The sequence below is a fragment of the Aquila chrysaetos genome, chromosome 17 (assembly GCF_900496995.4).
Source record: "Aquila chrysaetos chrysaetos chromosome 17, bAquChr1.4, whole genome shotgun sequence".
In the NCBI taxonomy this organism is placed as follows: domain Eukaryota; kingdom Metazoa; phylum Chordata; class Aves; order Accipitriformes; family Accipitridae; genus Aquila; species Aquila chrysaetos.
In genome coordinates this window covers 3,450,511-3,590,568 of record NC_044020.1, presented here as the reverse complement: position 1 = coordinate 3,590,568, position 140,058 = coordinate 3,450,511, and the positions used below count along the sequence as shown (strand labels likewise).

The 140,058-nt window shown below is 48.7% G+C and overlaps 4 protein-coding genes across 13 annotated transcripts; all 4 read left to right on the top strand.

The window, feature by feature from the left end:
- The first annotated feature begins 57,422 nt into the window (after positions 1 to 57,422).
- On the top strand, positions 57,423 to 72,837 carry HMGXB4 (HMG-box containing 4). 7 transcript variants are annotated; one of them, XM_030040401.2, is made up of 11 exons: positions 57,424 to 57,638; positions 60,536 to 60,654; positions 62,034 to 62,109; positions 63,077 to 64,041; positions 64,162 to 64,239; positions 65,427 to 65,508; positions 66,020 to 66,084; positions 66,374 to 66,479; positions 67,035 to 67,204; positions 68,398 to 68,520; positions 70,457 to 72,837. In XM_030040401.2, exons 4-11 carry the CDS (start codon positions 63,151 to 63,153, stop codon positions 70,499 to 70,501), a joined length of 1,560 nt encoding a protein of 519 aa, XP_029896261.1. In that variant the 5' UTR covers positions 57,424 to 57,638; positions 60,536 to 60,654; positions 62,034 to 62,109; positions 63,077 to 63,150; the 3' UTR covers positions 70,502 to 72,837. The 7 variants fall into 7 exon arrangements, with proteins under 7 accessions (XP_040985403.1, XP_029896261.1, XP_040985405.1 ...); XM_041129471.1 differs by adding an exon at positions 59,840 to 59,945 and having other exon boundaries at positions 57,495 to 57,638; positions 63,077 to 64,239; XM_030040400.2 differs by lacking the exon at positions 57,424 to 57,638 and adding exons at positions 57,830 to 58,072; positions 59,840 to 59,945 and having other exon boundaries at positions 63,077 to 64,239.
- Positions 72,838 to 73,456: 619 nt separating this feature from the next.
- Positions 73,457 to 94,803, top strand: TOM1 (target of myb1 membrane trafficking protein). Of its 3 annotated transcripts, XM_030040404.1 has the most exons (16): positions 73,457 to 73,600; positions 81,050 to 81,134; positions 82,833 to 82,911; positions 83,056 to 83,205; positions 83,318 to 83,452; positions 83,708 to 83,854; positions 84,881 to 84,997; positions 85,454 to 85,587; positions 86,252 to 86,285; positions 86,861 to 86,969; positions 88,009 to 88,129; positions 90,556 to 90,631; positions 91,073 to 91,135; positions 92,827 to 92,886; positions 93,238 to 93,274; positions 93,379 to 94,803. In XM_030040404.1, the coding sequence occupies exons 1-16, from the start codon at positions 73,549 to 73,551 to the stop codon at positions 93,525 to 93,527; spliced, it is 1,548 nt and encodes a 515-aa protein (XP_029896264.1). In that variant the 5' UTR covers positions 73,457 to 73,548; the 3' UTR covers positions 93,528 to 94,803. The 3 variants fall into 3 exon arrangements, with proteins under 3 accessions (XP_029896264.1, XP_029896265.1, XP_040985407.1); XM_030040405.1 differs by lacking the exon at positions 91,073 to 91,135; XM_041129473.1 differs by lacking the exons at positions 90,556 to 90,631; positions 91,073 to 91,135; positions 92,827 to 92,886; positions 93,238 to 93,274; positions 93,379 to 94,803 and adding an exon at positions 88,655 to 90,549.
- A 10,522-nt stretch (positions 94,804 to 105,325) lies between these two features.
- Positions 105,326 to 111,833, top strand: HMOX1 (heme oxygenase 1). The gene is made up of 5 exons (XM_030041367.2): positions 105,326 to 105,563; positions 105,892 to 106,009; positions 108,407 to 108,898; positions 109,511 to 109,619; positions 111,100 to 111,833. Exons 1-5 carry the CDS (start codon positions 105,412 to 105,414, stop codon positions 111,234 to 111,236), a joined length of 1,008 nt encoding a protein of 335 aa, XP_029897227.1. The 5' UTR covers positions 105,326 to 105,411; the 3' UTR covers positions 111,237 to 111,833.
- Positions 111,834 to 114,168: 2,335 nt separating this feature from the next.
- On the top strand, positions 114,169 to 124,610 carry MCM5 (minichromosome maintenance complex component 5). 2 transcript variants are annotated; one of them, XM_030041406.2, is made up of 17 exons: positions 114,169 to 114,349; positions 114,871 to 115,053; positions 115,962 to 116,088; positions 116,200 to 116,328; positions 116,785 to 116,957; positions 118,236 to 118,391; positions 118,489 to 118,655; positions 119,273 to 119,444; positions 119,626 to 119,737; positions 120,511 to 120,654; positions 120,950 to 121,015; positions 121,964 to 122,140; positions 122,249 to 122,361; positions 122,598 to 122,726; positions 123,001 to 123,143; positions 123,677 to 123,804; positions 124,255 to 124,610. In XM_030041406.2, the coding sequence occupies exons 2-17, from the start codon at positions 114,887 to 114,889 to the stop codon at positions 124,354 to 124,356; spliced, it is 2,205 nt and encodes a 734-aa protein (XP_029897266.1). In that variant the 5' UTR covers positions 114,169 to 114,349; positions 114,871 to 114,886; the 3' UTR covers positions 124,357 to 124,610. The 2 variants fall into 2 exon arrangements, with proteins under 2 accessions (XP_029897266.1, XP_029897267.1); XM_030041407.2 differs by having other exon boundaries at positions 114,256 to 114,319.
- The last annotated feature ends 15,448 nt before the right edge of the window (positions 124,611 to 140,058 follow it).

The window sequence follows — 140,058 nt, the reverse complement described above, 5'->3', positions numbered from 1 at the left end:
CCCCGTTATTAATTTTCCAGAAAACTTTGGTCCAGATGTTTTGAATGCTTTACGTATTTTTTTTAAAAAATCAAATATTCTTGCTGTTCAATCAAAACCAGTCATCAATCCTCTTTTACCCAACTAAGCCAAAATGCACTTGTGACTGTGTTTTAGTATTCTCCACTTGATAAACACTTGTCTCTTTGCGATCTTTTATGAGGGTATTGAATTATTATTCTTTTAAAACAGAGGAAATTTACTTTCTGTGGCCTAACTGGACATTACTAAGGTCCAGCATTAGACACAAATGTAGGGCCCTTCGTCTCTCTCTGCAGCGCTGTATCGCTTTCATCTTCCTCACACCTCTCACACCAGCCATCTCCTAAAGCACCCTGATACCGAGCACACTGGCCTCAGCAGTCCGGGAGAGGGCTGAGATGCCACATCAGCAGAGGGCAAGCTTCTCTCTCCTCCCCTCCAAGCAATTCCCCAAAATACTTCAATTCCACCCAGGAGGGATACACAAAAACCAGTGACAGAGCACACACTGCTAGCCCCCGTGACAGACCCCAGCATTCTTTGGCATCACAAATCCTTCTTATTACCTATTATTTTTGTTATTGATTTTGTTCTTATGAACCTAAACTTTGGCTGGGGAAATGCAGGTGTTAGGTACCATAATAAACAAAAAAGAAGTACCCTAAAGGCTGTAGCTACACCACTCTTCACGAGAAGGTCATGGGACTGGCCAGAAGCCACCCACTCGGGAGGACCTCAAAGCAGCACTAGATGGCTATGTAGGCTGCCCTTCCTTCCCCTTCCATGCACCACCATCAGTCCCAGGACATATTCTCTCTGCTTCGAAAATCCCCTTGTCATCCAAGGCAGCAGCTGGGACAAGATGCAACGCCAACGGTGATGAAGGCTGGGCACCTCCACGCTGCTCTCAGCCAGCCGGGACCTGCCAGCAGCACATCACACCCCGGGCAGCTCGGCCCCTGGTCCCGGGGTCCTTGCCAGATACACCGCAAAGAAGGCGACTAAACAGTTCTGAAGAGCAACAAAGAAAAGGCACACGCACAGAAAGAGGGAGGGAGGAGATCTGGCAAGCAGCTCCCCGAGGACAATGTGATTCTGTAAGTCTCAACACCACCAATCAAGCACCGCAGATTTTAATCTTCGCTGTAATTAACTTTATCCAAACGAGCAGCAGGCTGACTGGCTTTGTTTGGGAGTCTTCTGGCAATTTAATGTGTCTTTAAAATGACTTGGCACTCCTAGAGGAAGAGGAGAGGGAGAAGAAGATTGATGCAGTGCCAAGCATTTACTCCCACTAATGAAAAGGGATTGCTAAGGCTGTTTGATCATATATTGTACCCTATTCACTAGGTGCTACTCAAATGGGACCATTGTTGTAACCACAGCGTTCTGAAAATTGCCAGCAAAATAACCTACTTCCCAACATGTGTGTAGCATGTAGCGCAAAGTGAACGGCATGGGTATTTAAAATTACATCTGCAGCATGTTAAAAGGTAATGCGGCATGAAATCGGTCTCGCTCAGAATGAAGTGATGGAAATGACAGTCCCTGCATTTCTGGGCAGGCTTTGGCTCTGAGATTTGCACGATGCCTTGATGAGCCGTGCGTGTTGACACACAGAGGCCAGTACAAGGAATGCCTCTCTGTTCATTCAGCCTTTTTGCTTGAGGAGGGGATGTGTTGCATCACTTGCTAAATGACTTGCTGTGACTGCCTTGGCCATCTCAGTGCTTGGGGTGGAGCTGAGAGTTCTGGGACGGGGTGCGAATTGGTGCCTGGGAGATACTTTATGGCAATGCATCGCCATAGGCAGGTGGCTTAAACGGTACATACTTCCCTGCAGTTAGTGCTTCATGTTGGTTGGCTCTGACTATGGTCTCATTCCACACCTTATTTAAGCCCACAGAATAATTTCTTAGAGGTCTTCGGAGGTACCTAACCCTCCCCTGTGAGTAGCACAGGAACTCTGATGAAATTTAGACCACCCAAATATGATAAATTTTCTCAAGCTTTTTATAAATAACTGCTTTTCTTTGTGCACATGTTTCTTTACCGCTCTAGCAGACTTCTTGTGTTCCTGAGAAAAAAGACGTAACGAATACCTGTGGCCAGTCATGTTTCTTTATGCTGGGAGCTCTGCATGGGGCCAGCAGGCCAGGGCTAGGTTTGTACGTCTATCAGCTGGGTAGGTGCTACCAGCATGGTGTCATGAGGTTGCACATCTCAACAGTGACATGGGGGAGCAGGACTGGCAGTTCAGGAGGGTCAAGCATGGCGTGGCCGAGAAGAAGTAAGCAGCAGTGCCTTGGTGTGCAACTCCAACCTTTCCGCATAGTTAAGATTTGTTTCTTACCACTCTTCCCAGCCTGTTGCATGACTTACGGCTGATGGATCACACAGTCCATTACTGTCTGATGTATTCCTCCCCTGGAGACACCGCAGTGTTGCCTGCTTTCATAAAGGTGGCTACGTAATGGAAGATGCTGCCTTTTGGATGGGATTTAGTGTCCGTGAGGTCAGGATCTTAATGAAGATCCTGCAGTACCTCCTTCTAGTATCACCACCTCATCCCCAGCATAATGACCACGCGCCAGCTGCCTGGGCTCTTCTTGCTGTTTCCGTAGAACCTGGCATTAACTCTTCTCTGATGCTGGTGTTCAGGTCAGCCCTCGCGGCATCTGAGCGCAGGCAAACCCCGTGTCGGTGCACGACCTGACTACAGCAAGCCATGCCCTCAGGGGCAAGTGTTGTGTTGGAAACATAAGCTGCTCTTTTTTCAGGGCGGGAATGAGACTTTCCACAAATGTAATGCTTTCCTACAACGGTCCAAACAGAAGGGAGATGGGGTGACCAGGAGAGTGAAGGCGTCACTGGATACGGCTATACTAGCAAACGAGGGTTTGGGAATATCTCCATGGCAAGCGCCACGGAGCAGCCTGCAGTTGCCTAATGCTCTGCCCGCATCCAGAGCAGGGTGGCTGTATGCAAACTGCCTCTGGGGAATGGTCTGTGGAACGATCCAGTCCCCAAATCATGCCCGGCAATCCCCTAGGCAAATGTGAGCCGGCCGAGGTCAGCAGCGTGCCTGAGAAGTCTCTAACAGGATAGCCAACAATATTTTCATATCCAAGAGTGTTCCTGGGCACTGTTTGGTTTATTACTGTAAATGTAGCCACTCTGTCCCACCCTGCTAAAACCATATTTCCTTGCAAATGTCTTTACCGATACTTCCACCTTCTCCCAAAGCTTTGGCAATAAACAAGCCAATTCAGCACCTGCTGTGAGGACTGCTAGACCTGCAAGGATTAACATTTTAAAAAATTAATGGAATGTGGCTGAGATGAAATAATGCATGAACACATACACAAGAAAAGCCAGAAGTGAGGAGGAGAAAGAAGCTACCAGCATGTTAAACCCGCCGTGTACTAGGCATTGCTGCACCAGTCATGATACAGTTGGGTGGGGGGTGTTGCATTCCCCTGTTTCAATGCAAATTGCCCAATACCCCAAGTGATGCTGAGCACCAGGGGAAGAGAAATCTCAGTCCCCCTGAAGTCAGTGGCAAACTTCTCTGGGTGCGTTGTGTCAGGTGTCTCTGCATGCCCCATTTGGCTCCTTCTTTCCAGCCCGCTGCCTATACCACGACTCTCAGCACCTGCACCGGGCTGCTTCAGCTACTGGGAGAGAATTTCGAGGGTGTTCGAATTGCTTAGCCCAGGACTCATGATCTTTGAAGCTAGTGGGACCCTGAGGGCTCCAGGTTTCAAAGGAGAGTATTCCTTTGGATGGACCAGCGTAACACTCACCCTCCCTAAATCCACATTCCTCATTCTTTAATACGAGCAGCCAAGGGACACGTATGCTCATCTGCACTGAGAGCTTCACGGTGGGAAGTCAGGCCTCTTTATTGCTCAATAACATCTTATTTAGCAGCAAGCTCTGCTGAGTTCAGGGGCTTTATCCCAGGGTAAATCACTAATTAAAATCAACATGAATATAAGGAAACCTAGCCCCGTTGCTCCACTCTATTTTACAGTTTATTAACTTAGCTTTGTTTTGTAGTCAAATCTAAGGATTAACTCTTTTTGTTTGTCTGCTTTGGGGTTTTTTTTTTGTTTAAAAATAGAGCATTTATTGAGAAATCATTGACTGAACATAGCCTTGTGCTCCCTGTGAGAATCTGCTAACAAGATGAATGCCTGGACTGCTTTGAAATGGACAGATCAATATTACAATATGAAAGTGAGAAAATTATTTAGGGTTAGAGGTGGCATGCTTGATTCTGGTCTCACACAGGACATAAATCAGGTATTATACCACTGGAGTCAATGCCAGTGCCCTGGGGTAAATCTATTAACACAATCCTGAATCAAACCCAATAATTTTCAGGGTTGTAGAAAGTGAGGAATGATGGTTAAGTGGGACAAAATAGCGAATGGAATAATGTATGGGTCTATTACAGACTGTTGAAAGAAAAGTCCAGCTTCTACTGGCTTAAAACAGAGATGCACTGGATTTCTGCTGCAGGGAAGGGAGAGGGCAATGGAACAGATTTGTGCATTTATTCCTGAAGTGAGCTGGAGTGCTACACCACCATAAGTGCATGTAATACAAGCAAAGCTCCATGGGGCAAAAAATGTAAGTTCTGTTTCAGCAGAAATCTCCCAATTCACCCCAGTGGTAGATGGAGCAGGTTTCAAAGTCTAGGTAGCCTGAAGAAGTAGTTTTGATGCAGCCTATCTTTGGCCTGAGGAGCTAACTCGTATCTGGCAGATTGTCTTGGGCAGCAGCTTCTGTTGTCTCTAAATATCCCATAACAGCCTTAACTGTTCCTTCCAGAAGTTAAAGGTTGGTGACCCTTCAACATTACCCAGGCCCGTAATTGCTACCAGCCATTGAGCTTGTCTACTGTGGCACCAGTAACACGCTCCCTGATTTCCAAATCACTTGCCAGTCCATCCTATTTACAGCATGACTTTTTTTTTAGCTTCGTTGCAGCAGATTTTTACCCAGCATCACTGCCCTCCCTTGCTTATTATCTTTTTACCCTCTACCATGCAACACGTGCTTCAGTGCCGCAGCATCTGGAAAGCTGTCTGTAAAGACAATCCCCTTCCTTCTGTAGACAAGCAACAGCCGTGCCAGGATTAAACTGTTCATTTAAGAGCGATCAAGTTTACATGTGTTGTGTTTTCTTTTATTTTACTAAAGGAAACACATGAGTGAGTGATTAAAGCAGACACTTGGGTCGCTGCAATTCATTGAGATTGCTGTTGTTTGCTTTGATGAGATTCCAGTCCACAGCAAATTTCCTCCCCGTGATTAGCCTGGTGTGGAATACACAATGCTCGCTCCATCGGAATAAGACCTGGGGAGAGCACAGGCAGCATGTTTATGCACTGATGTGCTTGATTATTTATTGCAGTATCATCTCGGTGGGATAGCACAGGTTAACAGAGGGGTTGCAGCTAATCCATGCTGGAGCTACTATCGTGTCCTTCATTAGGCATTACAGGATGATCCTGAGTGGGGAAACAATGCCGGTCTTAACCAAGCTGATCACCCCTCTGCACCCCACAAACAGCCTGGGGCAATTTTTTAACCCTGTTTGATAGCCACAGATTCTCACCAGAGAAACACCACAAGGGATTAACTGTGATAATATGTGGTTGCCCACTACGCTTCTCTCCCTCAGTCAGGGTTTTTTGTCTGCTGTCACAGTTTCATAATCACGCAGAGCTTTTGTTGGGGAGGGAAGGGCGACCCAGGGAGAAAGCCCATAGCCCAGGTGACAGAGAAGACATAGGTCTCCTCTTTGTGTCCCTGTACCCGCAGACTTGGGTGGCATCCCTTTCCCACACAAGCACTATTTCCCTGTTATCTCAGGGCAACAACAGAAACTCACCTCCTGACAAGAGATTAGCATGCAGCTTGTGCTGCAGCATTAGGGATGGACTCAAACTGTCTTAAATGCAGCAAGCTCATGACTTGCATGCTTTCTGCCTGCGCCATGGACTACTGACCCAGCTGGTGCTCCAGCTGTGTCTACAGTACATCTGGAGGACCACCTCCAGGTCACTGCTGCATTAACTGCTCACACACAGCCTGCAAGCACAGCCCCACGCACAGCTGGAGGGTGCCTGAGCTCAGAGACCCTCCCTGCCGTACTGTGCAACAGCGTGGGTGAATAAGACGTAAGGAGAGTGCCTGGAGGCACATGTGAGGTGGCTGGGTGGGCAGGAGACCAGAGCTAGCCAGGAATGAAGCGTAGCACCCAAGCTGTGCGTGGGAAGGGCTGAGCACAGATCTCTGCCGCCGGGCTGGATGGCGATGAGCACAGACCTACCCTTGTCCGGCTTGTCAAGGCAGCGGTGTGAGCTCAGGGTCTGCTATGGGGCCAAGTGCCCCCAGCTCTCCTCCCAGTGGCTCCCAGCTGGGTCCCAGTTGAACAGTTCAGGTGAACGATGTGCCCAGTAGCTTTCATAGCTTGGCTTACAGGCTATGAGAAGGGTGCTCAAAGCGGCACTAAACATACCCAATGCGCCCGTCCTGCGGAAAGGGTTCGCACCGGTGCCTGGGCTCTCCACCAGTCCATGGGAAGCAGAAATGCCCTGATGGCATCCCCTCAGCCCACTGGGTGCCAGGGACAACGTCTGATGTGCCTGACAGGGCAGGGGCAGGGACAGAAGCACAGCCCAGCAATAATGCAGCAATCCCGGTCAGCCCTGCAAGCTGCAGGAACAACTATCAGAGCAACACTGGCAGCCTGGTCTGGAAGAGAGGGACGCTTTCCCAGTTACAGCACTGTGGTCCAGTGGGGCTTAAAAACTGGCAGAAAGAGACCTCGCAGTTTCAGTTGCCTCCTGGCCAGCCGGACCTTGCCTAAAGGCTGTCTGCTGGCCTCCGCCTGAGAGAAGTGTGCAGAGCAAGGCCACCATGGCTCATGGTGACAGTCCTTACTGGGCAGTCCTCTTACACCAGTAGCAGGACCCCAGCATGGACCCAGACTAAAAGAAGTAAAGCGGGGGGCAGAGGCAGCCCCTGTGCAAAGGGAAGAGGGCCACCATGCAGTTGGCGGCTGTGACGGCATCACAGGATCCATTTAGTCCTCCTGGGAGACCATGAATAAATCCAAAGTTGCTTAAAGTTCCCCTGGCCAACTGGAAGCCAGTCCTTTAGAAACTGAAGCGTGAGAAATGAGAGAACAGGCCCACAGAAGCTACTCTGGTGGATTGCTAGCCAGCACCAGCCCCCTGGAGAAGAGAAGCACTTTGCTCTTCATCCTTTTCTCCAATTACCATCCTTTCAGGAGAGGTATGAGTGACTCTGAGTGTGACCCAGCCTTTTAAACTCTCTTGTGTAACCAGCCAGATTCGTTCAGGATTGCTGTATTCCCCAGGGGTGCCCATACTTTGCCTGATGGAGTAGCTCAGCAGTCACTTGCCCAGAGCAAGATATTTTATTATTTATGCATATTATCTGTTTCAAAAAGCCAGGGTAAGAATCTACCCGAACTCACAGGGCACAGACTGCAGCTGCTCTCCTTGGCAGGCTCAGCCAGTTTCCTCGCTGCTGTCACCTTTGCTGCGGAGTGGTCACTTGGTGAGGGGCACCCACTGTCCCCGGTGACCACACCACCTCCTAGAAAGCAACAGGAGCAACTCCAGCGCTCCAGGAGCTGTGAGAGACTTGCAGTTGGCTAGCAGGTCACACAAAATCCAACTCAGATTAATGGATATAACTCAGATATTAACGATTAAAAGAAAATTAAAAAAAAAAAAAAAAAAAAACTGCCAGGGATAACAAAAGCTTTGCCAGCACTGATCCACTGCAGAAAAAGCATGCTAAAATGCTGAGCATTTTATGGACTTTGTTCCTAGATAGAAGGAGAGAAATTTTGATTCGGCATCTTGGATAGCACCGCAAGCACTTTCACCCCTTTCTGCACTTCCCAGGAACATTGCCACTGTGTCTTCATTAGCACAGCGGGAAACCTAACCAAACCTAAGGCACATGGGGATGCCCAAGCCCCGAATGGGGCTTGGTCTGCTCCTAGCAGCCAGGCGGCTGCACTAGCGTAAGCTCCTTATTGAGCTACTCGCACTCTGTTTCTCCAGACGTGATGCTGGGATGCAGCTGGACCTTTTCCGTTTTCGGACCAGATCTACTGGGCACTGTCTCCTGCTGCCTGCACCAGCCATGCCTGGAGTGCCCCAGGGACCAAGGCTGGATGCCCATGAAGCAAAAAGCCATCCAGGGCTTGTCTGCCTGCTTCCCCTACTTGCGACTTGTCACCTGTTTCTCAGTGAAATCTTAGACCGGGCTTTGCATGAACAAATCTTTGGGTCAGTTCCTCACCACTTTTTGTTGCTTCTACTTCTGTTTGATCGCCCTCCGCATCATCTTTATCTTCCATCCTGGATCTTTTCCTCTAACAACATTCCTGTCAGAGACCAAATTAGTCTGGCCCTCCTACAAGCACCTGGGTCCTTTCACCTTTGTGGCTAACGTTGCCTACCGCGTGCATGATTTGCCGCTGTACCTTTTTGCCCACCACGAAACAGCTGCCAACAGTCGCGGGTCACTAAAAGCTCTGCCAAGTGGAAGTCGCATCACCCCTCAGCATCCCAGAAACCCCTGGCTCTCCTGGGAGCACTGGAGATTTGGAGCACGGCAGAGCAGATCTCTGGCTATCCAGCTGGTGGTCTGGAGCCAGGTACTCCCTTCCTCGTGTCCTGTGCTGAGCAGATCCCATCCCCACTGGCCTTGTGGGCCTCCTTTATTTGCAAGGAGCCCCCGGTTTTGCTGCCCTGGTGAAAGAAGCTCGCAGCCCATCCCGAATTTCAAACGCAGGGCACCTCAGAGCAAATATCCTGCCCTGACAACAGCAATTTGGCCCCACCTGCTCTGTGCCAACAGAGCAATCCTTGTGTCCAGAGGGGAGCTTCAGAAGAGCTTTATCCCTGGCAAACAAGGCAGGAGAGATAACGGAGGAAGGCATTCCCTTTGGAAAGCAGTTTCATATAAATAACCCCTTGGAGTCAAATGTTGCTCTCTTTATGACAGCCTGTAACACGGAGGAGGCTGTGGGAGGGTGATCCCGCGTTCCAATAACAGTCCTTCCTTTCCTCTCACGCACCGTCTTCGCTCCCTCTCTCACAGCTTTTTCGTCGCCCCAGCCTGGGGAGCAGCGAGGCAGGAGGGTGTCTGCAAACACACGAAGCTTCGGCCACCTCGCGTGGGTGGGTGCTGCGGGGGGTTACCATCAGGCCACCCGCACCCCCCGCCGGCACCTTCGGTGGCTGAGCGCCCTGCTCCACGCTTCCCCGGATCAAACCCCTGGCATTCGGCTTTCCGGGGCTGCTATCAGGAGAAGGAGCGCGGGAGCTGCAGGACCAGGTCCTGTGGAGGTGTGGACCCCATGGGGGATCCTGGAGGGAGGGCGGTGGGCTGTCTGATGCATAGAAATGTGAACAGGGAGCCAAGGAGGGGTGTATGCTGGGATGGATCTGTGCCCTCCCTGGTATTACTCTGCAAACCCTTATCCTCAGGAAACGGGGTCAGGGGAAGGAGGACCCTTTGCTGTCTGCATTTAGTTTTGGCTCCTTCAGAGAGCGATGGGAGAGCCAGGCTGGACTGGGCTTAGACTGGTATTCATGTCACAGGCACATGGAAAAAGGCCAGCATTGAAAAGACCCTCTCAGAAAAACAACTGTCGCAGGGTTTTGGATCTGCTCATCTTCTGATCTGATTTGCTCACAAGCCCCAGCCTTCAAAAAACTGTACTGGATTCTCCAGTCATCTTGTATATAAGGAAGGGGGAAAAAAGAAACTATAAAACTGTCAATCATTCTCACTCTTAGATCTATTGTTTAATTTATTTGGCTTTTTTTCCTATCTTTGTAATTACAATATTGTACAAAGTGTAAGATAACATTCAATCACTGTAAAATAAGATTTAATTATGTCATGATGAGATTCATTAGTTAATATTTGTATAGCACACTGAACATGTGAAGTGGTTAGCAAGTGCTAAGTATTAATCTTGCTGTTTCAGAAAACAAGGGAATTCGCTTTTGGGGAGCAGAAAAAGCACGCTAAACACATGCATTTGGGGTGGATCTTCAGCTGGAATAAATCAGTGCTAGCTCTTTGGCTGGGCCACCTTTGCATCTTTGGCAGGAGCCTTGCCCTCCTCTTGGACCATAGTTGTATCCACAAGGCCCTCAGTGATGAGGCTCTGATGAAGCCACTACAGGAGCAGGACATTTTTCCTACCATAATGGTCTGTTGTATTATTTAGTATGTCCAGTGTTGGGATGCCTTAGCCTGTGTACCTTCCAGCTTCTGGGATTTCCATGACTCCAAAGATGTCATGTGAATATATGGTCTCAGCCCCTAACATGGGGCTTACAGCAGCTGGGATTTCATTTTCTCTGTAGAGGTCTGGGGCATCCCAAACCTAGTTTTGGTGGCCAGACTCAGGGATACAAGCTCTCAGCTTTGAAAATCTTTCAGTAGCTCTGTTCACACTGTGGCCCATTTGTCAAGACAGGGCACTTCTCAATAGAGCAAAGGGAAGACAGAAGATCTGAGAGTTGGTCTTTCGTTGTGCTCTGAAGCCGTTTCCTACTTAACAGCAGTTACTGCTCTGCTGGTAACAGCTATCACTTTTTCAGTGACTGCAGCACCACGTAAAATAAAACCAACACTAGGGATGTATTGCAAGCCACCAATTCTGGTGCACCAGCAACCTTCTTTCTAGGGACTCTGAGCCATACAGAGAGGGAAAAAAAAGAGGTATCTTGCTCTGCCATCATGAACAAGACCATCACGGCCCCAGGAGCAACATCTTGCAATGTGCAAGGAAAGTGGTAGTCTGGTACCTGACACTTCTGCTTCAAAAGACTGTCTATGGAGAAGCACAGAAAATGGTGTGGAGAGACAGGCATTTCTTTAGTGTTCCCTCCAGCAATTCCCTTTGCCTGCTATGTGGGGCCCCTAAGAAGTAATGAATGTATTATAAGATAAGATCCACAAAGGACCATGTCATGAAAATGTAAAAGGCGTGGGGAAAATAAATTTTTGGGAAGGGGTATATTAATATGTAACAATGAGCGTCTCCTAATGTGTATACTGAAAGGACTAACCTAAGGTTGCACAGCTTTGACTTACAGCACCATGTAGAAAAAAAAAGCGCTAATCCAGTATGCTACATGGCTGTGTCACTATTAGCTGGCTAGCTGCATCCCAACCCGTTACCTCTCTGTTGTATGTAATAGCACAATTCATCTGCTCTGAGAAGCAGCCCTGAGGCTGCAATCTCCTAAAACCGGCTGCCCTGACCTCCTGGCTTAGCTTCGGTGCCTGGGAGGCTGGGACATCACAGTGACAGGGCCAGCCAGTCCCCCGAAAGGCTCTCTTGAAAGAGCTACCCAAAAGACAACAACCCTTAAGGCAATAAAAGCAGTGGGGTTGTCCCTGTCTGCCACAGGGGAACCTGCTAAAGTTCCTACTTGCATGAGTCCTCCTAAGGTTTATATGATTGAGTCTGCATAGTTTGTCCCCTTAACTCACAGATCTCCCTTACAGCTCCAAAAAGAGTGCTATTAAAAGGCATTCACTTATTTTCATCATGCCCATCTTCTCTCAAGCGTGCAATGAGGTGCTCTTGCCAGAAAACCGGTGTTTAACTCTCAGCGTCCAGTCCTCCACCTTAGCTGGGTTGCACGGGGGACATTTACAGAGCTATCACACTGCAGTATCCATACCTTTGTACACTGAGATGTGCCATGTTCTCCAAATTAATCCCCCATCCTTTCGAGATTCGCTTATGGTCCCTTTAGGTACAAGCTCATCAGGCTCAGGCAGACTAAAACGGCAATAAAGAGAAGCGTTGGGTATAGTGAGTGCCATGCAGCCACCGCAGAGCACAGAAATGCAGCAGCCCTGTGAACCCCGCTATGTAAGGCAGCTAATGAGCGAGACTGTGCACCGAAGTATTTCTTGTTGCTGGAGCGCTTTAATTAAGTGCGAACTGTTGGGAGAGTAAATAGAGAAGTAAAGCAGCAGCTTCCCACACAGGAACACCTCCCTCCGCTGGTAAACCTGCCCTTTCTGGATGCAAAGCAACTCCCGCTGCCCACCTCCTTCACGCTTTAAGAGAAGCAAGAAGCCTCAATTGTCCTCGGAGTCATCCCGGAGGAGGAAATCTTCACGGCACGCAGGTTTAAGGGCACTCTGCAGTGTCTGAGTGCTCAGCCTCCCTGTTGTGATCGATCTTCCTGGCACCGCTGAAGGCAGCAGGGACCCCCAGGTCACCCCCTTAATCTCAGCAAGGTAGGGGGATCAGGGAGGCACCGCGCCTCTGCAGCTCTTCCGATCGCTCCGCCAGCTCTTCTCCAGCCAAAACTGTCTGGTCATCGGATAAAAGCTCATTTTCTCCAGAATTTTCAACTTGCAGCAAAATAGGGCATAAGGAGGTACCGGGATAACATGGCAGGCCAGGGTTGTCACAGGCTGGTCCCTAAAGCCAAGGGGGTTGGGTTGGTTGTTTTTATATTTTTTAAGGCACTTGAATGAAGATCCATATTTTTCAGAACTGCTGAGCTCAGCAGGAACTCTGCGGTTGCCAGCATTTCTTGGAACTGGCTTCCTTATTGTGGGGCTCCCTCAATGAGGTGTTTACCCACCTCAGTTTAAGTTGTAATCTCTCTGTTTATTTTAATCAACAGCAAGTTGTAAAACAGTGCACCAGCAAAATGACGGCGCGCCTGCTCCAATGGTGCCTTCCACAAACAGACCGAGTCTGAGTCTGGGCTGCTAGCACAGATGTTCCTAAACGGAAAGTAAGCCAGGAACCCAGGACTTTCTCCTCTCTTACTTAGCTTGTCATCTCCTGAGCTTGCTCAGCCAACACTTCCATCTAGTGGCCTGCTCCACGTGTGCTGGGATGATGGATGTCCTTGGGTGTAACAGAGGATCAGAACCTTCTGCAGAGGAAAAAAGATAATCTTATGGAATAATCAGATTATTTCTCGCTGATGAGGGGGTCCGGATTGTGTCAGGCCAGTTAGCGTTCCCCTTTGAAGTGTAGGGCTGATTACCATGTAATTCTGTGCAGCTGCATACAACTAGCATGCACATTATAAAAGTAATCAGTAGTAAATTACTTCTGAGACAATACTCGATTGCATGTAAATGATTACTTTGGGTAGTCATTTGGAATAGATGAGTTTTGCAAAGTAAGTTTAAACAATCCTAGCGGGGGATTCTGTTCTCCTTAAGGGGACAAACTGCACCGCCGAACAGCCGGCGCAGAGGAGTGGACGCACACGGGTCCGTCTGAGCACTGCTCCCGCTCCGCTCCTGGCCCATGTGCTTTCTGGGGCAAATTGCTTAAGCTCTTTGCTTCCCATTCCCTACCTGAACCATGCAGATACTATTCCGGGGGGGAGTCTGTGAGGTAACTACCATGTTACTGGTTTGGATTATTATTTATACCAGCACAGAATTCCCTTGAAGATAATCTTTGCGCTTGCTCTCTCTGATGCCTCACCTGGATCTTGGCATTACAGAACTCGTAGAGGATAGTGAGGGAGAAGTCAGGTACCCTCTCTCCCAGGCACACCTGAGCAGGTCTGAGACCACAGCTAAGAGGCACTGATTTTTTACCTTTAGAGCTAGGGTTTTATTTTTATGACAGCGTTGGAACATTGCCTTAGAGACTGGTGACAGCCAGCATCACCTGAAGAATGGCTGGAAAACCCCCACAATGCAGTTACATCTGTTTCCCAGCCCCTCTCCTAATCAGCGTCAGTGCTCCCTACGTTACTACATGTATTTCAACAGCAGTTAAATTCCCCCACGTGACACCATTCCCCTGGACCACTGTCTCCTCTGCAGATTAAGAAGCAAGAAAATTAAAGCCTCAAAAGAAAGTGCACGCCAGGGAAATACACCTTGTTCTGCACCTCAGTTAGGCAGTGAGGGAGTAGAGGTGACGGTGGACACTCATGGCACAGTCAAGAAGAGAAGTGAGGCTCCTGAAGTCTCTATCCAATACCTTATTTGTTAGGTTATTCTTTCTCCTTCAAACATCTTGCTGTGGGATAAAGCCTCCAGGCAGCTACAAGACAAAGTTTTACTATTATTCTTTCTTTCAGGGCAGAACAGCTCTGCTTAATACATTTTTAAAGACTATATTCATCTAGGAAGACTATCAATAATTAAGAGAAGAAAACAATATTATTATGGAAATTAAGGCCCCTCTGGGTCTGTAAGAACATGATATTTCCTGATGTCACTGGCATCCCTTCCAGCTCCCGGACAAATAGCACAGAGAGCAAGAGACATTTGTACCCCAGAGGGACCTCCCCCTTCAGTCCAGGTGGATGCACAGGGCTGATGCTCTGTCATTAAAGACAAGCTGTCAAGGGATTTTTCACAATTTTTCAGTTTTTCTTTGCTGTTTGCATTAGGGCAGTAAGAAAACCTTCCTCCCTCCTTGCCCTGTCACCGGCTGTGATGGACCAGCAGGAATCGCTCCTGCTGTCCCACGGAGGGGCAGCAAGACCTGCCAGGGCTCTGCACACCCCAACACACGGGGCTACATTGCCGGCCGTGGTGGTGGAAGTGAATATCCTGCTGGACTTCACGCTTTCGACACACTCTGCAAGTGTTAAATGGCCTGTGCTGGACCTGAGAAACTGGAGGACTGGCCCTTGTCTGTGCATTTTACAAGAACCACTCGTACAATCAGGGTCACACACAATCATGCATGCAGATACTGCAGCATATGTGAATATTACTCCAACAGGAGTTAACCCTGACCTAAAGGAGTCCCTGGCATAAAATTGCCGTGGGCAAGATGGGCCCTATCCTTCTGGAGATGTCTGTGCTGCAAGCACCACTGCCTAGCAGACAGACTTCAGCTATTTTGGACACCAGTAGCTGTGTATCCTTGGCAACATGCGAGTTTCCCGGGGCCTGCCTGGAGTGTACTTAGAGCTGACTTCTTTCATTGAGGGCCAAAGTAGTCCCTGGACATGCTGGGATGTGCTAGTGACAGAAAAAGGCTACTGCTGCTTTGATGCCCATAAGTGGAGGTTAAATATAGGGAATGGAGCAATGCCATAGGAGGAAATGGCTTACTTCTCCTAATTTCTTAAAATCAAATAATTTTTTTGGACTGAACAGTACTCATCTAATCTGAGAAGGAAGAAGCTGCTCCCTCTCCCAATGAAAAACCACCAACAAGCCAGCACCCCACTGCCCACAGGGATTGTGGGCACCAACAAATGCTTCTTCTTCCCTTCTTTCTTTCGTATGTCCTGATTCCCTCTTCTTTAAAGCAGTGCTGGGATAAGTAGTATATCTTCAGTACATCTGTGGCAGAGTGGCCACCAGAAATGGAATTACCACTCATCGGCTGAGCTGCCATAACCAACTGAGCTCAGGTGTTCCTGGCTCAGCCCAGAAGGGAAATAAAATTTCTTGTCTCAGGAGACCTCCATAAAGTCACTGAGGTACATGAACTCACTTGCCTGTGCCCCTGGCGTCTGCATGGATAAAGGATTTCAGCCTTTTCATACCAGCTCTGCACCTACAGAAACTTTTCCTGGAGTCTGCTCCACACTGGGAGCTTCAAATAAGCTCGACAAGTTTTTGGTTGAGCTTTAAAAGTGGTTCCTTCCTCTCTAAGCAATACTAGGAAGGACAGGTATGTCAAGTCTTAAGACTTTGCTGCCTTCCAGTGGCTCCAGTTTCAGCTCAGGCTTGTTTTCCTGCAGGCGAGCAAGGGTTAATGCTACAGTACCACCTTCCCTGGGGTGCACTGCGTCATTATCCCAACGCTCCGCGCTGTATGCTAGGGTGGGTGCTTTATGGTCAATGAGTGGCTTCAGTGCTACTCTCAGTGCCGCTTCATTTATTTGCTATCAGAAAGACAGAGAAACAAATTGTGTGTCAGTGCCTACCTATTCTTTAGGGTTCAACCCAGAGAGGGAAATCAATGACTCAGCCTCTTCTTGAAGCATCCCCGATAAAACACGGGGAGTGAAGCCTGACATTTTGTGTGTGTGTGTGTGTGTGTGTGTTTCAGCATTGCCATTCATCTTCGGTCTCCAAATCAACAATTATCTGGAGTCCCCCAGGAGGGAAATGTGCTCCTCTCATAAGCTTGGAGTAATGACTCGGAAGCAGTGGTGTGTAACAGGATCCCCAGTGCTAGGCTTTGCCTGATAACCACATACACTAATAAAATAACCCTGAGTTGGTTCCAATCCTTAACATTCCCTTATTACTATTCTATGGGGCCTGTGTTGGGAAGAGAAACACCACTTGCCTGCAGACTAATATCCAAATGCAAGCCGTGCTTTGCATCTTGCATGGGCCCTCATAAATTTGAGTGAGTTCTCTGTGTCTCTTCCATCTCATTGACCTGACAGGATGATCAGTCCCTGCTACTGTACTGGCTGCGTCCCCTGTCAATAGCCCATGAGGAAAAATTCTATGTTGACATATTCCCTTCCTAATTTCTTGGTCTATATCTTTTTTTTACCCTTTCTCACTGCCTAACTCAGACCACTTTGGGGAGCAAAGACCAGTAACCCTTAAGGTTTTTTCTCCAACCACCAGATCTCTTTTTTCTCAGAAGGCCAAAGAAAAAGCTGAAGGAGATCAGCACAAGACATCCATGGAGAACCCTGCAATAAAAATTTCTTGGCTTTGGAACGAGATGTTGCAGTGCACTCGAAGGCGTAGATCAAAAGAAGATGCTGAAATACATACATAAAAAAGAATCAGCTATTAAACTATAGGTTACATCTAACCTAGCTTGACATGGGCACTCCCTTTCAGTACCTTTATGCTCTGTGTGCATGTGCTGGCTCTTGTTTGTGCTTACATTAAGGGGAAGAGCAGGAGGTTGCGTATTTGCTCTATGTTATTATTGATATTATTGATTATGAACCCTTTCCTGTACATAAGTCTGCTTGCCTCCTTACAGAAGTTATAGCTATTCATGCCAATTTTTAATTATATAGAATCATAGACTCATAAAATCATTTAGGTTGGGAAAAACCTCTAAGATCATCAAGTCCAACTATAAAAAGATATTAAAAGATGTCTGTCTCTCACCCAGGGGACCTTGACATCAGTTAAAATCGCAGCCTACACATACGAGAACAGCTCCAGAGCATGAAAGCCACAGCACTTATCTTGTGGTCCAATACATTGTGGATTCTTGTGCCTACGTGAAAATGCATTTGTTTCAGTCAGACCCTGCCTGGGTATGATAACAACAGCAGAAGGCCAGACAAAGACAAGGGTTAAGGAGCAGGCAGAAGCAGAGAAAAGATTGTGGAGAAGGTGGAAGAAAAGAAGGGGGGGGGGGGGGGCAGGGGAATTAAAAATAAGACAAAGAATATATTGACATTTACCTTCTCTCATTTACAGTTCACAAGTCTCTCCGCCAAGAAACAGTCACTTCCATTTTTCCTGCCAGGAGACTCAGCATTGAAAAGGGAACCACTTGTTCAGGGTGGGTCCCCAGGCAGGAGGCAGAGCTGCCAGACACACCATCACCTCTTGGGTCCCGGCAGCCCTGTGCTCCAGCAGCCCAGACGCTGCAATGGGGAAGCCCTTAGCTTCTGCCAGCCCCAGCTGGAATGTGCTCTCCAGGGGGCATGGCTCTGCCAGAGACCCCAGCTCTGGTCCCAAAAGCCCACACTGTGGAAGCCAGGACCATGGTATGGAGCAGAAGAAAGGCATCGTGTAGTGGTGCTGGGAGGAAAGGGGGACCTGTGCTCATGGGAACAGGGCAAGTGGCCAAAGCCCAACTTTCCTGGCTGTGTGTGACGGTACCGGGGGTGCTGGGGGACACCTTCCAAGTACGGCAGGTGATGGGGAGCGAGAGAAGACAGCCTTGTCTTGCCCTGTGCTGCTTTGGCTACAGCTCTCTGTACTATGAAGTTTAATTTTCCATAACTCATGGAGCAGCAGGGAATTTCCACAAGACTGACAGAAAGCTTGTGTTGAGCTAATATTTTAAAAGGGTAAAGGAGACGACCTAGGTAATTATAGGCCTGTCAGGCTGACATCGATCCCAGGTAAAATAATGGAGCAGCTAATAGGGGGAATATAATTCATGCCCATCAGCAGGGGTTTATGGAAAACAGGCCCTGTCAAATGAACTTAATATCTTTCTTTGCCTTGATTACAAGTTTAGCTGATGAAGTCAATGGTGTTGATGCAAAAAACACTAAGATTTTCCAAAGCATTCAACTTGGTACCACACACCAGCTGGATTTAAATCCTAGAACAATACAAAGCAAACAGAGTATGTAGTAAATGGATTAAAGTGACTGATGACTCTGAAAATATGATTGAACACAGAAAGCTGTCATCCTGCAGTTGTCTTATGGGTTGGATCCCACAAGGTTAGGTGGGTGGCATGATGGTATTTTACATTCATACCTGTGATTTACTAAAATCAGTTATACTAAGATTGGAAGGGTAGAAAATTGTAAGGAGAGGTCACTGATACAAACAACTATAATTTCTTGGTGAGTTTGGCAGAAATGAGTATGGCAGAAGTATATGTGTTTCAGTTCAGCCATATGTGAAGTAAACATATCTAGGAACAGAAAATATAGGTGGTACCCACAGGACAGGGAACAAGCATGTCTTCAAAAATGAGTTATGGACCGCTATTAGTCAAGCACAAATATCCAGTGTGATACTATCACCAAAACATCTGATAAAACACCTGATCGTGGCCACTTCTGAGAGCATTAAGGAGATATTTCACCTTTTGTTTGAAACTGGTGCAATCGCACCAGGAACCCAGACTGCTCAGCTCAAGAAACAGTTTGATGAGTTGGAGATGCTCCAGAGAAGATCTGGGACAATGGTCCCGGGATTTGCAAACCTGCCTTCCGAGACACAACTCCAAGAACCAAACCGCTTGGTTTACCAGACTGATGGCTGTGGGAGTGATCTGACCACCATTTTTTGGCATCCAACAGAGAGGAAGGCATCAATAGCAAAAGTACCGTTGATTTCAGTGGAGTAGCTACTCGCTGAGGGATACCTGCCTCTGAAGCTGGTCCTTGACACATAACTCTACTCCCAGTATTTATCTCCTGTGTCTGTTGGAAGGGAACACCTGTTTGTCCGCTGTGTCAGGACATTGCAACAACAACTAAGATAACAGTTGAGAAGCGTTGCTTTGGTGCCGACTCACTATATAGTTATATATTTTAGTATTGTGTCTACTCAGCACTGAGCAGACTGCAAAGTTTCCCTTTTGCCCCAAATGGCTTCTTTTGCCTCAGAGGCACCAGGGTGGGCTCAAGGTAGCTGGAGACGCTCTCACAAAGCCTTCCTGCTGGGAACACTTAACGTGCACTGCGTAAGTGCATACCCTTTACTGTGGTTTAAGCCACGATACCAAGTTGAGCTAGTACAGATGGCTGTACATTATTAATTGATTGCGCATAGTAATAAATGGCTCCATAGTGTGGACTTGTAATCTTACAAATAAAATCCCTGGCATCTGCACTGATGGTAGGCAGCATGTGGAAATGTTCTGGAGAGAGGTGAGCTCCCAGCCCCTGTGGAATGCAAGTGCCACCCTGCATCCAACTATTTATTCTGTATTTCAATTAGTGAAGACCTCATCGGATCCTTTGGGAAAAAAAAAAAAAAAAAAAAAGGCTGACCTCTAAGCCCACTCTGGGGGCTGGATGTTCTTATTTGCTTAACATTTCCCAGGTCCAGAAATAGAAAGGGTGGGTGACTAATAGACTTAAGATCTCCGAGGTGAGATGATACTAGTGACTGAAGAATATGCATTAGCTGGCATCAGCACAGCCAGAAAAAGGAGAAATCCACTTAGAGCTGCTTCTCCTGTAAGATAAGCCCCAGGTTCACAGAGTGAGATGCCTCCTCCCTGCTGCAGTAGTGAATTAAGTTTGTCATTTGTTATTGTGTCTTGCCGGCGTGCAAAATAGCAGCCCTGGGCTGTAATCTCCACTCATCTGAGTCTGCACAGTAATTGCTGGCAGCCATGGAAACCAAACTTCCCACAGTCATTTATAAACTTGACCCTCCTTGCTTCCTTATTGCTGTATTCAGCCGAACCCTTGATGGGGATAAGCGAAGAGAGAGGAAATCATAAACTGCATTTGCAAACTAACGTTTGGCGGCAGAGCATAGAGAACTGGCCAAAAGCCCATCATGCGAGTAGGAGCCTTTCCAACGGCACTGCTAGGCTTTGCAGCAGGCTCCTGGTGAAGAAGATGGAGCAGTGCCATCAGCTCCAGTAAGCTCTGTTAACGACTAACAGGCCTTTATCTGCTTTGCATGGGATGTGAGAATGGCCTCCTCACCTCCAGATTCCACCACCGCCTTGCCAGGGACCCTTGGCCATGCCACCTGACTTGCATTCTGCCTGAGATCCCCCAGTTATAAACAGGATAGCCTATTTCACAGCATCATGATGAAGGTGAAATTATGAAGGCCTCCAAGTAGCTCAGAGATTTGGGCCATAGAAGGCCAAAGAACTCATGTTGTTATTTTCCTCAAGGGTACAATAAAAATTCTAAAAATATTTCCAGCCCAACTGAGGCTGAAGGACCGTGCCTAGCTGACATCACTTGGAGAACTCAATCCCTCTGCTGAGCCCTAAAAAGAGACCCAGGGAAAGCAGCATCCAAGGGAACCCTCCCACCATGCCTGTCCCTCCACCCCAAGCACCTCCTGGAGCTGTTTCTAGCAGTGAGACTGGGTCTTTTTGTCCCCATCTGGTCACAGCCCACTATGAGAAGTGCAGGAGCAATGCAGGGCTTTGCAGGCAGTGAAAGCAGCGCAGGTAACTTCCAAGCTTGCTCACTGCCAGCTCAGGAAGATCTGCAGCCAAAGCCTTGACGCAGGACACCCCAAATTCTGTGCTTCTCCAAGCCTTCGTTGCTTTGCTGTGGACACTTGGCCACCACTGTGGCTTGGACTGAGACTGCCAACCTGATCCACATCAACCACCAAATACTCACCACATGCACAACCTTCAGATGGCTGAAGCCAGGTGAGACCTCTGGCACGACTGTAAATTCCACAACTTTGTGGCCACCCAAAACCCTGATCATTTTATGATCACTGTGAAATATCTACCGCACCAACAAAAAGCAAAGGATTAGTTGTGTGGAGTTTTGAAAGTTGCTAGATTTTGTCTAGTATAATTGTTCAAGCATCCTAAGCTGTCACACTTCAGGAACAGCAATGGCTGAAGACTGACAGGAGTTTCACCACTACTGAAAAACACAACATCATTGACCATTGGGACCATCAGGTCACACCACCTGACAAATAGCTGATCTAATACATCTCATTCCTACAATCCACTTGTAAGGGTTTCTTTTTTTTTTTCCCCCCAGTATTTTTTCTATATCAATATTATTAGATCTAAAGCCAAGTCCAAAAGTATGACTATTTCTTCTTAACATGCTGCATCAGGTTATTATATTCTGTCAGGACACATTAAGACAGGCTGAGTTATGTTAAAAAGTGACACATCTGTAACAGGTCAGGCATTCAAAGATGGTCCTTTCTGGCAAGGTGAATTAAGGAGTATACCACCTCATTCAACTTTTTCCTTTGGGAAGATGAAAGCTAATTAAGATATGCTAAGCTTGGTCAATTTTTCTCAAAGACAGACCTCCATAATTATTTGGACCTTATTTAAAAGGAAAAGAATATGCTTTGGTGTTATTATTTACCCAAGAGCTGTGTGCTAGCCATAAAGTTTGGATCTAGTAGTTAAATTCTGTCATGTTCAGATTTGTTTTGAGCCGTTTTCAGCTTGAGCCTAATGCAAAGCATTACACCTCTGGGAAGAATTTAGTCTCTTGCTGGTTCTTTAAGTACTGCCTGATGCAACATGCTACTCCTGGTCGTAGGAAAGAACAGCAGCTGCACGACACTCCCTTTTCTTGCCCCAAATCCATGTAGCTGTTTCATCTACATCTCCCCACAACCTCCTTATTTAAATTTCCCATCTGTCTCCATAGTTAAAAAGCCTTCGTGGGCCTTGTAGGAGCTTTTGTACCTCTGTGCTGTACATCACAGACTGGAAATGTTGCAGGAGGGGAGTTCAAGAAGCAGCATTTGCTGTGTCCAGTTGCATCTGCTCAAATTTGGCTTATTAAAACCAGTTGAGTATCAACGTTTCCCATCTGTGTTTTCCTCTGTAAAACTTGCTAGCGGCTAGTTACTAAACTTAGTCATGAGAAATGATGCATGGGGGCATCTGGAAAAAATATCATGTGATCACGTAATTAACAAGTACACCATAATGAACTGGCATGAAGGGTCAGAATTAAGCTTGGAGGGAGATCTTTAATTCTCGTATTTTCAGCATTCAGGGTGTTTGGCTTAACATGCTGAGTGTATCTTTGGCATGCTTTGTTTTATAGAGAGACAGAGATCTGATCAGGCAAGTCCACTGTCCCTGAAGCTCTTGGTAGTCTAGAGTCCACACATGAGCTGACCTGCTTTAAAGCTGCACACGTGCAAGTGAAACACATGCACCAGAAGTACTTTCACAACTAGTAGTCTTAGGGGAGGCTAAAGGGACAGCATATGAGCAAGAACACCAGCTCAAGAAACATACTAATAGCACCTTTTTCACAGGTTCCAGACCCACCCAAATCCACCCTGCGACCTAAAGGACATGACAGGTCAGCAGTGAGGTCCTGTCTGTACCTGGAGTCAGCTCCACTTCAGGTGATCACCAAATCCTTATCTGCAGCACTGCCCACCGCCTGGGTAGGCACTGCTGCCTGTGATTTGCCCTAACGAATTTACTTGGGCTTCAGGTGCAACACTGAACAAAACAGAAAAAAGCATACAGCTTTCTCAGCACCCACTTAATTCAGCTGCTGTGATTTCTGTGTATTGACCTGACCTAAATTATTTAACAAGAGAAGTTTATTAGAAGAAGCAGTACATATGCTTGCCCTGTTCTTATTCTTCCCCAGGCATCTGCTTAGGGTCATGGTTTGTTGGGGCAGTGGGGGGATAGCTGCTGCTTTTTGTTTGGGGTTTTTTTTCAGGCTGACGCATTTCCTGATGACTACAAAAGATATTTAACTGGTGAGATGGAAAAAGACCCACTGAAATGTCCCATTGGCTGCAGGGCCAGCCAGCAGGGTGTGGGACCTAGGCAGGCAGGATTGACCCCACTCTTCTCCCCTTCCCAGCTAGGCCCATAAAGGTGCTGTCTTGCTGCTGGCCATGCCAGGGCACAGGACGGTTGACACCATGGTGTGGGGAGCTACAGCTGCACTGGTGCTCTGTGGCACATCGGTTGGGTGCAAGCGGGAGGGGGCTGCTGGGACAGAAGAGCAGCAATATCTCCTCCAGACAGGAGGAGGGGAGCTGGGGGTCAGCACTAGTGTCATAGGGTCTCAGCCCTGATGATTTGGAGGAACATCGTCAGCCCCATGGCATCAGGCGCAGACCCTCACAACCACAGGCAGCAAGTATGAGATACGAAATCTTGACATTTTCTCCCAAAACCTCTTCTAGTGGTCCTTCCACCCATCCCAAACCACCACTCCCTTCCCCCAGAGTGCTAGCCATGGCAGGATAGTTGCTTAGCGTAGCATTTGTTAGCTTTACTGCAACTCTCTTTGGAGGATTAGATATTTTACAGCCAGTCTTTATGTTGTCAGCTGCTCTATCTAAAAGCGGTGCCTGGGATTTGACTTTTAAAAGCTCTGGTGGCAATGCCTCCGTGAGGGTTTGCACATGTGCTGCTTCTGAAGTCCATCTGTTCCCCTCAGCGTAGCTGGGCTGGGCTCCACTGCTGTTCACTCGAAAGGATCAAGAGAAATGAGGGAAGATGTGATGACTCGTCTGGACCTGTTCTTCAGCAGGAGGTAGGAAAGATGCAAGTGGGAAACTGCTAGGTATGCTTCCTCCAAAATCTAACTGCGCATGGGAAAATGGGCTGGCAGAACATGGATTGTTATGTCCTGTAGAACTAGCAGGACTAACAGCCCTGGTGCTAGCCAAACACAGAATTATAGAAAACAGGGCTGGAATGGCTCAAACAACATCTTGTCCACCCCATTTCCACAAGGCACCGTCTACTGTTTGCCTAGTCAGCTCTTCAAAGCCTCCCACAATAGAGACATCACTGCTTTCCCAGGCAACCTACTCCACTGCTTTATCTGCCATTACTATCGGGAAGTTTTGTCCTAATGCCAAACCTAAATCTCTCTCTCTACAACTTAAGGCCATTATTTTTTTCCCTCATCACAGCAGGCAGGAAAAAAAAAAAACTGTATTCCTGTTCTCCTTACTGTGGCTTTTTGTGTGTTTAGAGATCATTGTCATGTCTGCCTTCAGTCACCTCTTCTCTCGGTTAAGCCCAGTTCTTTCACTCCTTCCTCACCCGTTGTGTTTTCCACCCCCTCTGCTTTCTATCTGACTGTAACGAGTTGGCTCAGACCTCTCTTGGAAGTGTGGTGAAACCACGTCCAAAAGAGGACCCAGCAGTCTTCCGACTGGTGGTTGTCCTTCTTGAACCATATACTATTTTTCAGACCCACTTTTCCCATTAGCCATTTCAAATCCTGCCTTCCAGATGTGTGTAGAGCCCCTTCCAGCTCACCCTCATCTGCAGATTTAATAATTCCCTACCCCGTCCACCAAGCTGATAATTAAAACATGGTATTACACGAGACCCAGAGCACCCACTCAATAAACATTTACAGTTTGACAGCAAATCATTGAAAACTTATCTTTAGATCAGCTTATCCCTTTTCAGCTAAACTATTTTCTAGTTTGTGTGGCTCAATGCCTATAGTAGACTGACGTCCTACTCTTGCCACAGTTTGTACAGTCAAAGCAGTAGTAGTGGAGCAACATGAGAGTAACCCTTTCCAAGGGGGTTATTCTAGGTGCACCCTTCGAAGAGGTGGATTTTTCCCTTGCAGGAGCTCTCGGCACAGGAACACGGCTATAGATGGCTGAACTCTACTTCTGGTAACCGCAGTAAATGAAAGACCAGGCTCCACAGTGTGTTTAAGAAGGGAAAGCTTTCTGGAGCCATTAAGTTACTAACATCCATGTACGTAGACCTGAAAGAAAGGTGCTGAATTGATGGATGTACTTGTCGTATTTATGGTTTGTAGCAGGGTGATGAATGTGCTTTGTGGTTTATAATGCGATGCTCATTTAACTCTCCTTTTTAAGATCAGGTTGATTTATAGAAGCCAGCATTACTATTGCATTTCAGTAGGGTGACAGGGATAATACTATAGCGCAGAGGTTTGTCAATTAGTCTTGTATGACAAAGGCAGGCTCCAAACAGAGGTCTCTGATTGGGAAGATTTAACTCTGGCAAAAATGGATTCCTTTTAAAGACATCTCTGGTGCTGGACTGACCCACTGATTTTTATCCTTACCCAACATTTTGTGGAAGCCTTAATTTATGGGGCTAAAACTTCAGCTGTCTCAGTGAGTCAAGCTGCAAAGGTGTGCTCCAGCATACAGCGCATCCGTGGCCACTGCTGACCGGCGTAACAGATGTCAGGTATTGCAACCCAGCTGTAAACAGCACGCCCCAGCACAGTCCCTGCCCTACTTTTCCAACGATGGCTAATGGTTTGGAGTACATTCATTTTTATTATCCATGGAGAAGCACTTGATTTTCCAAAGTCAGGGGTTCAGCATGCACTAGAAAGGGAGGGATGCAAAATCTCTAATCCTGTAAGTCAGTGCAGGCATATAATACTAATGAGAGCTTTGATTTACCAGCCTTAACACACATCAGCATCCGTGCTTTCAATCTCTGCTCAGCCATGGACTCTCTTCTGACTCTTTTAGCAAGTTTCATCCTCCATCAGCCTCATCTTTCCCCTCTTTTTAAAGCTAATGGAAGTACTTACCTCACACAAGTAATTAGCACTTGGACAGCGCTCTCAAACCACCACGCACGTATGAATTTTAAGCTTTTTCACCCTGGTAGGGAAAATGGCAGAAAAATAAGCTTACATGTAACACAAAATAACATTATACTATTTCTGCTAGGATCTTCCATATTCATTTAGCTCAAAATGCTTTGCAATGTTACTGGAAATGCAGTTAGTTACCAAGCTAAATATAGTAAAACATCAGAGGTGGAGGCAAGAAATGTAGAAAAGTGAAAATGTGTGCAGACAGAGAAGCCAAGGTGGCCCATTTAAATCAGCCAACACACCTAGTTATTCTTTGCTTGCTTTCTCAGACTCTTTGGACTAAGTTTACTGCTGCAGCTTTTATGACGGCTTCCCTTTGGGAGTCCATTACACACTCGATTTAGTCCCTGGGACAGAGACGTTTTAAGCAACAGGATTGTGTGAGAAACAAAGAACTGGGTGCACAGCTGCTGGATGGGGGGGTCCGGAGGTCAGGCTGCAGGAGTGAAAGCAGGGGCAGCTTCGTTTTGGGAAGGGAGGGAGCAGAGGTGGCCAGAGCTGCTGTCAGGGATGGGGACGGAGAGGTGTCTGCTGATGGAGGGATCCCAGGGACAGAGCTGGGACGGGGCTGGTGGCATAAAGACGTGGTCGGGTTTGGGGAGGAACCTCATCTCTTGGCTCAAACAAAACCAAACTCTCGTGATTTGGGATGTTTTTGAAGGCTGGTGGGAGCACCTCAGTTCCAGCACCTCCTGAGATAGTGCCGGAAAAATGCTTCCTATCAGTGGAAAATGCTCACGATAAACCATCTGTTAGCAGTGATGTGGCAGTCAGGCTCTGTCACAAGAAAGGCCACAGACAGCCTATATATTGCTCTGATGTGGGTCTCCTGCTGGTTAGTTCTCACTGCTATTTTTAGGCTGAGGCACTTTATGCCTTCAACTTTCCCCTTTTTCTTTTTTTTTTTTTTTTCCCCACCATCAAATGGCCATGAACTCTCTCACAGTCGGCAGAAATTTGTATCCTTCAGCAGTAATAGATCCATCAAGAATAGGCTGACATAACTGAATGCAGAAATGCATATTTGAGATGCTGTTCATTTTAATAAACTACACTGCATGAATGGAATAGATATTGAATTTAACACATACTGGCATGAAATAATTCTTACTAAGTGGTGTCTGGAGTCAGTTTTCAATCTAATTTCCCCTTTGTAGATTTTGTTATAAATAGATTTTATAAAGATCAGCAAATTAATTTTTTTAGCATGTAGCAGGTTTTCCCTATGATGAAGAGGACAAGTCCGGTTAAGCATCCACCCGTACACTTAAGGGACTGAGATTGTTTGTTGGCCCCGATAAGCTGAAACTCATCTGAATGTACCTCATCAGAGAAAAAATTTAATTTTTCAGAGGTCCAGCAGGCTTTTGGAAAGCTAAGGCTTGTGTCAAGGTTAATTAGGAGATAACTTTGGAAGAGCACCAAGGTAGCTGGCCCGACAAGGAAGACAGTGCCGTCAGGCTGGCCCTCACCCAGCCCTGCTGAGGCTCCAAGAGGCTGGATGCAGCCGTGCAGTCGGGCAGGCTCCATCGCATGCTCTGGGGCGAGCTGGTGAGAAGGATGGCTTTGCTAAGGTGGCAGGCAACCCCTCTCAAAGCTTCTGCCCTTTCTCCCCACTGCACCCTTCAAAATGGGGCTCCAGCAGAAGGGTAAGTCCTCCAAACAGACATGGTTTCTTTCTCCAGATATTATTATTATTATTATTCTTCAAGCCATGAAGTATACAGTTACTAAGCCAAGAGGAACATCATGATTATCCAGCCTGCCTGCAACGGGCAGTGGGAACAGAGGTGGCGTTTGTCCTCATCATCAGCCTTCGGAGAGGACAGAAGAGATGCTGTCCTCGGGCACGCAGCCTGTGCGCAGATGAACATGTTTGGTGGATATTTCCTATTAAAACAAATAGGAGGATGACAATAATATGTAGCAGCCATTAAAAAAGGTGTTGATTTCCCCAAAGGCTTTACTACAGGACTTCAGCCCAAAGTAGCTTACACCTTACGCCACATGGCCGTCATCTGTCATTTCACCCCCTCGCTGGAGGAGACCTGACTGAGCAAGCCCCTCTTTCTGGCTGCTGCTTTCACAATGAAATCTGAGCCAGCCTTTTCCTCCCTGACAACATGCTGAATCCAGCCCAGCCTCTTAGCAGCTAGAGCTATTGCCATCTGATGGATGGTTGGTCTCAGTCCAGTTCCTTGCTGGGGGAAAAAAACCAGCACACCTCACCACAGGACTCACCAGGTTCTGGCAGAGCCCCCAACATGGAACAACGTGGGGGGCACCCCATCATCCCCTGAAAGATGTACATCTACGTCCAGGCCACGGCAGGGATGCATTACCCCACTCACGTCCCTGGAGAGGTCCAAGCACACTCCAGCTCTGCCCACCAGCAGATACCTCCAGCTGAATCTTCCTATGAAGAATACGGACACCTTGGGCTTAATCCACAGGTCGTGGGACTTAACCTTTCAGCCAAGGCAAAGCCTTGACAGGTCTGAGCGGACTCGAGTGGAAAAAGGACTCTGCACTGCTCCAAGTTCTTGCAGCTCCAAACCAACCACATAGCTGCGGTGAGTAGCAGAGACCAAGCTGCAGGCATGTTATCACATAACTCCTGTACAGACTGTTTATCGCCCGCTTGATGCCAGTCCTTGTCAGCATCAATATCCCAATTTCTCTTGCTACAAACAAAGGTTAAGTGAGTCCAATTAGTCTAGTAAGGTAATATCAATAATGCTACTAATTACAGCAATTGCATTATGGATCATTAGTTAGTGATTATGACTTTGTCAAGTGCTTGGCAATTTTATGCAAGAATCACTCACAATGTGTCATAGAAAAGAAGTATCTTCTTGGCATTGCTAGTTTCCAGTCTGTATAAATGATCTTAAAAGTTCGGGTGAAGACTGCCAGAAGCTTCTTAGGAAAAGAGATGTCTGTCTAGTATTTGCAGTTCCACAACACAAAACATGAAGAGGGTGATGGTAAGTGGGGGTGGAGGGCTCCTACCATACACAAATGAAAATTAATTGAGTCCTGAAGAGCTTAAGAAAACAGGATCTCGTACAAATAAAATGGCCCCAGTTTGTGTGAGGTATTGACACATTTTTCTAATAAGAGGCATTATTATCCTTACTGCCTCCCTGGAGAGTCTTGGCATGTCTTATTTTATTTGAATAAATAATTAATTTAGTTTAATTAAGATCATCTAACAGCCTGGAGACAGGTTTTACTAATTCAAGATTCATGGGGGGGTCTAAGTATGTAGATGGTAACCACGGAGACTGATTTTTTTCTTTAAATTAAATTGGAGGTGGTTGAAAGCTCTCTCCATCCAGAATTTTCCTCTGCCTGTAGCTCTGCTGTCAGAGCAGTGGCGACCAAAGACACTACATTCCAGAACACAAGCGGTGGGAACCCTCCCTGTCACCCCTTCTTTGGTCACAAACAAGTGAGCTCCAAGTGTCTAGATCACATTGAGGAACTTTTTGCTGATTTAACAGCTTTTCCAGGGCTTTTCCCAAGACCCTCTTCACCTGATCATAACCCACATTTTCAAACCCTTGCTTAGGTGAGTACTAAAATCATTCCAACCCAACTTTCATGAAAAATAAAAGGAAACTTGAATTTAAAGGCAAAGAAGAGGCTGTTAAGATCCACTAATCTTACTCATGCACATGACAGACCATAAATTTCACCCTCCACTTCTTGCACCAATATGTAGTAGGACTAAAATGCCTCTTCTAGAAAAGGTCCTTGTCTGGATGATGATGACCTTCCTCAGCTCATCATCCCACTAACAACTTCAAGGACACTTTAGAATTTTGAAGGATCTTATGAAGGTCTGGAAACCTTATGAAGCTAGAGTAAACAGCTGGAAGATAGATTTATTCACAGACACCCCCTGGGTGCTGGAATATTCCTGGACATGTAGGTATCTTGTCTACACAAGTCTTGACCTCTACCTTGTGCTCTTCACTGTCCTTCTGGACCTGCCGTAGGAGTCAAACTGGCAAAATAAACAAGGTGAAAGTTTAACACCAAGAATGTTATAACCTACCATTACTCATGAGATTTTCAGAAAAGGTGAAAAATCTTTCTTGACAGTTCCAGCCTTAACAGTGAAATTTATGGCTAAACCTTTCCCAAGCTGCATGGCTGGACAAGTGGTTCAAAAAGTAAGTAAAATCCAGGGACCTCAAAGAACATGAGATGGTAAATCTGAGATGAACATGACTGTAGAAAGGTGGTACCCAGAAAATGCAATGTCCCAGACCAATTTCTGCTACTTTCTGTCAAAACGAATCTGAATAGACACCGGCACTCTGTTAGCCATAAAGCTATAATACAAGGAATGATATATTTGCACTGCTTCTGTTGGGGTTAGAGCAAGCCCAAGCAGTAGGTGGGAAATCCAGCTCCTCACATGTGTTGAACACCACAATGAAAACTGAGAAGACAAGGGCTTGACCTCATTTACCACTGCATAACCCCTCCAACTTAGGAAGATGGCTCAGGCAAAGCTGAAAGCAATATTCTGTCCATAATCACGTGAGATATTTAACAGACAAAGCAGATGCTTAGTAAGATTTTAACTGACTCATTGGAGGAAACCTTAAGCAAGAGACAATATATACACAAGCAAGTTAAACAGGACAGCATCATGGTTTTTCCTGTTCCCGTTTTAATGTGCAAGCAAGCAACCAAAGAGAAAAAAAATCCTTAAACTATTGTAATAAGGTAGCTCCTGTCTACATCATAGGAATACCAGCTGGAAAAAGACAGATAATTCACTTCCATTTTCATTTGACAGGATCAGAAGAATTGTGATGGTGTGCAACTTTGGGTCACAAGAGTAAAATCTGCACTGTTTGTTCTCCACGGTCAGCATTGATTTACCCTCACTTGAACTGAGAGGTTATTTAAGCAGTAATTTCAGCTTCCTGCAACTCAGAAGCAATAAATGGATTCTCTCGTGCATTTGAGACATTTTTACTAAGCACATTCATGGGGAGACAACTGTTGATTATACTCCAAAGGCATCTGAAATAATAATTATGATAACAAAATGTCACAAGAAAAGCATGCCTTCTAATGACTTTGTAGCACACCTGCTACTTGTTTCTCTTTTATCTCCCTGACGTGCTCATAAATATCCACCTTCCTCCTCTTCCTTCATAGGGCTCCAGGAAGAGAGGTGGCAGGGTGGGGAGAAGGGAGTGAGATGCAGGCAGAGAAGCTGTTCGTGACACCCCTGGTGACTGGCCCTTGTCATTCATTACTATGTGTTGAGCAACTTCACGGCAATGGGAAGTGCTGCTGTACAAAAGCATTGGGAGTTCATTCCTTTTTCCCCATGAGACCATTTGACCTGTCCTGAAGACCCTGCATCCAGTACATTGCTTGGTTGTGCTTTAAGTGGGCCAAGAAGCCCAGTCCAGATTTGAAGTCACTGTTTTCCCCTGCCTTCAAGGATACAGCAGGGACCACAGCCTAGTCCTGTGCATCAACATGTCCAAGTCCATGACAGGTGTCTGGAGACCACTGTTACCTACCAGTTGCTTTGTGGTTCGTGCAACCTGATTTCTGCCGGTCCCATTGCCAGGGGACATGGGAGGGCTCATCTACATGGTCCATGAGCGTGCACCAAGGAGACATGGCACCAAAAATTCCCATCCAAGCAATAGCGACATGGTTTAGTGGTGGACTTAGTAGTGTTAGGTTAACAGTTGGACACGGTGATCTTAAGGATCTTTTCCAACCTATATGACTTTATGTTTCTACAATACAGCCCAAGGCACAAGGAGCAGCCTTTATGCAGGCAGGGACAGACCCTTGCCAGCTGGCCTGCACCGCTTCCACAACCTAACCCCTGGAGACGCTTTGTGCTACACAGATGTAGGGAGCTCAAATAAATGCTGGCTCTGAGAGAAGGAAAGAGACTCTCTTCACTCCACCGCACACTGTATGCACACCCCACTACCACCATCAGGCATAACAGTGTCTGAACACTGCACAAGTGTAGGATCCCCTTCCACCTACTCCCTCTAGTCCAAAAATTATGCCTTTCACCAGGAAAGTCAAAATGTGCTTCATGTAGCTGAGACAGGGCTGTGAAAATTCACAGAGCTGCCATTCCGTCTCCAGCACTAGGACTATGCACCACACCGCTAAAGGAGGAGGTGCGGCTGACTGATTCTTGCTTCCTCAGTGCATTCATTCCTGAGCAAAGCACCCCTTGCTCATACTGCACTAGAACTAGTTCCCTGGCTAGATAAAACACTGCAGGCTGCAGAGCTGTCATTTTGGCACTGCTCACCAGCACTAAATTCAATTTTGAAAAGGAGAAAACAAAAGGGAAGAACATATCTGTTGGTTCTTGGCATTAATCAGTGAAAATTACTTCACTTCAGTGGCACCAAATGAATGTAACGGTGATTGAAATGCAATGGCCAGCAGGCTGACCACCTCAAACTCAATAGCAGTATAGTCTTTGTGCCAATTTAAGAATTATTTGGATTTTTCTCAGGAGTTTTTCATATGTATAATTACATTTGCATATAAGACCTCCATAATATGCCGAGCCAACTGCCCTCAAGACCGCAGTCCTCTGTTTTTAAACAAAACAGATTCAATCCAGGGAACAGATGCTGCCCTCTCAGGGAGTCTCATCCTGTCCATCAGAGATGCAGCTACTCTAGATTGTGGTATAGTTACTGACCAGCACTAGTACAGGTGCTAGAGTAGTTCAGGCAAAGACGTTTATCCCCATGTTTGTATTTTACCACCTTTGGCCTTTAATCAGGAGCAACCAGCCTGTGGTTCTTAAGCCGAGACTCGAAAGCAATTCAAGTCCAGCTCAAATGTAGGATCTATCCCACAACAGAGGCATGCCAGTGCAGGAGCTGCAGGTAATCCATATCCCCAGCTGTGATGGGAAGTGGATTAAACCACCATAGCCCCATCCTTGTGCCTGAGTTAGACCGGTCCCCTCTCACCGTGGAGAAATAGGACTCCTGGCCAGGCTTTGTCAATCCCTGCCTGTAAACATCTTCTAGCATTTCTCTCAGGCTTGGCTCTAGGAAGTAAGTGTTGTCTGCTGGCTCTTGGCCAGAGAAAGATGTTGACATGATTTTGTAGGGTCAGGAAAACTGGACACATCTATACCATACGTAGTATTAAGTGGTCAGAAGTATTCCTAAAGAAGAAGGTCCCTTGGAGGCAAGGAAACTGCCCGGTCACCTGTCCTGCCTAGCTCTTGGCCACAGTGTCCAAACTGCTCATACATGAGATGCTAGTGTTTCTTTCCGCGACTAAAGAGTCCACAAAGCACAGAACCCAAACACAAAGGTCTTCATGTAGCCCAGGCTGTGATGAAGAGCAGTGCTGGCCTCACCCAGGTCACTGGTTCCTCTCCTTCGCGCACATTCGGCTGCAGCCTTTGGGGATTTGAACCAGCACAGCTCGCTGGTTCACACCAAGCCAGCCTGGGCCAAGTCACCTCTTCTCAGAACAGAGCTGGGTGTAGCATGAATGCTGTGTCTAAAACCAGGAAACGAGGACCAAGGGCTGACCAGCGTGACTACCGATGCAACAGTCTCCTTTCATAAAAACTTACTGATAAGGGCAACTGGCTCTTGGTCACCTCCAGTCTCCCCTGAATCTGAGCCATGAGAGTGTTTTGGTTTTCAATCTTAATTCCCCAAACCCAACCTATCTTGCAGTGAATCTGCTTTTGAGATTTCTTGCTTGGCAGAATGAGAAAACTGGCTTGTTAAAATGTCCAGATGGGGAGGGCTAACTGCACTGAGCATCTCCTGTATCTGTAATTCAGGCACAGAACGGAGGGTGCAACCACAGGGCATGGCAAAGCATGCTGATTATTCTGTCAGGAACTACTTAAGCTGGCAAATTTTAAGCTCTTACTTCTGATCATGAAATGCCTGCAAACACATCAAGATTTTAGCACCTGCACTCATTATTCAGAATTATTTGATGAGCGTTTTGTGCAAACATGTTTAACTGCACGTGGATCATCCACAAATCATTTGGTGTGACCTTCATTCAAGAATACAACATTCACAGACTGCCAAGGGACCTGTCAACCACACCACTCTTTTTTTTAGCCTTGATTTCTTCAGGCTGAAAAGGGGGAACCATTCCCGGGAAGAAGGATCAGAGGAGAAGACAAGCATATGCCCTCAGATTGTGAAGGCAGGGTACAAATTTAGAAATATTTTCATCCCTTCATGACTAAAGGATCAAGAGAGGTGTAAGGCTGATCGATGGGCTGTTTGGAAAACTTTGCCTCCCATTTTCTCCTCATGGTCTCAAAAAGTAATTGCACTTGCATACATGAGGGTGATCTTCTTTGCAGTCGAATATCTCTTTGCCTTTCATATCTACTAATTGCTTTAGCTCTGAGGGTCTGGCTAGAGGTATTAAATGGCCTGCAGTGTCATGCAGTCCTCTTTGTAACACAGCTCCCACAGATGCACCCACTCTCCTCCGCTCTATTTGCCTGTTTTAATTTTGCTCTCTTTCTCCTGCAGCCAGGAAAGGAGGAAAGAACCACCTGTGACAGACACCAGTGATATTGTTTGATAAAAGGTGCTCCTACACCATAGTGATGGGTGAGAGGAACCTAGAGAAAATCGAATTTGACTGACAGCATCAGTGCTGGATCTCTCGCCTGGGGTATTGGCATGATAGTGCTAAAGGTCCCATCTCTAACACAATAATATTTCATATACCTGCCAAGCACGCTGATTTGAATGTATTCATCTCCCACTTTCTGTCACCACCTATCATGGTTCATCACAGTCACTGTTGCATTATTAATAATCCTTCCTCTGTGTGTATGGGTATGTTTGTAGCCCAGATGGAAAAGAGCTCCACCTGATCAACAGCAATCTCAATGCAGGGCACCGTCTGGGGGTTTGGGAAAAATTCACAAAAAGTCTGCCCTGCTATGTCAGTTTGAGGAACAGTCTACTGCTAGTTAAAGCATCCTATCCAGCTGGCCATGCACAATACAAGTGAAGGATGAGGTGACAGGGAAGAGAACAAGGGTTTACACATTTAAATGGCACTTGCCGGGAAGCTATCCTGATAAGATCAGTATGTGAAGAGGGTGCGGTTGAATGGGGATTTTACCCCAAAACTCAGCAGAAAACCAAACAGATAACAGCTTTCCCCTGCCAAAGTGGTCACTGGGAGGACATCATGCAACATTTTAGTGAGCTGACAGGATTGTCAATAGGATGACATTATCCCATGATTTCTGACTGGTGAGGTGGGAAAACTTATGTCTGGTGGCAGAGCAGAGCAATAAAGTACTTCAGCCATTAGTCATGGCTGCTGTCGGAAAAACAAGACTAGCCAGAAGACCATTGACATGAAAAGAAATGTTAGGGGCACTGACACATAATCCCTACTTCAGAAAATACTGGGAAAGAGCATTAAGAGCCCTGTGTATCCCTTAACACTGGAAATGGCTGTTGGCTCTCTAGGACACAGGGATGTGACCACTGATGTTTCCAGTGAAGACTCACATGCTAATAAACTTCTCTAACCTGTGTTTTGCCAGAGGACAAGCTCTCTTTCAAACAACCATACATGTTCCACCACCATCTTCCTTTGAAGACAGAATTGCAAACAAAACTGAATCCCAGCCCCCAAAAGTGAAAGCCCAGCCCACGTTTTACTCTGCGTGAGGTATCTATGGCACATTAGAAGGCTGTAATTTTATCTTTAGGGCCCAGCTGTCAAAATGGCAAGTTCTTCATCCTTGGCAGAATTGCCCCGGGACTCACATCACAGCAGATTTGCAGCTTTACCTGTCCTTTGTTCACTATTTTCCCAAGCAGAAGGAGTTTCATGGCCAATGAATAATGGAACCATGTCTTTCCAAAGAACAAAACATGATGGTTGCTACCTTGCTTAAGAAAAGACAAGGCCAAGATAAATGTGAGAGCTGAATCCACGCTTCAGCTCTCAACCCAGATCCCAGTTACTCTGGAGAGTGCTCCAGAGCCACGTGCTGGGCTTGGCATATATTTATTTCTTTGACAGAAGACTCATCTCATCAGTCTGACAGTAACGTCTGATTCTCACCAGCACTTCGCAAACCAGCATGTACGCCATTACCATCCCTCCCATCCATGCCTTGGGGTATTTCCCATTCTGCGCCCACCCTTCCACCCTCACTCTTTGGCTGCAGAAACACCGCTCCGCTGCCTCGGCAGCCATCCTCTGCGCTGGCAGCACGCTGCAGCGTGAGGTTGGCAGCGGTGGAACGTGTTGTTGCAGCACCCTGTCCCTGATGCATCAGAGGAAAGGCAAGAGAAGAGTCACTGGATAAATAATATTGCTCAGGATAACTGTGGACTCTGGCAAATAAGCTCTGCCTGCTGGAGTGGTAACAGGTTAAAGAAGGGCTGTCCCTTGCCACCCCCCTCACCGCTCTGCTGGAGCTGACAGCCCTGAGGCACAGGGTGCACCCATTCATGGCGTAGGGCAGCCGTGAAGGTGAGTTTTTGTTAAGATCCCATCCCAGGAATGAGAGAAGCTGAGTTGAGGCTCACGTTCCCTTCAAATACCTCCACACGGAGGCAGAAACCCATCACAAAAAAGCGGTGCGCAGGGGTGGGCATGTTTAAACTCACTCCAGCTGCCTGCCGTGCTCTGACAAGGAGATGTCCAACCTGCCTCAGAAGCAGGATTTCTGAGGTTTTGCCCCAAAGCATGTGATTCAATAACTGCCCTTTTTGCTTTACCTCAGGTAGCCACAAATGTTGTAAGGGGTTGTGAAATTAGGCCAGCCTCTTTAAAATCCGGCCACAGCCTTTACCTCTACAACCTCGGGGAGAGGGACAATAAATTCCATGGATAAACTACGTGCAGTATTTTTAAAAGAAAAAAGATTTCTTTTGATCAGCTCTAAAGCTGCTGCCCTTTAATTTCAGTGAGTGACCCCTTGTTCCCATGTTGTGGGACAGAGTTTAAAAAAAAAAAAAAAAAAGAAAGGAAAGAAAGAAAGGAGCAATCAATTTCACTTTCCATCTTTAATCATTGTGAATGTTTCAGACAAGTCTCCCTCTAACTAGTCATCATTTCTGGCTAAAGCGTCCCTGCGATCTCTCATCATCTATAAATTCAGTGACACTTCTATCTTCATTGACCTTCTCTGGACCTTTCAATATCTCCTACATTTTTCTTCACCTGACAAACAACAATTTCTGACCCACCATCGGCTCAATCTTTCCTGTCCTCCTCTGGAAGGGAGCCGGCTGCATTATTCAGCCAGTCCCTGACTATTTCTTCCTTTCTGCTTATTTAAAAGTAGATACTGGAGTCCCTGTTTTCAAAGCAAAGTCCTTTATTTTAGGCAGATTGTCAGTGCAAGAACAAGTTGGTAAAATCTCTACAAAAAAAAAACAGGAAAAAGTTTTCAGAGTGAGTTATTCCCTCATTGCTATTACTAACATACATGCAGAGTTGCAACCTGATATTGCTGTTGACAAGCCTGGAGAGAACAACAGGAGCACTTTTCATTGCTATGGCATCAACTTGCTTTGGAAGCTGCTCATAGTTTAGCTCTTTTGAGCTTATTTGCCCTTAAAGGAAGCTGTAGGTTTCAGGTTGGGCACAATATGGGTCATAGAAAACACAGTATCTGTTGCCGGCAGAGATTGTAAGCACATTGCTCTGTGTATTCTCGTGCCTTATTGTCCCTCTCTATAAAATAGTCAATGATGCTGTTGACCTGCTTTGGAAAAACATTGATGGCTGCTAATGAAAAGCTCGAGGAAAGAGCTGGCTGTTATCTCACTGGCTTTCCCTTAGCTTTGGACCGAGGGGCATATGGAAGAGCCACATCTCCAGAATATTACATCTCCCCATCCTCCTGGGACATGAAAGCAAGGACATGTTCTCCCCCCAGCCCTACCCCCTGCTGTCTTACAGCATGTAGCCCAAAGCATTGCTCAGGCCACTGGTCTGTCTGAGAAGAACACGTGAACCTTTCTAAGCCCAGCCTCCTCCCTCTTCTCCCCAGGCTTCATTCAGCAGCAAAATATTTCATGTTGCAGACACTAAAAGTGTCAGCACTGGCTGTGGAGATGGCAACTACTGAAACCAATCGGTGTCATTTGTACACCACAGCTGCTTTTGCAGGCTGTCTGCAAAGTTGCTCAGTGCTGCAATGCTAGACTTGCTTTCTTTTGAAATTTGCTGCAGAGCCCTGGGAGCAAGGCACTTATTTTTTTCCATGAAACCTGAGATGCTGAAAAGCGGCTAGAGGCTTCTGTCAATCCTTCCCTTTCATCTCCTTGCTACGGCTTCCTGCTTCCCACAACACTACTGTACTAACATGCAAATTAACCCGGCTTAACTAGTTTCTGCTGCCAGCCCTCCACAGGACAGGTCTCAGTGCAGGGATGGAATGAGAAAAGAAAGTTTCTTTGGTATGTCTGACACTCGGAAAAGTGGCTGAAAGCAATGATTATCAAGTGTTGTGATGGCAAAGGCCAGGAACAGTGACGTCCTGGAAATCCAGTGCCATATCCTTTTCGTTCTGTGAACCACTGACCTTGAGTAGAAAATAATCTGCTATTGAGCAACATTACGACGGAGTACATGCAACGTGGGCACCTCTGCTGATATTTGCCTGTCTTTGTTTTACTATTTATATCTGTAATCGTCCTGGAGAGAGAAATTAATTACAGCCTGTCTCCCTATCCAGAGATTCTGTTCATATTACAAACCCCCGAAAGCGCAACTCAAGCACTTTCTGATTATCAGTGAAACTCTCAAACTGGAATACAAGCTTCTTAATTAATTTCTCCCTCTTTTTGAGTGATGATTTCACGATGTTTACAAAAAAAAAAAAAAACCACAGAGAAGATGAAGAAGAAAGCAGCAGTGAGAGATCAAGAGCAGAAAACAATTTTCTTCCGTTTAAAAGATAATTGCAGGGGAGAAGCTGGAGGTAGATGCTGGCAGGAGATTTCAGGCATCATGTGTGGCATTTCTCCTTCTCTAGAACAATAATGGAAGTTGGACTATAAAAACTGAGCATCCCATTTGCATGGTCCTTCACTTCCCCAAGGCTCTCAGGGTGTTTTAGTCCATCTTCCATTTGCTGAAAAATCAGACATTTTGATCCAGATTTTCTAAGGAAACAGGATTCACACAACTACACTCTTTGTGCAGAGGTGTTAATGCACATGTGTCTGCCTGTTCAGTTGTTTGCCTTTCCTTCCCTCACTCCCTTGAGCTCACTGTACAATTTTAGCTGAATTTCACTGGCATGACAGGCATAAATGAACGTTTTCATAAAAGAAAAGGAGGATATCCGGGTAGAGGACAAAGTCTGTGTGTCCCAAATGATGGAAAGTCTACAGGCTGAACTCACAGCTTATTAGACGCAAGACAGCCCACATGGATGAGAAGCCTTATAAATGCCCCAACCACAAGAAAAATTTCAATTGGACTGACAATCAACCGTGAGACAAAAATGTATTGAAACCAGGCCTCATTAGTTCCATTCATCATCGACTATTCACTTCTTTCCTCCTGTGTCTCTTACAGGCTCCCAGCAGGTTTTCACCACCTCTTGGGCCACCAGCAGCGTCCTCTCTGGCCACCGACCCCACTCCCTCTTTTCTGTCCATAATGAGGAATGGGGATGGGGAAGGAGAGAATTGCCACTTCTGCCCCCACCACGTCCACTTGCACCTTTGGCTACGTAGGCAGAGCAGAGGCTGTTTTCCATTTTTTTCTTGTAATGATATAAACAGAGGAAACTATTCTTCGCCCCCACCTTCCTTTAAACTGCCCGTAAGGGAGAGGATAATTATTTTCTTTGCAACTACTACCTCACAGGTGACTTCCCTCTTACTAGGTTACTACTAATCTGCTAATCCACTGCCGCTCACAAGGACGAGACCTTGTCAAGACCCAAGGACAGCGATGGAGATCATCAAGGGCCATTTATGGACCGCACAGCCAGCACGGGGCCAGGGGAGCACCACCACCAAAACTCGAGCACACACAGCTGGGGATTCTGGCAAAGGCAGCAGTCCTTGATCCGCACTTGACCATCAAGGTTGTGGATGCGAGGCAACACAGCAAAGGCAGGGACTCCCTGTGTCAGAGCAGTGCCAACAGCCAGGGGAACCTGCTTACAGCTGCTGGGCTGGCTAAGTAGGTTAGTTTAAGCTGTATCACTATCTCTTGCTGGAGGGTTCGCCACTTGACTGCTTGCTTTGGAGGGGAAGCGTGTGATGGAGTGCCTCCTAAGGGGTTCCTGTACAAAGCCCCTGCTCAGCACTCAGATAAGCAGCTTGTATCTGAAGGAAGAGTTTCTTTCTGAGTTAATTCCTCTCCCTTAGAGGTTACGGAGGGATTTGAGCAGTTCATTCTCAGAAGAAAGCGAGGAAGATTCTCTCCCCATGGTGATACATGTGGGAGCCCCGAAGGAGACTGGGTGCTTCCTATCATGCCCCTGTCTGATCTTTAAGTCAGCGAGAGTTGTGTAGCTACAGCTAAGGGACATTCATCCGCCAGTTTTGGAAGGGAGGGCCAAGCTCACTGTTAATTAAAGTAGGAAGGGTAATTGTTTCTGTTCAGATAGTGTAGATAGGACCCCACATGAGATCATGGCCTCGCTGGAAGGTGGATAGGAAGAAAACAAACAAGCATGTTGGGAAGACCATTTGGGAAAAGCAAAGATTGCTCACTACCAGCGTTTCCTAGCAGACTGTCTACAGAGTAGGTCAAGAGACACACAGGCATGTCAGAAGAAACCAGATGCATCAGTATTATAAGCCATCTCCTTAGTTGGTGGAAAACTCATTGGATCTGCACTTGTTACCTTACTTTCTGACGGAAACAAGGCTAATAAAAAAGGCTAACAAAACCATCAAGTTCCAGTCCCCCTGCCTTCACATGAGTGACTTCTGAACAGGCTGATTGTGATACCAGCCAGGTTGGACAAAAAGTGTCAGAGACTGTTATGTCCCAACAAGTCAGTGAACAAAAGCTGTCTGAGTGGTGGAGAGAGACTCTTGAATAGCATAGCTGAAAAAAAGCTTTCAAGAGTGAGCTCAGCTCTCACAGAGATGAGAGGATCCATAAGCAAGAGACACCTGAGGACACCCCAACCATAAGACCTTGAGATGGAACTTATCACCCCACAAAGCACAACCCCCAAGGACACCATGCTGCGTTGGTGCTCGCACCTCCTGGTGCCTTTCCTCCTGCCCGGTCCCTTCTGTCCCCCGCCTCCTGGAGACCCCTCTTTTGAGCACAGGGGCAAAGTCTCAGCACGTGTCCATCCATGCCACCCTGCTGAACCAAGAGGAAAAACTGCATAAAAGAAGGAGAAAGAAAGGAGAAGAGGAAGGGTAGGAGGCAGCTACTCAGAAAAACTAGATGAGACCCAGAAGGCCCACTCGACAGCTACTGAAAAGGAACGAGCATCGCACCGCACCGCAGTAAAACTGTACTCAGCTTTCCTCACAGACGTTTCTGACAGATGTGTTCAATACCCCGTGTCTCACTTCATTTGGCTCCCCTCTCATCTGTTAGCAAGGGATTTTGATTCACTCAAGCACGAGCAGATGCGCACCCTTTCGTGTCTGCTAGTGCTTTTCACCCAGCCCTGGGAGCCTGAGGCTGGACAGACCTTTGAGAACAGACATCAAAAGGAGGAGTCCATACCACAGCTTCTTAGCTGACCAACTGATCTGTGAGCTGCCTTACACTGAAATGCAGCTTACAGCACTGCAGCCTTCATTGCAGGACTAATTGTCTTAACCTAAATGATGCTGGGCAGGGAAGGCAAAGCTGGCTTTTATAAAAAGAAAATACTGTGGTGAATGCTCCAGCAGCAGTGTTACTGGGCGAGACAACGAGGGCTGCCCAAGCATAGTGGAAAACATAATGGGATGAAATCATTCGTGTATCACTTGTCCTCTTTGAGTTGGCATGGAAGAACAATCCATCTTTCTTCTCTGATCCCACCTTGAGCTGGCAAATAGGAGGAAGAAAGCGTCTTCTGTTAAGCAGTGTGATCTGATAAGGACTAGAGCAATGCAATAAACATGGAGCCACATAGTGAGGTTTTTAGAGCCTGCTTTTCAGAGCAGAACGGCACTTGAAGGCAAACCTCATGGAGTTCCACAGACCTGACAATGCAGCTATTTGAATGCAATGTGTGATGTTGTCTGTAACCTGCAGCGTGGCTGACTAGTGCAGTATGTGTCGCATTCAAATGCATTACATTGCACTGCTAATTGACTCTTAATTTCTCTCTGATGGGTGGTCAAATAAAGTAAAATCCAGCTTTATATAAGATTACTGACAAAAATGCTGTCATGAGTTATTCTATACATTAAGTAAACTGGGTTGAAGTGGACACAAATCAGCCCCATGATCAAAGCCTTTAGGGTTCAAAACTTTATTTAACCGTGTTTCCTAGCAAGCCCGTGCTTTCACATCGATAATAAACTGTTATAGTGAGGCCCTCAAGGAGCAGCAATCAGGCTTGAAATCATAGACAATGATTTTTTCATTTTTGGTACATATTGTACACTGAGAAGTCTTCAACTTGCCATGCATGTTGCTCCTTTGCATTTCAACACTCACTACTCCAGTGTGACCCCTCACCCCCCGTCTAGTTTTGGGGGTCAACCTGGCGTCCTGTTTGATAAGGCACTGTGGCTTAGACCTGTCATCTCTTACCATGCACGATGAGATTTCCCTTCCTTCCTGCAACACTATTGCACGTGCCAGTGTTGTCTGCTTGACTGTATGAATTTGGAAAGACCGCCATGGGCGCCGAGGTACACAGAACCTCAGAAAATTTGTCTGTGTTCTCTTAGCCCATTAGGAGGTTTTAAGTGATGTGCAAGATGGCAGATCCCCGAAGTTATTAATCCTCTGACACCCACTGAAACGGATGGTATTTAAGCAGCTAAAACCCAGTAAGGACCAGAAACACTATCCTTTTGTACTTTTATAAAGCCTTTCGTATGCTTACTCATGATGTGGGCTACCAGACTCTGTCCTAGACTCTCACCTAGTATAAATCAATGCCCTGCTGGTTTGCACAACCGAAGACATGAGCCAATGAATCAACAGCTTGTTTTTCTTAATCTAAACTCTCAGTTAGAATAAGGAGTCTACACAGACCCCTGCCTGCGTCTTTTGTAAAGCTTTGAAATACTAAATCAAAACTCCTTCTGAATTCAACGCTTCCCTTGTCTCCTCTTTTCCCTTTGAGTAGAGCAGGAACATAATACAGCATAGTCCCGCAGCAGGAAGAGTTTGTGGCTAGCAGCTGGATAAGCCTCCAGTAGCAGCAAATTAAGGGGTCCAGGGCCTGAAGCAGAGAGAATTAGTTTGGCTTTTGAACACAGTCCAGCTTTGTTTTATCAACAACGATTTTTACTAAGCTCATCTGATGCAGCGCAGGCATCGACGAAGTAGTTCAACCACTGGTTTGATCCCAAGGCACTGACACAGGCAAAGCTGGGGATGCATCTCAGACATACCAGCCTGCCAGTTTACCCTCAGGACTGGTCTTTCCCACCATCCACATTGTGAGCCTTCAGATGGGACTCACATGGGTGCTCCGCGTACACCAGGTGAGTTACCGTGCCGTAGGGGGAATATGCAGAGGCTGTTTGTGGGGCCAAGAGTGCTGCCAGTCCTCCCCCAAGCTGGTCCTGCACAGCAGCATAAACCTCAGTGATATCCACAGCCATGGGAGGTGAGGATGTGGTGCCAACCTGCAGCTGCTCAAGGGAAAGCGCATTGGAGACCTCCGAACGGTGGGAGGCATGGGCAAAGCTGGGCTGAGAAACATGGGCTATCATGGGAGTCCTCACAGTTCTGAAGTGATGGTCTGCATGAGGGCAACCTCACCTGTTAACCCTGGAAACACTGGGGATGCCACCGGGCCAGCAGGATCGGTGTGGTGCAAAATGTGATAGGGGCTTCTTTTTGCTCATGACATTGTCACGAGATGTGAGATTCTTCTGGACCAGCACTCTCTGGAGCCAGAAATCTGGCAGACAGGTATCGTGCAAACCTCTCACGCCTCTCTGCACCCAGAGTCACTATCAGATATGCCAGACCTTGCTGTTTCTGCATGACACTTCTCCCTTTGTGGCTTGGTCCATGCGGCTCAGTTCTCAGCTACCTCAAGCCCTGTTTAATTCAAACCTGGTGGTATCTGCACAGCAGTGACAGTACTCCTAATTTTGCTCTGCTCCCAGCTATTTTAATTCTGAGCAGAGATTGCCACAAACTATTGCCAGTCCCTTCCTCCCTTTCCTTTTCCCTGCAAAAACAGGTTATGTTGCAACAGGAAAACATTCCGCCTCAATTTGAAGATCAACTTCTTGTCATAAAGGGAATAACTGTGGTCACAAGGCAGCTCCCAGGGCCCCGGTTCAGCAGTCCGTCTCTGATCAGCGAAGCATTTAAGCACATGTTTACCTGTAGCCTGATGATTATATCCCTTACACTTTCCAGAGCCATGCTTTTCTGCCTCTGGTTTATGGACCCCTAAAGGCTCATGAACTACTTCTAAGGGGGCCTGAAAGGTACTTAAGAAGAGCAAGCTTCTCACCAAGAGGCTTGTTTGCTACGGAGAAGGTCCAGACTCCTGCTCAGGGAATGAAGAGACCGAGGACCACTGCCTGAAAGTAGAACACATCTGACTAAGCCAGGCCATGGGCTTTAACAACCTGGGATGCAACCTCACCCAAAGGGCTGACATCCCAACATCTCTAGGTATGTCTTCGTGGTATCTTGCAAACCAATGCTAACTTGCTCTGGAGCCAATCTGACAGGATGAAATCAGCTCCAGACCCAACACGGAGCAGTGGTGGTGAGCACAGGGCTGAGTCCGAGTTAAGCCACCGTGCTGAGGGATGGGCTTTAGCACAAGCCTCCAGTGTGGGGCTTGTGTCAGCTGGTTTGGAGCAAAAGCAGAACATACTGATGTCTGCCTGCAAAATATCTTACTAGACTGAAAGCTGTTGAAAGCTTGGTGTTTCTTATCTTCTCTGCCATCTGGACAGAAATGACATGAACTGCTCATTTTTGCCAGGACAAAGTTGTTTCAGATCCTTTTCTCACAATGCTGGTCATGAAAAGGCACCTGATTTCAGCCCGGAGGGTATTGTGCTTCCTCCTCGCATGCAATCCCAGCAAAATAAAGACGCCTGCGAGTGGTGAGCTAACCTGGGCCCAACCAATCTTACTAAGTAAATGTCCCATGTCTGCCCTTTATCGATCCATCTACAAATGTGCATATGGAAGTAGGTAATTCGTGCTGAGATTTACTAAAAATATGTCTAACTCACCTTGCATTTTAACTGGCCATTCAAATTACTTTCAGAAATCTATTATGTGCACTATCATTTTTATTTTCAGCACAAAGGGGATTTTTTTTCCCAGCCAGTCAAGTTACTGTCTACTTTTATAGAATAAATTGCTATAAATTAAGTTAGCAGCAGTATAAACAGAGGTAAAAGATCCCTGTCTCTGTAGTGGCAGCTGACAGCATTATGGAAATGTAGAATGTCTATTTCTGAGTTTATTCTGATGCTGATGAGTTTGCACTGATGTTCGTCTCTCTCATTTCTCATTTTATCACCTCTAATGCAGTGATTTTCCCTCCACAAGCTTCTCCTTCCTGAGGTTTGATTTAGTCAAGTAAATCCTAAAGGCTATTTTAAAAATGAGCTATAGGGAAATGCTTCGAGTTGGCATAGTGGGTAACTCTTAGCCTTTTGTTTGAATAACAAAACTTTGTTTCGAAATAATAAAAGTTGCTGCAATTGAATGCATTCAGTCCAATAAAAGTATAATCCATTTTCCCCTTGAAATATGCTCATAATAAAAGAGAGCATGTATTTTTGCTTTAAGTCCATTTCAAACTTCCAAACCCTACTGCAGGACAGCATGGAGAAAGTTAAGTAGGAGAGAGAATAAGGAAGTGAAAGTTTGCAGCCCTAAATGTGTGAGTGTCTGGGTGTGCAAATACATAAAATAGTCTCCTTTTCTTTTTTACTTACTACTTTTCCACAATTCTGGATGTGTAAAGAAGGCTTTAAAAATGGGTGGAATAGCACCGATTTGAGGGATTCCTTCCACCACCAAATTGTAATAGGGACACTTGTGGGAATAAGAATTAAGCCCTTATCTTGTGAAAGTTTCCAGATGTACCAACCCAACCCCCAGTATCAATATAAAAAAAAAAATCCATAATTTCATAGGTTACATAGGAAGCGACCTTGGAAGAGTCTCTATCCAGGAACATGTTTGACAACCCTTTGTTTAGAAGCCTCCATCTGCCTTTTACTGAGCACAGCAGCATTTTTTTGATTTTGTGAGAGTTTGGTAGAGGTGGTTTTGAAATCTATGACAAGAGCCATGTCCTTTCCAGTAGGTTTGAACACACTTACCTTGATCTACCTCCAGACCTAAAACTCCATTGAAAGGAGCTCTTCTAGGAGGAATAAAAGTGTGGGTTGTTTTTTGGTTTTTTCTGTTAAAAGAAGCAAGTCAGAAGAATCACAATAACCTTTCCCTCTTCCCCCTGCCCTAGAGCTCGGCTTGTCATTGAAACACGCAGGGAAGGAGTTATTGAACCCACAGAGACCAGATCCTGACTACCAGAGGAAACTTTCCCCTGGTTTTGGCACTGACATCTGAATGGTTCCTGGAGACTGCTCAAGTTCAGTGAGGTTTCTTGGGAAAGCAGGCAAAACACTTGACACCACTGGCCAGGCTGCTTTCCTGTCTGTGCACCCATCCGTCAGGCTGCTACGGAGCCTCAGCGTCTAATGGTTGTAGCTGGGAAACTGCCTGGGAATTACTCCTTTTTATGGGAAATTCCAGAATTGGGAAACTTGAGGATCGTTCCAGACCAAAATTATTCTGAATTTTGTAATCCTTTGGGGTATTTCTCTTCTCTTAGCATTTTGCTTTTAGCATTTTATTGAGCAAAACCAACCGCAATGGTGGAACAACAGCAAATAGCACCATTAACAAGATTCCTACTAGCCAGTTTCATCCCTGAGCCATGGAGTCAACCTCTGCTGGTTCCAGAGACAGTCTCTGCTCTTAGCCAAAGCTAAGTTAGTTACCTTGCATTACCTTGGCAGCATATAACATACCATAAGAATGCAGCCATTAGCATGTGTATATACCAGTGTCTGCAAGCTACAAATTGGGGCAATCCTGGAGAAAAATAAGAACTCTGGAGAAAAAAATAAGAGAATCATCCCTTAAAACCCAGACTTTGTGGAGGCACCAAATGGAGAACATAAATCTTTTGCTGAGAAAGGGGCAAGTACTTTCTCAGGAGGTATAGCTGCCTTTGCATACCCTGCAAAGCTGGGAACTGTGGCTACAAGGAGCACCCCAGAGCATGCAGCTGTGACCAGGAGTTCAGGGCAAGAGGAAACCAGAAATGGCTCTGCTGCCATCTGGTGATTTTTGTAGCCGTTTGAGCTTAAGGAAAGATGCTGTAAATCTTGGCAGGTAGTACTAGCTTAGCAGTGCAGGATAATACGCACTTAAACTGTGAACTTAGCCGTGGTAAAGAGAGGAATACGGTGAAAAATTCAGTGCTGGATGTCTTCAGAACATAATGAACATAATGTTGTGTGGATCCACGTTCAGCCCAAAAGATATTGCTGAGACATTACTGCTGGCAATGACTGGAGCAGGAACATTTAAGAAATACTGCAGTTGACATTTATGTGATCATTTGTCTCCCAGGAGCATTTCTTGACAAGTTCTCAGAATCCAAATTTGACTTCTGTTCTGGAACATGGGAGGGCTCTGCTTTCCCGAATGGCAGTGTTTAAATAAAATGCATTTTCAACTACAGCAATTACACTAGGGTTAACACAGAAAATTCCACCCTTGTTTAGAGCTGTGCTCCTGGACTCTGAGAAACACAAAAGCAGGGATTTCCACTGCCTCCTTTTGTCATACGGAAGAAAGCTTCCTTTTATCAGTCTTTTTCCTCTCCACTACACTCTCCTTTCTTCTTTTTTCATATAAAACAGCAACTAGTGGTCACATCTTCTCCTGCACTGTACCTTATATAGTGTACATTTCCCATCCCTTCTCTTCTTTATCTCTTCACTAATGTTTCAGTCTTTCTTTATATGGCAGTTTTTCCATGCACAGACTCATCCTGGTGGTCTGACTCAACTGCCCTCTCCGCCTCCTTTGGAGGTGATCTAAACTGAACTGAAAACTCCTGCTGAAGGCATAGCATTGATTTCTATAATAGCACTGCAATATCCCACATCCCATACTTGGTGCATTTTGCTTCTCTTTAACCACTAATTTTGTCCATCCACAGCAACTATTCATTTGCTGAATATGCTGAAAATATGCAAACACACTTAATAGAAAAGGAAGAATGTCTGCTGCTTTTCTCCTTGTTTGATCTTAGATGCTGTTCTCATCCTCCCACCTATCAGAGCTTATAATTTACCAGTGCTATTTCCAGGACAAATGTATCTAAAGAGTCCTAAATTTCAGCTCAGTAATAGGATTGCTAAATCCAAATACAGAATGATCCAAATAAATATATAGAGGTTTTAGCCCAGCCTCACTCATTTTACTAGAACACTGCTGTGGGGGTGTTTTGAGCTGTGCTAATTTGCAAATTTCTTGGTAATAATCATCTTTTCTTCAGGTTCTTTCAACTGGAAACTAATGCATTTCAAGGAGGAAAATGTGAAGAAAATGGCAACAACTGAAATAGACTCAGTGGGGGAGGTTTTCAGATTTGCTTTTTATTTGGTCATTTATTTCTTCAGAAAAAGCAAGCAGCTCAACTAAATAAAAAAGAAAACTCCTTGCTTATGAAATCTAGCAGACAATACAATGGTCTCTCAAGTGAAGTGGTAAAAGCTTCCATTACCTGAGACATTTAACCGTGAATTGAATTTAGGACCATAAAACATTCCATTCTTTCTGTGCTCCAAGTGCAGCACCAATACTCAATAGCCTTACCAGGCTGCTACTGTTAAAAAGAGAAATGAGTTACGACTGGGATGTACACTGATACAATCTCTCTGCTTCTCTCTATGTAAGTACGCTAAGTATTGTATCCTTCATAGAAATGAACAAAAGCTTTTTTTCTTGTTTGGGACTCTCCCAGTCTGAAACCTTAACTACAAAACATCAAATTCTTCCCCAGGCTTCTCACCAAAATGAATGTGGGGCACAGAGACCTGTGTGCCTTATGTGGGACCAGCACTTCTTGGGAGAACAATTTATCCTCCCTTGTATAGTGTACAACGGATCAGTACACAGCTCGGGCATGTGGTGAGGATTTGAGGATCACCGGGGGGGGGCTGGTCAAAACTGCTTCTCAGACTGTCACAGCTTCAGCATCCCCAGACAATGTTGAAAACCCTCAACTTCCATCTAGACAGCAATTAAAGGAAGAAAAGAAGAAATTTCAAAATATTGTTGCATGCTTGCAGTGAGCTATGAGCTGAAGGAGCTTCCACTCTGATCCATCTCAGAGCACCTCAACTTCTTCCGTAGGTTTCTGATGCGAATTGCACAGAAAATGTTCTCATTGCAAGTTTACCCCATGTTTTTACATATGCTTCAGGCCAATACTGTCTTCACACAAAAAAATTAAGCTCAGCTTTATGATTCCTTTGTCTGCTTGGTGCAAAGTTCAGTTAAAATTCATTTTATAGAGACCTTCCACTCCTACATCTTTCCCAGCATTAGCTCAGTCATGGCCCAGACTGCAGGCTTCCCAGTTAGATAGTTCTCTTGTACCATGTTGCAATGACACAGGTCCTTATTTCTAGGTTCTCCTGTAACCCAGAAAAGTGAGCTTGAGTTAATATTTATTTCAGCTTGTGGCACAGTGAAAGGTGAGGCTTCTTTAAGCAAGTTTGTTAACAAACACTAGTGTAACCACAGAAAAAGTCGCTGTATTCCTGACCGGCTATACTTACTCCAAGGCCAAGCTGCTTTTAGATAGCTGGGGAAACATGGGTTGGTGGCTCCATGTAGTACAGTTCCTCTTTCCTTTGAGCGACAATTCCCAGAAAGTCTCAGCACTCCAAGATCTTCCCACCATGACGTGTGCCCCTGCACACATAAGCCAAATGACCAGGATAAATATCCTCTCTCTAATAAATGTTATAACCATCTCCCATGTTCCTACTTCTCTAATTTCATCCTGTATTCCATCTGCAAATGCTACAAGTCTTGTGATCTATCTGGCACAATATAGCAAACGGTTAATTTTTATTTAAGACAGTTAAAACTGGTACCCACCTAAATATAAATCCAGTATTATCTCAGACAGATGTGGATCAAGCAGGCAGCCAACCAGTTCATGGACAGTGGTAAAAGGAGCATCTGCATTTACGCAGCAAAAGGGTCATAGCTGCATGTTCAGCATCCAATGGCACCTTGACTATCAGGAGAAAAAGTAGTGTAGGGAGGAAAAGAGAGAAAGAAGAGAAGAAAGATGGTAGAGCCCTGCAGTAGCTAGGGCACGTTGGAGACACAAAGCAAGACGAAGTCAGCTCCAGACCCCACACGACCAGCACCCCAAAGCCTCCAGCGTGATGGTGGTGGCGCACCCTGCAAGGCAGTATGACAGAGTGCTACCTACCTGAGACAACAGTCTCTCCTCCACATTACATGTGCTGCAATCACAGAGTAAATGTAGAGCTGAGCAGGCTCTGTCCTGGTCCCCAAAAGGCTGGGAATAAGCTGTATATGTTCCTTGTTTGCCATATCCCCCTGTGACTACAAGGGAAATTATAATGCAGACTGACTCTTGCTGGTTTTTTAACATCTTATCAGAAAGTTGTATCCAAAGGTTTTAAGAAAGTACTCAACTCTTCTATCCTCACAAAAAAAAAAAAAAAAAAAAAGGAGAAGTATTTCCTCTAGAGAGAGGGAAGTATTAGAGTCACTGTATAAGGCCTTGGTGAGACCTCTGAGCAAACTGTGTCCATTACCAGTCACCAGCTTCAGGGAAGAATTCAATGTGAGCAAGCAAAGAGCAAGGCTGTGGGCATGGGGAGAGGAAGGAGGAGGCCACCAGCTAGGAGTGAACTAGGAGAGCATGCCTTGTTTAGCCTAGCAAAATGAGAACTGAGAGGAGGTATGATGGCTTTCTATAAATACATCAGAGCAAAAACAGCAACAAGAGACAATAATTATATTAGCTAAAAGAAAACGTTGGCACAGGAACAAATGGATGCAAGCTAACTATGAATACATTTAGGCTGGTAATCAGGAGATGGTTTCTAACCATCAGACAAAGGAAATTCTAGAACAGCCTCCCAGTGAGTGTTGTGGGGGGATGAGACTTGATTGCTTTTAAGATAAAGATCGATCAGTTTACAATAGGGATTGAATGACAGCAGGCCTGCAATAGCAGGGAACAGCACTTGATGACCCAGATCATCTCATCTAGTCCCATGATCCTGAAAGCACTGCAAATTACCTGCTGTGTGGATGGCTGCAACATATAAAGTGTCCTGCAACACTACCAATTTCCCCCAACACATACCACTCTGCAATGCATGCGGGTGTACGAGGCACCTTTTGTTATTCCTCACCCAGTCCCAACACCAGTGCATCTTCTTACTGCCTTTGCCATGCCTCCAAACTTTGGGAGTTTGGAGCCCTTTCCACACGTCACCTCTTGTCCACATTTTTGCAGCAGCTCCACAGATCACAGCACACCACAGTCATGAGGTTAGCATTAGCCCAGCTGGCATCCCAAGAGTTTTGCAGGCAGTACTATCCTGTTGCCAGCCTCTGCAAACTCCACTGCCACTTTGCAGCTGTCCAGAGAACAACGAAGTCTTCTGCTCTTCCCAAATGTTCTGATCTCCAGCTATGACATCTGTAGCCAGAAGCAGAAGCAATGTGCAGGCTTGGTCCACAGAAACAGCCATGACCCATCTACATTATTTGAAGAGAAATTTTAGCAATATAATAATTTCTGCTACCCTGTGCAGGACAGATGCTGAAGCTGTTGTTCTGTCATAAACAGAAAACTGCAGGAATGAAGCAGCCCAGAGTTACAGGCTTTTTTGTACAGGTGAAGGATCATGCCACTCTGTCTAAAAAGAGAGGAGCAGGTCAGTCTGGCCTGTACAGAAGAGGGCTGTAATGGAGAGAGTCAAAGTATGAGAGGAGGAAATGAAATAGATTACCAGATCCAAGGAAAAAAGGAAAATGTAAACCAAGAATACAGATAGGGCTGTGTACTGGTTTTGGCTGGGACAGAGTTAATCTTCTTCTTAGTAGCTGGTACAGTGTGTTTTGGATTTAGTGTGAGAATAATGTTGATAACACACTGATGTTCTAGTTGTTCCTAAGGAGCCCTTATCCCAAGCTAAGGATTTTTCAGTTTCCCATGCTCTGCCAGCGAGCAGGTGTACGAGAAGCTGGGAGGGAGCATGGCCAGGACAGCTGACCCGAACTAGCCAAAAGGGATATTCCATACCATAGAAAGTCATGCTCAGTATATAAACTGGGGGAAGTTGGCAGGAGGGGTGGATCACTGCTTGGGCATCGGTCAGCAGGTGGTGAGAAACTGCATTGTGCATCACTGGTCTTTTCTCGATTTTTGTTTTGTTTTTTGGCTTGGGGTTTTTTTTTGTTATATTCCTTTTCATTACTATTCTTCTTATTACTGTTGTTATTATATTTTATTATTATTATTGTTAGTATTATATTTTATTTTACTTTAGTTATTAAATCATTCCTATCTCAACCCATGAGTTTTACTTCTTTTTTTTCGATTCTCCTCCCCATCCCACTGGGAGGGGGGAGGAGTGAGTGAGTGGCTGTGTGGTGCTTAGCTGCTGGCTGGGGTTAAACCACGATAAGCTGAATGCCTGATGTTTTATGGGACCAGGGCTGTGAGGAATTGTGGTCAGCAGAGACCAGCAAGGTCCCCAGGGAGCAGGCGTGGAGGGAGAGCTGAGCACTGAAAACAGTGGTACAGGCCTTGTATGGCTTTGTGAAACTCAGATTAAACCAATTCTACCTCCCTGGCAGGTGGTGAGGAGGAGGAGATCAAAATCTGTGAAAAGAGGCAAATCCGATGGTAACCGATTGTCTGCATTTAGTTTTTCCTCTATGCATATCGCTCCGGTACCATCCCTTTCCCTTTGCCCAAGCACATCCAGGAGCACACTCTTCCTCTCTGGACCCCACTAATCCTGCTGTAACACACAGTACTGTTTCCCCACCAGAAGGATGAGGACACTGTCCTCCCACCTCACCTTACCTCTCTCAGCATGCAAATACAGAGGGTGCAGCGGTAGCAGCAGGGGGAGAAGGTGTGTCCCCACCGTGACAGACATTGTGGCTTTGGGGAACATTCAGGCTGTTGTATTGCCATTACAAATGAATGCTCACATCCTTGTGGCTTCATTAATGACTCTATTCCCAGATGAAGAGGCAAGAAAATGAATGCATCCTGAAAAAAAATGAAGACAAACGGGAAGTAATTTAAGTAAATCCTCAACACTGAAACAATGCACATAACAAATCTTTTGAAGTTCTGCTTCTCTGAGGAAGCAAGTCCTTGTATTCAAACAGCACTCACTAGCCTTGTTCATAAATAAGGAAATAATATGGCTGACTTAATTGGCATGCAAGGTCCATTTCACCTAAAGTCCACTGTAACACTGTGGTCACTTCCTCCATATTCATAGCCATAAGCCTTTTAAAATAGATTTATTTTTCATAGAACCTATCCAAATGTAACAAGCCATGCTTCCTTTTTAAGGGCAGCTTGGTAGCTAGTAATATACAAGTGTTGTAGTGTGCACAGAGAAGAGTAGCACTGCCTGTGCAAAACAAACCAGGCTTTTCATGGATAGGTGGGGATCAGAGGTCTTAATCCAGGTCCTATTCCAGTTAATGCCAAATCATCTTGGCATCTAGGAAAAAATTACGGGAAAATGGGGCAGGAGTGAAAAGAGACTTGTGAGTTGCAAACTATGACAGGGATAATTGACAATTGTTCATACAGCTCTGAGTGCTGCATTTAATTCTGTACGTAACTTGGTTGTGGGCTTGTGCTCATGTTACTATTCATTCCTCTTATACTCATTGCACTTGAGACCACACTGAACTAAGTACTAAAAAACAATGAAACAAAAAGAGGGCTACTAAATCTAGAAAATTACACCTTAGTGCAGGCAGGAGAAAATAGGCAGACAAGGATAGATGGTGGATATAATGTGGGGAAAGCAAGACCATACTGGGTGGCTTCATGGGTGGTAAGCCCTTAGCACACAACTCATCTTGCATTAAGCATAAGAAAGTATACACACGTCCTAAAACGTTCTGCACTGGCAAGAGCATTTCATACAATATGTATCTCACTGCCAAAAAGACACCTGAGGGAACACATCATGTACCCTTTCACAGTTTCTCTCCCTGGCATGTAGGCAAAAGAATACAAGATGCTCTCAACAAAAGGAATCAGCAATATTCTCACAATAGTCTGAGACTGACTAAAGCTGCACTTCAGGTCTTAAAAACTATAGGGACTGTCTGATTTTCCGATTCCCTCCCTATGACCTCTTATATTCAAGAGTACAAAGAAACAATTCTGTCCAGTGCTAAGGATTTGAAGGGTTTGTGACTCTCTTAAATTTGCTGTCGGCATCCTGACATTTTCCCCACCTGACCTGTATAATCTAGGTGTACATTCTAAAGAGATCCCTGAATTTTCTTGAAACGGGAAAGGCTAAGGTGTTTGAAAGCACCCAGTAAATGCCATGGTTTGTGCTGGCTGGTTCCCTTTATTAGCTCTGAAGAATGGGAATGATTGAAGTGAGTTTTTCTGAGCATTTCCGCACTGATGAAAAGTACAGTAGGAGGGACTACATGTTGTTGTTGTTGTTACTATTACAATTACTATTATTATTATCATTATGATTGTTCTGGGGGAGGAAAGGAGCACGGATAGATCGCACCAGGGGAAGTCTGAATGATTGGTGCTGCAGTGGCTTTATGTGCAAGTATCCTGCTATACACTCATTTTGCAAATTCACCTGCATATTCATTCTCTATCCTCCACACACAATCACTGACACAATCTAATACCTATGAACCATCCAGCACTAAAAACATTAAACTGCAGGGGAGCTAGAATCCTTTCTCATTCTAGGGTGCAGAATATTAAACATAGCATCCCTACACATTTACTAGCTGTCATTATCAAATGCTTGCCATCATCAGGCTAACTTGGGCTTTCAGTTTTCAAAGCGATCCGTATCCCTGTTCCTTCAGGCTGCACCTAGCCTCTCCCAACCACGCTAATGGCTTATTCTGCCTCGCTCCCATTCTGCCTCCACCTGACCCATAGGCCAAGTGCTCCCAGGAGTTAACTGATATTTCCATACAGTCCGTAATACGAGCAAGAAAGCTGAAGACTGTAAAATCCTGGTGACAGGAGCCGTGTTTTTCTTGTACTGTGCATTGCCAAATGGGGTATGGATCCATCACTGGGACTCCTAGACACATCATCAATAATCGGAGGTAAAGAGTAAGTCTCAGTGAGTTCAACTCTGGCAAGGTCCTGGTCATAAATTTGCAGAGGCACTTGTCCACCTGGGTAATTCCTCCCTGGGTTATGACTTGGAGGGCAAGGAGTGATTTTAGAGTTTCACCAGGAGCAGGCACGCATGGGTACATGCGTAAGAACATCTGCACAGCCTAAGGGCTGGTGGGTTTTTACTCTGAGGTGTTACAGCTGCTGCAATTGCAGACATTGATGTGTTCATAGAGGCTGTACCCCTCATTTTGGATCAGACTATACTCACACAGCATAACAGGCATAGGCCTCCATCTTCTTCTAATTCCTCTAGGGCCTACTGTACCACAAATAATTATTTTCATCATTATGTACTTGTTAGGACCCAAAAGCATCAGCAGGACCAGAAGGGGGATCTGCAAGTGCTGGGGAACCGGCATGTCTGCGATGGGTCAGGTTTAACCTCAGGCATGTGGGAATTGTAGTCTGCAGACAGCATGTGACTGTGAGCAGCCTCTGACAGAGTCATGTGAGTGTCTGCCGGCATCTAAATGAAAACAAGACTCCTGCATCAGTGGAGATGATGGGATTTAAGGTAAGAGTTAAATGAGGTTTGTTGAACAGGGACCTCCTGAGCAGTCAGAGTGAAGAAAGGCTAACCTGGTGGGAAAAAGATGTCTTTTCTGACCAGGCTGTTTCCTGAGCTTTTTTACCTCTGTCTTGAATCCTTTGCAGTAATGAATGAGCCCTTTAGAAGATGCCGGGGGTAATGTGCCTTTCTCTTGCCTGCCACCTTTGGACAGTTGATTGGAAAGGGTGTGAGGGTTGCATGATGCCTTCACAGGCAATAGCCCCAGAGTGTGCTGTTCAGACATGCGTATCTCGGCTCCGGCTGGTCCTGACTCTCCACCTGTGCAGTACATCTACTCAGTTCCTCAGGCAATCAGATAGACTTACAGATGTGCCCGCTCCTGTGTGTGTGCGTGACTAATCTCATGAAAGTGCTGGGTCTGTAACTGCTTAATAACAAACAGGATTTCACCCTTTCCCATTGACCCACCGTGGCAGGCACAAGCAGCCAACAACTAACCCATGCTGCAAGCCCAGCCAGCTCCGAGAAAAGAAAGGGATAATGAGAGAGTGGAAGCTGTGCCACGACACCACAGCACACGCACAAAGAGGAGGTTGTGCCGAAGACGGGGGGAAGGCGGGCACACGCTGTACACGAGGTGGTCGAGGGCAGAGCCGGGGCCCAGCGCAGGCACCCTGCGTCTGGCCCACGCGTGGCTCCCACGCCTCTGAAGGGGCACATAGCACCCGTGGAACCTCCCTGGGGTGCCTGGGGACACAGTGAGTGGGCCCAGCCCCCGGTGCGAGCAGCAGTACGCTACGGCCCCTCACTCTAGCCTCAGCCCTGGGCCCGTACGCTTGCACCAGCGGAGCACCGGGCGGGCGAGGAGGCCCCAAGCCAGGCCCCGGGGCCAAGCCTCCGGGTAAGCCCCGGCGCACGGTATTTCGAACCTCACCCGCGATAGGAGCGGCGTGCCGTGGCGGGGAAAGCTAACTGCGTGGCGGCTGCCGCCCCAAGGCCGTGACAGCCCGGTGCGGGGTCCCGCTCACACCGCGGGCAATGGCGCTCCCCTCCCGCCTCAGCCCATCGATGCGCTCAGCAATCCCGCAGCCCGCCTTCTCCTCCGCCCCCGCGGGTGTTCCCGTTGGACGTGCTCGGCGCTCGGCTCTCTGCCCCTGGCCCCGGCGCCGGGCGGGTCTCCCTTGTCTCCATCTCCAAGATGGCGGCCGCGGGCGGCGGCGGCGCGGCGGGAAGCGGCAGTGCGGAGTGAGGCGGCCGCGGCACCTCGTCGCTCTGCGGCTCGGTTACCGGCGGGCCGGCAGGCCCTGTCGCCTCTCGGCGGTTTTACCGCCGGGGCAAGCTCGGGCCTGCTGCAGGGGCGGAGCCGCGGGCTGGAGCGAGGCCGGAGCCCGTTCGGGTGAGAGGACGCGCGGGCGGGAGCGGGGGCGGCCGAGCCCGCTTCAAACGGCGGCGGCGGGGCCCGGGCTCTGAGGGAATTGGCGCGCATGCGCGGGGCTGGGCCGTGGGGTGCCCCGCGGGGGGGGACGACGACCGGTCCCGGCCCCGTGTCTGCCGAGGGGCCGGTGCCGACGTTTGCCCCCCGTCTCCTCCGCCTCGCTCGGCATTCCCGGCGGGACCCGCCTGCCCCTCGCGGTTTTCCTGCGGGTCGCTGGGAGCTCCGGCGGGGAAATGGGGCGAGGGAGCCCGGTCCTCCGGTTCCACCCGCCGCCGTCTGTCGCCAGTGGGGTGTGCGGCCTCCCTTGGGGGACCGAAGCGCGGAGGTGCCGGTGGAGTCCCGGGAGGGGGGCTGCAGAAAAGCAACGCTTGGCCGCGATCCCGCGAGCATGTGCGGTAAGGAAGGGGAGACGTGCAGGGGAGAGCTTCTTCTCCACTGAACCTGTGCGATTACTGCTGAAACCGCAGAATTTGAAGCAGGGGAACCTAATTAGGGTTTACAGGACAAGACTAGTTAAGGATATGTGTTGTATTTGCAGGGTTAGAGGTCTAGTTGTAAGCCCCTTTGGGCGTTATCTACCAATCTTTACACCTGCCAAGCAAATAGGATGTTAAAAGACAATAAAAGGTACGTGTGTAGCTATAAACGGATCTTAGTTTTTCCAAGTCATCTGTTCATGAACGACTGTCGTCAGCTTTGTTTTGCTGAGCAGTATCTCGATGAGGCCCTTGTCCTCTTGAGCACAGTGCTTTGGTATCATGCATGTTCCCACCGAAGTCCATATGACAGCTGAACATCGTGAAACATTGCCAGGATCTGGTTCAAGATTGTGAGCCCACAAGTGGCAAGATGCTCTTTTGTATTGCAAAGTGCAGTGCTCTAGTGCGTACACATAGGCAGTGCTCTTGCTTGTATACGTAAATTCTGCCTACAAATTGCTGTGCTTGCTACCAACAATGTATAGTAGTCAGACTATTGACTTAAAACATTTTGTGGCGGATGGTTTCCCAAAATCTGAAGAAATAACATGTATTCCTATGAATTTAAATAGAAACATGTTCTGTGTACCTGCAAGCTTGATTTAGTTGGGACTTTGTTGTTTCACTTAAGTAACCACTGTAGGATGAATATGTTGTACATTCTCAGCCAACTATTTATAAAACTGAGGTACGTGCAGGGATGTACAAGCACAAGTTCCCCTGCTCTCAAGGTATTCAAGCGTAACTTCAGTGTGGCAAGATTGCCGTGACAGCTAGAATGAACAAGTTGCATGGTCTTTGTGGTTGAATTCTTACACACGTGTGCACATACACAAAAACACACAAAATCAGTTAGGTGCAATTGGTTTAATTGCTTATGAGCAGAAGGTCAATTTTTTCATGTTCAGCTGGTTGCTGACTGAAGAACAAAAGCTGTTTACTCTGAGAGAACCAGAGTGCAGCTATTCCATAAGGGCACTGTCCTGCTGTGTGCCAGCAACTGTGGAGCAGAATGACTCGGAGGAGGCCTGAAACCTAGGGGCTGACAGAAGTTGGGGTGCTGCGGAAGGCCTAGTGAAAAGGAGTGCTTGCTTCAGTTCCCTCTCCCAGGCTGGCATTCAGAATGGCTGCAGTGGTAGTGTTGGGAAACACATCAGAAGGATGCACACCTTCACTATAAAATGTGTGATCCTTTAGTTAAAAAGATTTGAAATACTTCTTTTGTAGGACAATGATTTCTGCCTGGTTCCTTCTTTTCCTTCACTTCATCTGAGATTCAAGGGTTTGAAATCTCTCTTTAAATATCCCACTCTGCTACAGTGGCTCCTGACAGAAAATGGCTTTTGCACAAGTTTGGGTGCAGTTTTGTGTGTCATGAAGATCAAACTCAGCTGTCTTCTCACCCTCTTTCTATTTTTGTAAATAAATTACTTCAGTGTCTTGGAGATTTTACAAGGAATAGGTGGTCTTTTATATCTTTAAAATAAGAGAAGACCAACTTCCAATTTAATTTCAAAAAAATATTCTGTCAAGCCTGAAGAGTGAGCATGAACTGACCAGAAGGTAGACCCCTTTCCTTTCCCACTGTCTTCCAGAGAATCTTCACTTGGTTCAGAGGAAGTTTCCCATTTTACATCATGATTCTTCTTTATGGGAGGGTTATTTTCATTCTCTGTTTCTCAGACCTTTTCCTGTAGATGGGAACGGGGGAAGGAGCCCAGACGTGGCAACACATTCTCAGGCTCCTGCAGGACCACCATGGCTTATGATGACTCCAAGAAGAAAGAAGGTATGACTGCTTCATAATCTCAGAGGGAGTTGCCAAAAAAAAAGGGTACCCTCTGCAGCCTTTGCCAGGCCATGCAGTCAGAGTGGGAAAGGAAGCTAGTATGCTGTGGAGCCCTTAAATTTAACCTGGCCAAGTTGTTGGAGGATCCCAAGCCCTTGACTTCCAGGTGTAAAGTACTGGGGTTTAGAACTTGAGAGAAATGGGTGGTATTTCCTAATGCAAACACCTTGATTGGAAACTCTGCCACTGCAGCCTTTCTCCTCCCTGCCAGGTCAATGGAAAGGGGGACCAGGGGTAAGGATATGTTTAGTCATGGTAACATTTCTAGGTCCAGTTGTCTTTAGGAGAAATATACAAGGGTTAGAAATGAAATCTGGAGTGATTATGTTACAGCATTAGAGCACTGAGCCCCATCCCTGTGGTCAGAGAGTACAGACTGTTACCTTTTAGGCCCCTGTGCTTGTTGGGCTTTGTGCATCACTCTGTGCCAACATCCACTGTTATCTTATTTTGTGCATAGTCCACATGTCTATCATTCCTTAATGGGGTATTTAATTTCTTCCTTTTTTCCCATTTCACATAAATCTTAGAGTACCTAGAGAGTGACCGAAGTGTTGATGACGTGGGGCTGCCAACTGGCAGGATACAGCGAGAGAAAAAGCGCTCTTACAAGGATCTGCTGCAAGAGGAAGACGAGATAGCAACTCAGGTCAGGAAGCCCTCAGAGAAAAGGTTGAAGGTGTAAGGATATGTGTAAAGCTAGTGATGGGATGGGATGGGTGGGTTTCTTGTTCTTTTTTATATAGAAATGCATGTAGAAGACAGCAAGAGCAGCTAATCGTGTCCTGTATTGTTCAGTAACTTTCCTGGGAAAAAGGAGGGGGTCAGTCCCAATTACAACTGATTCTGATTTTTCTGGCCTCAGAAAATAGGGTAGTAGGATGCTGTCCTAGTCTTGATGTAGAACCTTGCAAGTCACAGGATAGCATGAATAACTTTTTACACACACACACACACAAAATTTTTCTTAGAATTTGTGGTTGTATAAATAGCCAGCAAAGGATGAATATAATGTTAACTGACGCACTGTTGTCTTCCTGATTCTGCAGACAGCCTGAAATGATAGCTCTTGAGAGGTATGAACTTGCCCTATTCACCTCTTTGGGGCCTTAACTCTGAAATCACGTAGTAACAACTTAAGTTTCTTCAAAACTTTCCTCTTTGAGCTAAAATTTCTGCTGTTAGCTCAAAGGTGACTATCTTGTGTGATTTTTTTTTTTTTTTTTTTTTTTTAATCTGGAAAAGAAGTTCTAGTTTAAAATGAAAATCATCTTCTACCATGCAGATGGAATTCTGTAGAGGAGCTTCATTTTCAGACCGTAAATTGGTCAAGAGACAAATAGTAATTAGATGACATAACATATTAAGGACAATTTTTTGGCCCCATCATTATAATTGTCACCTCTCTGTACCTCCTTTCACTTTTATCTTTTTCAGCTTATTAAACATGAACTGCTCACCTTCATTTTCAAGGCTTGACAGCCTATGCATGCTTAGTTATTTCTTAGCTTTATTAAGAGGTAGATGTCTGCCTTTTATCAACTCATCAGCTGATCTCCAAGTGCTGGCTTTCATTGCCCATTTCTTAACACTTTCAAATGTGCTTTTTCAAGTTTTCTTGTGTATTGCTCCTCTCACTTGGGCGGAGCTCCCTATAGAGATCTGTCTTTCAATTTCCTTATAGCCATGTTGTGCTGCAATGCCTAAAGAAAGCTTGATGCCAGTTAGGTGGCTGATGTGCTGAAACCTGTTCTGACTAAGACCATGTTTTGTATTCTCCCACCTATCCGTACCATGCTTTTTGTCTCTTACCTTAAACCTACAGCGTGGGCTCCTGGGGACAGATATGTTTCCTTTGCTTGTTTTAGCACCTAGAATAATGATCCTGTTTCATACCTAGGGTTCCTTGCTGTTACAGTAATACAAATAACTCTTGATATCTCCTACAAATTATTTATGTCAATACTCCATGTGAATCTCATACTATTTCCCTCTTGTTTGTCAGCAATTTTTTTCTTCTTATTCTAGGACAGTGATCTTTTTCCGGGGACAGAACCTCACAAAAAGAAGAGAAAGCACTCCTCAGATGAGTTCTGCTACAGAGGTAAGATAGTAATCGAGCATGGGAAAGGGCTAAGGGATCATGACTTTGAGGAAAGGGTGCTGTAAAACCAGTGTCATCAATCTTTGTGGTTAGCACTTTATGGGGGGAGAATACATCAACCTGTCTTAGGACAAGTAATCAGAAGCCTGATGCTGATCAGCACCAGACAGTAGAAGATTAGGGAGTGATATTTTCAGAGTCTAGCTTACCAAGTTGCCATTGTTGAGGGTAGAGATCTTCCACCCTCTTTTGATTGACAAGTTGTAGTTTTCGAACCCATGCCTTCCCTTTTGGCATTTGCATTTCATTTTTCCCTATTACATTACAAACTGTAATTTTACTTGCAGATAGTATTACTTTCTCTGAATTTATAAAAATAGAATGCATCAGGGTGAAAAAGAAATGCTTTTGGGTTCAGTTTAAATACAGAAACATTATTCTCACAATTAATAAGCTGGCTAGAGAATGACAATTCTGTTCATAAAAGCTTAACAGGTTTAAGATTTATTTTTGGCCCAGTGAAAAGAGAAAGCCCAGTTGAAATGTCATCAAAATCTGGTTTCAGAATGAAAAAGCTTGTATTTTCAATTCATTGGTCTCACCTTGGCTAAAAATGGCACTAAAACCTTGCACTTGAGATGTAATTTCAGGCTCAGTAAGATACTTTTTCATCAAAATATGTTATTTCACAATGGAATAAAGAGTTTGACAAAACTTCAAGAACTTTCCTACTCTGTCTTCCTGCCTTGAATTATTTGACCAGCTTGGGCATTACAGCTCCTGAATTGTATCAGTAAGGCTGTGCTAAGCTGGCTACAAGCTTCAGAGATCTTTTGTTTAAGCCGGGATGTAAATCTGTTAGCTGTAATCATAAGTCTTGCAGGATTCCCACTTCACTTCTTTGGGCTGGTGTAATGCTGTCTTTAAGGGAATCATCTTGATGTACATTTCTCTTGATCTTTTTCAGGTGTTTCGCCTTTGGATCTACCATCAAAGAAGAAGAAAAAAGCAGTTTCTAGCCCATCCTCAGCTGATACAACCATGGATTTACTCAAGGCTATCACCTCACCTTTGGCCACAAGCTCAAAGTCTTCAAAGAAGACCTCTGAAAAATCATCTTATTCTTCCTCTGGCCATTCTGAAAGCAAAAAGGAGCACCACAAGAAGAAGCTGAGTGGGAGCAGTGGGGAGCACTCAGTGGATGATGGCAGCTTCCACAAATCTAAAAAAATGAAACCTCTCTATGTGAACACAGAGACACTTACTCTTCGTGAACCTGATGGCTTGAAGATGAAGCTCATCCTTTCACCGAAAGAGAAAAGTAGTGCAGCAGATGATGATTCTTTCTCCTACTCTTCAGCACCAGCAGCTGCAAAGAAATCTTCAAAGAAATCGGCTCGAGATGAGCAAGGCTCATTCCTGCTGGGTCATGAACTGCAGAGCTTCCTGAAGTCATCCCGGAAGAAGCACAAACCGCCGCCGGACTCACATCCACCTTCTGAGAATTTTGGTGCTGACACCTCCCTTTTTTCAGAGGGCCATGGGAGCGAGTATGAGATTTCAGGTGTGGAGGCACCGCCAGAATCTGGTTCCTCTTCTGGTGGGGAGTTGGAGGCTGGAGAGCTAGTGATAGATGACTCCTACCGTGAAATCAAAAAGAAGAAGAAGTCAAAAAAAAGTAAGAAAAAAAAAGACAAAGAGAAACACAGAGAGAAGAAGCACTCTAAGTCTAAAAAGAGTTCTGGGCACGGTCCTGTGGCAGTAGCTGAAGTGTCACCACCACCTCCTCCCAGTACCCCCTATGTTCTTCCTCCACCTCCTCCTGCTGCTTTTCACTCAGATGGTCAAGGTGAGAAGAGAAGGAAAAAGGAAGAAAAGGAGAAGGACAAAGCTGAGAAATGGGAAAAGGAAAAGGAAAGAGAAAAAGAAAAGGAAAAAGAAAGAGAAAAAGAAAAGGAAAAGGAAAGAGAAAAAGAAAAGAGGAAAGGAAGAAAAAAAGAAAGAAAGGAAGAAAAGGAAAGAGAGAAAGAAAAGGAAAAGGAAAGAGAGAAAGAAAAGGAAAGAGAAAAAGAAAAGGAAAAGGAAAGAGAAAAAGAAAAGGAAAAGGAAAGAGAAAAAGAAAGAGAAAAAGTAAGGAAAAATCGGAGGGAAAATAGGAATTGGGTGGTGGGTAATGGTGAATTAGGCACTCCATTACAAAGGCATGTTAAATTGAAACAGAAGGGTAACTAATACCAGGATCAATGGTTTCAGTGAAGCATGTTTGGAAAAATGTGTCAGCCACTATGTCATTGTGGTTTTGTGGCACAGGCAGTCTTTAGCCAATGGAGGTTCTTTGAAAAGGTTATACTTAATTTGCTTGGTACAGGTTATATACCAAGCACAACTGCATCATTTTCTAAGGTAACCAGTTCCAGCTGTTGCCAGGCAGACTTTTGGACTAGTGATCTGGTCCATCATCACAGTTCTGGTAAAAAGGAATCGAGCTGTAACCTGAAAAGTGAAGATATTTACCTGTATACTCCTGTATTCAAATGAAATTCTAATTCTTATAGACTACCACATTTCCAGTTTTGTCCTGTACTCATAAATTCAGTTTTCCATGGTTAGTGTTTAAAAATATGAGTAGGAGAAATGGTAGCTAGCATATGAATGAGTTTACAGGTGATAGAACTGTAGCTGTGTAAGTATATAAATGGGGAAAAGCAGTTTCTGTATGCTCAGAGAGACAAGAGTTGCTTTGTGTCAGGAAATGGGCAGATGTAGCCCAAATTTGTTCAGCCATTATTCTGTTCTATTTGGTAAGTTTTCTCTGATCATAGCTCAGCAACTGCTTATGCCTCTGCTGTCAGCGTACTTATACTGTCTATTTTCCTGCCAATTTGAAGTGTTTGTAAGGATGCAAGGAATGGAACGAAACATTGTGATGAAGACTGAATTGTTTTGACAGATCTGTAATAGGTACTGTGAATAGTATGACAGATACATTTTTTTATTATTTTAAGTTTTAAAACAGATATATTAACAGAGTTGTATGTTGATCCTGGATTTAGAATAGCACGTTGTTGTAACTTATGAATGAAATGCGTTGATAGAGTTGTTGCAAGATAAGCCTTGTAGCAAGACTGGTTCTGGCTGGTTCCTGTGCTTTCATAAACACTAAATTCAGCTAGAACATGTAAAACGCTGCTTTTTTAGGTTCCTGATCTAAGCACCACAGCTTTCTTTAAGTCTTCAATAAATGCCAAATTCTTATTAAATTCAAGTAGGTCTCATCATAATTAAAAATCTTTGTTTCCTTTTCTTCTTCTGACTAGCCAAAGAAGAAAAACATGTCTGCCTATCAAGTGTTCTGTAAGGAATATCGTACAACTATTGTGTCTGAGCACCCTGGAATAGGTGAGAGAATAATCTAGCCTTCTCTTCTCTTGATTATACACCAGTCGGATTAATTAGCAGAACGTATTGTCTCTGTTTCATACCAACATCTTAACTTTGACAGAATGTAAAGAATCTGCCAATTTTCTTTGAATAAGAGGTGACAAAGGGGACAGGAGTGGATTTCATTATTTGATTTCATTGCATTTTAACCAAGCTGTGAATCTGGATAAAGAAATTGCTAGCTTTTTCTTTCTTTACTTAAAGAGTTACCTTCATTGTGTCACTTTCCTGTATATACACATGTGACTTTATATTCCCATGATCAAGCTTTTTTTTCGTTATAAAGAGTAATGGGAATGCACACTGGCAATCATTTTCAGGACAGTATGGAGAGTTCCAGTTGTGGAATGGGTTGCTTCCTGAATGTGTATGCATGGGCCAGTAAATTTCCTATGTTGTTTCCATGATTTTATGATTTCATTTGTTTTAAACATTTGTTTTAAACATTTTTCTTCTTTCCTTCTGCCAGATTTTGGAGAGCTAAGTAAAAAACTGGCGGAAGTGTGGAAGCAGCTACCTGAGAAGGATAAACTGGTGAGTGTGTGTGAGGCATTTTTGTAAAATGATTTCTGTAAACTAGGTGCTTAGGTCAGAACGTGCTGGCAGCATTGCCACCATACCTTGAAAAATGCTACCTATGTCGCCAAAGTATGTAAAGATGGAAAGTATGGAAACCTTGCCCTTGCGATCATAAAAGCATCCATTTTCTTATCATATTGCTTCATCAGTTAGGTACATAACATCATTCTGCCTCCGGGTCCTGGCATCAGGTAACAATTACCTAACGTTACGAATCTCTCTTTTCATACCATGGTAACTGCAGATCTGGAAACAGAAAGCTCAGTATCTCCAACACAAGCAAAATAAAGCAGAAGCCACCACTGTGAAGAGAAAGGCATCATCTTCAGATGGGGCACCAAAAATAAAAGGTAATTGTTGCACTTTATTTGCTCTGGTCTTTTCTTGGACGGGGAAGATAGTGTTGCCTGTGGAATAAGGAACAAAGATCCTTTCCTGCTTCACATCCCTACCTGCTTTCTCACAAGGCTTGACATTTAAATCGTCATATTACTCAAAAACAATTTTACTGTGAGAGTGAGAATGATATCAGCATTTTTCAAAAGTATTTCCTTGTCTAATTTGTAGAATGGTATTGGTTTTAGCAGTTTAGGGATTTAAATGTTAAATAGGAAGAGGCAGCAGGGAAGTTCTAGTGAGATTAGTTTGCTGCTAGAGGAAGAAGGTTTGTTCTTGGCTTGGCATCTCTCTATCAAATCTCCCAAACCAAATCTCCCAGATTGCATTCAGCCAAGACAGATGCTTTGTGCTTGTAGAAGGAAAGTGTTGACTCCAAAGACCACAGGACCAGGTCCACAGAACTATTTAAGTATCTCATGCCTTTGAGATGTGAACTTTACTAAGTAAATAGGCTTGTAAGTAAAAGAAAAAGAAGAGAATATGGAATTTTATTTGTGTGTTTCCAGCTTCTCCAACAGGAGTGATTTCCCCTCATAAGAAATCCCCCACCAGCACTGTGGTGGTGTCTTCCTCACCAGCCAAAGTCCCTGAGACAGATCCTATTGATGTAGCTGCACACTTACAGTTGCTGGGTGAATCTCTGAGCCTTATTGGTCACAGACTGCAGGAAACAGAGGTGAGTCTGTAACCAGAGATGTCACAGTGATGTCCTGTAATCTCCACACAGGAATGGAGGGATTATTATTTTATTTTACTTAGAAGTTTAACCAATGCTTTTCTGTTAGGAAGAGAAATTGGAGATGGTGTGTTGTGTCTTTGATGCATTCCTGTTTGTTTTCAGTGAAATAAAAAGTCTTGTTTCTCAGTAAACAGTAGGCATCAAAGACAGACAGGTCCTTTGCAGCTCTAGGTCCTCGAAGGCAATTCTTAGTTCAGCAAACTCTTGAGTCTTTTCTTACTATATGTTCACCTTGGATCTGGTACTTCCTTGCTGTCTTTGCCAGCAGTCTCTGGTCCAGTTTCTGTTACTGTCTCAAGACTTCTTAGAAAACCATCAGCCTTTACCAAGGTGGTTTTTGCATGTCCTGTTGTTTTCTGGCAGTATCATATTGCCAGTGCTTTGGATAGGGGCTAACATAGAAGATGTCATATTTTAAGGGTTTCCTACTGTTAGATGATAGTGATTCTACGCACACATGCACGCGCACTTTCAGAACTCAGCCCAGCCTGTAAGGAGAACACACATATTTGGCTCAAGTAATATAATTGAATTTTGTGGCTAGCGTGGTCATCTCATCCCACTATACTTACTTGTTTTATCAGCAGTAAAATAAATGTTCTTGCATTTTGTTTCTGGTATGACCGATTGAGGTCATTCTTCAGAGGAACAACCAGAGTAAATTCTCCCCCTTTATAGAAAGGCACAGAAGCAAATTCCCTTTCCTGAAAGTATGTCAATGGTTAAAGCAATTGTTACAGACTTAGCATTTCTTTAGACTTCAATAATAAAACTATTGTCTTTAGGACTCATGTAGTTAACAAAATAGATCGTACGAAATGGCAAAGGAATTACATTTTAAAAAATTGTGGAATTAAGTGTTTTATGCAACTGACAACTTTCTGACCTTTTCCGTTGTTCCCTACTTTTTTCCTACACTAGTATGTTGCCTACTGAATTCTTAATTTTTTTGAGCCAGCAGTCTCTCTGTGAAGCACATGACACAGTTTTGTTACTGTGTAAATAATGAAAGTGGACTAGAGGAGCTCAAGAGAGAAGATACTGTATCTGCATGAGAATCAATACAGTTGTGAAAGAACCGTAATTTCCACTACTCATCCCTATCAATTTTTTTCTTTCCTTACTTCCAGGGAATGGTGGCTGTTTCAGGAAGTTTGTCAGTACTTCTAGATTCAATCATCTGTGCTTTGGGCCCGTTAGCATGTCTGACCACACAACTACCTGAGTTGAATGGCTGCCCTAAGCACGTTTTGGTGAGTTCCTTGTGATTATTTCCATTCTAGCACTGTTGATTTCAGTGGAGTCCAGCTAGAGTTTTTTGATGAATCAGTCTTATGATGTGATGATAATTCCAGTGCAATAAGAAAATTGTCTTGGTCTTATATTGGAATATTTCTTGAAATTCTTTCAGATGTTAACTGTTGTATGATATTTTGCAACTTTTTTTCTCCCAGTGGTAACTGACTGAGTATTTGTAGCGTTGATTGCAGTGTGTGTAGGTCCTGTTTTAGTGACTGAATCAATCCATCTGAATCAAATAAAAGTGCCTGTACACATACCAGTATTTTTGAAAGTTTTTTCGGTAAAAATAAAAAGGACCTTCTATCTGCTCTGTATCACACAATCTGTTTTTCCTTTAGTAGCACAAAAAATAACTTGTGATCTCAGGATTCCTAATGTGATTGAGTACAGCCTTTTACATGTGGCTGTAACCTTCTCCATGGAAAGAAAAATAGTCTCTGTTTTAAAGAACTGTGTAACTACAGGTTCTTTTTCACTTTCAACTACACTTAATATTGAGCTCTGGTTTAGCAACAGCTTGTGGCATCTCTGTAGCATGATGTGGACATAGATTAAGATGGCAGCAGCATAAAAGGAATCAGGAGTCATGCCTCCAACACGAGACATGAATAAAGCAGTGAAGGAGAGGAGCAGAAATGAAAAATAAATATATAGTCTGCAAAAGTTAAGAGATTAAAAACAAATCTGGCAGAGACAACAACAAAAATGGGATATGAATAGGCATGTTATAATAGGGCAGCCCAAACATTGATTCATTTTGAGAACGGACTATTAACAATAAAGTTGACAGCTTAGACTGTGAGCTCCCACAAACTGGCTGCCTGCACAAAAGCTGAGTCAGTGGGGTGTTCCCATCCTAAGCCATGGAAAAACATCCTATGCTTTTTTTCCTTCTTGCTTGCCAAGTGCATTCAGAGCAATGACACCGTATGACTAATGGTGTATATATTTCAAACTTGATCAACTTATTGTTATAAGGAGCAATGGAGCTTTAGGTGGATTAAGGCACTTACCCTTCACTTCTGAAAACTGGTATTCAGACTTGATAATAAATAATTCTGATTTTTACCATCAGATATGTAACGACAGTGGTGTTTTAAGACGGATAAAATTGTTAGTGGTCGTGTTGCACGTAGAATGCAATTTGTCCTTTCAGTCAGTAGATGGCATTGTTAAATTCTAGAATCACAAATGGTGCAGCTACAGCTCCTCTGTCTTCAGCAATTAAAAGGTGGCATTCCTAAGGCCTTCTTCAGACATCCAGCCACAGGCTTGAGCTTACTGAAGTACTGCATTTGAAGAACATACAGATAATATACTGCTGGGTCTTGTTTTCTGATGTGCACAAGGACTCTTTCAGGATTCTATTATGTTTTGCAGGAAAAACTGGAGGGCGCTTCTTTTTCCCATCTGGCACCCTATTAGCGGGTGTGTTTAAGGATTTTTCTCTTTACTTTTACACTACAGAATTTCATGAAGGACTTGTGAGTGTGAAGTCAAGTAATTTTTTTTTTATATGCTACAACTTTGATCACTTTACTCAAGTCCTTCATCACTAGTCTTTCCTGTGGTTGATGTGATATGGTCGATGTGGCTTGTTTCAAATTCAGAGACAGAGTATGGGGTTCATAAGGAGGAGGTCACTTGAGGAAAGCCTCAAGCATTTTCCTTGTTTCCACGTGCTTATAAGTACTGAGGCTACCTTTATGTTTAGTTAACTTACATTTCCAAAAATGTGAAAATAAGCCTAGCTAGGCAGATTTGGTTGTCTCATTATATGATAACTTGTAACGCAAGTGAACCTGCTTACTACCCTCGTCTGTGTCATTTTTTAAGGATTTTGAGTCATTACCTGACACTAAAAAAATACTGAATTTCTTTTCCCAGTCAAACACTCTAGACAACATCGCCTACATCATGCCTGGACTTTGATGGGAAAGGATCCTGGGATGTACTCAACCTCTGCGTAACTGACTTGTGTACATATGCACTACGCCGGCACTCCCAATGGGCTCCGTGTGTAGGGTTTTAAAGTTTTATATCTGTATAGTATATACATAGGATTGTAACTATTTGACTTCTATTTTATGAAAAGTTGTGAAGTTAAGCTGAGAAAACCCTTTTGTGTTGGTGAGTGAAATGTCCTCCAATCTGAAAGTATTTTGTATGAAGAATTCAGAAAGCTTTTGAGATACTCGCCTTAAATTCAGATCCTTTGGGGGGGGAAGCAGCCAGAGAATGGACTTCTCGATATAAAGAAAAAACGTCACCATGAGAAGGGTCATTGAAACAGGTGGCTCAGAGGGGTTGTTGACTCTCCATCCTTGGTGATAAACTGAATGATAGGCCTGCTCTAGTTGGACTTCCTTTAAGCAGCAGGATGGACCAGATGACCTCCTGATATCCCTTCCAAACTAAAGTATTCTGATATTCTATGGGCAGGTAGAGATGATGATATATTTTGGACCAAAGAATAGAACTGAACTCTTCACCAGCCCTGTTTCTAACTGATTTTCAGTTTAAAATCTACTGCGTGAGGGGAAAGCTGGATAGCTGATCAAAGATACAGAGGCCTTTGCCTCTTGGTCACTTCTTCCAACCCCCCCTCTTCAGTCAGTAATAACTGAAAGTTGTCAGCGTCAGCTGGCTGGTCTGGTAGCTGGCATTTGAAGTAAAGTGGAAGATGACAACAAATTTAATCTTTTCCTGTGGACTTGCACCCAAATCATCATTGGCACGATACATCAACCAACTGCATTGGCTTGAGAGAATGAACCTCCTGCTGATTTTTCCAGGGCATGGTCAGCCTGCTTTGATGGAGAGGAGCATGGAAGCAGATGGGAAAAACTGGGATTGCTTCTGCCCATCTTGCACCTGTTTTGTGAACAGACAATTTTGGTTTCTGAGATCGCTCATCCCCCATCCCTTTCACCAGCAGTATCGAAAGAGCCGTGGTGCTGCTGTGAGGCAGTGACTAATGACCAGTTTGAAGCAGTTACGGCTGAGTAAGGCACATGTGGGTTGATTGGACCGATTCCCCTTCCTTCCAGCCACATACTTGGTGTTTGGTTTTCTGCTCCTCTAGAAGAGGAGCCGCAGGAGAGCACTTGATTCTCATATAAGCTTTTGTGTGTCTGTATGTACGTGTATGTGGTGTTCATATCGTATGTATTTAACTTTTACCAATATCTGTAACAGATTTTAATTTATCCTGTATATTTCTCTGTGTGTGTATATATATATATATACATAATTTAAAAGCAAAAATCCCTCCCTCCACCCAACAGTGTGTGGAAAATACAAATCAAGTTTGCCTCACCCCACTTCCTGCAGGAATCAGCTATATGCATAGTAGTAAGCATTGGCATTGTATGGGGAAGCACCAGGAAGTTTTTAAGTGTCTGTAGAAACAGGCTATCTTGTGAAGGTAGGTAGAACAACTGAAATATCATTTGACTCTAGCGTTTCCAGCCCTATAATTTAAAAATTTTAAAATGACAGAAGAGCACTTTTTTACTTCCAATCTGAAGTCTAGCTTCTGTTTTTCAGGGCAGTTGAAAGTGAGCTGACCCTTATTGTGGTTGAGCCCCAAATCACACTTAAATCCTCAGGTGTGCAGGATGGTTTTTCTCCCCGTTCCTCTTTACCATGTATTCCCCAGCTGTGCCTGCACAAGGTAGTCTGTCTCTTACAGAGCTTTTCTCAGTGCACTGTTAGGTTTTTCTTGGTCAGTGGAGGAGGCAGAAGGTTCTCAGACCACCATGCAAGTTCCCAACCCAAGTGTCAGACCAGAGCATACGTGTTTTAACAATACATCACTAATCCCAGTGAGCCTGGAATTGGGAAGGGCCCAGGAGGGAGGCAGTCTCACCCTGCCTCAGATCCTGACCTGTACTAAAGCATCCGCTGTTGGGAGCGGCACAAAATCCGTGGCTCTTTCCAGCCCTTTACAATTGAGAGCATCATGGTGAAGGGATAGATCTGCTCTCTAAGGAACAGAAGGGGATCAGCTTTAGCTTTGTCATCTGTACAATGGAAAACTCTTGAAGAGTGAAAAACACACACAACCCTGGTGTATTGTATTTTTATTAAAATTTGTACACTTTGTATAATCTGTATCTTGTGGTATTTGGTACTAGAGGGAAAACTTTGGCAAGACTTAGCAGTTTTTATATTTTTGTTATTTCTTTGCTGTTTGATCCAGATTACATTACAATTATACAGCGAAACCTTTTTGTACTGTACTTACAATATAATTTTTTTTAACATTTGGAGTATCGTCATTCATTTCTGGCATGCACCGTGTTTTCTGCAGCTGTCATTACTACTACTACCTAGTGTTTCTCAGCAAATTCTAAACTCCTTAAACTCGCTCGGTTTCTGCTCCCTGCCGCTTCGCCTCGGTTCGGGTCGGCGTCGTTCAGGTGAGAACAGCCCGCGGGGCTCGAGGCGAGCGTGTTAACGCGGGATGTCGAGGCGTGACGGCGATTTGCGCCGGTCATCGACGCGTTCCCCTTTCCGGGGTTCGCGCGTTGGCCGAGGGCTCGGGCCGGGAGGATGCTGCTGGACACGGTGCCTTACCGACCGGTCCGTACCCCCCTGCGCCAGCACGCTCCGACACGGGGCTATGGAAAACTCAAAACCTATCGCCCCGGGATTTCGTGTATTTGGGCCGAAGGCTGGGTGGCGGGTTTTCTCTCCCGAAGCGCACGGCGGTTGCGGAAAACGGGGAAAACCTCTCGGTGGCGGTCGGTTCCTGCCAGCCAAGGCCTACGGGGCTGGCAGTGACACCGGCCCCGCCTCAGCCCCGCCGCGGCCGGGCCGGACCGGGCCGGACCCCGCGCCCCCTCCCGGGCGGCGGCCGCTGGCGTCATAACGAAGCCCGGGCGGGGACCCGCCCCGGTCTGGCGCGCGCGCGGGTCACGTGAGCGGCGGCGGCGTCAGCTGATCGCGACGCGGCGGCGGCGGCGGCGGCGGCGATGGACTTTCTGCTGGGGAACCCCTTCAGCTCCCCCGTAGGGCAGCGTATCGGTGAGACCCGCGGCCGCGCACCCCCGCGCCCTTGCCCGCCCTCCCGCTCGCTCGCCCTCCCCCGCGCCCCCGGGGGCGCTCGCCCGCTCGTTCGCCGGACCCCTTCCTCCGGGAAGCGGTGGCCCCCGCCTCCGCGGCGGGACGGAGAGGGTGTTGACCAATGAGAGGAGAGTTCCGCTCTGACTGACGGGCGCTGACGACCAATAGCGGGGCGCGTAGCCCGAGGCGGCTCCGTCGGCGACCCCACCAGCCAATCCGGGCGCGAGGGGGTCTTGAGGTGGCGAGGCGAAGTTTCCTCACTTAAAGGGGCCGCGGACGGGTGGTTCGAACCACGCCCTCCGGTTGAGCCGAGGTCCGTGATTGGCTCGGGGCCATTCCCGCCCGCACCTTTTTGGGGGCTTCGCGGGAGGGGCGGGGTCCTACCGGAGAGGGGGGGGTGGGCACAGCGGGACTTGCTGATTGGCTGGGTTCCAGCTGCAGCAGCCTATCGCGTTCTGGGCGGGAAGGGGCCGAGCTCTCCCTGAGGTGACGGGGCGGCCGGGGGCGGCCATCACTGAGCTGGAGGCAGTGGGGGAGGACATGGGCTTGGGGCTGGCCTGGCCCCGGGGTGTCGTGGCTCACCTAGTCTGATCAGTGCTCCCCACCTGAAGGACGAGCACCCTGGGCACCCCGGGGGTGGCTGCCCGCCCCGAACTTCCCAGCACAGAGGTCTGGGACAAGCAGGACCTGGCAGGGCCATGCCCTGGCTCTGTGGAGAGCACCTCCCCTGCACCACGGGCCTTCTCACAGGGCCGAGTACCAGCTCTGGCAATGAAATCAACGGCAGGAGTGTAGCGTCCGCTCTGTGACCTTGCAGGCCTGCAGACTCGCGGTCTCTCTTAGTCCCTGTGCTCAGGTCAACTAGATGAACACAGGAGAAGGACGTAGTCTGAGGAAGTGGAGCAAAGAGATGTTACAATTAGAAAGAACAAGACCAGCTACACTGGTCTCAAAACAGAGATGCAGTTCTTAAAATACTTAGAATAAAGATTCTTTTCTTCCCATGTTGTATTGTCTAAGTGCCTTCAAGTTGTGCTTGAAGGTTGCTGTTTCCCATTTAAACTCTCCAGGTCGTTCAACAGCCGTTTGTAAGTTTATGCACTTGCTCAGTCTTGCTTTTTTGTCACTTGTGCAGACCTTTGTTCTTGGCTGCGAACATCTGGTCCCTGATTCAGTAGGTTTGGGTGTGCTTGCATGGGTGGATAGGCTGCTGTGGCTGGGGTGGGAAGGGAGCAAGCAGCTGGTTTAGGTAATGCTTTTATAAGCACCGCTTATTTTAGAGGCTACCCAAAGCGCTGTCCTAATGATGTGGGTCGGGGGCACTGCAATGTGCCACTCTCTAGTGTTGGGTGAGATTAGGTGAGACTCACTACAGGTGGGGGAAGGATCACCAGGGAAGGTTTTCTGTAACAAAAACCTCTGGATGATCTTTGACGTCTCCCCAGATGAATGTCACAGGTTTCATCACACTTTCCGGGAGAAGCCGTCTCCTGCCCTTTCCAGAATGAATGCTCTTTGATTCCCTCAGTGAGTGCATCAGATACGTTTCTGTGTTTGGGTAGCGGCAATCTGAAGTTATCTTTAGATGTCACACATCGCTTCTTGCCCTCCGGATCTTCTGATCAGTATAGCAACCAGATTGTAAATGGGTTCCCTCTGGGCTTTGCTTAGATTAAAGAAGGGAATTTTAAGTAACAAACCAACGGAAAAGAAGAGGGAAAAAGTATTTCAAGAGTGCTGTTAAACAGGAGTTTAGAGACCTTGGTACCAGAGGTGTGACAGTAGAGAGATCTTAATGACTGGGGTTGATTTGGGTTATGGGAGTCCAAAGGGGTGGAGTAATTGCAGCGTATGAGAAAGAAACTCAGTGTGGAGGACTTGAAAGGGCTGGTGGCTGCAAATAGGAATGTTTTCTCCTTTTGAACATTGCCTATCAACATCCTGGGGACATGGATAAATGGTATCTTCCCTGTTTAATTTGAGACGCGAACATGACTTACCCAAACTTGTTTGGTAGGTCCGTGGCAGCTGCATGTTGAACCCATGAGCCTGATCACCAAACCTGCCTAGTGCTGCTGCTTTGGGCTGTCTGCAGAAAGCTAATACTGCATCCTTGTAAAATACTTGGGCAAAGTCATGTATGCCTGATACAGCTTAAAAAGTCTAAAATAGCTTTAAATGAAGGCTAAGGAAAAAAAAAATCCTCTGTGGCACACTGCAGCGACATTCTCAGATTCCTTCATTAATGTTAATCTAGTAAGTCCCATTTATTTTGCTGACAAGGAATAATCTCAGTGATCCGTCACAGAATGAGTCAGTTGCAGAGGAGTAGGTTTTATAGCTTCTCACTCTCAGTGCTGAGATTTAGTCACAAAAGTTGTCTCTGTCCTGTTTTTGGACCGTGATGTCTCTTCCCAAGTAAGATGAATACAGACTTGTTTGGTTGGTTTTTTGGGTATTTGTTTTTGTTGTGTGGGTTGTTTTTTTTTTTAAACGCAGTACTTCTGACCAGTGGGAAAATTCCCAAAGAGTGCTGAAGCCTCATAGTTTGGATTCCCCCCTCAAAAGGAAATCCATGGCACCTCCATCTAGGAGCTAAGAGAATCTTCAAAATGGAAAATCTAATTTCAAGGAGGTGCTCTGAGTGAGAGAACGGAGAGGAAACCACCACTGCTCTCTCCTGAGCCTGGAATTCTGCAATAACTAGTAATTATAGCAATACTGAAAGGGACAGAGACGGGTTATTTCAGTGAGGGCAGGCAAGGGAGAGAAGTAACGGTGTAGCACAGAGATTAAGAGGGTTTTTTATGGTTGGGGGTTGGTTTAAGCATGAGAACCAGGAAAAGCTGAGACTGTAAAGAGGAGCAGGTAAGAGAGGCTCATGGGTGAGGAAGAGGGGCAGATACAAGACAATATGCCAGAAAAATCCCCACAGCTATTTGGGTCCTACCTTGCAGGTGTCCCTGCACCCCTCTGTGAGCTGGGACCTTGGGAGCTGGTGGGCAGCAGTAATCGGCTGTTGTCAGTAACACTCTCCTGTCAGAGCCAGATGGGTCCCTGCAAGGCAGTGCTTCTCAAAAAGGTGTTGCCTTGTCTTCTGTGCCTGCTCTGTCTGGAGGAGAAGGGGCAAAGGCAGCAGTTGAAGAGTCATTTGATCCCCAAGAGTTTGAGCTGATTCAAAGGAAAGGAGCAGGAGGAGTTCAGAGACCCAAATACCCACAGCACTATGTCAGCACAAGTCTGTGTCCATCGCCATCCTTGAATTGGAGCCGTATCTCTCTTCTCTCTAGAAAGCGCCTTTTCGCCTCCGTCTTTGGGAGGAGCAATACAGCTAAATGGTGGAGTCCTGACTGAGCTGGTGCTGAAGTTTCTTCAAGGGAAGCGAAAGCATGAGGCTTAGCAAGGAGACTTTGTGCAGGATGCTAATTTGGGCCAGGGGGGTTATGAATTGAAGGGAGGTTGGGAGAAAGGACTGTTGCGTTGCTTTCTGCTGAACTTATGCTGTCTCACGCAACAAAATGCTGGTGCCCTCAAACACGTGTTGAAATGGGTGAGAAGGTGCTTGATGCTTTGCTGAGGAATTTAAAGCCAGCAGGACTGAGCACTGTAGGGAATGCTGGTTAAGGGCTTGACTTGGAGGACGGGCACGCAGTCTCTTGACAAGCTATGGCAGAGCACCTCACGGGCAAAAGGTTTCTGAATGGCACCTGGCTGGTTATGGGTGCTTCAGATGTGTGACGGGGAGCAAAGGGGACAGGAGCCTGCTCAGTATCTTCTGTCCCCAGCTCCTGTACTGCCCTGCGCTATTGACTGCACTGCCAGTGTGCTGCTGCGGGGATGGCTGGGTGGGATCGCCAGCCCCACAGTGGGCTTTCCCCTGCCACGAGGGCAGAGACAATAAACTTGAAAAGAAGCAAAGCTGTAAAGTTTACTCATAGCACGAAGCAATGTACAGCTCCATTGTGTCAGTTATGCCAAGCTCAGGGTTCTTTCTTATCTGATGATTCCAGATAACTTTTATAACCTAGTTGCTGTCAGCAGGAGCACATCAAATGCCAGGCAGGAAAAGAGCCAATGCTCTGGTTCAACCCATACCACAGTCCTCAGCAGTTCTGGGTCAATCGGAGCAATTTGTGAGGCAGCAGGCTGGAATCAGACAAACCCCAGTGCTGTCACACCCGGGAAGCCGGACTGGCTGCCAAAACAATGTGGCTTTGAAGCGGCCCCGTGAAGGGCCTCCTGTACATTCAACAGTCAGTTGGTTTCGCACTTGGAGGGAGACAGCATTCGTACATTCGCCGATAACCTCCGCCTGGAGGAATTATCCGCAGCAGGTCAGGCTCAGCTCATTAGCACGCAGCAGTAGATGCTGCCTGATGAGCCCAGCCGGGCAGAGCGCTGGGTGGGCGGCCGTGCCCTGCCTCCTCTGCTTGCTGTTTTTAGGGACTTGTCACTGTCCCCAGCCATCCCAGGCTCAGATTTCGTGAGGGGCAGACAGCTCATGTGCTAATTACGGCTCGTGAAATGGGGCCAGCCACCCTGATCCTTCATGTGACTAATGAATAGACTTTGTTTCCTTCCCTTCTGCAGGCTTTAGTAAAAGAGTAAAGTTCAGGATGTCGGAGAAAAGTCCCAACATATCTTACTAGGCTTGGACAGTCCCTCAGTGCTTGGAAGGAAGCAAGGAGGATTAAAGGGGCATTAGCTCCAGCTGTCCCAAGGCCAGCTAGGCCAGGCCTTAATGCGTTCTGGGTAAATTCAAGTGCTTTGTCCTTGGAAATGCATCATGGTCACGTTCCTGTTTTCTATATGCCCTAATACTGCTCTTCCAGCTTTGTATTTTTTGAACCTATGCTGCATTTATGGCAGGTTTGCTGCTTTCCTGCAGCCCTTCATTGACCAGCATGTGAACAGGGGTGATGGTAGCAGGATGACCACAGCGTTGTGGGGTAACAGCAGGGCGGTGTATGTCGCTTCTGAGGAAGCCTCATTTTCCTATAAGTGGCCAGCCAAGTGAAGGAGCACGCACAGTTTGTTTGCATTCCTATCTGAACAGCAAACCTGCTGCTCGACCTTGGCAGGATTGGTGTGTTTGGAGGAAAAGAGGGGCGGGGGGGAGCAGGTTGCAGAGTGCCACCAAACATAGGGAAGCAAGGGAAGGGTGTTTGCAGACTCAGTTCATGTTTGTGTACGGGGAAAATGAGGATGAGGAGGGTTGGGGAGACTTGAACAGCAAGGACTTGATGGTTAAAGGCAGTTTTCATTTCATTCTTGGTTCCTTCTGTAGCTCAGAGCTTCCCAGCAGGCTCAGCCCTGTTCCTGAGTTGTGGTTTTCTTCAGATGTGAGAAGAGTGGATGTGGACTTCCTTTCAGTGTAGTAACCCCGTGTGATTGTTTTGTGTGCTTCATTGCCAGAGGCAGAAAACAGTATGGAGAAACTTCTGGCTAGGCTGGGGTTCAAACCAAGGTGTGTCATGAGCAGGGGATGCTGGAGGACAGTGCAAGCGAAGGGTGACTTTGTGACCATGTGTGCCAAATCCATCAGACCGACCTGAGTTGCAATCTGCCTGCCAGCGAGGCTGGCTGTGTGGTGTCCCAGAGCAGGAGGGAACCTCATTCAATGGTATATGCTCTGGTGCAACAGACATGCTCCCCTGTAGCCCACTGCCCTGGATATATTTTCCACTACATCACCCAATGCGATGCTGCCTCCTGTGCCTCACTGAGGAAGCTTAGATCTGCAAGAGACAAGGATTCCTATATAAAATTAATACTCAAAGTGACAAAAGTTCACCTGAATCAAGGGGCCTTCAGGATATTACAGTAGTAGCCAGACCTTCGGAAAGGTGGGAGAGCATCAAGAACGTTCTGCCACTCTCCTTCCCTTCTTTGTCCTCTTCCATCTGGCTGTGGCCACAATGTAATTAGCGTAATCACAGTGTAATCAATACATTCTGCAGTCAAAAGAAAAGGTGGTGGCTGGGTTGCGATAAGATGCAGATAGGTAGCTTCACACTGTGGTGTGCAATCTGTGGGAGGGACACGTGTATAAAAGGCAGCATTGCACAGTGCTGTGAATAGCTCTCTGCCTGACCCTTAAAAACAGGACATCCCAAAACATGATGGATGTGCTTACCCAGGCAGGAGTTAAAAAATCTTCTTTTTCCTGGGTTATGGCCCTATGCCATTACTGCGTGAATGGGCATTTCATTCCCACAGAGGGATCATTAGCTGCTGGGTCAAAAGCAGAAAAGGCAGCTCTGCAGAGGAAGGGCCTCTCCAAAGGGGTAGAGGACCCACAGCAGCAAGGGCCAGCTCCAGATTTTGCAGGCACAGCAGTTTTAAAAATGCAGGCACTTCTCTAAGTACCTTGTTGGGTCTGAGCTCTTCTGAAGAACACTTGGTAGGTGCTAAACCGGTCTGGCTAGTTTTAATTCTCTTGCCACAGTGCTACGTCAGGCATTTTATGGGATGGGAGAGCTGGGAAGGATGGTTCTTGTCCGCTGCTTGCCATCTGCTGCATCTCTGCGTTTCCCTATGGTCTGGAAAGTGCCTGGGTCCTGCCTGCCCCACTGGCGGTTCTCTTTCTCCCAGCCGCTGGTGGTGTCCCTGAAGGCATCAGTTGGTCGGCGCGGCTAGGACTAAGACATGGCTGATTATAGGGTGGAGACACTGGTGCTCTCAGTAATCGCTGCTCATTTCCCAAATCTCTGCCTTGAATAACATCAAGGCTGACTGAGGAATTCCTAATTAAAGGGGACACAATCAAAGCCGAAACAATATTGCTTCGACTTCAGTCTGCAGTGCACTTCAGTCCACACTCCCCAGAGGCCAGAAGTTCAGGGGAGAGATGTAAATGTTAAACAAGAAAGAGCCCTGCTTCAGCTGTTTATGTTTGCTTGTTTGTTTTTGTAGGGCCCATGTAAAAAGAAGGGGGTTGACTCTTCTGTCTCCTTAATTTGGTGCAAACAAGAGTGGTGCCACTGACATTAGATCCGTGTCAGTGTGAGCTGACCAAACTCACAGTTTCTAGCCCTGCAGCAACAAAACAAATAAACCCCCTTTTCTCCAGCTGTGGAGCTGAAGTCATGCTGAGCCCCCTTCCTTCGTGTGCAGGACACCAGAGATCACACAGTGTGTGTTTGTGTGTTGGTAGCATGGGTGGCATGGGCAAAACCGAGCAACCTCGTGTCCCAGCGCGGGCCAGACATGTGCTTTGCAGTGGTGACACCTAGTGGGGAGCTCTTGGTGGCCTGGACTTTGCAGCTGGATTCTCCTCCTTGCGTTTTGTGGTGGAAGCCAGGGAGAAGGTGGCTGGGCTCTGGGGTGTCCTGACAGCTGAACAGCAGCAGCCCATGAGAGTGCCAGAGCTGCTCTTAGCCTTGCCATGTCTTGGTTTCTGTTTTCCAGAGAGAGCTACTGATGGGTCCCTGCGGAGTGAGGACTGGGCTCTCAACATGGAGATCTGCGACATCATTAACGAGACTGAAGAAGGGTAAGGGAGCTGGCAAGGGTACACATCCAGCAGCAGGTCCCAGCACACCCTGTAACACTACATCCCTAGATTGCAGTGGTAGCACTGCACTACTGGTGGAGGTAATAAGCTAGGCTTCCCAACAGTCCCTTAGATGAGACTCTGCTAGGAGACCTAGAGACACAGCAAAGCTGTCAGAGCATCTGTTAGATGCTTCCCCGTAACCTTCGTGAGTGCTGGGAGCCATTCAAACAGGCCTTCAGGGTCCCCAGGGAACCTCGATTCAAGCCAGGCTGCCTCCCATCTCCCAAAGGCATATTTGCAATTCTTCCACTTCGGTTTATTTCTTCTTCATACCCCTCTCGTTCTCTCCCCTGGGAATGTAAAAATCTGCAGGCTAGTGGCTGAGAGAGGAGAATTTCAGGCTGCTAATCAGTCCTCTGACTGTGCAAGTCCTGCTGAGGGTTCACTTCTCAGGTATTTTCATGTACGGTCACTCAGACATGTGGTGGGGGAGCCCTTGTCTCCCTCTCCCTGCGGGGAGACATTCAGAAATCTGCCAGACTTGTTAACTCTGGACCTGGGGATTTGCCAGTAAATTCAAGGGGGACTGCTCCTTCTCACAGTGGAGATGTCAAGAGCAGCATGTAAAAAAGAAGGTGCTACATGGAATAAAAATTGTAGGTTTCACTCCTGCTGTCCTACCCCACAGTGATGCTGACAGAGGATTAGCAAGCCCAGTTTGCAGCTTCACAGTTGTATGAAAACAAAGTCAAACATCTCTACTCACAGATCTGTCACCACTTCTTTTCCATGCTATCCCCACGGTGCAAATACATCTGTCTCTGCCCACAGTGCTCAGTCCTGAGCTGTGGCCACTTGGTGTTTCAGTTCTGGGTGCCAGATAACACAGCTGTACCCTCCTGGCATGGCGGGCTCTCCCATTGCCCTGCTAATGCCCATCCATTGCAGCCACGCTGCCCCACGGGCCAATACACTCCTGCCCTCCTCATTGCCTCAGTTCTCCACCCCACTCTTCTCCAGCACTGCTGCTCTTCCAGCCCAGCTGCTCTTCATGTGCTCTGCCAGAGCATGTTGGTTCATTTGTGCCCTCTCACAACACCATGGTGGGCTGAGACCGCAGTACTTCTCCACTCTGGGAATGGTTAAGGAGACCATGCTATGCTGCTGCTCTCTTGCCCACCTGCAAAATAGGCAAGATTTTGCCACTGCATCTCCCCTGCTGCTTTTTAGCCTATTTTCCTCCAGGGAAATGTTGTTAAACAGCTTCTCTCTGAGCAACACAAGGATTGCTGCAGCTTGCTCTCTCCTTCCTGTTTCTAACCCATGCCAAGCTTTTTTGTGATCTCCTCTTCAGTCTCTCTGCCATGGGATTTTGCTCTACCCCCAAGTAGTGCATTTCTAGCATTGCTTTTACTCTGCTTTCTGTTGTGTCCTGTACACCTTGAGTTGTTGCAGACATCAGCACAGGGGCCTCCAATTTCATTAACAGCACTCATTAGCAGGACCCCACTCCTCTTGCAGAACCACAGGCAGAAGCTGCTTTACCAGTCATTGCTTCAAGCTGCCCTGAAAACATGGTGGGGAAGGTCACTTGCTGAGTATGAGGCATCCAGAGCCAGTGGCCGTTTTGCTTTGCCTCTCTGTAGGTGGGTCTGAACCTTCTGATGATCTTTCTTCATCTGATTTCTGCTGCAGGCCCAAAGATGCCTTCCGAGCCATTAAGAAGAGAATTGTAGGGAATAAGAACTTCCATGAAGTTATGCTGGCTTTGACGGTGAGTGGTCAGGGCTCTTTCTCAGCTCTGTGATATCCTGCTGTAAAGCTGAGTCCCTGGCTGAAAAGACGCGGGTACCTAAAGCCAACAAGGCGAACACACATGGCAGAGAAGGCTATAGCTAATGCTTCATTGCCTTTGAAGGTCCTGGAGACATGTGTCAAAAATTGCGGCCATCGCTTCCATGTCCTTGTGTCCAGCCAGGACTTTGTAGAAGGTGTCCTGGTGAGAACAATCCTGCCGAAGAACAATCCGCCTGCCATAGTGCATGACAAGGTGCTGACCCTCATCCAGGTGAGCTAAGAAGCGTGAGCGTCTGCGCCAGTTCAGAGGGTGTTTGTCTTTAGGCATTTGTACAGAAGACTACTGTAAATGATGATGGGCTGTACTGTCTCCTTCTCCCCAGTCCTGGGCGGACGCCTTCCGCAGCTCACCGGACTTGACAGGTGTCGTCGCTGTCTATGAAGACCTGAGACGGAAGGGTCTGGAGTTCCCCATGACTGATCTGGACATGCTGTCACCCATCCACACACCACAGAGGGTACGGGATCATTGCTGAAGAGAAGGGTGTGGGGCAGCTGTCATTCTGGAGCTATGACGGGACTTCAGGAACTCTAGCTTGCATGTAGAGGGCTTTTGGGAAGTGAGAAGCTCCAGGACAGCCTCTTTGCTGGAAGAGCTATTGAAAGCAGATGGGGAGTTGTCATCAACATTTCTCTCCTAATTGCACTGCCCTGTCAGCTCTGAGTGTCTAACATCTCCTTCTCTCTGTCACTTTTCCTGCCTCTGTGTGTAGACTGTGTATAGCTCTGACTCCCAATCCGGACAGAACTCACCTGCGGTCAACTGCCCTCAGCAGATAGAGTCCATCCTCCACCCTGTCACCCTGCCCACCGGGAGAGGCACATCCAGCGATGCGCCCATCACACCCACACCAGAGCAGGTGAGTTGGACACGAGCCCCGTGGTGCTGCTGATTCTCCCTGCGTTTGGGGGCTGTTGCACAAACACTGTTCTGGGACTGCTGTCCTGGTCCTTCCCCAGCCTCTGTCCTCAAGGAGCTGTTCCTCCAAAGCATAGTCCCTCAAGAGCTCCTCACAGCTCCATTGTGGTCACAGTGTTGAGCTGGGATACCACAAACACAGAGTGGTTATGTTTTCCGAAGGCAGGGCTGCTTGCAGATAGAGGGAAGATCTCCTGGCTATAGGGAACTGGGGAACTGAGACACAGAGGTTTTGAGTGAGGTCTTTGTAGCGCAGTAGAGCAAAAGCTTGCTCAGTAGATGCCTCCTTATCATCTTTGTTTATCTTGTCTCGCTGCTGACTTTGTATGAATCAACCCTGTCTGGCTATGTGGTTTCCAAAGGCCAGGGCGTTCTCACTTTTTTCCCCATCCTCTTTTCTCCTTCCTCACCCTGACTTCATATGACACCACGTTCAGCACCAATCCTCCAGCTGTTGGTACGTTGCATCCCCTTGCAGAACAGAGGCTAGAAACTGCTCTCAGGAGGCTCTTTAGCAGCTTATAAAACCAGAGGGATAAAGCTTCAACTGCACACTTAGCTCAGGCTCACCTTTTGAATGGAAATTCATTTTTTTCCCCCTCTTACACTGCTTTGGAAATGAAACGATTTGAGTGGCTGCCACACAGGAGCTGCTAGCTGGGGAGAGATGTGAATCATAACAGCAGCCTGTGCAGGCTATTAAAAATCAAGGCTAGGCTAGTGGCCAAAGATCTCAGGTGAGGACCTGGCACCTGTTACCTGCAAATGAACTTGATGGTAAGTAATGGAGCTTCCTTCTGCTGGGAGCTCCCGAGAGCTGAACTGAGCGGTGACAAATGAGCTCCTCAGTGGCCGTTCCCTTCGGCTCTGTGAACACATACACATGCAGTGCACCGCCATCCAGAGCTACCTCAGCGGTCTTCCCAGTCTTCCCAGGCAGAGCTGTCACGTCCCCTCCCTTTCGCAGATCGGGAAGCTGCGCAGTGAGCTGGAAGTGGTGAATGGGAACATGAAGGTCATGTCGGAGATGTTGACGGAGCTGGTGCCGTCCCAGGCCGAGCCTTCTGACCTGGAGCTGCTGCAAGTAAGGAACACTGGCGGGGTGGAGGGCTGGCACACGCAGCTCAATTTAGCAATGACTTGATGGACTGAGGCACGACGCATACCAGGCGTGGGGAACAATTGCACTGGACGGTTTAGTGTGGGCCTTATCAGGGAGTGATGGGATAAGGGAGACACAGGGAAGGTGGAGTTTCAATGGCCAAGGGAAGTTGCACTATTGAGGCTGGAATCATCTCACATGGGGACTTGCAGTCCCCGAGGGCCTTTCTGGGTGATGTGTTACGCAAGAGGCATACAATTATTGTCTGTAAAGTTCACTCAGTTTACCTCTCACACCAATATCTGTTGCCCACCAACCCTATCAGCAATGATAGGCCCCAGTAGCCTCTGGGGTCTGTCTGTCCCAGTCAGACTTCCAAATCTGTGAGTGCTCAGCCTTAGCCTGATCTTCATGGTGACTTCCCCTTGCTGTGAGCAGGAGCTGAATCGGACATGCAGAGCCATGCAGCAGCGTGTGCTGGAGCTGATTCCCCGAGTCCTCCATGAGCAACTCACTGAGGAGCTGCTCCTCATCAATGACAACCTCAACAATGTGTTTCTGCGCCATGAAAGGTACCTCCCTCCTCCTTTCTCTGCCCTGCTCTTCCACAAGAGTTTACTGCCCTTTGAAGGCCTTCTGTCCCACCCTTTTGATCTGCCCATGAGTATAGTGTTCAAGATGTATCATCCATCTTTGAGAACAAAGTCTGTTCTCAGTTTTTGCTGATTTATTCCTGTCCCTTCAAAACTGCTGTGTAAATTATTGATGGAATATAAAGATGTCCCTCAGCATAATCCAGAAAAAGGAGGAGGGAACTGCATGGAAAGAGCTGGTTTTCTAGCTCTGAGGCAGATGGGGGCAGAAAGGACTTGCACAGGTGGGGTCAGCACGCCTTTTTTTTTTCTTCCATTTCATCAAACCCATCTCTTACGCTAGGATGAAGTCTGGAGAATTTAGTCCCTGTGTCTGTATGGAGAGCTGGGTTTGAATCATTTTGGTTAGAAGTAGCTCTGGAGGATCCCAAGAAGCTTCCTCACACCACCTCTCAGGAGACATCAGCTCTGTGGGCCTTGTTGTGGTGTCTTCGGTCTTGAGGGGGAATTGGGCCCTGAGCCATGGTCCCCCTTTCCTAGTACGTAGGAAAGGGCAGACTGTGCCAAACCTTATAAGAAGTCTCTTGGGCTGTGGGTGAATAAGCACATGCTACTGAAACGCATCCTGTCATCTTTCTTGCAGGTTCGAGCGTCTTCGCACAGGACAGCCTGTTAAGGTAACTTGGAGTAACTGCCCCTCTGTGCAGCTCGGTTTCCATCCTGCAGTGTCCTGCTGAATTGGAGAGAGGTTCAGTCTGCCCCACTTACAAGCTGTAGGCTTTGCTTCCCCAGCCCAGCTGCACCAGGCCATACTGGTGTGCAGGACACTCCACTTCCCACTGCTAGCCTCTCCCCTGCTGCCAGTGGGAGCCTTCCTCTCACCCAAAGAGCAAGAGCAGACCAGCAGCAGTTATGGTTTTCCAGTATTGAATGTTGAGAGGACCAATTCCATTATATAAGCCTCCCTTTGTCCTCTGAGCACTGCCCTGTCCTCTGAACCAGCACCTACCCTACTTACTAACATCCAGCAGAGCTGGAAGGCTGGCTACCAAGGCAAATTCTGCCCTGGGACATTATTCCCAGCGAAGTCTCTGGTCACTGTCCCCCTTCTCACAAGGAGAGGCTTCACAACTGGTATCTTTCAATGGTTACAGAAGGGCTTCCCTCTCCAGTGTTAATGAGCTAGGACTGAAGGGTCAGGGTATCTGGGATTCAGAAACTCTCCACCATCTTCCTTTCTTTTTCTCAAAAGGCACCAAATGAGGCAGAGAACAGCTTGATTGACCTGGGACCCAGTCCTCCTTCTGCAGTGAGACAGCCTGAAGTCACCAACAATCTCTCCTCTCAGCTGGCTGGAATGAGTATATTGCCATGTGGTTTTCCCCTCAGTCCTCCTGTGCTGCTCTGGGAATCCTTTCTCTGCCCTTGAATCACCTCCCAAAATTATTTAGTGACATTCATAAAGTAACCTAGAGAAATAGGGTGTATTGTCAACTAATAAACTCATGAAGAAACTTGTATATGCCCCAAGGCACACAAGCACATGTCTCAGCATCCACACCTCATGTTGTGCAGGAGGTGGACATGACTTAAGAAGGACCTCAGCATTAGGCTGTGGCTAAGGACTGGGCCTTCCAGCAGGATAAGGCAGAAATTTGCTCCCTCTGCAATGCCTAAGCAGCAGTGCAGTTGCCTCTCTTGCTGTGTGGTGTCAGGCTGACCACTGAGGTCTGGGAGAAGAAAAGCAGCTGAGCTGTGCTGCAAAGGCAGCCATGAGCATCTTGGGCTGAGGACCCAGGATTTGACAGGTTGTTTACTCAGAAAGCCTGAGAGGTCCTGAGGGTTCTTCAAGACATACCAACAGCCTACATAGCATTGCCTGAAGCTCTCGCTAGCTGTGAGCACGTTCAGTACAGCTTGGATGCAGCTACAGAAAATTGGCAAGACTGTACAGACAAGCCAGTTGAGATATTTTTTCAAGTCAGGGTTTTTTCAGATGATGCCTGAGTCATGAAAGTCCGCTCATCTGTCTCAGAGGTGCTTGTACAGAAGCACAGGTTATCTTCTTCCACAGGTTATGGAGCAGTTCCTTCTGAGTTGTCTTAAATGGTCAGGAACATGTAGCCTTCAGCATCAGTGCAGTAAATTGATGCTACTGCTGCTGCCTGAGACTGAGCTAAAAATATCTGCTGAGCAGGCGAAGAAACTGCTTCTGTTACTTCACCCACAACACTGCACACATGCATAGACTGTGCTGCAGCTGAGGGGTAGCACAGAGGAGTGGGCCTAGAGCAGTTTAGCTTGTTCTGATGCTTAGCTTTCCACTTAGCACCCTCCAAGCCCACAGCCTTCCGTTTACTGCCCTGTGCTGCTCTGCTCACCCTGCTTTCTCTCCCACAGACCTGGGCTCGAGCAGCGTAAGTGCGGGGCTGCACACCCTCGACACCTCTGGCAAGCTGGAAGAAGAGTTTGACATGTTTGCCCTGACCCGTGGCAGCTCGCTGGCTGAGCAGCGCAGAGAGTGAGTGTAGCAGCCCACTCTGTCCTGTCCTGTCTTCTTGCAAAGGGGGAGGGCTCAGGGCAACTGGGGCCGTGACCCCAACCAGCAGCAGTGCCTGGGAGACAGTAGGATGCAATAGAAATGCGCTCTTCTGACACACAGTGTTTGTGGGATGACCTCTGTGTTCCCAGTCCTTCTTCCTGCTGCCGTTGTCTCCCCTTCACAGTGTTCTCCTGGGCATGGGCAGAAGGAAGCGGTCTCTTGCATGTGGGGACTGTGGTGCCACATGTGCTGGGGAAATGCAGTGTCTGGAGATGAAGGTGTGGAGTGAGACTGGCTGAGTTTTCTTGTCTGCCTCTGAACTCATGTGCCCTGACTGGGGTGATGTTAAATTTGGGAATTGCTGAATATCGACGCAGCATAATGGACAGAGCATTGAACTGGAGTGCAGGAAGTATGCAGTCAGTTGTGGCTTGCAAGGCAGGGCATTGCTCTGTGCCTCAGCTTCCCTGTTGGTAAGCAGGACTGATGTTTCTTCCTCCATAGTGTGCTTGAGACATCCTGGTGTAACACTAAGAGTTGGGTCTCCATAGTACTGGCTGAACTGAAGAGGCCTATTTTCTACTGCAAAGAGTGGATTCCTGAATCCATGTTCTGGGAGGAGCCGACAAGAGCTGTGCTGACCAGATCCCTTTGGCTGTAGAGACTGTGGCTGATCTCACACTGTTTTGCCTGTCAGAGTCATCCACTGTTCTCCACCGGTCACCAAGCAGTAGAGCTCAGAGGCACATGGCTGCCTCCAGCCCTCAAAGAGCTGTGCTCCTGACCTCCATCCACTGGAGGGCCTTGTTCTGCAGCTGGGCAGTAGCAAGTTAAGGTCTCTTAAGGTTGTCTGCTTTCATTCCTCTGCCTCAGACTGCTTCTGGTAAAAGTGGTGCGAAAACCCGTGGCCTACACGCAACTTCATGTGTTTTGCCCGTGGGTTTCCCCACCACTTTTACTGTGGGGTGTACTGCCTGAGGACAGAGGCAGTCCAGACAAAAACAGTGGTGCTGACACCCGAGCCACTGGAATGTGCTCAGTGCTGGAGGCTGGGGGAGATCTGGGCAGGGGTGGAATCGTATCCTCTCCACTGTGGCGCAATCTTTAACAGACTGCGGCTTGTGATCTCCGCCCAAGTAACGAGACATCTTCTATTTATTCCTCACTGCCCTCCATCTGCCCGCACTTGCACTCCTGCCAGGTAGCCTCTACTCTCACTGTCTCAGGCTTCACATTTCACTCACCAGCCTCTGCTCTCAGTGTCTCCCTCCGCCTGAACAGACCCATTGCCCTGCTGCTCCTGGACGGGACGTGCTGGCAGGAGACACAGGCAGGGCTGCTGGGGTTTGTTCCTGACCCTCCCATGCTTCATGTCTGTCTCAGCGAAGCAGTGCTTGAAACACCTCAAGCCTTTTCTGCCATTCTTCCTCATCAGTGGCATGATAGCAGCATTGTACTTCATCCTTGATGCCATTGTCCACAGCGGCCCCTTCACTGATGAGCACTTCTTTGAGAAGTTTGAGCGCCGGTGGCCCAAGCCCCTGGCCCCCAACAAAAACAGCTCCACTTGATGGTCTGCTGGATCTGCGGCAAGGGGCCTGGGAGCAGCTGGAGAAGAGGCTTGCAGAGAGTTTCTGGGAGAGGCTTCATTCTCCCAGCAAGGATGGACTGTTTTCCCCACTCTGCATGGATCAAATGGTGACGTGTGGCATTAGCATGTGTGGTAGCAGCCTAAAGGGGACACAGAAATGGGATGAGGGAGATTATGGGTGAGACGTGTGTCTGTGTGTGGAAAGAGGTTGCTGTAATGGTGCATTTGGAGACCTTGAAACAACACTAGGCTCTTCTGATCATCCAGTCTCACCTCCTATGTAGCATAGACCAGTGAGTCTCTGCCACCATCAGTTCTTGAGTGGTATCGGTTAAAGAGATGTTTTTGAGCTGTGTTTGTGTCTGTGAAGGTAGGTGAATATGTAGGGGCTTGTTACTCGAATCCTTTCTAAAGTAGCTGTAGTTTTCTGGTCAGTCTGTGTTAGTTATCTCTCTTCTGTAGTCAAGCCCAGAGAAGATGAATGTGAAGAAGATGAATTCACCTAGCTCTGTAAGTCTGTGTTTTAGCCTGTTGGATGGTTGTTTTCATATGATGCCTTGTCATCCTCTTGTCATGTGCCAGGCCTGTCCTGTGGTGTCCCACAGTGATGTTGCAGTGAGGAGATTAGTCTGGTTTTTGGTGAGCTACATCTTTAATAGGGGTGCTGCATACCTTTTCTAGAAGCTCTTGGGAGCAGAATGATGAGAGATGAAAAGTGTTGCAGTCAGAAGCACTGAATATATGTTTAGGAGTTCCTGCTTTTCACTCTCAGGCATCTCATCAGCCTGTGTGTTATTTAACTTCATGCTTTCAGGGTAAAGTACGAAGATGCCCAAGCCTCCAAAGGACTTGCTGGTGCCCTGGATGCCCGGCAGCAGAACACAGGAACGGTAAGTGGCCACAGAGCTTTTAGTGCATCACCAGCAATGAAAGTATCCTCCCTGCTCACCAACGCAATAAATGTGCTGTCTGTTTGGAAAAGATCAAGTGTTTAACATGACTGATGATAGCTCCCAGTCTCCACCAACCTGCATTTCCTACCTGGGCTATATACCTCATTCTTTAAACCGCAGCAGTGGGGAACTATGGAAGGTCTGGGGTTGACTCAGTCAGTAACAGGATGGCCTCCTTATATCTGCAGGAAATTTCCACCTGGAAATGTATGTTTTATTCCTCTTCAGCAGGTTTCCGAGTCCAGTTGCCTTCTCTCTGCAATCAGAGAAGTAGGCCACCAGTACTAGTGTGTTCTTTCCCCCACCCTAAACCCATTGCCTCCCCTCTCCCTCACCCTCTGCGATAGCAGCTTTCAGTGCTGACTCTCTCTCGACCAGGGGGAGTCTGGTGCCTCCAGTGATGGAGCCCAACTGACTAAGTGGATGATGCGGCAAGGAATGGTGAGATCGTGGAGCGCCAGCAGGGAGGAAGGAGGCTGGGGCTGCTGAACTAGAGGTGGTGCTGGCACAGCACGTGAGGATGCACAGCAGACATCAGCAGAGACTGCAAATTGAAATGGAGCAACCCTGGTCTGGGCCAGTAGTGAAGACCAGGGTTGGGAAGGAAGCAGGCAGAGTGTCAGTACTTCCTCAAGTAAACATGTCTGTAGGAAGAAATCCTAGGAGCTCTGAGGCCAGGAGAGCATGTGCCACTCTTTGTGCTACAGGATGGCCTGTTTTGGGGTGGGTGTCTGGGGCAGAGGCACTAGCTGGTGGCATCATGAGGAAGGCTGCCGCCATTCATTCCCCCTGCAGCCTCTCCTGCTCAGCATAAGCTGCCCCATTTGGAGGAAAACACATTCCAGCTTTTACTCTGTTCAAGGCCTCCTCCTCTAGCTAAAGTGTTTGAGCCTTCAGGCTGTTGAATTTGGTCTTTTGGCAGCAGGAATTCCTGCAATTCCATCCCCTCAGGCACACTGAGGCTTTGACACACTCCCAGGTCTGAAGCTTGTTAGCCTGTCTTCCTGAAATAACTGCTGCCCAGACTGATGTCTGCTCTAGGAAGTTTCCCAACATGCTGTCCAGTTGGCTTGAATGCACTTCTACCCCAAAGAGTTCCTCTTTGGGTAGACAGAGCCACTTTGCTTTGAAACTCGCCTAATCTCACACATCCTCTTCCATCCCCATTCATCCATCTGCCAGCTGTGGTAACTATCTGAACTTGCTCCCTGGTTTGGGGAAATCTGCCTGTCCTTGGTAAGAAGGCGTTGTTCTTTTCCTTGGTCTTGCTATTTTCCTGAGAGCAAGGGAGCTATACATATTAGGAGACTAATAAATAAGTTCCCACAAATACGCCTTCGCGCTTCTGCTTGTGGAGGGTCTAGCAAGGGCTGCTCCTTGCTCAGCTTTGTTCAGGAGCTCATAAGTGGAGAAGAGGATCTGGGGTTTTGAATCAGGCTTGGTTGCCCTCAAGGTTATCTCTGTCCATTAGGAATGTGTCTCTTTGCTGCTTAAATTGGCCAGGGACATGAAGTCTTCTGAGCTAGCCTCGTCCCTACTGGAAGCAAAATTTACTTTAATTGTGGAGGACTTTCTCTTTGATGGGTCTGTTTCTATAGCTTGGTGAGATGTCAAATCCTGCTGTGCTCCATGATCCTACCAAGTAATCACTTCTTTCCTTCTTAATGTGGTGCCAAACCTGGCATGTCCGGTATCTTCAGCATCGCAGACTTTGACATCAGACTGCCACTGGTTTGTAGAAGGGAGGAGGTGTGAAGAAAAGCACATCTCTTGTTCTCTGGCTGCCTACCACAAGCAGCCAATTTCCACCTAATGAGTCCTCACCAAAACGGAAAGCCTGGTCCAGTCCTAATACCCCAAAGCCAACCACCAAACCCCAGATGCTTTTAATGGCACGTATTCTAGAAACTGTATGTGTCTGGGTGCGGATGGGGCAGAGGAAGCAGGTGCGCGGTGGCAATGGTAGCTGGGAGAGCTTTGCGGTGGCACTGGCTGGATTTGGAAGGGCCTGAGCTGACTGAATGGTGGGGTGAGAGAGTTAGCTTTTGGGTTGGGCTTTCCTTTTGCAGAGTGGGTTTCCTGGAACATCCTCTCTTTTCTTGGCCTCATCCTTTTCTTTCCTTCTGTCCCAGGTGCCGGTTCCCCAAGCCAATTTCATGGAAGACATAGAAAAATGGCTCTCCACTGATGTGGTAAGTGAGGGGCTGCTTTCCTGGAGCCAGCAGTCCTGCCAGAGTTGCCTGCAGGGCTGGATTTCAGGCAGTGTACAACAGCGCTGGCACTGCTGAGTGTGTGGCACAGGCTGCTCGGAGGGAGCAGGGGAGGAAAAGCCAAGGACACAGGGTTTGGGATACCACACCAGTATAATTAGCCTTCTGGGAAGCATAGCTAATGAACTGAGGCTCAGGGCCACTCTGACATGTCTGTACTGTGGAAGTGGGGGGAGCACTATCCTGTCTCCCTCCATGCAGACAAAGAATTACATCTGTGGGGGTGCCTTTGTCTACCTTGCTTCTAACTGTGCCCTCCTCCTCCTTCCCTAGGGAGAGTCAGAGGATGCAAAAGGTGTCACCAGCGAAGGTAAGACTTGCCAGCCAATCCCTTTCTCCAGCCGTTCCTGGCAGCACCTTGGCTCTTCCACGAACCTCCCTCCTTGCTAATGTTCTGCTCTTCTCTTTCTCCAGAGTTTGACAAGTTTCTGGAAGAGCGAGCAAAAGTTGCAGACCGGCTACCCACTTTGTCCAGCTCCTCAGCAGGGACGTCCGTCTCCCCTCCTGCTGCCAGCCATCATCGGAAGCAAGCAAAGGAAGATGATGCTATGTTTGCCTTGTGAATGCTATGGACTGGTGTGCTGTGGAGCAGGAGGTTGTTGTGTGCTGTTTTGCTTGCCTCCGACCAGGGGCCAGCAGGGGAAGGACTCTGTCCCCTTCCTCCACTCTCTTCCTGTTTTCCCTTTGAGTTGTTTTTATTTTTAAGCTGCTTTCAGATTTCAGATAATCTTTGTTGTGTTTAGGGATGTCACACAATAGACTTGTGAAGGGGGTTTTCAAAGCTGCTAGAGAATGCGGGAGTTCAGTGCGGTGGGGTTTTTTGGTACAGTGTGGGCAAAGCGGAAGAAGCTCCCCATCCTCCTCTCCAGTGAGGTAGTTAGAGATCTTGCCCAAGAAACAGGAGAGGCTGCACTCTGCTGCTGAAATCATTCCAGCCTGCCTCTTTCCTCGCTCCATCCCTAGAATGGATTTCCAGCCCTCTGCCTGCCACTGCTAGACTGGAAAGCATGGGGATGCGAAGCATTACAGGTGGCAGAGGAGGAACACTAATGGTAGAGGGGCCCTGTTGCTCTAGTCTCTCTTGCACAAGTGCTTGTGGTATGCAACACCTTCCCACTCACAACCCTTTCTCTTCCTCTTCCTTTCCTCCCCCTCCCTATCAGTTTATCTAGAATCCTACCCGAATGTTTCCGTTGCATGACAGCCAGTTACCGACGGCCTCGGCTGCCCGCAGGGCTTGAGCTGCGAGCGGTACCCCAGGCTGAACGGGCTGTCTGCTATGGGGTAGGACGTGCCTTCAGCAAACTTTGCAGTTAATTTAATTGTCCCGTTATTATACTTTTCTCCCCTCTTTCCCCGATGCGATCCCACCTCCCTCTTTCACTTCCACTGATGCCTTCCACCACATCGTGCCGCAGTGTGGGGAGTCTTTCTGAGCCTCTGATCAGGCGAACGCTACAAGCTCCCTCAGGGTAGCTGTGTGTGCTGGGGCCGAAGAGCTGTGTTCCCTAAAGCAGGAGGCCCTTGCATTGACACTGTTATACTCGCAAGAACGTGCTGTTGCTTGGGTAGCTTGTTCAGCTGGTGAGCACAGAGGTGAAGCGAGACATCAGTCATCTCATGCCAGCAAAAGCAGCCCTGCAGCAGCCAGCAGCTCCTGTGCACGTGGGGAGAAAAACCCTTCCGAGCAAACCGCACACGCTGCCCAATTGTAAAAGGCAGCCAGGGAGGAGGGTGCCAAGCCTGGGGCTCCTGCTGGTGGGATTTCCTGTTGAGTGTGGGAGAGTTGCCTTTTTTTTATTGCACATTAAAGGAGCAAAGTCTTGAGCCTCCCTTGAAGACAGGCGTGCGTTCTCAGCGCCGGCGTGGGGAGGGGAGGACCCTGGGGGGGGAGAAGAGGGGTGCAGCCGTGCAGCCGCATTTGCTCTCCGCGAAAAGGCAAGGGCACTGTGGTGCTGAGACGAGGCACAGCGCGGGGGCTGAGGGTGCTGCGAGCCAAGGCAGGTGCTCGCTGCTTTTTAGCACAGTGTCCCGGGGAGGTGACTACAGCCCATCTCAAAATAGCAAAAGGGCGAGCTGCCGCCTCTCCCTTCCCTCTCTGCCTTGTGACCAGATCTGAATATCCACCTCGCAGCCCACAAATCACTTTAAGACACGCAAGAAATACAGTTGCTATGAAAGGTCTCTCTGGTATCCACAGGGCGTCCTCAGTTGTTCCCATGCCATCCCCTGGTGTCCAGCTGAGTGGGAACTGGGGGAAATATTCTTAAAAGCAGATTGAACAGGTTGAAAGTGTCATCTGAGCCCTAGACTTGTAGGAAGGAGTTGAATTAGCTGAAGCTGTGCAAACCTCAGCACCTCCCTCTCCCCTTGCCTGCGCTGCAGTCTCAGCTGTACGAAGCTCAGGCAGAGACTTGAGGGTAAGAGCTGTGAGCAAAGCTGGTCTGCAGCTGGTGGCAGCGGGGCTGGAAAAAGCAGGGTGCTGGGTTTCCTCCTCTGTAAGCAGTTGTGGGACGGGAGGAGGCTTTGTGTCTCCTTCAGCTTTCCAAGACGGACAGCACATACTATCCTCGGAGGGGTTGTCCCTTGGAAAAATGAATCGCCACTTCCAATTCCATTGCATTCCCAATGCTTCTGGGAGGAACTGGGGGAGGCCCCCCTCCTTTCTGAACCAGGTGCTGTTATATATTTAATATAACCCTCTTTGAGCAGCAGTCCTCAAACCAGGGTGCGCACGCTATCTTCTGGAGGCGGTGGGGAGGGGAAAGCCCAGCCTAATGAGCCTGAAAGCCGCCCATCCTGCCCCATCTTGCTGTTGAGTCCACTAGTGGCCCTGCTGGAGGTTGCCTGAAGCGAAACGGTCACGGCTTCATCTCTGAGCTACTCCCCCTCCCGCAGCCAGTTCTGCAGCAGGGCTTCACCCTGCCACAGGACCCCACGCTCCTCACCTAAGAAGGGCTTAGATCGAACGAAGTGCGAAGCACTTTCTCTCTGACGAGCGCAACCCAAGAGCCGCGGGTTTCTGCCTTACCAAATGCATGAGGGTTTCATGCGGCAAACACGGGTAAACGCTGGGGAGTGGTGCAGCTGCAGATGCTATCACAAGTCCATTTTTACCACACTCGCAGCTTCCTGAAATAGCCACCTTTTTTTTTTTTTTTTTAAATTTCCAAAGCATCCTTTTCCCAGCAGATGCTAGAAGTGAAACCTGGGTGGAGAGGCTGGATTTGCCCACGCAGCGCTGGCTCTGGTCTCTGCTGTCATCCCTGCAGCAAGCCCAGAGCCGAACTCAGCTCCCCGGAGACCACCTTCCCCCCCCACCCCAGCCAAAGCACGCAGAGCTTGCACCAAAGGCTCTGTGCTGGGAATGTGGCCCGCAGGAGGGCATTCGAAATCAAGGGACCATGAGGTACAGGCCAGCGCAGCGTCCCCCCGGCGCTGCTGACCTGCAAGGGCAGGTCCCTCCTGCGAGACAGGACTCTGAGCTGAGACACGAGGGTCTGACAGCCCCCGCAGCTTCCCTCCTGCGAGTCTCAACAGAAAAACAGAACAAGGAGGAAAGGCGAAAGGGACAAATGCTGAGCTTCCCCTCCTGGAGCACTTAAAGGATAGGAAGCAAGAGCAGAGGCACAGCGGAGCCCAGACTGGTGGGTTTGGGAATTGTGGGACCAGAAGGGCCTCCGGAGCAAGGGGTCCAATGCCCAAACTCTCTTGTCGGTGCCTGGACTTGGGCTGCCTGGCTCTGCTGGGAGGGGAGGGCTTCTGGTGTCCGGTCAGCATTCGTGAAGGACACCAGTCTGTTCACACCGGTGATGTTTCGAACGCCAGTTTGTGCCTCAGCGCGCGCTTAAAGCTCTCGGTGCCGCCAGCTCCCTAAGTGCATCGCCTGCGGCTTCCCCTGAAAGAGAAATGAAGCCGTCCCCAAATGTATACCCCGAGCACAGGGAGCCGAGGCTTCTCCTTGCTGCCCCTGGGATGCCCTGAGCCCACCTCGGGGTAAGGACCCCTTCTCCACCCTCACCTTGTTTTCCTCCTCCCCAGACAGCCGGCACAGGAGCTGGCAAAGCCAAGAGGGAACCGTCCCCGAGGGGAATTGGCTCATCACTATTTTCATCACGGGGCGAACAGGTGGGAAGGGTTTTTGGTGGCTGTCAAGTGGGGTCAGTTTGAAGCAACGACCAACAGGTGAAAATTCAAAGTGCTGTTCGTGGCGAGCCTGTCCCCTGCCCACCATGCAGCCAGCCACGGTCACGGTGCTCTTCGCTGCGGGCCACCCAGCGCAGAGATTCATCCTACAGGGATGACGTATCTTTTTTTCCAAGCAACTGAAAATATGAAAAATGGGGACGAGGGCATGGAATCTTTCCATGCCCAAATTAGTACTGTCATGCTTGTTATAGATTATACCAGTAATAGCTTGAATAATTTTGCAAGGTTTCTTTTGAGGAGGAACTTGGAAAAAAAAACGTGCCAGGTCTGCAAGGGATCATTTTAAGTAGAAGCCAGGTGTTTTGCATCGGCAAAAACTGCTTTATGATTGCGAAAAAATAAAATGACACTGCTATAAAGAATTCCTTTAAATGCCTTTCCCTTTTTAAAAGTGTTTTCTAACGTTGCTATTTTAAAAAGAACGAACGCTGCCTGCTGGCTTCTGACCACCAGATGGCTGTGGTCCCTCGCACACTCAGCCTGAGCTCCACCAACTGCAGAGGACAACCTCTCTTAGCAGGCTATGCAACCACCGGTAACAAAACAAAACAAAGTTTTTCCTTATTTGAAGTATCATGCTGCAACCCAGCAGCATGGACACACAGAGCGACGGCTGCAGAGCATGCATTCAAGCGTTGCGACTGCACGGGGGCCGGGAAGGAGCGCTTGCGCTGTGTCTAAGCATCCATTAATAACCACACTGGGAACAGGATCCTGACCTGGACAGATATTTTGCATGACCCAGAACAGTTGTTTCTATGTCAGCTGAAGAAAGGCGTAACTTCCTTGTACTGGGTCAGAGTTGTTCCACATCTCTAAAAATCAAATATGTGCTAAAAGTTAATGAAAATTTCCATGATGTTTGGGTTGTGTGGTTCTTGGCATGCCAGCATCGCATTCGTAGAGGCAAAAAAATACATGCTTCTCTTTATCTACTAATAACCTTCAAATAGTATATAATTTTTTTTCTTAAGAGCGGTTGACAAAAATATCTCCTGATTTCCTGCAACATCGTCTCACAGAAGTGTCCTGTGCTGGTATACTGGGAAGGCTGTTCTCCATCCCACAGGACTTTCATGTTGCTCTGCCATGTCAAAACTTCCTCAAAGCCTATTTTGGATAACAAAATTCCCCTTTCCTTCACAAAACAAGAATAAAGCCACTTCTTCCTTTTGTATCACTGTTAGTGGTGCTGCTTAGGGCAGATGGAGATGCTGGGAAGGGATGGACGGCGGGGACCTGGTGGGCAGCAGAGGGGGGGGCTGTGGGGAAGGAAAACATTTCTGCAGGTAACTCATTTTTATCTGGCGGGGGCATAAGCAAACGGAAGCACAAGAAGAGAGCAAAGAGACCAAAAAAAGGAAGGACAATAGGAAAATGTGCAAACGCATGAGAGGAAAAGTAGGTGTCCCAATGCTTGGGAGCAAGGAAATGGAGGTGGCTGGTGGTCACCGGTGCAACACATGGAGTTGTACTGGCAGCCAGCCTGGGTTTTTTTCTGTTTCTCCTGAAGACATTTCACAAACCACACTGACGGAGGTGACTTCTTGCACCAGGGTGATGCCAGGGTGGTTGGTAGCCCTGAGGAGATTTCTCTTTTGTTGACTTGCCTGCTCTCCCCCTGGCTTTCAGGGCACCCAGCTCCGCCGCGTGTTGGGCGAACAAGTGTCCCTGTTGCTTTGTGTCAGGGACTGGTGAAACCTGGGCGAGGGAACGGGGACGCAGGGGCACGGGCTCACAAGCAAGAGCTTCCTCTTCCCCATCTGCCATCGTCCTTGCAAAATCTTCTGTGTGTGAGGGGAAGCGCGGCGGGTTCGGACTGCATGAGCAGATTCACTTCCCTTTCCCGGTGGGGTCACCAGCAGTCAGAGGGATGGAGATGGGTGAGGGGGGGACAGGATTGCTCCCCGTGAGTAGGAGAAGTTTGCTGCAGCGCTGTCTCCAGCAGCGTTTCTGCAGGGCTGGACCTTGGTCCTTGCGGGAAGCCCCTGGCCGGGGGGCACGGGGATGTTTCATTCTGCACCGGCGAGGCTGGGGGCTCAGCCCTGGCGAGGAGACCCCGGGGAGATGGGCTCTGCAGCAGGGCTTTTCTCCAGGGGGGATCAGTAATTCCCTCCTGGCACAGAAAAGCCGCATGTGCCGGTCTCCAGACACTGCTTTCCTGGCTGATCTCGGCAAAAAAGCGTGGATCAGGCACAAGGTGAATCTGACGGTGGGGTAAGGCAAGGACACAGCTTTCCTGCGGCTTTAGGGGAGGCTCTTTCACCGGCATAGAGCAGCAGGAAAATCTGTGTTTAGAAAAATTGCTGCGAGGCACTTCAGTGGTATTTTTAGCTCCTTGACCAAAAAAAAAAAAAAAAAAAAAAAGTGCCTTAAATACCAGACCGGTCTCAGTGGGATATAGGTGACAATTTCTCTGAGCTCCTTTGCACAACTTAAGTCCAAATAGAAAAAAAAAAGAAAAAAGAAAAAAAGCCAGGGTGTGGGTGATCTGCTGCTAGCAGTGACCCTCTGCCTGTCCCCACTTGCCTCCAGGCAGGGACGTGTTTTGTGCAGCGACTCACACCATCAACCACCGGCTCCGGCAGAGCGATAAGGGGGACGCTCACCCCATTCCAAGCACCTTTGGTCCCTCTCGCCTCTGCCAGGCCTCACCTGGCGGCTGAAAGCTTTAATTCAAATCTCATGTTGCCCAGGTGCTCTTGTTAATGATTATTTAGCTTAAGAGCTGCAGCCACAACCCCGAGGTCCTGCTGTGCCGGGCACTGCGCAGGGGAAGGGGATCTCTGCCACACAGAGCCGACAGCCCCGGCTCCCCGGGATGCTAGGGAAGATCTCCCCAAAATGAGGGATTGCGCTTGCGGCTGCAGTCCGTAAGTACCGTGGTACACGGGGCTCTCCAACGCTGAGCCCACTCTGCCCCTAAATGAAGGGCTTTGAAGAAATATCTGCCCTTGCTAATCCTTCTTTGGCTTATTTCTTCTTGCTGGCATGTAGCTGTCACCCTTTCAAAACAGATAGCAGCACGGTGGGTAAATACAGTCTTGCCTGCCTGCCCTGGAGTGATCTTTGGTAATGAGTGAAGAAAAAGGGAGCGGGGAGGTGGGGGACACAAGCTGTGTCACAGACATCCAGTGGGGCCTTGGGTAAGTCACTTAAATTCAGCACACCCCGCATGCCAGCCTCTAAAATAAACTCATTCCCACACCCTGTATCTCCCGGATTTGGTGTTTTCCACCAGCACAGGTGAAGCTGGGTGCCCACCCAGCACCCCAGAGAGCAGTGCTCCCCTGCCTTCATACCCCCTGCATGGAGCAGGGACCGTCCCCATCCCGGGACAGACGGTCCCAACGTCCTCCACGTCCCCAGGTCAGCGAGGTGTGCGGCTTTCCCAGCCCAGCACACCAGTTTTTCCGACCTTTCCCAACCCGCCTGGTGCAGCTGCAGAGGGCTGGGAAAGCACAGCTGGATGGGGAAACATTTTGCGGCTGCCAGTGATGCCGTACGTCCCGCCGGGACACCCCACTCTTGCGTGAGCCCCCAAAACCCTGCACCCTGCCTCCTGCTAATGCTGGCTCATCCCTTCCCGAGCGTGGGCGTCCTGCTGAGTCAGGGTCAAGCCGGGACGGCACGTATTGCTGAGTCAAGGTTTCAGGCAGTGGCGGAGGGGCTCTTTTGCTGAGTCACGGTGCAGCAGGGTCCACGTGAGGCTGTTTATTAAGGGGTGGTTTCCTGCACGCCGCCCTGAGATTGCAGCTGCTGCTTTTGGCCTCGGTCCCGTTTTTCAGGACAATCGGAGAAATCTCCAGAAACAGCCCCGGCTGCCCGCGACCCGTTGGCTGCACAGCCCCGTGTAGGAGGGGGACACGTGTCTCCCGTACCCCAGGGGCAGGGAAGCATGCAGGGGTGGTTTGGAAACCTTGAGGGGGGGGTGTCTGGGTCTCACTCTCTTTGCAAAACTCGGTTTCCAGCTCCATCTCCTCCCCTCCCCTGAGAAAGGGCTGTGAGCTGTGGCACAAGGTCCTCTTTGTTGCGTATGTGTGATTTTCAAATCCAGATTTTCACAGTTTGTCCTGTCTCGCAGTCAGGGCACGCTTTGTTTTACACGGTTGTAGCACTGAAACAAAGGAGGAGGCACGGACTGAAACATTTGCACAAACGGGATTTTAACTTGCTAAACTCTGCCCTACTCCCTTCCACACCTCCCTTTTGCTCCCAAAGCAAATGCCCAGCAGGACACGGGGTCGATCCCCACCAGCACCAAGACTCTAAGGAGCGTGGTCGGCTCTACACACCCTCCCCCAAAATTTCAGCCCTGCGTACCCGTAACCTGGAGACCTGCTTCACATTTTAGGTCGCTGCCTGACCCTGGGTCTCTGGTCACAAAGCAGGCAAGTGCCTTGCAGGGCGCTTGCTCTGTTCTCGCTCCTCTCCCACCTGTATCTTTGATCTAGACTTGGATTGTTTGATGCTGACGGCATCGAGCACACTCAGTTCTGCCAGGGCCAGGCTGGGCCGGGCAACGTCCCTTTGATAAACACAAATTAACCCACAGAGTATCCCTGTATACTCCAGCACTGACTCCCTTCTTCAGCAAGTCACTTTAAGCAGTTATCGCAACTTCTTTTTTTTTTTTCCCTGCCATTACACAGCAAATCCTGGTTACTGAGTCAACTTTCGCGGCTGCATTTTGCTGTGTCATGGTCCAAGCAACCCCATTAACCCTCTGAGCTGGCAAAGGTTGGCTTTCACCGGGTGGTGCCTTCCCTGCCGAGCCGAGCCACCGGCAGCTGCCTGCCAGAGCCCAGTGTGGAAAAAAGCACTTCCCACACCGGTTCAGAAGAGCTGACTTTGCACTCCGTGACTGCCTGTGAAACCAGGCATTTCTGACCATAAATCTATCGGCAGAATGGGCTGTTAAGTGCTCTGAGAAAGGAGAAAAAGAGGAGAAAATCCCTCACCTCCCTACCCCTGATTAAAACACTGACTCCTCAATAACTTTCTGTTGTTAATCATTCATCTAACCCATTTCTTGATTAAGCATTTTCTCAGGGGCTGGGCTGTGCAGATGGAGGCATTTAAGCCCAGCAGGAACTGTTACAAATATCTTGCCTGAGGCTACTTGATTCATCTTTGCTAGAAATCTCCTGGGCAGTTTTAGTGGTGCCCATGCACATCGCTCTCACAGCAAGTTGCTCCGGCATCACCCAGCCGCTGCTCGCTGGAAGAGCAGGAGACGACAGGACTTCTGGCAGGCACGGCGGAGACCACAGGTCTGACACTTTGATGAGATCCAAGCGAAAATCTCCTAGTGACCTGGATGCGGGGCTGGCTTTTGCTTTCCTGTGGCCCGCTATGCCCAGACTGAGTTGCTGTGGGAGCCAGTTTGTTCCTTTTGCTAAATGCACGCACCTCCTTCCCCGTGCATCGTCCTCAAGTGTCGGCTTCCCAAGTTCTCTTCTAGGAAGATCTCTGCCAGCACGTTGGCACACTCGGTGTCTCTAACCTCCCCACAGCACATAGCAACAGCACAGCAGAAGCAATACAAAAGTCCTCCCTGCAGAGCAACGGATGGGGCCAGAAATGCCCCAGGCCGGGGACTGCAAAGATGATGACACCACACTTTCAGTTCTCCTTCCATCTTGCTGAAGGGCATTTGGGCCTTTCCGGAGACCTGGGCCCGGTCTTACAGCTGCTCCATCCCAAGTAACCCTGACCAGCTAGAGATCAGACAGCATAAATCGGTTATGGGGCACGGCTTGCTTGCCTGCACCTATGGAAAAGCTCACAGCGGAGGTGAACTGCAGTAGGGACCTTCTCTCTTGTGACCAGCCCAGGAGAAGGTCAAGCCCCAAGATCCAGAAGGAGGTACATTGGCTCCATGTCCTGGGGCAGTGTGGTTACCAGCCCAGACTTCTTCCTGGGAAGAAGTATCCTACCTGGAATGGCAGCGACATGACTAGACACCCCCTCTCTCTTTCCCCTGGTCTCACATCCACACCTACCACAACCCTGGATGAAAAGGAAGGAGGAGGACCTTTTGGATAAATCCTTTAGAGTGCCTCCAAGCATGCAACCTCTTGGAAGAAGGCAGGCAGGGGACAAAAGCACTGGCCTGAAAGCAACCAGAAAGTCCCTGGGGAGGAACTGGGTGCATTACCAGAGCTGCAGAATGGAGGTGAAAGCAGGGGCAGGGCTTGAGGGTTGGATTTTTTTCATATTATTTCATAAAATGAATCATATTATTAATTTTCGTATTCTCATATATTTCCTACTTCCCTCCACCAGAACTACAGGTTCAAACCGTGCTCCAGCCTCCCGTGTCAGAACAGGACTCACTGAAAAGGACAGAAAATGTGAGCTTTAAGGAGCGATGCCAGAAGGAAACGCTCATTTTGGGGCCATCCCCGTGGCAAAATAGCATCAATGTTTTCAGGAGGGACTGGCCATGCAGCCCTACGCTCCCATGGGCTCCACACAGGAGCCCTCTCTCAGAGGACGTTTGGGGTTTTGTCACACTTGCTTCAAAGATTCACACATCCTGAGATATATTTATTTTACTTTACAGAAAAAAAAGCAAGCCAGCAGCAAGTTGTCTGCAATGGCATGGGGGTAAGAGTGGAATGTGACAGCTTTTGCTAGCATGCACTGTTGCTTTAAAAGACAAAAGCAAGGCAGGAAAAGTCTGGCTGAGTCAGGGTGGAAGCGCTGAGTAATCCTTCCTGAGTGCTGCACCGCACACCAGATGTCTGACCGAGTCAAAAAACAAGCATGGAAGCATATTTCCTCCAGGACATCTTTCTAACTTACAGCACCAAACCCAGCTGTGGCCAGATGTAGGTGCAGCGACAGGGAGACACGCGAGACACGCGGCTTGGATGGCAGCACCCACCAGGAAAACCCCAGAGTGGACTCACTAGAGGGGACAGATGGACAGAAGATGCCACAGTCCTTCCCCCTTCCTCCCCAGGCTCTGTCTCCCTACCACCCCGCACACGACTGCACCACGGGGCTTTTTCACCCCCCCAGCAGCAGGGGAATGGTGGGTTTAAGTGCCCTGTTCTCTGAGTTGAGCACAAAACGTGTGCTTTTCCAAAGTACGGCTGGCCAATGCATCATCCGCCCTGGCTAGCCCTGCTTCCAGCACAGCTACAGTTGGAAAAGAAGGGCCCCACTTCATCTGTTGGCTGCCTCCTTGACCACTTCACCGGACAAAACAGCAGAGCAGCCAGCTACTGGCAGAAGCACCTTGTCCAACTCTCTTTTCCCAAATCGGAGAAATTACTTGCTTTTGAAAGTCTCTGCAGACTTCCTCGGTTTCCCCCAAGTCCTGGATCACATCTTTTCAGTCCACCAGCTACCCTAGCCTTCTGGGCATTTAAGAGATGGAGTGCTATTCTCCTAACTTGCCCTGCACACAGCTGTGTGCTGTTGCCACACAAATCAGTATTTTTTCCATGCACAAGGGAGCGTGGAAAGGATTTCCAGTGCAGGCACGCTTGTGCTGGCTCTATGCAAAGAGACAGGGTTTATTCCCCGCTGCCCAGCACTGTGCCAGGGCAGTTCTGGCACTTGCAGACCAGAGCTGGCGCATGCAGGGACCACAGCAGCCGGATTACCCCGGTGACCGGGTCTGGTACATACCCCAGGGTCCCTGCTGTGGTCCCTGCCGTGAAGGGGGTATGCTCGTAACCTGTAGTGCCGAGCTCCCCATCCCGTGGCCCGCAAGGACCGCGTTACCTGAAAGACTCTTTTAAGACACGCACAGTCATGGGAAAGAAAACGTTAATATCTGAGTCGTGCTGGAGCAGATGAGGGCAAGTGCTGTATTAGCTCCCCGGGCAGGGTGCAGCCGGGACACAGGCTGGGGTGTAAGAAGAGGAGGTTGCCCACCCTGCCCCAGGCACTAGCCCTGTAAATCCACCTCTCCTTCTCCAACCCCGCTGCCCCCAGCACAACGGGCACCTCTTGCAGCATCTGGGCTCTGCCTGCCATGGGCGCTGCGCCGAAAGCGTTACGGAACCAGGCACCCTTGAAGGAGAAGTCGCTGGACATCCTCTTGTTTGTGCTTAGTAATCAAGACATATCAGGTGGCTTCTTTCTGGACCCTTGGGGCTGCAGGCGAGGAGCGGGCGACAGCCGTGCTGGGAAGGGAAGTGCGGTGGTGTTGCAAGAAGTTTGTACTCACACTGAGGTCAGCAGTTTGGCTGCTCACGTGGCCTGGCAGTATAAAGCTGGATGCGGGAGCTGGGCTGCCCAGCTCAAGAGCTTCACTGTACTGGGAGCAGAAGGGAAGGAGGAAAGCACGAGCAAGCAAAAACAACAGGGAAGCGGAGGAGTGAAACGACGGGGAGAAACATGGAAACTTCCCAGACACACGGCTCCGAAAGGTGAGAGCGGGATGGGAACGAGAGGGAATTTTTTTTGCCAGAAGAGTATTGTGTTTCTCCCCTTGCTTTTAGGCACGCTGTTCCTGTTTCTGCTCTGCAGGGAACGGCATGCTCCTGCTTTCACCTCTGGATGGAGTCTGTCAGTCTTCCTCGCTCGGGACAGCGTTTGGGATGCTAGCGCTCCCCACTTCCCATCTGTGGCTCTCGGGAATGCTCTGCTCCTTTTCCTGCCATCCCAGGCTCCCCCTTTTTTCCTAGAGAGCCAAGATCCGTTTTGCCAGAGGAGAGCGACAGCACTGACATCTGTTTTGCTGCTCTTCCCCTGCAGGTCCAAGGACCTGTCAGAACTGATGAAGGAAGCTACCAAGGAGGTGCACGAGCAGGCGGAGAACACGCCGTTCATGAGGAATTTCCAGAAGGGGCAGGTGTCACTCCACGAGTTTAAGGTATTTCATAGCAGCGTTGCTTGGGGATGGGATTTCCTCAGCAGGAAATACACTGTTAGATCAGACAGGCTGCACGGGGACTAAAGCGGGGAGGATGGGGATGGCACAAGGAAGGAGTTTTGCATTACAGCTGTCTGATGTCAGCATCTCCTCTGCAAAACATCCTCCTCATCAAACTCCAGCACCCTAAGATCTTTCCGGCCCCTCTTGCAAAAGGCAGGGCAGGACTGTGCATATCACCATGGGCAGCCAAGCTGAAACAGGATAAAAAGATGAAGAGTGTGATGGGATTAATGCAATTGCTTTTCTCTTTCTTCATAAATACCTGCATGTTAATTATTGGCAATGATATCTAATGGGGATACAAATATGTGCAGATACTTGAGTGGCTGAAATGCCAAAAAGAGGGAGAATACTAAATTTACAACACTCTAAGCAGCTACAGCTAGAAATAATGATGGAGTAGTGAGAAAATGAGGATGTGGGATCATCTCTGGGACTGAACTTTGCAGTGTTTCTGTTGTCACTTGGGTTATACCAGAGCTGAGATCGTGAACAATAATAACTCAAAGGCAGACTGAGTTTGAGCAAGCCATGTCTGCCACTAACAGGTAGGAGCCTGTTGCTTTTCTTAAGATAAAAGAGAAACATTTGCAGACATTAGTCTGCACCTAACCTGGCTAGATACGTGATTCCTGGGATCTGAGCCACATAACAACGCCATGAGCAAAAACAAAGCACACACCTGGGCCAGAAATTCCTGGGAGGCTATAGGATGTGACGTGTGGGCTTGCAAATAACAGCTAGTGATCCAACCTGTGGTTTAATTACTTTGTTGTTGAATTGTTCCTTGGCAAATAAATCCACAAGAGTAGGAAAAAGACTACTTATTTCTGACAGGTCACATTCAGGATATTTAGTCAAGCATAAATTTAATCTCAGGTGCTGACTTCCTGGTGTTAGAAATGCGGCATTGGTTAGGCAGTGAACTTGGAGACAGGCTGGCAATAACGTAAAAAGTCAGGCCTTCAGGAATACAGCTCACTTTCTTAGAAGATATTTACATGCTGTCAGGGGAGTGAGATGTGACATGGGTTTTAAAAAAATGAGTTTTCAAAAGCCACATTTCCCATTAAACCACTACCTGCTTCTGAAAACATCCAGTCAAGTTATATTTTCTTCATTTGTTAGGCAATGTTCCCATATTTTGTTCCTTTTCCAGTAAGCTGGATAACATGGTACTGTTTAAAAACCTCTTTTTTTGTTTACTCTCTTGGCAAACCTATGTACGTGTCCTGACACTTGACTCCCCAGAATCTGAGTATTTGTTTCCACAACCAAGCCACTGCCCATGTGCTTATCAAAGTCCTATTTGCTGGCAGAGTGGGGAAAAGTTTAAACGGCAACTCTTTTACTGCAGAACTGATTGCTTTGTGGGAGAGTAAACTGCTTTCTCTCCTGTCATCAGCGTAACTTCCCCCCCCAAACCTGACTCACCTGTACTGCAATACCTTCATGTTTTACCCTTTGCTGCTGATAAGGGATTCCAGTGTAAGGAAGGGGTGGGGTAGTTGTAAATATCAATACAGCCTCTGAAAACAGAATGCCCGGGGAAAGAAAGAACACAGCTAGATTGTCTTATGCCACGTGGAAAAGCTGGCAGATAGAAGAAAGTATCGCGTAAGCTGGGAAAAACAACAATAACAATGGTTTCAAAATAGAGAGGAGAACACACATCCTCGCAGCGCTCCTTCACAAAGGCATCTTTTAGAGGCAGGCTGTGCTTCCCAGCCCCCTTTTATCTTGTCTCCTCGAGGCAACCAAGGAGGCAACCCCACTTGCAAGTCTGAATGGGGACAGCGGTGGTGCCTCAGTTCCCAGGATGGTGGGATGCCAACAGGATGAATATGTTGAAAAATAAACAGGGTGTGTCATCGTCTCACAAGGCCCCACAAAGGGAAGCCACATGTTGAAGCATTCAGATTTGAACAATGCACCAGAAAATATACCTTTGGGAATACCCTCTCTATTGACCGAGGGAATGAGGAGAATAGACCAGGCATGATTTAATAGGGCTTCTCTTTCCATTACATCAAGCTGCAAGACCTTTAACTTGAAGGTGAAGGCAGCTGCTTTTAAGGGCAGGTAAGACCAACATCTGCTGGAAAGGGCTTAGATCTTACCTGATGCTGCCTCAAGCAGAAGGGGAAGGGCTAAACTGTGTCTCACTGCACCTTGCGACTCTGTTTTCCACATGGGAAACCTGCAACATCACAGATGTGCGTGAGTCACACTAGGTGCGCCCATGAGTAACTTTTTCATTAGTAGGATTTGTCCCCCAACCCTGAAGCAGACAGACAGATGCACCTGTAGCTCATCCTCTTCCTTCTCTTTCAGCTGGTTACGGCATCCTTGTACTTCATCTACTCTGCTCTGGAAGAAGAGATTGAACGTAACAAGGACAACCCAGTTTTTGCCCCTGTGTATTTTCCGGCGGAGCTGCACCGGAAAGCTGCCCTGGAGGAAGACTTGGAGTACTTCTACGGCAGCAACTGGAGGGGAGAGATCCCGTGTCCTGAGGCTACTCAGAAATACGTTGAGAGGATCCACTACGTAGGCAAGAACCAGCCAGAGCTCCTGGTGGCCCATGCCTACACTCGCTATTTGGGAGACCTGTCTGGGGGGCAGGTGCTGAAGAAAATTGCCCAAAAGGCCCTCCAGCTGCCCGCCACTGGAGAAGGTCTGGCTTTCTTCACCTTCGATGGAGTCTCCAACGCCACCAAGTTCAAGCAGCTCTATCGCTCCCGCATGAATGCCCTCGAGATGGATCTTGCCACTAAGAAAAGAGTCTTGGAGGAGGCCAAGAAAGCATTCCTGCTAAATATACAGGTAACAACCAGACAGCCCTGCCTGTCCGCACCCTCTCTGAAACAGGATAATAGCTACAGGGCAAAGGCAAAGCCGGTATTTCTGCCGTGGAGTTTACGGGAAGTTGTGGATTAGGGCAAGCCAGTCAGAGTTGGATGGCTACACTTGTCCAAACTGGGAGCCTAGTAAAAGGCTGGTCTCTGAAAAGCTCTTCTCCCTCCCTTAGGGTTTGAATTCAGTCTCTTCCATGTGGCATTATTCAGATATGAATGAGGGCTTATACTGGGAGTGGGGATCACTGCCGATCTGTCCTACCTCTATAGTACAGCTCCACAGGTCCTCTGTGGATGCTGACTAGATGCACAGGTATCTTGCTTTCCTCACCATCAGAAGATGGGCAATAGCCTTCTCCTGAGCTGGAAGCTTCAGGGAGAACCTGTAAAGTGAACAAGGAGTTTGAAAGACATGCTCTTGATGCCACAGACAGATTATGTTCTGTGCAAAAAGTGCCAGGAGACTTAGACTGAAGGCTTGTGTCTTCCTCTAGTTCTTAAAGTGCCTAGGGCAGGGGCAAGGGGTATAGTGAAAGAAGAAGAGGAGGCCACATAACGAGACAGTGTTCCCTCTTCTCAGGTGTTTGAGGCGCTGCAGGAGCTGGTGTCTAAGGGCCAGGAGAATGGTCACACTGTGCAGCTGAAGGCAGAGCTTCGCACAAGGAACATTAACAAATCACATGAGCAAGGTAAGACACTTCTAAGGGCAGGTGTTTAACATTGCCCCTTGTGGTTTTGTTCTCCTCCCTTCCTCTGTTCTTGTTTGTAAAAGCCACAGAGAAATAAGCATGAGGTGCTTGCCCCATCTCTTCTCCAGCCATCAGTAGGTCGTGCAAGGATAGGCACTGGTGTGTGCAAAACCTCTTCCAGACATGACAGAGCAAGGATGACACATGTGGGCTCCCCAGAAATAGCATCAGTGAGGGACCTTTACAAGAAGAGACTCCCCTCTCCTCCTTTTAGGTTTTAACAGGTGTAAGGTTTATTTGCCACATGAGTTTTGACCACAGGGAAAACTCGCCTTGAGTTCACAGAAGTAAAGGCAGCAATTTTGGGCCCAGCAAATCAGCCGTGGTGCTGTGATGCTGACAGGAGGTTCTTCCAGACACAGAGCCTTATCCAACGGCCTGTCCTGTCGGACTAAGTCTCCCTCTGGTCATTTTCCTGCCTTCCAGAAGTATTTACTGAAAACACTCCTGAAAGTGTGCTGGGCTGATAGTGAGCATTGTTCTGGATGGTGAAATGTAACCAGCTGGGAAGTGAGGACGTACAGGCTGCCCATCAGTTTTGCAAAACTGAAAAATCTCCACTACTGGCAAGCGCTGATCCCAAACTGGGCAAAGCCCGAACAGCGGCTGCAAGCAGAGCAATCCCTTTTCACGGAGTCAGGCTTGTAACTGAGTGAGGAGCGGGCTCAGATGTTTACAAAGGAGAGTGGTTTCCCTGATAACGTGCGATTCAAATAAAAAAGCCCTTATGACCTACCTATTCTGATACTAAAAGGGAGATTTTTCAGTGCATGCTGGGTTGAACCACAGTTTTCCCGTGGCAAAGAATGAAAAGCAAACCTTGTCTTGTGCATCTCTATACAATGAAGCTTAAAGCAGCTTCTTTGGGAAAGGCAGTAAAAGTTCTCTGTGAAACTTTGCCGCTCCTTTCCCAATGCACTCATTAAAGTAGGATTTTCTGAAAAGTTTGGTGTTGGATGAGGAATCCCATCCTGAAGTTGTACTGGGAAAATTGTTTGTCTGGAGTGCTAAGGACTACCTGTTTAAGGTCATTAGATGCCTAACCAATGAAATCAATGAGAAGTAGGAGACAAAATGCCTTTTAAAATTCTGGCTTAAGTATTTGGCTGTCTTCTGCACACATCAGAGGTTTGATGGAGCTGGACAGTGGATTTATAAGCCTGTAAGGAGACAAGGGAAGAGGTTGTGAGCCTTTGAGATTCCCAGGTCAGGTCTGCTGCCTCCATTCTTCACCTACCCCAGGAGAGCAGAACCTGCTGCCACGGTTTCCCCCCAGCCCAAATGGGCTCTGGGCTTCCTCCTTCTCCCCTTGACCACTCCAGCAAGGTCTGCTCTGGCACTGGGGAGAGCAAGTGTGGCAGCTTCTTGCCTCAACCTCTTCTCACCTGCCTTTTTTTTTTTTTCTCCATATTTGATCTAGGTCCAGCACCTGGGCAAGAAAGTAAGAAGACAAACAGGAGACCCACAGACATGATGCCCATCACTCGCCTGGTGCGGTGGATCCTGGCGCTCAGCTTCCTAGCCACGACAGTTGCCCTGGGCTTATTTGCCATGTGAAAGAGCAGGACCTTCACCTTCTCTTCATGCCTTCCCTCACCCTGAACTAATCCACCTTCCCAGTCCTTGTGAGAGAAATTTCCCCCGACTGAGTACTGTGATCTTGGCTCTGCCACTAATATTAGGAGACTTTTCTCCCCAGAAATCAAAGAGCATGCTAAGGGGGTTCAGGCAAAGTCTCTCCTGTGCTTGGTGTGAGCTCTTCTCAGAGACTAACTTTATCACCAAAAACTAAGGGTAGAAAAGGCTAAAAACAATGGCCAGGAATTGTCATTGCTTTACAGACTGCCTGCAAAAACCCTACAGGATTTGAAATGCAGCTTTGACATCCATCTCTCCTCAGAAATATGAAGCTCCCCGGAGCTTCGTTTGCTCAATTTTTTATACTGCTAGATAATACTGTGATCACTTTTTCTGTGGAGCCATGTGGCTCCTGTGGGTTGTAGACTGTTTTATATGACACTAGTAGGTCTTTGTTAATTCTTTTTCCAATCATTTTTGTTTTTTAAAAAGCAGAAGACGGTTGTTGAAGATCAGTGTCATTCTCTTGTCTGGTTATATATAATTTATATACATAATAAACTTCAATGTAAAGTCTTCAGGCCTGGTGTTTCCTATTATTAAAGCCTTACCTGGGGAGAAAGGAGGTGTCTTTCTTCCTCCCAGTTTTATGTCTTTTGGAGCTGCTGCCTCCACAGACATGTCAATAGATGAAAGTGGGAGCTATCATCAGAGCCAGACTCCGCTCCCACTCAGTGCTAACAATAACCTGTTACAGGCTGGGGCAGGTTTCTTCAGCTCCTACATGCTGGTCTCTATTTCTAGAAATCGCACGAAATTCTGTGAGCGTACAAAGTATTTTTAAGGGGTGGAAGCCGTACGTAAGAGCTGGTTGCTATACTATTAAAAGCAAAAGGTGATGGGACCCTCAGCTGGTCGAAACCAGGATAGCTCTCCCTGACCACTACCAGTAAGGGCTCGGTTAGCAGACTGCCTTTGCGAGAACTTCAGCATGAATCAGAAAAGCAAGTATGTTTTCACCACCCAGAAATGAAATGCACATTAGGTTTGATCCTACGAGGCAGCTAAATGGGAGACATGAAGCATGCAACTGCACGCTCTCACCGAGGTAACAAACTAAGCCAACTTACTCCCAGGGCTCGGCAGGCACATGGCATTGCTAAAGACACACCAAACACACAGCACTGCTAGAGCAGCCCATACGCACAGCTTGCTTTCCTCCCCTTTTGCTGAGGCAGATCTGGAGGTCTGGCTTTGTGGCCAGCCACTGTTATGGCCATAGGCCCTATCTGCTTCGGAGGGTCTTCTAACACAGGAGTCACTGCAGGAGAGGCTGCAGTTCAGGTATGGCACAGCAGGTACCGACAAGGCCATTATCTATCAGCTCTGACTCCTTTCCTCTCTTTCTACGAGAAAGCCTCTGTGATCAACCTGTCTCCACGATGCTGCCTGTTCTGGCTGTGACCTTAATCCCAAAGACACGCTTTCCTACTGATCTGTTTTAATGACCGGCACTGAACCTGCTCAAAGAGCAAGAATCAGAAGGCAGGTCCTGCTGAGAATAAGCAGTGGGAAAGAGGGACTGTCATTATTCTCAGGCTCTTATCTACCCTAGATCCCTTCAGAAATTTCCTTTAATACTTCTCTATTTGGACCCATTTGCCAACCCCTGGTAGAAAAAATAGTTAATTCTTAAAAAAGATAGTCAGATGTTTGAGAAGCAGGGATATGAGGCTTGATAGCTATTCAAATACAAGAACTTATTCATTCATTCAAATTTATATTAAGTTCTACCTATTCGGTCCCTCTAACCCACCCCAACTAAATCACTATGTTCACTCAACCATGCTGAATAGCTAAACCTCCCAAACATGCAAACAAATGCCCATGAGCTCAGAAATGCACTCCACCGCACTCAGCCCCTCTCCCCTGCCCAAAGAGATTGTAACTTGTGACCTCAGAGTTAGGAAATCTGGATGCAGACTAACATCATCCCCTCCCTGCTCGCGGCAGAAGAGGAATGGTGCTTTGAGTATCTCACAGCCATTGTGCTATTGCACACTGAAAGACTCCGCACTGAGCCTAAAGAAGTGTTTGGAGGCGAAGACTAAAGCTTTGCTTGTACTCGTCTACGATCTTTATGAATGCATCTGGTTTGTCTGCAACACGTGAGTTGGTTTCTCTGCAACAACGAGACGGTCTTTATTTTCCACCTGCTGCGGTTATACCTCCCTTGCAACGCACTGTGCTTCCCAGCTTTGTTTCCATTTAGGATGCGCACTACCGCATGTCTGAAGGGCCAAAACGCTTACCCAACAACCTGCCAGCCTTCCCCCCAAAATTCACTACTGGTCGGGAGAAAAGCGTCCCGGAGAACACACACCCTGAGGCAGCAGCCTGTTCGCAAGCCATCAGGCTTGCGGCACAGCCACTGCCACCCCCGTGGGGCCCCGTCCAGACCACCTGCCCGCCATTTCCTCACAGTACGTCCCACCGCACCCAGCGGGTTTCTCCTCCGCCCTGCCCTCCGTGGCCGTGGGCCTGCTGCACCACAGCCAGCCACATCAGGCCTAGGCCTAGGCCCAGGTCCCTCCTGCCCACAGGGACACCCCGCTCAGGCCCAACCACCCCACCGAGCCCTGCAGCAACAGCCTCCAGCCCTCCCTACAGAAATAATTTATTTTATTCTCGGTAACTAAGGCCTCCGCCTCCCCCTCACGGCCTCGCACCCGTCGCCTGAGGGCAACTAACGCTCCCGCCGCCCGCAATGGTTTCATCCGCTCTCCCCCCCCCCCTCCGCCCACCGCCACAATGGTCCCGTCCGCCCGCCATTTCACCTCCCCCAGATTTCGCGCCAAACTGCGCCCGGCCGGCAGGGGGCGGAGCGCCGCAGCCAATCGGCGGCAGCGGCGAGGTCGCGCTCTTCCTCTTGGGGCGGGGCTGGAGGGCGGCCGGTGCCCAATCCGCGGCGGCGAGCTGCGGCCGGGCCAATCGGAGTGCGAGGCGGTGCGCTCCGTTGCAGCAGTTTGGTTTCCGCCGCGCGCCGTTTTTGCCGCGAAAAAAGTTGGTGGTGGCGTCCCGCGGGCGGCGAGGTGCGGGGAGGGATTGGGGGGGGCAAGGGGGTGCGCGTGGGGAATTTGGGGTGGGGGGATCCCGTGGGGCGTGGGGGGGAGGGTGAGGACGTGGGCAGGGCGGGGGGGCGGGCGGGGGGCAGCATTTCGGGGGGCATTTGGTGCGGAGGAGGTCGTGGTGGTGGTGCTGGTGGTGGTGCTGGTGGTGGTGTTGGTGCTGATGGTAGTGGTGGTGGTGCTGGTGGTGGTGCTGGTGGTGCTGGTGCTGTGCTGGTGCTGTACTGGTGCTGCTGGTGCTGCCGGTGGTCGTGCTGCCGGTGGTCGTGCTGCCGGTGGTCGTGCTGCCGGTGGTCGTGCTGCTGGTGGTGGTGGTGCTGATGGTGCTTGTGGTGGTGGTGCTGGTGCTGGTGGTGGTGCTGGTGCTGGTAGTCCCGGTGCTGATGGTGGTGGTACTGGTGGTGCTGCTGGTGGTGGTGCTGGTGGTGCTGGTGGTGGTGCTGGTGCTGGTGGTTAGGGCTGACCGTGCGCTCTCACCCCCGCAGGGGAGCAGCAGTCACCATGTCCGGCTTCGACGACCCTGGCATTTACTACAGCGACAGTTTTGGGGGCGATGCGTCGGTGGACGAGGGGCAGGTTCGGAAATCCCAGCTGCAAAAGCGGTTCAAGGAGTTTCTGCGGCAGTATCGGGTGGGCACGGACCGGACGGGCTTCACCTTCAAATACAGGTGCTGCCGTGAGCCCTTTTCTCCTTCTGTGCCTTCCCCACTCCTCTTTGCACGTCCAGTCTGCTGTTAACCTCCCTCCTGCTATGCACACCCCAGATATACAATAGCACATGTCAGCTTTTCTCTTCCCATAGACCATAAAGAGCTCTTTGTCAGTATAAGAAATGTTGTTGTTCCCATGTAATATTACTGGAAAACTGAGGTCTGGGGTTCTCCCAAATTTTTAGGCAGCCAGCCAGCGGCAGAGGTAGCAATAGAGGGATCTGCACTGTCAAGCTTGCATCTAGTTCTGAAATTCAAGGTCTGTCTTCAAGCTCTAGTGCTTTCTGGTCTGGAGTTTTGTCTGTATCCATTAAAATCAGTGCAGCACTGTCCATGTGTGCCTTCCGAGGCTGTGAAGGTCCCTTGGCCATCCCTTTGCCTCTGCAGCTTGGAGACACAACTGTGCGAGAATGTGGAGATGTATCATGCAAGGGCTAGGACAATCTTTCACCTTTCGTCTCTGAATTTCATGCACCCTGGCTTTTTTAAGGACAACATTGCCTGCTATGCTATTATTTCCTTTTTTAAAATCATATTTTAGGTATAACATGTATTATCCTCTGTAGAAGTTTTCTAACCGCCTATCTGTTTGTGTAACTCTGGTAAACAGTTAGTGCTATACTTTACATTGTCACTGCAAGCACTGGTGTCCCTGGTCTTATGGCACATTTCAAAGTAGGTTTGGGTGAAAGATTTGCCCTGGTCCCCTGAGGCTTCTCTTGGCACTCTCCTGATTTTTCCCGTTTGCTTTCCAAACGAAGGAGTCCCTGCAGAACCTGCCTTCTCTGCTCCCTCCTTGTCATAAGGTCACTGTGGGCGACTGGTGCTTTCCGTCCTGCAAACCTTTACCACTTACTGCCTTCCAGGGATGAGCTTAAACGGCACTATAACCTGAGTCAGTACTGGGTGGAGGTGGAGATGGAGGACTTGGCCAGCTTTGATGAAGATCTCGCTGACTATCTGTACAAGCAACCGGCGGAGCACCTGCAGCTGGTAAGGACAGAAGAGTTTGGCAACCTGGCACGCTGACACTGTCACATTGTGCGAGCAGCCCTGACGACGCACGGTAACATACCCATAATAGCCTCGTTTTTCCCTTTGTAGTTGGAAGAAGCAGCAAAAGAAGTCGCAGATGAGGTCACCCGTCCTCGTCCTTCAGGGGAAGAAACTCTCCAAGACATCCAGGTGATGCTGAGATCGGATGCCAATGCAGCCAACATCCGCAGCCTGAAGGTGAGGTGAGTCCGCTGCCGCGCTGAGCAGCGGGCGGCAGGGCTTGCTCGTGGGGGGGGGTGATTGCAGAGGAAGCTTTTGGTACTTGATCACATGGGTTGTACACGAATTTACAAGCAGGGGTACTCTGCAACTTAAATCTGACTGCAAAGGACTGTTACTACTGATTGCTGCTGTGGGGACGCTATGGCTATAAGTGATGTTCTGCAGGCAGTGTTTTGTCATTTTCTCTTTTGTTTTGAAATCAGCGTGGCTTAAGTCACGCAACCATCCCCTACTACTCCAGAGCAAGAGAGTGATGTTGTCAAGAAGTGCGGGCTTTTATGTTCTGGTACTTTAGTTCCACGAACGTGGGAAGCGTAGCTAAGGAAGAACTGTGTTTCTTTAACTTCTTTAGTTTCCCATCCATCCTCCAGTGACAGCGTTCTCACCTTCCCTTCATCTTTTCCCTTTCAGTCTGACCAGATGTCCCACCTTGTGAAGATCCCTGGAATTGTAATTGCAGCAACCCCTGTGAGAGCCAAAGCCACCAGAATAGCCATCCAGTGCCGCAGCTGCCGCAACACCATCAGCAACATCGCGGTGCGCCCGGGCCTGGAGGGTTACGCTCTCCCCAGAAAATGCAACACGTAAGGACTGACGTGGGGACGATGGGGCAAAAAAAAAAAAAGCTGCGTCCCCTCCTGCTGCCCCTCTATCCCCCGCCTGCTGCATAGAGTCAGCTCCCTGTCACACAAGGCAGAATCATCTGCGCTGCTCTCTGCTTCTTCCCTTCGTGTTGCCCTTGAGCCCGCGCGCACCCGTGGCCGGCGGGTTTTAGCTCCGTCCGTCTGTGGTCACACCGGTCATGGTGCTGCGTGAGCAGCGCCGCAAGCAGCGTTGAGCAGCCGTGTCTGGGGAGTTCGTTATATCTCCGCTTTGCCTGTTTTACCTAAAGGTTCATTCCTGCCTCCACCTGTCCCCTAATGCTGCGTTAAGCTGCTGTCCCAACTTCCTATTAAGTTGTTCCCTTTTTCAAACAAACTTCTTCCTTCTGTGTTCCCCCTCCCGCGGGGGGCTGTTTTGCGTTACCTTCTGCAGGGATGCTTTGCCACTAATTTTCCAATCACGCTTTACGGCTCTTGATGCCCGTGCGAACCGTGAGCGTCAGGCTGCCGCTGTGCTGCAGCTCTCGCGCCAACCGATCCTGGTGGGTTGTGTCTTCGAGCTCATGCCTGCCAGTATTTATTTTCTGCGCCTTACCTCTAACGCGGCTTGAGAGGTCTTTGGGATAGGGATCGTTCTTGCGCGTGGTCTGTACGGCACCTCGCTCCTGATCCTTGACCGCACGAGTGCGTTTGCGCTCTCGTGTTGCCCTCCCTGACAGCCCTGCGTGGCGTCAGGCATCTGTAGTGATGTACTGAGACAGCAGCGGGACGTGGAGGTGCTCCGTGTCTTGGAGAGCTTGTAGTCTAGCAAGGCAGATACGTCTCGAGAGACCGGGAGGTTGACGGCAGCCTTGTCACATTGCTAATTGCTTTCTTACCAGAAACCACTTAACATTTGCTTCGTGCGCGAGGTTGTAAAGAAAAATGCCCTGCCGTGTCGTTGAGTCTGTACTGTCACCTTCTGTGTAATTAATTAATTACCTTCCTCCCTGCTTTTAGCTAGCAGGGGAGAGGGGGGAGGCAGGGAGAGTACTCGGGCAAGTATCACCCTGTCTTTGCCTTGTTCTCGTGCCCGCTTTTGGCAGCTGTTGAAGAGAAGGCAGAGGGCTTGGGGAGCCTTTGGTTCGGCCCTGCGTGACCGCCCTTCTCACCCGCTGGGCACCGCTCCGGGCTCTGTCACCGCTGTCCCCTCTACGGGGGGGGTTCCCAGGGGCGGCTCTTGGGTGCCAGCAGCCTTCCCTGATTGATCTCTCTACACAGAGAACAAGCCGGCCGCCCAAAGTGCCCGCTGGACCCCTATTTCATCATGCCAGATAAGTGCAAGTGCGTGGACTTCCAAGTCCTGAAGCTGCAGGAGTCCCCGGACGCTGTGCCGCACGGGGAGATGCCCCGGCACTTGCAGCTGTACTGCGACAGGTACCAGCGCGATCTCCCCACCCTGGCCCCGCTGGGTATTGCTGGTGCCATCCTTTTGCCCGCTACCATCCTCTGCTTTTCTCCTTCTTTTTCTCAGGTACCTGTGTGACAAAGTTGTCCCAGGGAACAGAGTCACTATCATGGGCATCTACTCCATCAAGAAATCCACCCAGAGCAAGAACAGAAGCCGTGACAACGTGGGCGTGGGCATCCGAAGCGCTTATATCCGCGTGGTGGGCATCCAGGTGGACGTGGAGGGCTCAGGTGAGGGCTGCTTTTGGTGCCCGTATGGTCTGTGTTGGCAGCCTGGTGTTGGGACGGTCCCTTCCTGAACAAGGTGGTCCCTCAGCAAGGACTGCATGAAGTCACAGCCTGGGTCCTTCTCTGCTGCTTATATAGCAGAAGGTTCAAGCCAGTCCAGGGGTCTAACTTGCCCTGAATGCTCTATAGTCATGTCCTGTATGACTTTTTCTCAGTGATATTAAACGAGGAGGCTTCAGCCTGAGTCCTCCGAGGTATTTAAGTGCTTTTATCTTATTGATCTTAGTGGGAATCTGCTAAGCCATCCCTGAGGATCTGGGCTGAAGTCGATGGTTAAAATTGAGCTATGTATTTAAAACATGGTCCTGACTGTAATTCTCCCGCTGGTTCCTCCAGAGCTGCTTTGTCCAAGGTCCTTGCTTTTTCTTACTAGCCTCTAAGGACACAGCCTGCCTTGCTGGGATAGCAAGCGCCTGCCCTCTCCACCCTTCCCACCTGGTGGCACTTGGCATGATCTTCAAGAAGGGATTTTGGCGGTAGCGGGTGTGGGGGGAGTAGCGTCATTTATTTTAAAACATCCATTTGTTCGCTGTTGCATCATTCTCCTCATCCCTGTACAGGACACAGCTTTGCTGGCTCGGTGACTCCTCAAGAAGAGGAGGAACTTCGTCGCCTTGCTGCCATGCCCAACATCTATGAGACCATCGCCAAGAGCATCGCACCCTCCATCTATGGCAGCACCGACATCAAGAAGGCCATTGCCTGCCTCTTATTTGGAGGCTCTCGCAAGAGGTGGGGAAAAGTCAGCCTGGTGGAGAGAGCATGGCGGCAGGGGTGTCGTTCATGGCACAAAGCCCTCGTACGGTCTTCTGGCGGTGCTGCCGGCCGCCTGCCACTAGTCAGCAACGTTTGGTTATCAAAATAAAGGCTCACCGTCTCTCCTCCCTCTCTTTTTCCCACCCTGACTGTCCAGGCTCCCGGATGGGCTGACCCGCAGAGGAGACATCAACTTACTGATGCTGGGTGACCCCGGCACGGCCAAATCCCAGCTGCTGAAGTTCGTCGAGAAGTGTTCGCCCATTGGGGTAGGTGGTTTGAGGTGCTCGCTTGTAGCGTGGCTCGTTTCTTCCTTCTGCTCCCTGCGTAGCACCGAGGACCAGACCGTGGTCACAGCAGATACCTGCCCGCGCATCCACAGCTCGACTGGCTGGCAGAGGTGCGAGCTGCCATTTCTGGTGCTAGCCTGGAAGAGATGGGGCGCGGGGCAGGGGACGAGGGAGGGAAGGGGAAGCAGGTAATGCCTTTCATTATGATACGAGCCAGGCTATTTGCAGACGTCCAAAGACGTGACTGGTGCTGCTGTTTGTTGTTGGGACTTGATCAGCAGAGAGCCTGGCTGGTCAGGACAAATGAAGTTGACTGCATCTCAGGCACGGACCTGCAGGCTGAGCCCAGGCATGAAATTATATTTTCAGCTGTGTTTTCTTGTAGTCTCTATTAAACTCAGCCTCTGACTGCGTTGTTCCCCCAGGGGGAAAACAAAGCTAATGCAGCAGCCCACTAAACAATGAATCACTCCCTGTTCTGTACTTAATACCTGTATTTGTGTGTCTTCAAGCCCTCTGGTGCGTCACAGCTGCTTAGTCCGAGGCCTGGGACTAGGCAATAGTCTTGCTCTGTACCCAGCAGGTCTGCTTTTGGCACGTGTCGAGGGCTTTTCCTGGAGGTCCTTGTGTTTCCTCCAGCAGCTCTGGTTTTTGCGGTACCGGGGCTGCTTTGTCCTCCAGCTGGAGCGGTGGGCTCCTGGGATGCGCGGCGGCTGACATGCTGTCCCCTTCCTTGTCCCTCATGCTGCTAGGTGTACACCTCGGGGAAAGGCAGCAGCGCTGCCGGCTTGACGGCCTCGGTGATCCGCGACCCTTCCTCCAGGAGTTTCTTCATGGAAGGAGGAGCCATGGTGCTGGCGGATGGGGGAGTGGTGTGCATCGACGAGTTCGACAAGGTACCCGCGGGGCTGCCTGCGTGGGAGCGGGGAAGAGAGCCCTTGGGCTGCCGGCTTCTCCCAGGAGAGCCCAGAGCTGCAGGAGAAAGGGCGACTTTCTTTTGGGGAAAGAAATAGGGCTGTGGGGAAACTCTGGTTACGTCCTGCGCTCTTGGGCAGAGGTCCTTGCAGAGCCTTACCTCGGGGGTCAGCGTCGGTGGGTGCGTAGCCGAGGTCTGGCGGAAGAGACTGATGATGACTTTTTTTTTTTTTTTTTTTCCCTCTTCGCCTCATTTCTCCCACCTCGGATGAAAAGATGCGGGAGGATGACCGCGTGGCCATTCACGAGGCCATGGAGCAGCAGACCATCTCCATTGCTAAGGTGAGTTACGGGTGCGTGTTGCCCCGGGGCGGGAGCCTGACTTGCCACTGGGTTTCTGAGAGCCTAGCAGCCAGTGGCCGGGCATCTTTTGCCAGAATTGCCCATTTTAGAGTCCAGGCAGTGGTTTTGATGGTTACTGGTTTCTCTGATCTGAGACCGGTCAGCCCTGCCCGTAGGCTTTGGGTTGTCTTCTCTCAGGTAGCCTGAACTTTGGCAGGACTGAAACGAGCTCCCTCTGTTCTTGCTGTCCTCTGCTCCTCCAGATTTAGTAGTTCTGCTGATGTCCCTGTGTCACAGCCTGATATCACTTCATTTTCTTCCTTCCCACTCTTCTCCACCCTCTCAGAAGATCTACAGAAACTGCCTGACGTCCTGGTGCCAGGTCTTCTCTCAAATCAGAGTTCCTCTTCATTTCCACTGCTCAGCCTTTTTTTTTTTTGTAGCACCTCTGCTCCCTCCTGGTCGCTCTGGCTCGCCCCTTAGCTGTTCAGCCCCTGGTGACAGAGCACCCACCACGGCTTTTCCTTGCTGCTCGCTCTTGCCCTGCTACCTGCAAACCCACGCTTTGCTCCCGGGGCTGCTCGGGGGACTCGGCCCCGGCTGCCGCGTTTCCAACTCAGATCGCAAACTTGGGATGGGGTCTTGCGTGTCGTTGCCCTTGACGTGAGGTTTGAAGTGAAGTTACTCGGTGCTCAAGCCTCAGCTGAAGCCGGTCCTCCTCCAGAAGGACATGTGGGTCCAGCCCCACGTAGCTCCTGTGCTGACCCCTCTCCAGCGTGGATTACAGAGCGGTTGGGTGCTACGTAGGGGGGTTTATTTAAATGCAAGTGATTGAGGATGAGTCCTTGCCAACTGGTTTGGACCTTTCACTACGAGTTGATAGCCTTCTAGCCCTGCTGTGACATGGATGTGGTCTTGACCCCATCCGTTTCTCCTTCCCCCCCGCAGGCAGGAATCACAACCACGCTCAACTCCCGCTGCTCAGTGCTGGCAGCTGCCAACTCCGTCTTCGGGCGCTGGGATGAGACCAAAGGCGAGGAGAACATTGATTTTATGCCCACCATCCTGTCCCGGTTTGACATGATCTTCATCGTCAAGGATGAGCACAATGAGGAGCGAGACATGGTGGGTCGGGGCGCACGGGGGGCAGCTGGGACTGGTGGTGCCCCATTTTTCAGGAGCGGGATACAGCGGGGGGGGTTCCTGCTGCCTGACTGCCTTCTGCTCTCCTAGACACTGGCCAAGCACGTCATGTCCTTACACGTGAGCGCCTTGACCCAGACCCAGGCCGTGGAGGGCGAGATCGAGCTGAACAAGCTGAAGAAGCTCATCTCCTTCTGTCGGACGTGAGTGCGAGGCGTGACTTTTTGGCAGCGCCTGGGCTTGCGCGGCGGGAGGCAGCGGCGAGAAGCGGACCGCGCGGCCGACGTTTGCAAGCGCTCTGCCCGGGTGACCTTTTTTTCTGACTCCTGCCTGGAAAAAAAAAAGGGAACGGTGCCGCGCGCGTGGCCCGTGGAAACGAGGGGTGCCCGGGGACCGTCCCCGTCGACGTTGCGTCCAGCTCCTGTCCCCCCCCTTGCAGGAAATGTGGCCCTCGGCTGTCGGCGGCGGCGGCGGAGAAGCTGAAGAACCGCTACGTCCTGATGCGGAGCGGCACTCGCCAGCACGAGCAGGAGAGCGACCGGCGTTCCAGCATCCCCATCACCGTCCGGTGAGCAAGCCCGCTCTCCTCTCCCCGCCGAAACCCTCGGGGCTGGGATTGCGTCGCTGGGTGTCACCTGGGGTAGCCCGGGAGGGGAGTTAGTGGGGTGCTGGGGTTTGGGGGAGCCCTGTGTGAACAGGGCGACGCTGGAGGTGCCGCGGGGTGGGGTGGGGGGGACAGGAGGTGCCTGGAGTGGGGTTAAGTGGGTGCCGGGGCTCAGGGGGGAAGGAGGCGACGCCTCGGAGCCGCAGTAGAAAGCAGGGAACGTCTCCCTTGGCCGCAGGCAGCTGGAGGCCATCGTGCGCATCGCCGAGTCCCTGGGGAAGATGAAGCTTCAGCCCTTCGCCACCGAGGCAGACGTCGAGGAGGCCTTGCGGCTCTTCCAGGTGTCCACGCTTGATGCGGCCATGTCGGGCAGCCTGTCAGGTGAGGGGGAGATGCTCTGTGCTGGGGACAGGAGGGACGTGCCAGGTCTGGCTGCTCAGGGAAAGGAGAGATGAGCTTCCCTCCCCGGACCAGGCTGGCGGTGCTGGACCTGTTTTCTGAGCAAAGGCAAAGCAATGCCCGCGGCAGCAAGGGAGGGCAATGAGAAATGTCACCGAGGGTCTCCGTCCGTGCTGGGCAAGGGAGGGAAGGTCTGGGCCCTTGTGGTCCCAAGGGCAGAGCCCAGCGCTGGAGGTGGTTCGTCAGCCTTTTTGTCCTCTAACATCTTTACCTGTGGGGGTAAATGTTCCCCTGGGGGGCAGAGTGGCACAAAGGCTTTGAAGGAAGCTCCAGCAGTCGGGTCCACGTTCAGATGTGTCTTTGGAGCTCCGCAACCTTTGGTGGTGGAATTTGCTCGTGGGTTCCCTGAAGTCGTCGAGGCGCGCGAGTGTGGTGGGACACACAGGAGACGGGCACTTTGGGTTTAAGAGTGATGTCTGGGCGGCACAGAGAGCTCACACAGCCTCTCCCTCCAGGGGCGGAAGGTTTCACGACACAGGAGGACCAAGAGATGCTGTCCCGCATCGAGAAGCAGCTCAAGCGCCGCTTTGCCATCGGCTCTCAGGTGTCGGAGCACAGCATCGTCCAGGACTTCATGCGGCAGGTGGGCCAGGGACCCTGTGGAGGGTTGGGCTGTGAAACCAGGGACCCCAGGCTGCCACTCGGGGGGTGAAACCCATTCCCCAAGAGGTGGCTGGAGAGCCTTTTGGTCATACCTGCTTTTGAAGTTGTTTTGTAGGGAGCGGTGCGCAACGTGATTGCAGAGTTTAAGGGGTGTGAGGCGAGAACTCATTTTTCTGCAAAAGCACTGAGGTTTGGGGCTGTTTGGGTAGGTTGGGGTCCTACCCTTGAAACCAGAACTGTTTGATTTGTGAGACTGGCTGCAGTCAGACCTGAAATAGAGAAAGGGGAAAGGAGCAGCAGCGCCTGGTGCCACCGGGCTCCCTCCCTCCGGTGAGGCACAGCCAGGCTTTAGTGGTGGTTGCAGGTTCCCGCTGGGCTCCGGTGAGCTTTTCCCTGCCGGCTCATCTCCCCGTGCTTTCCCCTTTTCCAGAAATACCCGGAACACGCCATCTACAAGGTGCTGCAGCTGATGATGCGGCGGGGGGAGATTCAGCACCGCATGCAACGCAAAGTCCTCTACCGCATCAAGTGACCTCCCGTGCGTGGGGAGGGAACCGCTGCTGCCTGACGTGAGCCCACGTGCAGGCAGAGTGCCCCATGGGGTCGGAGCCTGCTCCTGGAAGAAGCTTTTCCTTGGGGAACCAAACAGCCCAGGGCTTCCCTCTTGAACTGGGGTTTGGGGTGGTCAGGGTTCCCCTTGGGTGCTCTTGTCACTGTGTCAACGTTGATGTTTCTTTGAACTCCAAAAGCTTTTAGTTTGTATTAAAATAAAAACTAATATTGGTAGCGCAGGGTCTTTGGCTGCCTGGATGTATCCCCTTCCCCTTTTGGAGGGAGCGCAGGCTTTTGGTTGGAAAGGCATCCCTCCCATGATCACATAGGTAAAACCACAGGGCACCTTGCGGTGTGTACCTTCTATATTCTCTCTCTTGTGTGGTTTTACCTATATGATCATGGGGGGATTTAATCTTAGGTGAGAATAGCCAGAATTAACCTGTATGATATTAGTTGCTATATAACCCTGCTACTGTATGTTATCATTACTATAGATGTTATATGTCAATCAAGCAAGTGGACCACCATGGAAACATATTCTGTACCCCATGCCACCGCCCAGAGCCCATCCTGGGGACTCGCCTCGAGGCAGGACACGGCACCAGCGGCCCTGAAGGGAGAAACTCCTTTCTTGCTCAGGGTTTGATCTGTTTATTAAGGCATAAATCCTGTTGGCGCAGGCTGCCCTGTTGGGCTCAGCGGTGCTTACCCGGTCGCTGCATGCAGGCTGCTGCTGTCTTCCCTGTCTGCCAGCAGCAGCAAAGGAAACAACCTGCTGTTCCCCGCTTCAAAGCTGCTCTTTGCTTATCCCTCTTGCCCCTCTCCAAGGGCTGCAGCAGGCAAACGCTTTACCCTGCATCGTAAAGGGCTGTGTCAAAGCCTTGCTGGAGGCATGGGAAGCCGCTGCGGGTGCCGGAGAGGCTGCTGCCATGTCTGTGAGTGACCTTCAGGCTGAAAAACACACCCCAGGAGAGGCTTCATTAGCAGAAGAAAACGTTCAGGGCCAGCAGAGGGTACCAGAGCCTTGAGGATGCTGGGCTGCGGCGCTGCCTCCTCCTCCTCCTCCCGGAGGGGAAACCAAGGGGTCCCTTTGGGACGGGGTGGTGGGCTGCGGGGTGCACCCAGCCTGGCAGCTGTCACACAAGGGCTGGGCTCCGCTGTGACCCATGGGGACCGAACGGTATCCCTCTTGGCTTCTCTTTGGGGTTTTTGAGAGGTGCACGGTGCGCTCCGGACGTGGCTGGAGCTGGTTATGGGGTTGGGGGGGTCTGTCTGCAGGGGATGGGGTGGTGGTGGCCCTGACAAGATGGGCTGCGCTTTGGGGAAACAGCCCCCTGCTCTTCTTCCCCCAGTTTGTCAGATGGGTCCGACCTTTGTGGAGGGCTGGAGGGGAGAGGAGGCTGGCCCAAAGGCTCCCTGCAGGAATGGGTCTCCAGAAAGCTCACGCCGGTGACTTTATTGCCCAGTATTTTTGCAGGTGCCAGGCACCTTGTGGGGCTTCTTGGAGCAAGAAATGCTGGGGCGAAAGCAGGCACCCTTCTTTTCCCTCTAGAAAAAAAAAAAGAGATGCCTTCTCTCCCCACACTGCTCCTTGGCTGGGGAGGCAGATTCCCTGAGCTGCTGCTCCGTGGAGGGAGAATAAGTGGAAGTGAGAATAACAGGGCAAGATCTTCACCTGGAGAGTGAAGTTCCCAAAACTGCCAGTGTCTGAAAGCGTCCCACCCCCCTCACAAGCTCCCATGCCCCTGGTCAAGCACTTGATATTTTAGCATCAGTAGGTGGCCCATCAGAGCAGGGTCAACACAGTCTGGAAGCAGCAGCGTGGTGTCGTGGCTGTTTCTCTGCCAAGTCCCGTAGCCCATGCCATGCCGTAGTGACGGCTCCTACAGGTCTCTTCCCCCCTGCCACCCTATCCCAGTACCTCCGTCCTTGCTTTGGAGATGCTGGCAGGACCTGTCTTATCATGGTCCTTCTTCCAGAGGTGCAACAAGAGCAAAGCAAGCAGAGAGGTGAGTACGGGACCGGCAGCCACAGCCTGCTGTTAACACTGCCCGCGGAGGAGGCTGCGAGCTTCTGTTCCCAGGCTTGGAAAGAGCACCCAGTGATGGAGATGGGCTGGGTGGGGAGTGTCCTGGGAAGGGGACTGGGAACGGGAACACAGCACAAAGGGCTCCGTTTCCATCACGCTTCTTGTTTTCTTCCTTCCTTCCTTCCCTCCACTTGCAGACCTCCCCCCAGCCTTTCCTCACGATCTTTGCTCCGTGCTGGAGCAGTAGCGGATGGCTGGATTTCGGCTGCTGACTGTCAGTGGTGGTCGTGTGGTGCTCACGGGTTTTAAAAGAGCCAACATCTCAAGGTACATCGAGCTATGCTGGGCGTTGGCAGGTGCGGAGGTTGGAAATTCTTTGTGGGTTTTGGGGTTTTTTTTCCTTTTCACGACATGATCGGGAGCAGAGGTATATTTCTGTGACGGGGATCAGAATGATTGATCTCTTCCTGCTATGAAATGTGTTGATTATATGGTATGAGGTTATGTAAGTGTACAAACGGCTTGAAACAACACTGTTTAGCAACTAATGTATGCAGCTTCATCACAAGAAGGGGAGCTGGGATGTGCGCAACTCTGGCATTATCTTGGAACTAGAGATCACTGATTAGTAATGGCTTGTTTTGATCATCGCACTGCGGATGGAAATTTTGGGAGGAAAAGCAGTTCTCATTCGGGTAGAGTGGTAGCGCTTGGTGGTATCTAGTTGATAAGAGATTGCTGGTCCTCCTGGTGAAGATGACCAGATTTTTCCTCAAATGATAGCTACTTGATAAAGGAGTGGTCATCCTCCTGGTGAAGGTGTCTCTTCTTCGTCACCCCCGAGGTTTTGGCATGCTGAGATTTGGGATAGAGTCCCTGTCTGGGTGTCCTTAGATGACCAAAAATACTGTCCTCAAATCCAAGGCCAACAGGGAGAGTAAAACCAGACAGACGTAGCCACTCCACATCTGAGCAGCGCAGCACTCCCTTACCTAGCCTACAGAGCTGACCTTGTCCCTTCCTTAACTCGGTGCTGTGTCACAGGAGGCTTCTTCCCCATCCTTGGCTCGTCTCCTTGGGAAGTACAGTCGGACGAGTGTAACGACCCCAAACCAGGTAGCCACCAGGGATGCTCAGGTGCCTTTGATTCAGAGCTTGGGCTTCTGTAGGAGCCACCCACCTCTTGCCACAAGGAATTAGCCCCCGAAGAACTTGCGGATTACGTGTAATCCTGCACGAGGTGTGTCAATCTGTGTGAGCGGAGGGGAGTTTCTCACTCCAAAGAGATCCAGCGCGCTGGGCTCTTGCCAGCCTTTTTAGTTCTCCATGGGAGGACCGGGTGGGGATCCATCTGACCAGGCGTCAAGAGCTGAGCAAGGCGCTCTCTGTCAGCGCAGGGGAGTGAGCGCTTCCAGACAGCACAGTGTTTTACCCAAAGTAAACATTTAAAAGAAACCAGAGAAGCTGTGCCCTAATCGCATTTGTTTTCTCTCTGTTGCCTACAAAATGAGGTCAAGGCAACTAGATCGAGTAGGTATTTTTGCATCATAGGCATCTCAAACTGGGGAGATGTGCACGTCCCTCCTCCCTGTGTGCTGCACTGCTGCATCGGAGGAGAAGGGCTTTGGTGAAGGCTTTCTTCGGGTGGCTAACTTTGGGGCAGCTTCACTGGGTTTGATTCTCTTTCCTCTTACACCGAGCTTATCAGAATACCTCTGTGGAAATGTCAGCAGAGTTCCACTACTGTAAAATCCAGCAAAGCTGAGTCATCACATCTGCACTGCTGGGATCTCTTCCATCTCCGTGTAGGATGGGAGCTGTTGCAATGCAGCAACCTAACCTCTGAGTCTGTTGTGAGTGTCACTTCCTCCATAAAATAAAACAAAACCAAACTGCAGAGTCCTGAGGGCTATTGCTCAAGGATGTGAGATAAACACTGGGAAGCAGAATATGCTGGTACGGGGAATGTGAGAAACTACCCGAGCTGGTCCACCGAGCACTGACATCAGATGAAGGAAGCTGGGGCTCCTTCCCCCTTTCTGCTACTGGTTTACTGGGCCAGTTGAGCAAGCAACTTCATCTCCTTGCCTGTCCAGGATAATAACCTTTCTGGAGCACAGACCACTTTTTACCACAATTTTGTGTAGTGCCTGGCACAACAGTAGCCCAATCTTAGTGGCAGAGTCTACCTGCTGACATAAATAACGTTAACACGTTCTAGGGCCTCTCCAGCCCTTGCCAGGCTGAGAACTGATCTCCTGGAGGCAAAGAAATCCTTGTGCTTTGCTCTGGACAGAGCCAGAAAAGACCAAGAGACACAGGGAGAAGTCTCTGGGAGGGAGACCATGGTGCAGCAATGACATTACCCTGCGGAATGGCACATGTGTCGTGGGTCTGGGTGCCTGTGATGTGGTCTGCTGGGTGTGGGTGTCTCACGCTGTTTCCAGTCCTTTAGGAAGTTTGATTAACAGCCTGTATCCCCTAATTCTGGGCTAAGTTCCTTCAAAAATCCCAAACCACTCATTCTCCCACAGCTGTGATGTACCAATGCCCGCCACTGCTCTTCGTTCCATTTTGCCCATCCCTTTGCAACGTCCTTTGCTCCTTCCTGCACACCTCTGCTCCAGGTCTCTCCCAGCAATGCCAGCCGGTCCATTTTCTCCTCCTCCACCCCGCTGCATGCCTCGTGCCTGCTCTCTCTTCTCCTCCGCATGGTCATCCCCTCCTATTCCCCTTCCTGGCCGTTGTGGTCGGTCCCTGGCCACCTTTGCTGAGCACCCAGCACAACCCTCCCACTTCTGTTTTCAAGCTTGCCGGCTTCACAGGCAGGCAGGACATGGGGGTATAACATGCTGGATCAGCCCTCAGGGCTGCCTGGTAGGAATGGGACACCAAGGGACGCGCATCAGAAAATGTCCCCTGGACCATCTGCTGCTTCTTGGCCGTTCCTCTCCTCCCTGCCCTTCAGCTTTCATCCAGCCAAGATGCTCCACCTCCTCTCCCTGTTCTCGATCTTTACCTCATCTCACCACCCCTTTTCGTTTCTAATACTTTTTTTTTTTTCTTTTTCTTAGACTCCTGTGTGGGCAATTTGGCCAGAAAGCACACGGACCTCTGGCCAGGAAAGCCAGGCAACACTGGTTTACCTTTGTACCACACACTTTTGGACCCTCAGAATGAAAGCAGGAGCATTATCCTGCCTGCCTTGATCAAAGTACCCACGAAATACTTGGTGAGTGGTAAAGCAGGTCTGGCTGCAGCTGGCCGCATGCTGTGTGCTCATCAGCATCCAGCACCTCTGCGGTATAAATAGGCATCTATAAATAGATACGTAGGCATCTTTCCTTTGGGGAAATCCTTCACTTGGTGGAATCTGTCAGATCTCAAACTGCACCTGGTACTTTACGGACTCTGTCACAAGTGATCATAAAGATGAACTTCAGTATACCACTAGGACTATGGAGTTAAACACAGTGCTCGAGATGTTTATGAGGTTTTTAGTGCTTCGGGTCATCTAGCATACAGGTAATATCACTGTCCTAGACCCTCGCACCAGGATAAGCTGCATATTCAACATTATCAGTTATCTTGAATTTGTGTTCTGTAATGAGGAGGTGTTTGCTGGTCTGACCAGGATCGCAGAGACTGCCACCGGTCTGGGAGGTTTGCCATCCGTGTGGGTCCAGCAGGTGAACGGTGATTCCCTGGGCTGTGGTGAACCAAAGGACACAAAGAGGGGAATAGCTTTCCCAGCGCCACATGGCTCTCATAGACTGGTCAGTCACAGAGCACTGCGTACCTGATGCTCAGTCCAGAACTTTTGGCAGCACAGTTGCTGCAATGGGGGAGCTACAATGTCTGATTTACCTGGCTTCTCCTGAGTCAGGCAATTAAAATATCTTGGTTTCCACAGTAACATCGCTACTGCCACACTGCGCCAATGTCACTTTACTGTACCCTAATCAGGTGCAAATGCAACTTACAGTAATAGACACATCATGTGGAAAGAGGGTGAAGCTTCCCCAGTCTTGAGGTGAACTGGAACTGGAGCTGTTGAGGTCAGAAGGCCCTTTTTGGCCCAGCTCACCTGACCTCCTGCATGACACGAGCCCTAGAGGTCTGGCCAAGACGCCCAGCAATCGAAGAGCTCCATGGGCAAAAGCAAATTCTCACTGGCTGCCTTAATTTGATGTAAAATTGGCTTGCTTTCCAAGAGGCTGGAAAAGTGAGGGCTCTAAAATGGGCAAGAAAAGTTGATCCCAAAGGGGCTCAAAGTTTTCCCTGATGAACCTTACCAACGGGTGGGAAGGAAAAGTGCAGAAGCACACGTATTCATAGCTGGGACCACACAAAACAACCACGTGTGGGCATGCAGGCTCAGACAAGACAGATCCACACCTGTATTTCAAGTGACCTGGCAGGCGTATTGTCGCAGTGCCTCCCCACACCATGCTATTTGACTGCTTTCCAAAACCTCAGTGAAGAAACCAGGACTTCTGCTCTTTTGTCTCTTGCACTGGACAAAAGGGTAACACCAGGTCAGAGAACCAGCTCAGAAGGAGAAGCCCAGCATTTGAGTCCCTGCTCTATGAGAAAAAACAGAAGACCTATTTGTTTGTGGCTCATGCTGCATGCCCCAAACCCAGAGACACACAATTTATAGTCATGACCCCTTCACCTTTCTTGCTCCTCAGAGGATAAAATGGTTTCCTGTTTATTCCAATGGGCAGCTGTTGTATCCACAGGGGAGAGCAGCGCTCATGGTTAATGTGGCTGATGTCCAGATACTTTTGCAGAAGTGGCTTGTTTGCTTGCTGGGCTGTCCAGCAGCTGCTGAACGTCCCGCCTTTGGGAGTAGGAGACTCCCAGGCAATTCTCAGATGCTCGAGCATGGGATAGGACTCAGTCCCCCCACACTGGGAGCATTAGGCAGTAAAGAGGTCCTGAGGGCTTCTTCAACCTCTATCATGTGCTGGAGTATTTCAGGAGCTATAGGGCCTCCTTTATCTTCTCCATCTGGTTCATCTGTGTCCCAGGGATGTTCTGTGTCACCCATGCAAGAGCGGAGGCAATGCACTGCCTTGGGGGGGGTCTCATAACCTCAGCAAACACTGCTAGACATGAGGTGGGGTTGCCAAAGGTGAGACGTTCAGGAGCAGTGAGGGAAACTCCCTGTAGTCAGTGCCCAGGCAAGAGAAGTCTGGGGACGTGGGCGATTCCTGGAAATCGCCAGAGAAATATTACCACCATGGGAGCCACTGCTCGGGTTGCTCTTGTGGTCACTTGGAGAGAAGAAAGTGTCCCAGGATGCGGAGGATGCCGCCCCCGGGGGGTTCCCTGCCAGACATGCAATCACCATGGGCCATTTTTGGTCTCCTCCACCAACATGGAAGAGGCAGTTAAAATTCAATGCCCTTGGAAAGGAAGCATCAAAGATGATTAAATGCAGGAGAAAGACAAAGCCTGCTGCCTCCTGTGTCTGTATGTTTCTCTTTTGAAATCAAGAGCACTTCTCATGTTTGCTTTCCTTCTTTGCTTCTGCCTGGCAGGGCTGCGTTGGCTGTTCGTGCTTTTAAATGCCACAGTGACCCAGATTTGGAACAAGCAGGTGGTGATCCAGGCAGTGGTTTGTATCTGACTCTGCTTATGCAGTCAGCTATGAATTGCTGAAATGGAAAGAAATCAAAGCCTAATCTCCAGTGACCCATCCACAGGCGTCAGAGTCACCATCGGTCTGGAACTGGGGCACTGAGACACAGGCTGCAAAGTGGAGAGCCAGCCTAATGAATCAGTCGTGCCCTCTGGTCAAGCAATAGCTGGTACCAACCCTGTATCTACTCATTGGCTTTGCTTTTCAGCAGCACCTCCTGTGTGCATCTCCAGGCTGGGAAAGATGCTGGCTCACAGGCAGTGCAACAGCCGAGGGCTTTGGAGAACCCCTATTGAAGTGGTAATTTGTTTCAAGCATGAAAACCACCTGCTTATTACATAAGAAAGGATGTAAATGGTCCCACAGGGAGCAGCAAGAGGTAGGTGAAGTCTGTACAGCCCAAATTGCTCTAAATGAGTTAGCTTCTCTGATTTTTCTGGCCACTTTTGTGCGCTCCCTTGTGTAAAGGGGACAGCAGAGCAAAGGGCTGTTGGTGCAGTTGAAGGCTGCCCAGACAGTGCATGTGAGAAGAGCGATGGGTGCCGGTGGAGGCAAGGGAAATTCAAGGCTATCGGGGGCTGCTGAGAGGCAGGAAGGGAGATCTTGCATAAAGCATGCCTGTGCAGTCTCACCGCTCGGTCCTAAACTGGTTCCTAGTCCCAGCAGTGACTTGGCACCTTGCAATCAATAACGCATCTATCCTTTCAAACCCTTTGGTGGTAGAGAAGTCCGGTCATCCCTGCTGAAGAGGAGGGAGTCGGGGCACAGGAAAACAGCATGTCTTAGCCCGAGGTGCACAAGAGTTAACAGCAACGAAGGGTGGATGAAATGCAGCTTCTTCAGCCCCAGGCTCTGCTCGTGGGGGTTTCCTTCCTCCTGCAGATGCCACGTCCACAGTATTTTTCAACCCTCCTGAACTCTCCCCTGCTCTTTAAGAGGTAGAGAAACGTGTGCCATGACTTTTCACCTCCGTAATGTCCCCCTCCTTCTGTTGTTAGCTCTTTTTTGTTTTCCCACCTTTCTTCCATCTCAAACCTTCCTCTCCTCGTGGGCTGAATCACAGCCCTCGGTGTGGAACACCTCTGCTTCACAAGAGGCCAGTGACACGGTGAATAAATCCCCTCCGAAGAGTTTTGCCTGGCTGATCTATATTTGCTGCTGCTTCAATTATGTCTCCTCAGCAACTTTAATGAAATGAAAGCTAATTTTCCTGCTCATGCCGTTCACACTGATTTGTGGCAGGATAGCCTCCTCAGTACTGATTTCCCAGATTTTTCTCGGTCCCTGCATTAGCAGCAGCGGTGTGCCACGCTCACCTCCATGCTATCGTCCTCTTGCCATCCCTTGCCCTGTGCCCATTCCTGTGGCGTGTGCATGGCCTCATCCCGTGCATTTCCTAAGAACCACCAGCTTCTGCTCAACGCTCACCCAGCCACCTCTCCGGGGCCTCCTCCACAACCCATTTGCTCTTTCTGCTGGATGCAGCATGCTGCAGCCTCCCGAAGCCGCTCGCTGTCTTTGTGAGTTGGCTAGAGCCCGTAGGCAGCCGAGCGATGGTGGTGGTGAGTCCCTTCCGTGCTTCCAGTTAAGAGGAAGGTGGGAATGACCCCAATTAAAGAGCTGCTCAGAGCTGTTATGATTATTGGTGGCGATCACGTTTATTGCGGCAGGATTTCAGGAAGAGTGCGGATCTGAAAAGAAAGAAAGGACTCCCTGCTTCAGTGCATTTCAGGCAAATACATTGACAAATAGCAGAGGTGAGGACTGTAATATGTTAGCGAGAGAAAAAGTGATTGCAGTGCTTCTCTGCAGAAGGTAAATGGGTTTCTGTTTAAGCGCAAGTTAAATATCAGAGGAATGATGATCTTACGAATGAAACACAACACCTCCAGGGGCTTATTCGATATCAGCCACTAATTTACTGTGTGACCTTCAGTAGTTCATTCAAGCTCTCTCTGCCTTGGTCACTTCTTGTGTCAAACAAGCCCAGTGACAAATTCCTTTCTCGTAGAGGTCTTGTGAGGACTATGCATCTCCACGAGATCCTCACGGGATACCTCAAAGGCAGAGCGTTTTTTCACTGAGACCGCATTTAACATCCTCAGTGATGTCATGTGGCACATTAGGTGGCCAGTGCTAAACCTGGAGCCTCCCACTCGGAGCCCGTCCCACCGGCCTCATGCAAAGGCGTGTGTTGTCCCTCCGCAGCCGCTTCTCAGCACGGTTCCTTCTTCTCCCCCCGCTTCCCTGGGGATCTTTTTAGCCTCCCCAACACCTCCTCCCTTGCTGTGGCACATTGGTCTTCAAAGAAGAGCCCTTGCATCGGTATAGATGGGCACAGCCAGTCGCTTTCCTTTAAAGGGAGATGTTGCCTCAGCAACCAAAGTTTTGAAGTCGGGCAAAGTTCTGAAAAAAACCCCAATTGTGATGGGAAATGACACTCGGGAACAAATGTACCATGTTGCCATGGCAGCCTGAACACTTGCACGGAACTTGGTGTTTTGAAAATATAAAAAGACTGTGTTTCAAGCGAGTCCAACTAACTTAATGCCTTTGTCAGGTAGCTGCACAACGCCAAGTGTCTGCTGTCTATATTTTATACCTGGCATGTGAGTGACTCCATCACTTCTGAAATGGAAGTAGCTTCTGCTCTCAATCCGACAGAGGACTATTTGAGACTTCAGGTTTTTCTGGGTTGCCTGGTCTGGTATCGATCTGTTGGGGTTATTTCTGTCATTTAGAGTCCATCAGTTCTTGGTTGTCTTGGTTTCCACATCTGTGTTTTATCTGTTCTTTCATTTGGTGCACTTTTATGCCACAGTGTCTGGGCTAAAAACAGCAGGTAATTTGTTCAGAAACGTGGATCCTTTTCCTAGTCCCACAATAATCCATGCCTTTCCTTTGAGCCATGAGGTGCGTGAGTGGCTTTCAGGGGCCACAGTCTGCTTCATTCAGCTGTGTGAGCTGAACCAAATGTGATTTTTCTCCATCAGGTAGGTGCCTTCTCCTAATTCTAGCGAGGAAGAGGATAACCAGCCTGAGGGTATTCCTGTGCTTGTTGGACGGACTCTCTTTGCAAACCCAAAGGTGAACTGAACTCCTGTGAGAGTGTGTAAGACCACCCAGATCTGGAGTTCATCACCATTTCCCCTAGAAAGGCCTGATTCTCCTTTGGCATCTACTTGGTAGGGCTCCCTGTGGCCTGGGAAGTTGGGAAGAGCAGAAGGAGAGAGGGAAACTGGATTTCAGTGATGTGTTGCTGTTATTCTTCACTGTCTCAGGCAGCCAGCCCTCTGGTAAAAGCAATGTGAGTAGGAAAAGGGCTGTGAGATGCAGAAGGAAAACAGCCACTGGTCCAGTCCTAAGAAGATTAAATCCCAAACAGCTCACAGGAGGAGGGGGATTCTCACTACTCGACTGAGAAATAATCTGGGGCCCTGACACCACGTTTCATTCCTTGCCGGTGAACCCTTACTAAGCGCTGAGCACGGGGACAGCTCTATCAGCTGGGCAGAGCCAAGCAACGCTTTTGGCAGTCAACCCTCCTCTGTTGGTCCCAAAACACCCCAGCTGAGGACCCACCGTGCTGCGGGTACGGCGAGGCCAGTGACGGACCCCCGTGTGCCAGCCTGGGCTGGGTACATGCACGGAGCACCGTGCCGTGAGGACTTCCCACCCTAGGCTGGACCACAGCTCGGAGTTCATGTTCTACCACCATCCCCGAAGACCTTTTGTTTTCCCTCATCCACTGGAGTGTATGTTTCTATTGCCCAATCCACCCTTGCATCACACCATCTGTGGTTCTGCTTCATCTTCGTTAGCCTCCTCCCCGCTGCCCTGGGTGGTCCAGCGTTGGCTGCTCTTGCTTGTAGGCTGTGTGGGAGTGACCTAATTTGGAGAGACTGTAGAAGAGAAGCATCGGGAAGCCCGCAGGGGAGCAGGGATTTCTGTGCTCCTTGGCAGGAGCTCAAGCCACGTACCCAACCCCTGCAGCTCCTGGGCTCTCTTCCCTGGGTCACCTACTCCCCTCGTCCATCCGCATGTACATCTCACCCCAAACTGCTCCTCTCCAATTAGAGTATTAAGCAGACAGTTTATCTCAAGTGCTTTGGAGAGGGCGTCACTGTTCTTAACTTAATTACTTGGCGTTGCGAAGGTTTCTAGTCTCTCGTTTCCCCTTGACAGTTTTATTATGGAAATGTTTTTTACTGTGGGCTCTCTCCTTTGTGTTTCTGTGTGGCGTTTACAATAGGGGCTCCTCAGTGCTTGCTCTCAAGCAGCTCAAATGAGAGATTGGCTTTAGACAAAACACGCAGCCAGCTCCGAGGAGGCAAGCAGTTGGCAAATGCCAAACTGTTTCATAAGGACGCACCCTTCTTAGCCCCAGCCTCCAGTCCCCACACCTGCCTTTTCTTTTCTTGGCCTCGGCGCCTGCAGCAGGCTCAAGGGAGAGGACCAGTCCCGTGCCCGGTGCCAGGTTCCTCTTTGCAGCAGTGCCCACCCCACGCTATTTGGGACCGCAGGGCTATGAGCTTCATCCTTCATGGGAGTGCCCTCTGCCACTCTGCCTAATTTCTGCTTCTTATCTACTGTTTGTACAGAGCCATGCTATGGGATGGAGAGGTATGGTACTTAGTGGGCAGATGAAGATGGGATCTGGAGGAGGGTGCGAGAAGAAAGTGAGGTCACTTAAAATATTTGCTTGAAATGGAGCCCTTGATCTGAGCTTGTCTGATGTCCGTGGCAGTTTTCCTGGAGACTAATTCCACAACTAAATGCAAAAAAACTGTATAAAATCCATAATCATCTGTACCTTTGGGATTGTTCCAGTTTACTGGAAGAGCACTCGCTTTTGCTCAAGCCTACAGCAATCCCATTCAGGAGGTTTGTTCTGTGTCATGAGGGCTAAATATGTTACTGAGACCCATACTTTATAGACTTAGAGAGATGGAACCTCTTCTCAATCTATAGGAAAAAAAAAGAAAATCCTATTTCTGGCAAGCATCCTTTACCAAAATTAAAGTATCACCCTGCCCATGATCCTGCCCAATGCAGTTTGTTATTTGATGTGGAATGGGTATGTCCTCTGACCACATAGGTGGTCTAAGGGTATCGCAGTCACTATATGAAGGACAAGGTATTGAAAATAGATGGTGTGTGCCCCAGCCTGAGCTGGTCACCCTGCCCCAGCCGTGGAGGCTTTCAGGGGGTGGGATCCGTGTAGTGTGTTCAGATAGGGAGTGAAGGTCGGTTTCATGTTATGTTAGTATTTTCCTTGTGGTTGTAGTTTGTATTAGTAGGGATGAGTAAAGCTGGATCGGTGGGAATGAAGCAGAAATGGTTTCCTAGAGAAGTCCCAGTGGATCTGTGGTGGTTACTTTGCTAATACTTTATTGCTCAGGGCTGACTCACTCTGTCCAGAGGGGACCTGATCAGCAGTGGCAGAGTCTGCCTTGCAGGACAGAGCCTGATGATGTGGATTTTTCCGGGATGGTGAAGATGGCCACATGCCATTACCTCTGACAGTTCCTCCCAGGACCTGTCGGTAAGGTTTCTGCAGGTAGGAAGTGTGTGACTATGCGGTTGCCTGCAGTTGTGGTGCGTTGCTTGGGTTTTGCTGCTTTTGATATGTGCAAGAGTTTGTGTGTGTGTGCACCCATCTCTAAGTTGTAAATCACCATAGCCCTCAGCCAAAGGAATCTGTAGCTCCTTGTTCCCAAAGACCCCTGAGAACTGCCAGCTGAAAACACTACCAGCGTAAATAACCAGGGGGACTTGCAATTTCCCACATCCCAAAATAGGAAAATGGCTGCAATTTCTCACCATACTTTATTTTTTTAAAAAAAAAAAAGGGGTTCGTGGCTGAATGAATCCCTGCTTTCTGGTCTCAGCAGCTGTGTACAGATGTGCAGAACCAGCCCCAGTCCCAGGGCTGGGTCAGTCCACAGGCTCCTGCCACCCCTGGACTGCTGAACTGAAACTGCAGGAATTAATTATAAAGTCAGGGAAGGAGAGGGAAGAGGGACCTGAGGATCACACTGGATTTTGGCACCTGTGGGACAGAGGGGAGGGTGACATTGCTGACAGTGCCAGAAAGGAGGAAGGGCAGGTGAGGGAGCAGAGGTTAGGTGTTTGGTGCTAGTGGCTGCCACAGGCTGTGCAGAAGGAAATGCAAGAAAGGTGACGGGGAACCCACATCAAGGAGGAAGATCAGGGAAGGGACATTGCAGAGATGCCAGAGGAAAAGACAGCAGCTGAGGGGACAAGAGCGGGGTTGTTGGGGGGGGGGGAGCAGAGGAGACCCCAGTGAGGCTGGAGAAAGGGTGTCAGAAAGGATGCGCTTAGGGAGGGGCTGGGGACTCTGCAGCCGATGCAGGTCCTTGATGGGGGCCGAGGCAGGTCCAGCAGACCAAGGCAGGGATGGTCAGCGTGTGCCACTGGGCTACCTACACCTATGCTGGTGTAGGGTTGTCCCGGCAGTGGACAGTCCAGCAGTCTAGGAATGACAGCAGGACGCAGGGCCGGCGCAGGCAGCCAGCTTTGGAGCTATGGGTCGGAGACCGCCTTGGCACAGCAGGAGGTGGCTGATGGGGCTTGTTGCCCTGGCTGGGGAAGAAAACCCTGGAGACAGGAGCAGTGACAGAGCAGCAGTGAGCAAGGTTGGGTTGGGGCCAAACACAGCTTGCGACCACTACCAAAAAAAATGTTGCTGCACGCTCACAGTAAACAGATGCCAGCAGTTGGCCAGCCACGTGCTTGGACAAGTTGGAAAAAGTGCCAGCATGCACCGAGATAAGCACACCCTGCCGCTGAACAGCACGCTTTCTCCCTGGCCTCCTCTACATCCAAGGGACCTCTAGTCCTTAAACACAAGGACATTGGTCACCAGGAGATATGGGCTCCTCCTGGACATTTGCTCTCCACCCAAAAGCTCTCTGTCCTCCAGCAAGGAATGCTGTGACAGCCCTCAGGTAGTAGAACTAGATACAGCCCAGCTCCTTGCAACCAGGGCAGAGTCTTTCTTGAGCCCCAGGAGAGCCAGGGCTGCACTCCTGCTTCTTGTGTGCGTCCCCGAGGGGCTCTAGTTTGGCCCTGCGCTGATCTGGGCTTCACGTGTGACCATTTGCTAACAGCCAGTGTGAGACACAATGGTAAAACCGGTTTTCCAGCAACTGTTTCCTCAACAGAGGTCTCATCCCCAAAGAGAAGGGGGCCAGCATCTCCTCTTGGGGCTGGTTCGCACCCAGCCCCGAGCCTGAAAGCACTATTGCTGTGCAGAGGCAGCGGCAGCATAGCTCCTGTGTCCAGGGGAATGTGCAGAATTCAGCAGAAAGAGACACAAGCATGTCGATTAAGTTAACACCCAGGAACACCTGAAATCAGAAAGAAGGAGGGAAGTGTGATCTCTAAGTACTGAGGCCATCAGGATGGACCTGGAGTACCGCAGAGTGGAACAAGCAACGACAGGTATACTAAAATAAATGACTCGGAAAAAGGTCGGTCATACTTGATTTGCCAGAGCCAATTTGTGGTGAGCGTGCAGGCTGCGGCACGCAGCAGTGACCACTTTCAGATGATTCGTTTTGAGGCAGCTGTGAATCTATTGTCTTGGGAACCAGTGCCCTGAGAGCCTTCAGGCAGTGAGGTCTAACCCTGCGGAGGGTGGATTTCAGCAAAAATGGGATGGAGGGGCGCACAGGCAAGGGTCTTTGCATTGTTGGTAGGCAAACCTGGTCAGCAAATGAAACATTTTAGTGAAATAAAAAAAATCAGGTTTTTTTTCAAACCTTCATGTTCCTAGTGTTTGCTTTGTCATAGAGAAAAGAAAAATGTTGGGATTTCAAAAGAAAAAAAAAAAACCTTTCTAATTTTCAATACTACATTTTCAACCAAAGCCAGGAATGAAAATTGGTGAAGATGGCATTCATCTTGGAAGGAAGAAAACAGATCATCTCTAAACATGTTAAAGGAAAAGCCAGATGGCTTTCAACGACAGTGTT

What these genes read in the sequence shown, in the direction of transcription:
- HMGXB4 (XM_041129470.1), top strand. Translation starts at nt 57,727, where the DNA reads ATGCGCGGGGCTGGGCCGTGGGGTGCCCCGCGGGGGGGGACGACGACC. An exon ending in GTCTGAGCACCCTGGAATAG is followed by an intron (nt 65,509 to 66,019) that starts GTGAGAGAATAA and finishes TCCTTCTGCCAG; the next exon opens with ATTTTGGAGAGCTAAGTAAA. An exon ending in TACCTGAGAAGGATAAACTG is followed by an intron (nt 66,085 to 66,373) that starts GTGAGTGTGTGT and finishes TGGTAACTGCAG; the next exon opens with ATCTGGAAACAGAAAGCTCA.
- TOM1 (XM_030040404.1), top strand. Translation starts at nt 73,549, where the DNA reads ATGGACTTTCTGCTGGGGAACCCCTTCAGCTCCCCCGTAGGGCAGCGT. An exon ending in AAGTTATGCTGGCTTTGACG is followed by an intron (nt 82,912 to 83,055) that starts GTGAGTGGTCAG and finishes TTGCCTTTGAAG; the next exon opens with GTCCTGGAGACATGTGTCAA. An exon ending in GGCAGCAGAACACAGGAACG is followed by an intron (nt 90,632 to 91,072) that starts GTAAGTGGCCAC and finishes TCTCTCGACCAG; the next exon opens with GGGGAGTCTGGTGCCTCCAG.
- HMOX1 (XM_030041367.2), top strand. Translation starts at nt 105,412, where the DNA reads ATGCGGGAGCTGGGCTGCCCAGCTCAAGAGCTTCACTGTACTGGGAGC. An exon ending in CAGACACACGGCTCCGAAAG is followed by an intron (nt 105,564 to 105,891) that starts GTGAGAGCGGGA and finishes CTTCCCCTGCAG; the next exon opens with GTCCAAGGACCTGTCAGAAC. An exon ending in TAACAAATCACATGAGCAAG is followed by an intron (nt 109,620 to 111,099) that starts GTAAGACACTTC and finishes TATTTGATCTAG; the next exon opens with GTCCAGCACCTGGGCAAGAA.
- MCM5 (XM_030041406.2), top strand. Translation starts at nt 114,887, where the DNA reads ATGTCCGGCTTCGACGACCCTGGCATTTACTACAGCGACAGTTTTGGG. An exon ending in GGTGGACGTGGAGGGCTCAG is followed by an intron (nt 118,656 to 119,272) that starts GTGAGGGCTGCT and finishes ATCCCTGTACAG; the next exon opens with GACACAGCTTTGCTGGCTCG. An exon ending in GCATCGACGAGTTCGACAAG is followed by an intron (nt 120,655 to 120,949) that starts GTACCCGCGGGG and finishes TCGGATGAAAAG; the next exon opens with ATGCGGGAGGATGACCGCGT.